This window comes from Thamnophis elegans, chromosome 4 (assembly GCF_009769535.1).
Source record: "Thamnophis elegans isolate rThaEle1 chromosome 4, rThaEle1.pri, whole genome shotgun sequence".
Classification (NCBI taxonomy): Eukaryota; Metazoa; Chordata; class Lepidosauria; order Squamata; family Colubridae; genus Thamnophis; species Thamnophis elegans.
In genome coordinates, this window is record NC_045544.1 from 110,471,384 (window position 1) to 110,615,562 (window position 144,179).

A 144,179-nucleotide genomic window follows, 5' to 3' on the forward strand; every position below is an offset into this window, starting at 1 on the left:
ATGACTATTTGCAACACTATTCAAACATAATGGGGCTAAAGAAATAGTGGTTCTGAGCCATCCTCATACTTATGTTGATGACAGGGTTCTTGCAGTCACATAATCGCCATTTGCAACCTTTGCCAACTTACAAGCAAAGACAGTGAGGAAGCTGGCAGGTCATAATAATGGTGACCACATGACTCTTTAATGATCTGAAATGATTTGCTTAATGACGGCAACTGCAAATGTTCAAATTTCCACTTACAACCATGTTAAGTTATCTTCCCCTACCCTAGATTCAGTCTTAGCATCTCCTGGATATCAAAGCCAGATCATCCTAGACCAAATCCAACTTCCTAAGCTTTACATCATGCTGTGCAAAATTTGCTCTCCCTCTTTACAGAGTTTCAACGTGAAAAGGCAGATGCTGGTGACTTCCATACATCTGTACAGGAATTCATGCTAACACACGAACATTTTCCCACTAAAAGGCACTTACATCAGGAACTCAATCTCTAGGCTCTCCCAACTCACCTCTTCCATATATTGGTACATGATGGTTTTGACAGCCTGTATGTTAGTAGCATCCATCATCAATGTGACTGCTTGTCCCTTTCGAATCTTCACTACACCTTTGAAGATCTGTTGGTTGTTGTAGCAGGCTGCCAAGGTGGCTATAGCCATCACCTGGGCAGGAAAGAGGAGATAAAGGGCTTATGATCAAGATCAGCAGGTGTTCGTATAGTTGTGCACAACCAGGCTCCAAAGAAAAACACTGAGCTACTTTTAAAAAAATAATAATTGTTATTTATGAAGATTAATATGCTAATTAAAGGCTTTGAGTTTTATAAAATAGCCTACAAAGTCACATATGTGAGAAGGACAGCTATATAAATGTGATAAATATTTTTTCCCTTCTGTCCAGCTGTGTTCAATTGTTGGAGACTTCCTGGACAAGTCGCTGTAATTTTCTTGGTAAAGTTTTGCAGAAGTGGTTTGCCATTGCCTCCTTCCTATGGCTGAAGGAAAATGACTGGTCTAAGCTCCATCCAGCTGGCTTTATGCCTAAGGTGGGAGTAGAACTCAGTCTCCTGGTTCGTAGTCTGATGTTTTAACCATTACAACAAATTGGCTCTACACATATATACATATATATGTATACATACACACACACACACACACACACACACACACACACACACACACCAGCCATGGCCAAAGAACAATGAATGAATAATAAATAGCACAAATGTTCAACAACACTACCTACAGAAAGGAATGCTACGTTCCTGGACAGATTCCTTAGGGCAGGAATCATCATCAATTGCCTCAAGCAGAATGCACCTTCTTACAAGGTAACAAACCAGAAGCCCATAAAAGTCTTAGTGTTTAAGGTTGTTTTAATATCACTTCCTAAGTAAGGCAAAACCAAGAGTTTTTCAGCATGTTGTAAAAGTCTAGCCACTTTCTTAGCAAGTTACATGAACCAAGTGTTATATTATGCCATAAGTATATTTAGGCCTTAAAGTTTTTATAAACACAGCAACTATTTTTTAGTTAACTTAGGTTTATAAGGATAATCCCAGCAATAGTGAAAAGCAGAAAAGACTACACATGCCATACAAAAACACAATTTTTCCATTCTTTTTCCAGCATTTTTCCATCCTTTTTCATTTTTTGACTCAGGATAACAAATGAATAACCCAAGTTATTTGTCATACTGTTATGACAATGGGTACCCATCACATGATGAATCTCATGTTATCCAAGTCTATTTTAAAATAGCGTAATTAGACTTCTAATCTAGTGATGAATAACAACAAGCTCATTATCAACTGTATGCTTATACGAGTAAAATTGATTATTTACTGCCTTTTTCCAGGATATTTTCTAGCCTACAACCCTAACCTTTCTAGCAATCTCTCAACCAAAATATCTTAAGTTCAAAGCTTTTTAAGTTAGTCACCCAAGTTAGGCTTGATCTGAAATTCTAGGAGGCATTGTTGATTAGGGCTCATTCATTTAAAAATCAGATCAGTGCCCTTTTTTATTGATGATCCAAAAGATGGTTAAGACAGAGCTCTTCCAGAAGGTATTTAGCAATTAACTTTGCTATTACTCCTACTCCTAATTATTATTTTATTCATTCTGAATGTTTTAACTGAGTTTTTGAACAATGGTTGCTTTGTTAATTGTAAACTGCCAGGAATCTTTGATCGATTTGGCAGGATTTTAAATGTAGTAAGTAAACAAAAGTAAAAAGACAATTCAATTTACCTGTGGAATCGCACAGAAATTGAACACACTTTGATTCTTCAAGCGGGACAAATATGTCAAGACATCAGGAACATGATGTAGGGCGTTGGTAATGAGCTCATTCATACACTGGACGGCTTTGTCAATATTCTCTGGTTTAGCCAAATCTGACAGCTTCTTCACATATTTGCTCCAAACCTAGAAACACCAAGAGATCAAGGTTGTTGAGATCACTTTTCACAGCTGAGATTTGCTGGTTTATGGGTAGTTGCCATAAACTCTATTCATATAGCACTGTTGTAATTTAGATCAGTCACTAAACAAATAATCATAAGTCAAGGACCATCTAGATTAGAAGCCATTCTGGGAGGTATTAGGAGACCACTATGATCAATCATTGAGTTTTCACAAAATGGCTGCTAGAGCAGTTTCTGAAAAAGGTTTCTCTGACCTTCTGATTGTTGATCAGAATGTCAAAATAGCAGTCAGTATGCCCATCTCAAAAACTATAGTATATAAGCCTCTTAGCAGCCATAATTTAGTAACAAAACAGCAGTAATGATAGTCATAAAGAAAGACAGAGGATATTTCCATGCTGCAATTAGCAGTAGGGAAGCATTATCTCTGATTGCAAAAGACGTCATTCAACCTTACTCTATCAATCTTAGGGACAATTGATGTGAATCTTTGATGTGAATGAGACCACTTTATGTGTAGATATATGCAGCCTCAAATCCAAACGCTATCATTGGATAGGATCCCTGGGCAGAAAAAGTTGCAACCATATGCTACATCAATTAAACAGCATAAATCAGGATAGAATCTAGCAGGTTTGGCATGCTGTACACATTCATACCATTGAGTTAAGACCTCTTCCTGACATCTATCATACTTTTTTCTTTTACCTCTTTGGGCCAGAATTCTCTGCCCTCAAGTTGGTCCTCCAGATAGTCCCTAATGATGTTGGTTTTCTGCAGAAAGAGTCCCATGGAGTTAGCCAGTTCTACATCATGACCGACAACAGGATCTTCTAATTCTGAAGCAGAGAAGAGTCGAGAGAGGCCAATTCCCACCAGGCCAGCAACATAGTGGCAATACTGTAGATTGGAACATTCAGAGCTTTATTAAGATGCTTTTAAAAATCTAGTTCAGTCCATAAAAGCTGCAGCTGCCAAACTGTACAATTTCCTTCCTTGAATTATTTTTGCTAATGAAAGAAAGAAAAAAAACCCCAATGTAAACTTTGTTTACAATGTAAACTGCTAGGAACATTTGTACAGCCACTGTTACAAATGGGTTGTTTTGGAGTGAGTTTAAGAGCCAAAAGTTCAGCCTTTAAAACCCCAAAACCTTGCCAATACAATTCTCAGGGCTGTCCTTTTTAAGAGGTTGAGGTAATGATATGTCACTCAAAGTCTGCAACAGATCTTGGGTGATGAAAGTTCTTTATGCCAACCTTATGGTAATGAGTGAACTAAATCCATACTGAAGACCAACTCCAATTCCAAGACACCTAAACTGCAGGGATCATCTCTTTTGAGCTAAAGAAACATCCCCCAACATCTGTCTGAATACCACTTTTCCCTTGTTCTATAGAAGCTATTCACTTGTATTGTTTCTCCTTAAATATTTTGTTCCCATGCTCATGGACATTACATTTTAAAAGCCTCACTGAATAGAAGATTTTGATGGTCTCTGTATTGTAAACTTAATGGTTATAGCTAACATACAGGTTTGCTAGGATAATTTATACTCCCCTCCGAACTCACTCACCTTGTCCCACTCTTTGTTAGAATTCACCTTCTTTTCCAAAAACTCTGCCATACCAAGACCCATCTTGTGACAAATGTCAGTAATCACATCTTGATAGACTTTTGCCAAATTCCGGAACTCCAGGGAAATCTAAAGGCAGAGAAGAAATGGGATCATAGAAAATGATAATGTGTCTCTCCCTACCCCTACCCCCCCAAAAAACCTTTCTGAATTAATAAGGAGCTCAAAAATGCTAGCTAATTTTAGGTTCCATGCATATAAAGTTTAAAAATATTTCAGCAGTCCTTTAATCTTGAATTTACCACAATCAAATGTCATATATATTTGAGTAATACAGGAAATATACTTAGAAAAAAGATACTTGGACAAGTTATTTCTATCCAGGAGGACCAAAATCAATGCACTCAAGTTTAAAGCAGATCATACTACTTCCAAAGAAATAAGGGCAAAATGATTTTTCTTACTAATTAGTTCTGCAAACTTCATTAGGAAGGATACATAACTATTTGAAAGCTATTCCTTAATTCTTGCTACTTCCTTTCCTCTTGAGCGCAACATGCCTATAAAATGCTGTAATTGTTTAAAAAGAATTATTTTGGAGATTAAATCAGTGTCAGAGTTTAATTTACACAGATTACATTACAAAGCACGTTTTTGCCAGTGTGCCATGAAAGTAAGTTACTGGCAGCATCATGCTAAAAACCCATCCAGTGACTACAGATATTCAGGAAGCTCCTAAGTATAAACATGTACTTCAACTGTTGCCTCCTAGCAGTTGTTATTTAACGTTTACCTGGGACTGAGGCTAGCAATAACAATTGGACCAGGGGTGTCAAACTCAGGGTCCATGGGCCGGATGCATCACGTGCTGGCCACACCCATGCTCAGTTTACAAAAGGGGGGGGGTGCAATACGTCACTTGACAATGCAAGTTTAATACCCCTGCATTAGACTAAAACCTGTGCTACCCCAATTCTTCATAAATTTATCCTATTTACTTTTAAACCAATAACCCTACTACACCAATGGTACAAATATCCACCTAAATCCTGTGATGAAATATCTGCCTCTTGTAAATTCTTATGGATAATTCTTCTGCAGATTTTTAAAATGATTTGTTCAGGCATCATAGTAATAATAACACAAAATATGCAGACACGTTTTGGGGAAAACCTTAAGTTTAATTTGTATTGTGCCTTTCCAAAGCGCTAATGCATTTTGTTTTTTTCTACCAAAATTTTGCTTGAAATGAAAAGGAAGCACTTGTAATTTGCCATTTCTCAGCAGAATCCTACCAAAAAACTATCTGGGAAGCCACTTACTACAAATGATCAACTCTGAACCACGTTAATATGAAAATACATCTTTAATGCATGTGAACTCAAAGGAAAAACTTACTGAATCAAGATACTCAATTATGTATGTGAAGGGTCTGCACCAGTTCCTCACACATCTAATAGACTACCATGTAATGCAGATGTACATATAAAAGCAACTGTATGTAGTGCAGTTCTGATTTCAATTTTCAAGAAACGGCACCTCTAAAGTTCTAGGACAGGGAACTTTCACACTTCTAAACAGATGCTAATATATCTGATTTTACTAAAGTCAAGGGGGAAAGAGCCTTAGTGCAGGGATATTTTAACTGCATAAATGAATGAGAGGCACCACTCACCGTTGGAAAGTCTTCTAGTACTTGTCTGTCCTTCTCTCTGCTGTCCATAAATTTCCAGTCTGGCTGATATAAGTAGGAGTGAAAATTGTGTAACATGGGGACCTTAGCTTCAAGACTGATAGTCATGTCATCTTCTACAGTATCCAGAGCTCGGAGAACCAAATAGAAGATGCACACTGCATGGCTACAGAAAAAAAGGAAACAAATTGTTTGTGACTTAGATGCCAGAGGAAAGAGAAAAATAATTTGTCCTGTTCAACTTTAATCAGTATAAAACTCCCATATCTCACTAGCAGAACTTGTTAGCAGAAAAAAGCACAACATACTTGTATGGAATGAACAGCATCAGTTCACACTTAAGTCTGATGCACTTCAACACAACTGCATTGTTTAAAGGCATACATTGAGCATTTAACCTGAAGCAACGGAATAGTTTGTGATAGCTGAATCTTATTTTTCTAGGCATCCACAAAGGATTAATATGAAGCATATGTTCTTCCAAGTCAAAGTAGTAGGTATGAAAGAAAACAAAGGAAAAAATGTGCTAGGATTTGGCTGTGATCCAATTAACTGTTGACTTCAGCTAGCAAATCAGGGGATGTCCCAAAATTCTAAAATGCTTTTCTTATGTATAGGATTAAGAGATAATAAATTAATTTATTTCACAGCCTATGGTAATGGAAAAGCTTAAAGTCAATGGATAATAACTGCAGCCAGAGCTAACTTCAGTGGATGCATATAACTTATAACGTGTGCAGCAGCTGCCAAAAAAGCCAACACAGTTCTAGGCTACATAAACAGAGGGATAGAATCAAGATCAGTTGAAGTGTTAATACCACTTTATAATGCCTTGGTAAGGCCGCACTTGGAATACTGCATCCAGTTTTGGTCGCCACAATGTAAAAAAGATGTTGAGACTCTAGAAAGAGTGCAGAGAAGAGCAACAAAGATGATTAGGGGGCTGGAGGCCAAAACATATGAAGAACCGTTGCAGGAACTGGGTCTGTCTAGTTTAATGAAAAGAAGGACTAGGGGAGATATGATAGCACTGTTCCAATATCTCAGGGGTTGCCACAAAGAAGAGAGAGTCAAACTATTCTCCAAAGCACCTGAGGGTAGAACAAGAAGCAATGGGGTGGAAACTAATCAAGGAGAGAAGCAATATAGAACTAAGTAAAAATTTCTGACAGTTAGAGCAATTAATCAGTGGAACAACTTCCCTCCAGAAGTTGTAAATGCTCCAACACTGGAAGTTTTTAAGAGATTGGATAACCATTTGTCTGAAGTAGTATAGGGTTTCCTCCTTAAGCAGCGGGTTGGACTAGAATACCTTCAAGGTCCCTTCCAATTCTTGTTATTTTAATTCTAATTAAGTTTTTGACTTCTATCCTAAGCAAGAGCCCTAGTGTGTCCCCTTGAAGCTAAGCCAACCTCAGTCAGCTAAAACAAAGCTGGTACAAATCACAACAGTCTGATCTTGTAAAAAGAGTAATCAGCAGCCCTTCCCAATCAGTTAAAACTTTTCAGGTCGTTTTCAAACTTGCAACTGGTTTCGTTTTCCTCCTCCGCCTGGAATTACAAATGATGAAGAAGATCCCCAATATCAGGTTGGTGAATGCTGCCCAAAACTTCCTAAAGTCATCCCGTTATTCCCTTTTCCCAGCAAGGAAATATGAATCACAGACACAAACTCACCGCAACTCCCCGTCCAGAGCTTGGATGACGGCGGCGAAGCTCCGACTGGTTTGGTTCAAGTACTTGTAACACACCCGGAGGCTGTCGCTGAGCGAGTCCTGAAAAAGGAGCAGAGGGGGAGGGGCAGCCTGAGAGACCAGAAAGCGAGGCCGCGAGCGCTGCGGGAGACGAGGGGTGCCGCCGCAGGTCCGCAACCGGCCACCGCCAGTCAGACAAGCGCTCGACCCGCCGCCACTTGCACGCGGTGGAGAAAAGGCCAAGGTGCGCTTGAAAAGGGACGTAGCGGTTTTGGAGCTGCAGCTGGCCATGGAAAAGGCATACAAGGCGCACGGCTAGCGCCCCCCCCCCTCTATGCCCCTCGCAGGGCCCCTCGAGCCTGGGGGTTGCGGAGCATCGAAGTGGTTCCGGGGTTCCCCGAAGCGAGACACGCCCACCGTGCGCGCACACCCCCCTTCAGATTCGGAATGTTTTGTTTTCTTCTTCTAGGGCACAGGCCCCGCCCACCAGGCAGAGCGAAGGGGGAAGCGCCGAGAAGGATCTGCAAGGAGCAGGGCCGCCTTCCAGGCCGCAGGAGCAAATGCGGTAATCAGCACATGAAGAGGGGAGGCTCGAAGCGCGTTTTTATCCAGCCCTTCTTTCGGGGCAAATCAAAATCCCGCTAAATTCAAAGAGCCTCCGCGCCGGGGAAACAAACCTTACCTTCTGCAGAGTGCGCATCACATAATAGGCTAATTTAATACCGCAATGCTTTTTTTATTGAAATAATCCAACTAGCAAAGCTTTTTAAAAAAAAATAATAAATCGTGTTTATACTTATGTTATCTTATACATGCTTGACAAAATAAATAAAATAAAAATGGTTTGCAAACCACAATGCCAGCCCTTATAATGAATGCTGGAATTCCATGTCCTGCTAAACCATTAATATGCTTTGTTCACAATATTCGGTGAGGGGTGTGAAGCTAGTCATGATGGCTTTTATTTATTTATTTTAATTTGTCAACAAGTATAAGGAAACAAGTAGGAAAAACACAGGAAAAAATGACACACATAAATGGATAAAAATAAGCAAAACATAGCCATAAACACCTAAAAAGAATACCTATAAATAGGGACAGTAGGACAGGGACGGTGGGCACTCTGGTACGCTTATGCACTCCCCCTTAGAGACGTAATGTCCACAGTAGACAGCTTAAGGTAAAAGGTATGGGGGGTAGAGGAGCTAACAACAGGATCCGGTAGAGTGTTACACACATTTACTATTGCTGAAATCATTTTTCCTGGAATCAAGCTTAGAATGGATTACATTTAGGGTAGGGTAATTCCAGCCAAGAATTGAAACAAACCTATTTTAGCAGTGTTTGTGAACCATGCCATCCAAAATGGTAAATGACTGATTAGCAAGCCTTTGACAGAACTATAGTCCTTGGAAGAATTGTTTGCCAAAAATGAAAACTAGGGCATGTAGTTAAAACACTGCCTTGTGCAAGACAATGAGCTGTTTTCTGTTGAAACTGACAACAGAATAAAATGCAATGTGTTGAAATTAAAGGATATTGCCACTGACTTTGGGAGGAATTTTCAGAACACCTAACAGTTGAGTCATGGAATGGTCTACCTGAAGCAGTCTGTCCTCTCCCTTGATGGTAATTTTCAAATTGGGTGTGGATAGTCACCTAATGGCATAGCTCAGCAGATACCTATACTGAACAGATTGTACTAAAAGGGCCATTGCTCCTAACTCATGCATTCTAGGATTTTATGCTAGCATCCAAGCACCCACTGGGTCCCCTTATCCAAGTAGTGCTGTCCCAATGGGTTGCCGTAACAAAGCAAAGCAAAGCAAATCTATTTCCGAAGCATAATTAACCTTGACCTTCAGTAGCTTTGCTGTGATTAGGAAATGATACATTAAGCACTGATAACTCAAAAAAGTAGTAATAAGTACACTGTGTGAACATGGCTCTGAAGTGAAGATTCTACTGTTACCTTCCTACTTCCTTGGCCATTTTTTCTTAGCAGCAATATAATTGCTGAATCTGAAAACAAATATAAAATCATATTGTAGGTTGTATCCCTACAATACTGACAGAAGAGAATATTTATAGCTCAGGGTTGAACTTAGGTGTCTTTGGTGGTCTCTGAGGCTGTTTTCTTGCAGACGTTTCATTGCTAAAAAATGATAAATGCCATGGATGAATTGGACAAGAAGAATTAGATTCCATTTTCTTCTATGACTTATTCTTGCTTCTCTTTAGCTACTTTTTTAAAGCAAAAATAAAAATTACATTGGGAACCAAGTTTCAAATATCATGTAATTATTATGGAAGCACACACACACACACACACACACACACACACACAAAGGATAAAGTTGTCTAGTATTTGTTTCCCATAAAATATGTTTTGAAAGATACTGACAAGCAAATGAACTGTTGATAATTCAAGAATAGTAAAAGCTAGTCATATCACTTAATAAATAATGAATGCTATCAATATTTTATGACAAAATGTTCACATTTTATTTTCTTATTTATAAAAGTATAAACATATGACATTGTATATACCTTATTGCAGGTAATGATATGTTTATGTGTTCATTTCAGTGATTCTATTAAGAGAAATCATAATAGAATGTATCCTCTAAGCACACCTAAAATAACATTCCAAGTCAGAGTATTCATACTACATTTGAAAGCATTTTCATTATCTCATTTCCCCCCAGTATATCTAATGTTTATGGAGAGAGAATATGTATGTGTTTGTGTGTGTGTGTCTATGTGTGCATGCATATGTATATATGAGAGAGAGAGAGAGAGATTCTCCAGCTGCATATGAATATATATGAGAGAGAGATTCTCCAGCTGCCTTAACCATTAAAAAAAGAAAAACTCTTTGTTTTTGTACCTCAGCAGAAAACAAAATTAAAAAAAAACCAAAGGAAAAAACCAAAGGGTTTATTCAAAGGGATAAAATATGTAGTAAGAAGCCCCACTCACTTGGTCCATCTTAGGCATCACTGTCTTGTATCCACCCATTTTAAACTTCACCAGATTGTAGATCTCCTCTGGGTGACCCAGCCATCTCTTTAGCAGCTCCATTGACTTCTGCGTTGACCTGGCAAGGCAGGGATAGTAATGTTGCTGTTGAAGAAAGACTTGCAAGAGCAGATTCCTTCTCTCCTCCTGCCCTCCCCTTTTTCTAACTCGGCCACCTGTCTTTTGCTTTTCCAATAATTCCTGCCCCTCGCTCCTACTTCTAATTTCCGACTTCACGGTCCCCCCTTAATTTCCCCTCTCTCTTCATTTGGCTGCTCCTGTTTTTCTCCCCAACCCCCCCCCCCGCTAGAGGTTTCCAAAAACGAGGAAATTCCCTCCCCCTCCCTCCTCCACACGCCACCTGCAATTCTATTCCACTTCTCCGCCCGTGGGGACGCTTCAACCCAAAAGCATCGTCCGACCCACACCGGTTACGGTATGTTGCTTCTCTGCTCGCATTAGTCCCCTAGCAGCAACCAATCAGCAAGGCAGCGCCGCCGACTCGGTAGGTTGATAGGAAGCTCAGTAGCCGCGCGGTCCTCGCACCAGGAAGACGGCAGCCAATTACATCATTTCGGGCTGGTGTAACGATGCGTCGCTATCTCTTGGTTGGTCAATGCTCGGCCATAGACGGCCTAAAATGGTAGGATTGATTTAGAAGTCGCCGGGTTTCTTAAAGGAGCCGGACCGACGTTTTTCTTTGTGCAAGGAAGAAAAAGACGTCGTCCCACAAATCTGGTTTGGCTACTGCTGTAGTAATAGCAATTATTACTCAAAATAGTCAGATAAATCTCAAGGTTTTGCAGTCCAGATTTACATAGTACATGGAACGAGAATTTCCAGATATACAAGGGACCTTCAGTAGAGGCAGGATCCCAGAGTTCATATTGCAAACATCAAATAGAAAACCAAACAAATAAGGTCATGTCACAAAGGGTTTATTTTTTCCCTGTAACATTTTCTTGTGGAAAGACCTCAAAATGTCGAAGTATGGAGCCACCTCATCTGTCTGCTGAAGAATTTGTATAATGAGCAGAAAGTCGCAGAATGGAATCGGAGCAACTAAGTGGTTCAATATTAGGCTAAGATTGAATATATGCCATCAGGTCATTTTGGACTTCTAGCAACTGTCTAGATCAGGGGTAGTCAACCTTTTTATACCAACCGCCCACTTTTGTATCTCTGTTATAGTAAAATTTTCTAACAGCCCACTGGTTCCACAGTAATGGTGATTTATAAAGTAGGGAAGTAACTTTACAAAATTTATAAAGCAGACTTACAGCAAACCCCTACCGCCCACCATGGAAGCTGAAACACCCATTAGGGACCAGGTTTTGACTACCACTGGTCTAGATTTTTTTCTATGATGAAAGATTGATTGCCGCCCCTTCATTTATTTAACTTACAAGTGGAATATATAATGAGAAACATTAGACTAGAAGAGTGGAAATTACAATTAAAATTACTGGGGGAAATGGCAATCACCACAAATGTTCTGATGACACTTTGATGAAAGGAAAACTTAAGGAATAGATTACAACATTGTAAGTATGCTAAGGAAATGCAAAAACTGACTTTGTGCTCCATATTCAAATAATCCCTGTGTCTAAAGATAATGCTAATCCAATGCAAGTAGGTGAAAAAGTTAAAATACTATCAGACTTTTATGTTTCTGGATTTAGCTATTGGATGAATAATGAAAAAGATTCCCGGGAGTGAACTCTATTGAATTCAATGACAGAAATCTCACTAAGCCATTTGTTTTAATCAAGGCTTATTATTCATTATCAGTTACCATTAATTATTTATAAACATTCAATATTATGATTTAGTATAAAATAAACCCATCTACCTATCCATACCCTTATTTGTAAATTTGCTACTTGAGGCCCCAAACTTGGTTTCCTCCAGATCAGTTGGCCTATAATTTTCAAGCAAGCTTGGTGTTTGAGGATGGTAGTGTTAATGAAAACAATTGAAGGAATCCAGATTTTGCCAAATGGCTTTGTTTTGACACTCTTCCAATGACCAGAATGATGGACTTACCCTCACATACAAGCAGCCTCAGCCATTGATCCACTTTTTTAAAAAGTAGTTGAAATTTAATACACATTATCACTTGGATATTTACTATCTATTTATTTTACAAACATTGCTTAGAAGCTGTTTTTTTGCCATGGTTACAGTTTCTTATAGGTACTTGATTTCATTGTGTGAGCATTTATAAATGTAGAGAATTTGAGCTGCAGCAAATATATTTCAAAAACAAAACACTGAACAAATACTTTCATGATTTTTCATGAGCCATAATTTCTGTGTGCTTTTGCGCAAATGCTAATCCATTAACTGTTTTGATTAAACAATATGTGATATTTGGATTTATAAGAAATTTGTGGGAAGAGAATATGCTATGATTTTTACACGTTGGAAGAAATGACCTTCTGGGTTCAGCTCCAAGTGGGGGGAAAAGACACTGGAGACTGCTTGGAAAGATGGTTTAATGGTGGACAGGACCACATGGCTTGAGTCCTGAATAGAAAAGGGGGATCACATGTTTCAATGTTGGGTGAAGAAGAAGAGAAGGGCTGAGGAAGGGGTTTTCTGGGCTTTTTATACTCTGTTCAGCCCCACCTCTCTGTTTCCTGTTCCTGGGTAAGAAATGTATTCTGATTGGTTGTCAGATTCCCATGGGGACAGCAGGGGCAACTCTCTAAGCTATGTTTTGAATCCCAAGTTTGATTGAGTTCTCAAATGCCAAGTGGTGAGTTCTGTGAAAAGCTGATACTACCTTTTTATGTAAAGTACACTAGTTCAGGCTTTAATGGCTCATTGACAAAGGGGGGGGGGGGGGGCAGGAAGCTACTCTGTCTTTAAAACATGTTTCTCCCTTTTCACATCCAGGGAAATATATATTCTGCCTTTTCAATATTTCCTAGGATATCATTTTTCTGGGAGAGGGCTGGGTGATAACTTTCTATATTCACAACGGTTTTAAATTAATTTTGTATACTTTAAAAGACATTCCTTGCTCTGGGGGAGGTGCAAGATGTAGTAACGATACAACTTTTAAAGTTACTAGTTCTCACTACATAAAGTTATGACAGTTATTTCAAAGAAGCTTTGGCGGCTCTTTACCCACATTTTTATATTTTTAATAAATTTCAGTGATATAATCAGAGTCAATACTAAGGCTGATAGACATTTTTTACACTTCTTTTCTTACTTCTTTTAGTATTTGTCCCTTTAGGACCACAGAAGGATGAAAGCCAAAGTAGCCACAGAGAATCAAGATCACGTGAAGTGTTAATACCACTTTATAATGCTTTGGTAAGGCCACACTTGGAATACTGCATTCAGTTTTGGTCACCGTGATGTAGAAAAGATGTGGAGACTCTAGAAAGAGTGCAGAGAAGAGCAACAAATATGATTAGGGGACTGGAGGCTAAAACATATGAAGAACTGTTGCAGCAACTGGGTATGTCTAGTTTGATGAAAAGAAGGACTAGGTCTGACATGATAGCAGTGTTCCAATATCTCAGAGGCTGCCACAAAGCGGGAGTCAAGCTATTCTCCAAAGCACCTGAGGGTAGATCAAGAAGCAGTGGGTGGAAACTAATCAAGGAGAGAAGCAACCTAGAACTAAGGAGAAATTTCCTGACAGTGATAACAATTAATCAGTGGAACGATTTTCCTCTAGAACTTATGGATGCTTCAACACTAGAAGTTTTTAAGAATAGATTGGACAACCATTTGTCTGAAGTGATATAGGGTTTCCTGCTTAAGCAGGGGGTTGGACTAGAAAACATCCAATGTCTTTTCCAACTCTGTTATTCTATTCTATTTATATATGTGTTGTGAGAAAAAGTGACTATTGCAGCAAAAAAAGTTTTTTTTATTTATGTATTTATTACATTTCAATAGCCATCATCTTAATCCAACTGACTATGAAAACCTGATTTCACAAATCCTCATCCAAATGATTTTGATATGTGAAATCAGGTTTTCTCAAAATCATTTGGGTTAAGATGGTGGCTATAGAACAGTAATAAATAAATACATTCAAAACCAACAGATTTTGAACAAGAGGAACAAAATTTTACTTTGGATTTTATACTCAAATGACATTGGGTATACTTTGGATTTGACACCTTTTCCTAAACTATCTGATATCCAGCAGAATATATGTCAATTTATATCATTTATTAGACAGTTTTCAATAACGTTGATTTATTAACTTGTATTTTGGCACAAGCTAGTAGAGCAATGGATAACTGGACCTGTTAGGCTACATTCTTTATCTCATATCTACAAGGATTAGATTTCCAGTAGCACCAAGATATTTCACTTTGGATTTCTTAAGTAGGTTATGAAAGCGGCTTAGTTTCAGTTCAGTTTCAGTTTCACTTTATTTGTATGCCGCCCTTTTCCCTGGGGGGACTCAGGGCGGCTCACAGTTCAAAAGGGGGGAGGGAAGGACAAACAATTTACAACATAAAACATAAAAGCACTACACCATTTAAGAACTCAACAGTCATACAATTCGAGTAGGGGTTAGAGTCTTTAACCCCAGGCCAGTCGGGATAGCCAGATTTTAAGTGCGGTGTGGAAGGTCTGGAGGGTGGTGAGGGTCCGGATCTCCACGGGGAGTTCGTTCCAGAGGGTCGGAGCAGCCACCGAGAAGGCTCTCCTCTGGGTAGTTGCCAGTCTACACTGGCTGGCTGGTGGAATTCGGAGGAGGCCTAATCTATGCGATCTTATCGGTCTAGTGGAGGTAATTGGCAGTAGGCGGTCTCTCAAGTAGAGGCTTAGAAGGGGGGGGCAATTTCCTTTGCTGATTTCCATTAATTGGTTTCAGTGACATTCTGTGGTTGAAGATTGAAGTTCCCCATTAGAGTCCACAATTGATTGCCCCTCTACTACAGCCTTCCTTAGTTCAGAGCACACCAGGCTTGTGAGAGCAGCACTTTTGTAAGGATGCAAAAAGAGATAGTGCTCTACAACATCATCTTGTAGTACAGGTATGAGGTTGCTGATTATGATAAAAACAGGTTCGATTCACCCTAAATTATAATGTTGTTTGTTTGCTTCTGGATAATATTGTATGAACCTAAGCAATTGTGGTTTATACAGCAAACTAGTTAAGCAAGCACAGCAATGAAATTTGTGAATCCAATTGCAGACAACCTTCATTTTATCTCTACCTCTGGAAGCTGGTTATGTTGTCCTCCCCCATTTCAAAGATTAGAATTTCCTTCATAAACCCAATTCTTATTGAATATTTAGAAAATAAATAAATAAAATTGTCAAGAAAAATAAACTTCATGAAAAAACCCAGTTGGTCAAGTTCTTGTGTTTTGCATAAACACATTAGGCAGATTATCACCTCTCTTGTAGTCATTGAAAAGCCTTTCCCTAAATGCCCGCTAGAAAGGGACTCTTGATTTCATAGAAAAGAGAAATCTTTTTCTTAAAAATATGCTTGAATTGCCTAATGTCAGTTTGTTCCTCCAGACAACATCTTTAAAGACTTGGTTACATCCTTATAGCCTCACTCACAAATTCCCCTTTTACCAACCATTTGGATTAGGATTAGGATTAGGATTTATTTCATTTATATGCTGCTCTTTTCCCCGAAGGGGACTCAGGGCAGCTCACAACTCAGTCAAGGGAAAAGGAGGTACAAACAGGGGATAACAAAGACAAACAAACAATACCCAATTTAAAACACACAACAACCATACCATTCGAGAAGGGGGGGCAGAAGCTCTTTAGCCCCAGGCCTGCCGGAATAGCCAGGTTTTAAGGCCTGGAGGGTGGTGAGGGTTCGAATTTGACTTCTATGTTGGAGATAGCAACAGGTTCTACATTCCTTTGTAGACTTTCTTCACTTTTTTTTTACCCTTTGCCCAAATTCAGCCCATTTCATCATTCCCCGAAGTTCTGTTTACTTTCGAGCCAAAAATAAAACAGAGGTGAAATGTCTGCCTAGTGTGCTGCAGTAAATGAAGAGACCAGAAGTATGCAACCGTAGCATTTTCCTTACAACTGAAATACTGAAATGAGATAGGGCTCTTCCCAATTTCTGCATTTGTCTATTGCCAGGCCTCGTGTAACATTTGTTTAACACAAACAAAGATTCTTTTTTTAAAAAAAAATTAATTTTAATTGAACAAAAAAACACAAAAAAAGAATCATCCTTCATTACTTCTTGTAGAAAGCGTGTCGATTGATTACAGATAACTTTCATGCATTTCTTCCACAGTCATTACTTATAGTTCATAATAGATTATACACTTTAAGTCAAAAATCTTTGTATATCTTACTATCAACGTACCACAATTCTCATTTGACTACAATTATTTGAACATGCTTTTACCTCAAATCATTCATACTTAAAGACACAACCACACAATGGCATGCATTAGCTATTTCAAAAAAATCCTTCAATAACATTACACCTTTATAGCATCTTTTATGTAAAAGTCAATAAATAAAGTTTCTAAGCCTTTCCCCCCCTTTTTTTCCCCAACTCACTGACTAAAATTTATATCTAAGTTACTTTAGCCAATACCATAGCATGTATCAGGGACGTGCAGTCAGGGGAGGCAGAGCCTCACCACTGTCATCATGAAAAGAAAAATGTAAAAGGAAAAAGGCTGAGCTAGTTTCTGCCAGACTCACAGTGGATGACTGCTTAGTGCTTAACTGTTTAAAAAAGCCTCTAAAAAAGTGCCTCTACAGGAGGAGGCAGGAGAACGAGGTGCCTCATCTAGTCTTGACTTTATAATCACTCGAGCAGAGCTAAGCAAGGGTTAAAAGCGGAAAAATTCCTGACGTAATGAGGCACGTCATTCTGCCTCCTGTAGAGGGTGTTTTTTAAGAGGCTTTTTTAAACAGTTAAGCAGAGTCATCCACACGGTGACTCTGGCAGCAACTAGCTCAGCCTGATCTCAGCTCTTGCCTTTTTCCTTTTACATTTTTTTTTCTTTTCATGATGGCAGGCAAGAGCAGAGTTGAAATCCTCTCTGAAACAGCTGGAAAAGGTACGTGTGTGGGTCGGAGGGAGGAGGAGGAATTCAAACTTCATCCTCAAGTATAGATCCCTCCCCAAGTGTAGTTTGATTGCATGCAGAGCTACGTTGCCTTTACACACACACACACACACACACACACACACACCTGGATAAAAGTATATAAGCCCAGCTTTACTGATTACAAGTTTGAAAAGGCAACGGGCTCCACCTGCAATCAAAGGCTCAGATTGGAAGGCCACAGGGGAATGGGGGGCGGTATGCCAGAGGAGCTGCTTTCAAGCCATTGGAAAATATATCCAATCCAACTTCTGTGTTTGTGTTTGTTTGAGATTCAGTTAGTGAGAGAGGAATCCAACTTCTCTGTGTGCGTGTCTGTTTGAGAGGGGGGAGGGAGGGAGGAAGGAGGGGGAGGGAGAAGAAAAAGAATGAAGGAAAACTTTCACAAAGGAGAAAAACAAATGCTGTTGCTTTAAATGGGAACTGAGCATGCCTGGCTGTGGAATTCTGGGAGTTGAAGTCCACAAGTCTAAACATTTTTGAAACCCCTGTGTCAGTGCCTCACCAGCCATAAACCTCACTGCACTTCACTGGCATGTATATATTGTTAAACAATGACCATTAACATTTACTTGTTGTTATAATTGGCTAAAAATCATTTACTATTTATGCCCCATCTCCTCTCATCAGAGCCCCCCCCCAAAAAAACCTTACACCTTTATAACAAGATCTAAATGAAAATTTGTTAATAAAATTTATAGATCTTTTTCTCAAGTCATAATTTACAATTTATATCCAAATTTCTTTTACTAAATTGTCAGTACATATATAGATCATTACGCTGTATCCATTATCATTTCATTATTATTATTATTTATGGTTAATTAATTGTTAGTAAACATTTAATAACAATCTAAAACAATCTAGGAGTTACAAAGTTCCTACTTATTAATCACCAATAATAAAAACTATTTTTTTTATTATCAACTTTCATTATCAACCTGTATCTTTCCAGTAACAAAACAGTCTTATCTCTCTTGCCAATTGTGGAGTCAGTCTTCTTTTTATCTCATTTATAAGGTTTTTATTGGCTTCTCTCCGCACTTTGTTGCTTGAATGTTCTCTCAGATAATCTCCTTGCCCACCAGTTGCTACTAAAGTTAACTTGTCTTTGTCAATCTTGCTTCTGAAAAAAATTCTCTTCTTATGTCTATCCTCATTAGTATTTTTTTCTCTTATGTGTCCTGGAATCTGGGGTAGAGCTCCAATCTCCAATTCGTTGAATTTCCTTTTCCACATTCCCTTTCCATTTTCACCCACATTTGCTCCATTAATAAATTCATCTATTGTCTTATCTTTATCTTCTATATCTTCATTCTCCCCTTTAATTTTGGGGGCTCCAACCCCATCATCTTTTGCTGTGAGGAAGACTAGTTTTTCCAGCTTCTTCTCAATTCTCCCATATCCTTCCAATAGATTTTGAATTCCAGCCAAGATATTTTGGAATTTTAAGGTTTCCTCATCTAAGTATTGACCCATGTTTCCAAAACAGAAGAGAGAAAGAAAAAGAAAAAAAAAACTAATAATGACTGCCAGTTTAGTCTTCCAGGCCTCTCTTAATTTTTATTTTAAGTTGACTTAAACACAAGTTATTTTATGCTCTTCAAAGGGTAAGGGTTCTGTTCCCCCCTTTCTTTCTTTCTTTCTTTCTTTCTTTCTTTCTTTCTTTCTTTTTCTTTTTTCTTTCTTTCCTTCCTTCCTTCTTTCTTTCTTTCTTTCTTTCTTTCTTTCTTTCTTTCTTCCTCTGCCAAAATAATTCTCAGAGGCACCTGTGAAAACAGTTCGTGCCCTTGGTTTTTTATCAGTTTCTGTAAACAAGTTGCAAACCCTTCAGCTGCAAAGTTAGTGGTCAAATAAAGAAAGAGATACGTTGTCTCAAAAAACTCCGACTGGCAGTTAATTTTCACCTGCAGGAAACAAAGTTCTTTAGATTGCTTTTAGTGTGATTTAATAACTAGTAGGAAGAATTGTTAAAATAAAAAGGAAGGTTTTAATCCAGAAGTCAAAAAATAAAGCAACAAGAAGCAGAAGAAAAAAATCAATCCATTCACTTTAAGAGGAGAAATGGAGAACGTGACGAGCATTTCAATCCACAAAAAATAGTTACAATGACAAAGGGAAAAAAAACTTTCCACAGTGATCCCATTAGGATTATTTTCACCACTCAGTTCTTTTGTTTAAGGATCAATTTGGCTTTAAAGAAACATTTATTTGGCCAGCCTTTAGCAAAATAGAAAAAATACCTCACCAGATGGACTCACTTTCTCTTTTCACGTCCTTCCTTCCGGAGCGTCCCGACTTCATCAGCCTAGAGGCTGCCTGTTCACCGCGGGCTTGAAGCACTTCCCTTGGGTCTATCAGGGATTTTGTGATATCCCTGAGATCAGCAAGGCTTTGTCTTTCTGATCACCATCTCTACGGGATGGTTTAGGTCTCATTGGACCCCCTCCCCAGTGGCAAAAGTGTCAATGGCGGTCTCAGAGTATCGAGAACGCACGTTGTAACATCGCAATGAAGCAGCTCCTCAACACACACAAAGATTCTGATGAGTGACTCCTGGTGACTTTGTGGACACATCATTTAGTGTACTTGCCATCAATAAGAAAGTGGCTGCCATTATTTTCTCCCTGGATTTTTTTTAAACATCAGTGTCTAGTTTGGATCCCTCTGATTATCTAATTGTTTCCCATTCAGATGTTAACTAGAGCTAATACCGTTTAGCTTCCAATCCCATAATAGGGTCAGTTTTGTCATTTGTTGAAACTTCTGTCAGTCAAGCCATGGTGAAAAGCAGAACAGAGCAACCCGTACAAAAATATGCATAGTGGCATGAATAGAAAGGTGGTAAAGACAAAGGGATAGGAAATACACAATTAAAATTTAAAAATAATGGTTCTTTTTAGTCTCTCCTAGAAATCTGTAATCAGTTTACAAAAAACTCCTGGTTTTCCATCCCATTACTTTCTTCAACAAACTTCTAAAACATGCAGTCTAACTTCTAAATTACTATTTTGATTCAATCTTTCTTCCAGAGACCAAAAGTATTCCTGCACACTAATCGCAGATGCAAATATAAAAACAAAACACTGTAATTTTGTTTTACTTTTTGAAAATTGCCAAATATTACTGGGTTTTGGTTTTATGATTTAAAATTTCATAGTTTCAGGTAAGATAATAAAAATCTGGTGAGTTTTCCCGAGATTTTGGTTATTATAATTTCAGAATTGGGGACCCTATTGTATGATGGGGACATAGATATGCCAGATACTTCAAATACTTCTTTGATTCATGCTTCATGTTAAGTCTTCTTAAGTTGGTTTCCAACACCATGTCCCTGAGTACAGGATCCCCGCAGGACTGTGTCTGGAGTCCACTACTGTTCACCTTGATGACCCACAGAGATGGGTTGCTACCGGTTCGGCCGAACCACTAATGGAATTCAGGCCTGGGTTGCAGAACACCACGCCCCTGAACCAGTTCCCTCACTGCCGCTTGGGCACCACCATTTTGAAATTAAGTGACTCTGCATGCACAGTTCACTGTAATTTGTTCTGCACATGCGCAAAGGACAATTTACATTGAAGAGCACACATGCACATTGTGCACCAGTAACACCGGCAGCAACCCACCCCTGCCCACGACTGCTGTGGCATATCTGCTATGAATCATATTGTGAAGTATGCAGATGACATGGCAGTGGTGGGCAGTCCGGGACAATGAAGATGCTTATAGGGAAGAGGTGATAGCTCTGATGGACTGATGCAATAAACGTAATCTGGTTCTAAATGTTAATAAAACAAAGGTGATTGTAGATTTTAGAAAGAGCCAGTATAGTCATACTCCACTCAGTATCAAGGATACAGCTGTAGAGGTGATCAACAGTATTAAGTATCTGGGGATGCAGATAACTTACAATATGAACTGGTCTTTCCAGACGTCATCCTTAGTGAAGCGTGCAAACCAGTCTCTGCATTTCCTGCATCGGATGAGAACACATCTTTCTCCTTCTGTCCTGGCCACTTTTTACAAAGGCACAATTGAGAGTCTTTTAACAAACTGCATCACTGTTTGGTTTGGTGGCAGCAGTGCCTCAGATAGAAAGTCCATTCAGAGAGTGGTAAAGACAGCCGAGAAGATTATAGGAACAGGAAATTTCAAAATATTTCTAGCAGGACTTCCAGATTCTGTAACAGCTTTGTTCCCTATGCCATCCGTCTGGTAAACTCACAAGCTTCGTTTTACTTACCATGTCCATGTATACATCTAAACTAGACTATGTTGTTTCTCCATATCATATAATATATGTAGATATATGCATAATTTTGTATTTATTTATTTAGTCATGTGTATGTGGTGTACATTGGAGGTGGTGACTCTTTCAGAGCTGTATGCAACAAAATTTCATTTTAATGTATGTCAATTAGTGTACATTCAAAGTGACAAAGTTATTCTAAGTTCTACTCCAATCATGTAAAAATCAGCACAAGAAATGTTTCATTCAAACCAACAAGTCATATTTTAATGAAATTCAGGAGCTTCCATATACTCAGCTTTCAAATAAACAAAATTCTAAGCCTCTTCTCCCTACTATATCAAGATATAAATTGAGTAACTGAGAAAGTGGAGCTTTCAAAATACCATCTCTGTTATTAGTAACTTCAAATATTTGGTTTGTTTGATCTTAACCTTAAACACATTCAAATTCTAGAATAGGGTTGCACCTAATTCCTCACAGCCAACTCCCATGCTTTTGTTTTCATGGCTTACCAACATTTCAGGTTAACCATAAATGGATTCCTCATTTACAAATCAAAACTAATTTGTATAGCTTTGATCCTTAATACTACCCCAGATAATTAAATAGGATGCAAAGTCTTAAGTAATTACAATGGTGATTATAAAGAATTGTTTTGACATGAGTCATTCCTATAATAAAAGAATATTGGAATGAGAATCTGAAATAAATGTTTGACCTTGTGTAAATCCAAGACAAGAATGGTCCAAGCATAGAGAGCATATAGGTAAACGGGAACCATTCCCCCTTCCCTCCAAATAGCTTCATCATTGGTAGCAAGCTTCATCTTGCATGCTGCATTTGTAGATCTTGAATCATTTTCATTAACCACAACTCTCCAGGAACTACATAAGTGGCTAATTGGACTGTGGAAGGTGATGGCTCAATCCACACTGTATGTAATTGCAAATCTTAAATCCCTTTAAGGGACACATGTATTTGCACATTCTCTTTTGAATCATACACTTGTTCCCTGATTTTCACATTATCTCTCGGAATTATACAACCAAAGAGATTGTGCAAATTAGGTGCCTTGTACAAGAGGCCTATCCATCTCTTCAGGTGGAACGCGAGGCTGGCATTTTGGACACCACCACGTAAGCCTTTTCAACCCATCCGGTGGTCCAAATGTTTCCTTCTTCACCTCATGCCCTTTGGGGCATTTATCTTTCATGTAAATCTGTAGCGGCAATCTTTGTCTTCCCAGCTGGTTGTGGAGCCACGCCAAGCTGAACTGGACAATATGATCAAGCAAAGATTTGAGATCTGTGGATTCCAAAGAGGAGCCAAGGGACAGTGGATGGATCTTTGCTAAATACAGGGCCTCATTTTTAATAATATTTCCTGGAAGAGAAAAGAATTCAGGAGAAAGTGAACACTGGAGACCCTATAAAAGAAAGTGAAGTGAAAAAAGTAATCATTATGCTAAGGATTAGCCTTTCCAAACTGGAGTCCTTAAAGGAGCCTTGGGAAACAATCCCCATCATTCCTAACAAATTATCAGGGGAGTTGGGAATCACCAGAACTGTACATATTAAGAAAGGCTGCTGTAGGGCAGGGCGAAAACTTAAAAGTAGAAAGTTCAGCTTCAGATCTGAACTCTCATTAATCTTCATGGCTAACCTTGTATCAGTTATTCAGCCTAGTTTGTCCTATCTCTCAGGGGATATCAAGTGGATAAGACCAATATGTTCCTTGTTCTCATTTTGTTACTTTATGAAGATATACAAATAGTCACAATAAAAACATACACTGCTGTCAGCTATTTAGGAACTGTAGGCAGTTAGAAAACCTTTTAGTCAATGGGCATCATTATGCAAAGTGCACACGAAGCAAACCAGTAGCAACACTGGTAGGAACCCACCCCTGCTGTCGTCCCCTTCTTCTTTTGCCCTCAGTCTTTCCCAGCATTAGGCTCTTCTCCAGTGAGTCCTTCTTTCTAATTAGGTGGCCAAAGTATCTGAGTTTCATCTTCAGGATCTGGCCTTCTAAAGAGCAGTCAGGGTTGATCTCCTCTAGGACTGACCGGTTTCATCGCCTTGCAGTCCAGGCGTCTTCTCCAGTACCATCATTTAAAGACCTCAATTCTTTGTTGCTCAGCCTTTCTAATGGTCCAACTTTCACAGCCATACATTGCAACCGGGAAAACCATAGCCTTGACCATACATACTTTTGTTGGCAGGGTGATGTCTCTGCTCTTTAGTCTGCTGTCTAAAGTTGCCATAGCTTTCCTCCCCAGGAGCAAGCATCTTTTAATTTCTTGGCTGCAGTCCCCATCTGCGGTGATCTTGGAGCCCAGGAAAATAAAATCTGTCACTTCCTCCATTTCCTCCCCCTCTATGTACCAGGAATGAGAGGGCCAGATGCCATGATCTTAGTTTTCTTAACGTTGAGTTTCAAGCCAACTTTTGCACTCTCCTTCTTCACCTGCATCAAGAGGCTCTTTGGTTCCTCTTCACTTTCTGCCATTAGAGTGGTATCATCTGCATATCTCATGTTTTTGATATTTCTCCTGGCAGACTTAATTCCAACTTTTGATTCATCTAGTCCCGCCTTTCTCCTGGTGTGCTCTGCACATAATTATTCTGGATGTAAACATGTAATTGCCACCTTTTTAAAATGGCAGAGATATGTGTATTATGGACCCTGTTCCATTATTGCCCCTCAATGTAATGTTTAAATAGATGTCAAAGATCCCTTTTTAAGTCCATTCATTTGCAAAATTCAATCTTCAATAGAATTGCTGCCCTACTAGATATACCCCTACATATTTTGGATTTTATTTGGATTTGGATTTACTTTATTTGTATGCCGCCCTTTTCCCTGAAGGGACTCAGGGCGGCTCACAATTCAGGGGGAGGGAAGGACAAAACAAGTTACATACATGAAGACAATACATCGTTAAAAAGCACAACAGTCATACTATTCGAGTGGGGTTGGAGTCTTTAGCCCCAGGCCTGTCGGGACAGCCAGGTTTTAAGGGTTACGCGGAAGGTCTGGAGGGTGGTGAGGGTACGAATCTCCACGGGGAGTTCGTTCCAGAGGGTCGGAGCAGCCACCGAGAAGGCTCTCCTCCGGGTAGTTGCCAGTCGACATTGACCGGCTGATGGAATTCGGAGGAGGCCTAATCTATGGGATATTATTGGCCTAGTGGAGGTAATTGGCAGTAGGCGGTCTCTCAAGTACCCAGATCCAATACCATGAAGGGCTTTGTAGGTGACAACTAGCACCTTGAAGCGCACCCGGAGATCAACAGGCAGCCAGTGCAGCTCGCGGAGGATAGGTGTTACGTGGGTGAAACGAGGTGCACCCATGATCGCTCGCGCGGCTGCATTCTGGACCAGCTGAAGCCGCCGAATACTCTTCAAGGGCAGCCCCATGTAGAGCACATTGCAGTATTCCAGCCTAGAGGTCACAAGGGCACGAGTGACTCTTGTGAGAGCCTCCCGGTTCAGGTAGGGACGCAACTGGTGCACCAGGCGAACCTGGGCAAATGCCCCCCTGGTCACAGCTGACAGGTGATGTTCAAAAGTCAGCTGTGGGTCCAGGAGGACTCCCAAGTTGCGGACCCTATCTGAGGGGCGTAGTATTTGACCCCCCCAGCCTGAGAGATGGAACACTTGGCCAATTAGTGGGAGGGAAGCACAGCAGCCACTCGGTCTTATCTGGATTGAGTACAAGCTTGTTAACTCCCATCCAGTCTCTAACAGCCTCAAGGCCGTGGCTCATCACGTCCATCGCTTCATTGAGTTGGCACGGGGCGGACAGATACAACTGTGTATCGTCCGCATACTGGTGGTATTTTATCCCGTGCCGTCGAATGATCTCGCCCAGCAGTTTCATGTAGATATTGAAAAGTAGGGGGGGACAGGACCGAACCCTGCGGCACCCCATATATTAGGGGCCTAGGGGTCGATCTCTGCCCTCCAACTAACACCGACTGCGACCTGTCCGAGAGGTAAGAAGAGAACCACCATAAGACAGTGCCTCCCACCCCCACCTCCCGCAGTCGTCGCAGAAGGATACCATGGTCGATGGTATCGAAAGCCGCAGAGAGGTCAAGGAGTACCAGGATGGAGGCATGGCCTCCATCCCTGGCTCTCCAGAGATCATCGGTCAATGCGACCAAAGCGGTTTCTGTGCTGTAGCCAGGCCTGAAGCCAGACTGGAATGGATCAAGATAACTGGCTTCCTCCAAGGACCGCTGGAGCTGAAAGGCCACCACCTTCTCAACAACCTTCCCCACAAAGGGGAGGTTGGAGACTGGATGATAGTTGTTTAGAACGGCTGGATCCAGAGATGGTTTCTTCAGGAGGGGTCTCACCACTGCCGCCTTTAAAGCGGGGGGAAAGACCCCCTCCCGAAGGCAGGCGGCAACAACCGCCTGGATCCAGCCCCGTGTCACCTCCCTGCTGTTAACAACCAGCCAGGAGGGGCACGGGTCCAGCACGCATGTGGAGGCACCTACAGCTCTCATAGCCTTGTCCACGTCCTCAGGGGTAACAGCTTGAAAATCAATCCAGCGATGACCTACCAGATTATCCCTTAGTGCCTCGGCTGGTTCTGGAGGATTGGAGTCCAGGTCCGCCTGAAACCGAGCAACTTTATCCGCGAGGAATTGGACGTAGTCCTCAGCCCTGCCCTGCAAAGGATCACCCGTATCCCTCCTATTTAGCAACGACTCCCATTATAAATCCCAAAGTTAAACATGTATGTACATTTTTTATCTTGGTATTAATTTTGAACCTACCTATTCCTGAGAAATAACTTTGGTTGAGGAGCATGTAGCACACAGGAGTATCCTTTGCAAGGACTTCCAAAGCCCGCTCCCGGTCAAACTCCGGGCTCAGGATGTCAGTTGCTGGATCAGTGCTAGGAGAAGAGCATTGCTGAATGCGGCAGTTATAAAATACCAGAAAGTTCCCAGCATCAAAATGGAGAACCAGCCTAAATATCCAAAATGAAAACAAACACCAATTAATTTAGAGCAGGTGAGCTGAGCCTGAATTTCATGGACCATATGCAACCCTGAAAAACATAAGAGATTATCTCCAAAACCTTTTTTAAACTGTAGGTTTTAATGTGACGGAAAAGGAAAAATGATAAATGCATGATGGATAACATTAATTTATTAATAACGTAAAATGTAACTGACTAAATGCAAAGGAAACGTTTTTTTTCCTGGCCCCAGCATGCCGTTTAAAATAAAATGCACCACTTGGCCAAAAAAAATGACACGTTTTTGCTTTATTTATTTTTTTAAAAAACCCTATTGGGCTGTTTTCAGAAGAACTAGTTCAGCTACCAGTAATCCTCAATTTATAACTGGTCATTTAGCAACAGTTTGGCATTGTGACAGACACCCCACACACACACCCCACCCCAAAAGCAACTTACAACCTGATTTTGAAATTATAACATCAGCCCCACCTGGTGGCCATATGACCACATTACTGTGGAATCAGCCCACATTTACAACTGTTTGAAAGCACCCCTTCGTCACATGACCTTAATTTATTATGGTTTTTCTGGAAACCAGAGTTTACTTCTGATTTCTAGCAAAAAAACACTCAATTGCAAATTACAAAAAGAGTTGTAAAATCAGATCCAGTCATGTGGTAAGCCACTTTATGACCACCAAGACTTATGACCATAATTGCAAGGTTCAATTACTATCGTAACTCAAAGTCTACCTGTATAACAGTAGAGTAAAACTCCCTTTGTAAAGCTCAGAGGACTAACCTGGGAATTGGATCTTTCCAGTCACCCCTTTTGTTTGCTTTATTCGCCCTTGCAAACTCATTGGCTCGTATGGTTCCGTACAGGCCAAAGTGGAAGCGGAGCCATTTCCAACTCTGCCCATTATTATTATCCATATCAGATGCCAACCGGCTTGCTGACTCTTCTTGTTGATAGCATTCAGGATTGCATATTTCAACTTCATTTTCTTTCTGGCCCTGGAGAAAGGAACTGCTTCCAGACATTTCCAGTCTTTGTTCAGATAAATCCAAGGATATGCTGTCATGGCTGGGCTTTAATTTCTCTTTGGTGCCAAAAGCCAAAAACAAATTCTTCCCATGGACCTGGGAAAAAATCATTTTGAAAATATCACATTCTATTCCATCTTCTTCATTTTAGTAACCCTGGCAGCGCTCCTTTTTTATTCATCGCTTCTTCTTTTTGTTTATAGCAATAGCAGTTAGACTTATATACCGCTTCATAGGGCTTTCAGCCCTCTCTAAGCGGTTTACAGAGTCAGCATATTGCCCCCAACAATCCGGGTCCTCATTTTACCCACCTCGGAAGGATGGAAGGCTGAGTCAACCCTGAGCCGTAACCGCCGAACTGCAGATAACAGTCAGCTGAAGTGGCTGCAGTACAGCACTCTAACCACCGTGCCACCTTGGCTCTTGGCTCTTTATATAACTTCTCTAATGATTAATAAAAGTGCAGGGGAGAGAAAGAGAAACAGATGAGCCTATTAGCTAACAGAAATATCTGGGCAAGCCTTTAGTTATGAAGCAGGAATTCAGGCTCTCATAAAATGGGTCCAGGATGGAATTCTTATTAGGATTTCTTAAATCTAAAGCCAGCAACATGGCAACCAAAAACAGCAGAATGTACGTAGCCATCCTATATGGCAACCTTGGACAAAGTTATTTTTTAAATTAAATTTCAGAAATATCTGGCATCAAAGCACCAAATCTATTGGGATCAATACATATTCCAACATGAAATCTTGAACACTGGTATCAAAATATTGTCAAGACTTGGGTCATTTAAAAAAAATTGGGAGATGCAGTCTCCAAAAGGTGGCCGATTGTTACATTGCCAAAAACCATACATGAAGTACAGGGATAATAATCAAGTCTCTTAATTTGCCTTGAGCAAAAAGGTATCTTCTGTATCTTTCTTGGACTCTAGTATTTGCTACCGTATATGTTAATGATGTCATCTGATGTATAATTTTTTTAACAATGATAATGTTGGCAAAACAGCATTAATACAAAATAAGGCAATGTTGCTATTTTAGAAAGGAGTTAAATATTTATTACACAGAAAAACTCACTTGGATATCCCACAGTGTCAGTGTTTTCAGATCATCTGGATTGATCTGTCTAGTGGTTCCTCCCACCTTAGATACCATCTTCCCTACATAGGGAGAACACAGAAGCTGGAACCTCTTTACAGAAGGGCCTTCTGGCATTGTTGCAAGAGCCCAAAACTGGGGATGACAGCTGAGTTCCTGGCACTCCGGACAATCAAGTTCAATGCTGAAAGAATGTTAGGAAAATGGTTAAAAATGCCATTCTGTGTAATAAAATGTCTGTTCCCATGATGGCCTCCAAGCTTCTAGTCTGAACAACAATATTAAATATACACTTAGACTTGCAGTAGAGTGGCAGCCCCTAACATAACAACATTAACCTGAACCGGGAGGCTCTCACAACAGTCACTCGGGCCCTTGTGACCTCTAGGCTGGAGTACTGCAATGTGCTCTACATGGGGCTGCCCTTGAGGAGTATTCGGCGACTTCAGCTAGTCCAGAATGCAGCCGCGCGAGCGATTGTGGGTGCACCTCGGTTCACCCACGTAACACCTATCCTCCGCGAGCTGCGCTGGCTACCTGTCGATCTCCGGATACGCTTCAAGGTGCTACTTGCCACCTATAAAGCCCTTCATGGTAGTGGATCTGGGTACTTGAGAGACCGCCTACTGCCGATCACCTCCACACGACCCATTAGATCTCATCGTTTAGGCCTCCTCCGAGTTCCATCCGCTGGCCAATGCCGACTGGCCACCACGCGGAGGAGAGCCTTCTCGGTGGTAGCCCCGACCCAATGGAACGATCTCCCCGTGGAGCTTCGTACCCTCACCACCCTCCAGACCTTCCGCACAGCCCTTAGAATCTGGCTATCCCGTCAGGCCTGGGGCTAAAGATTGTAACCCGCCCGAATGGTATGAATGTTGCGTTTTAATCATGTACTGTCTTATATGTAAAAGTCTGTGTCCCCCCCCCATCCTTTTGATTGTGAGCCGCCCTGAGTCCCCCCAGGGAAAAGGGCGGCATACAAATAAATAAACTATAAACTATAAACTATTAACCTTTTTAAATAGCTTATTATAATCAGTTGGATTTCTTTTCAATAAGTCCCATGAATTTGTACTGATCAACTTTTAAGTATGATTAAGACTGTAACTAATTTGCACAATTGTGTGATCACACACACACACACCCTCCAGTTTGGTACAAGCACTTTTCAAGAGGGGAAGCCACATTGTTAACTCTTTCAGACACTTTAGTGAGACCTCTGGGAAGGCAGAAATGTCAATTCTGGCACTACCTCCCTAATTGTCTGTTAGAAAACATTTAGTAAAGTACACTCAGCCAGGAAAGACTGTTAGAGGATAAACATGTAAACCCCACAGATATGACATTTGCAGCATCCCCATGCTCATGTGATCAAAATTCAATTTCTTGGCAACTGGTTCATACTTCTGACCATTGCAGTGTCCCAGGGACTAGCAAAGTCAATGGGGAAGCCAGATTCACTTAACAACCAGCTTACTAACTTATCAACTGCAGTGATTCACTTAAATGTGGCAAGAAAGATCATAAAATGGGCAAAACTCACCTAACAAATGTCCCAACTTAACAAATTTTGGGGCTTAATTGTGGTTGTAAGTCAAGGACTACCTGTGCAAGAATGGTACCACGCCTGGTTTGGAGGTGTCCAAACATGGCAAACATCTGGTTTTGAAGTTGCTCTGACCATTTTTAAAAGAAATGTATCCCAGCCCCTAATACAGACCATCCTAGGTTGCTTGTCGCCAGGTTTTTATAAGTATGTGCATGCTTCTGATTCCACCCATTTTTATCCTTTATCCACCAACCAACAGCAGTTTGAAAATACAAACGGGATATAGTCCATTTACAACAGCTATTTGGAGCATTATAGGGGAAGACGTGTGTCTGCAACACAAATCGAACTACATACGTACATCTTACACTGGAGGCTCCTGAAAGTTGTAATAGAAGTCAGATACACCCACGTCTAGTCGGAAGAAAATGAAATGCAGCTGACACGATCAATGATTTTTTTAAAAGTTATTTTCCGACCTGAAGCCACCAAAGCTTTCTCGCTTCAGAGGGCTTCCTGCCTTCTTTCATTTCCGAGCGAGAGTTTATTGCTCCCGCTTCGCCTATTTGCCTTCTGAAAGGAACTCTCTCGGCAGACCTTTCCAATCGAGAACCGAACTGTTCGTCTCCATCGATCCCTGCGTAGCCCTGCGAAGAGTGAACTAATTGGGGCTAAGGGAAAGCCTTGGAAAGCCCCTTATTCCTGTTTGAACTGCAAAAGAAAAATTGAGGTATAAATGCAAACAGTCTAATCGTGCACCGTTGTGTTCCCACAACTCACTAAAGGAGGCGAAGTGCAAACGCACATAAAGCAAAATTTGGCTAGCATTAACTTTGGGTAGTTTTGCAGTTTGCTTGAATGTAGGTAGCCACAGTGAGAGAATAAAGTATCCTTTTTCAATAAAGGAGAATATTTGTGGCTCAGGGTTGAAGTGATCCTCTCTGAGCTTGGTTGCTTTCTTGCAGACGTTTCATTACTCAGACTAGGCAACATTATCAGTTTCTGGCCAAGATCTGTTTAACTTGTACATGTCTTAATCTTGTATTTTATATTTTAAAATTTATGCCATATAGTATGTTGTGGTGCTTCTGACAGGAAAAAACAAACCTAGTTTGGGTAATGAAACATCTGCATGAAAACAATCAAGCTCAGAGAGCACCAAGGACCTCTTATATCCCTTTTCCTTGGTTGATAACCTTTATTTTCAAAGAATTTGGCATCTCGGGTAGAATTTTTGATTTGCAATCTGTTTTCTCCATAAAAAGGGCAAAATTCTTTTTAAAAAAAAATAAAAAATGCTAACTTATTTATGAGCTTGTACAGATTTTCTTTTCTCACAGGAAGCTTTTTTAAAAACAAAAGTTTTCAGGGTGTGTACAATGGACCCATGCTAAAGTGCCTTAAAATAACACGTTTTGGAAAGTGCATGCTGTAGAAGGCTCCTAAAACAACCCTGGACAGCCAACAAAATAGGCTCATCAAAGAAATGTACATAGTTCTTATCTAGAGTCAAAAATCATTAGGCTCAAATTATCCTAGTTTGTACATATTATCAAAAAGGCTTTAATGCTTAGAAAAGTAGAAGAAAACAGCCAAGCAGCAAGAGGGGTGGACTCAAGTTACAATAGCGATAGGTGAACCATTGGAAGATCTGAAAAACCAGATTAAGGGTAGATCAACATCTTCTTAAATTAAGCTCAGAAAACAGCCTGAAAAACGGGCAGGGGCAGCCGGTGGTCTGATTTGCCAGTTCTCTGAACCACACAGAATCTGGGCTTACTCCCTAATAAATCAGCTTAAGATAATCCAGTAGGAGTTTGTTTATGCTTTGTGAACAAATCAGAGACATCAGATGACTCAGAAGTAAACACATTTTAGGTGTGTGTAATTAACTTTATTCTTACTAATGTCAGCTGGAACTAGAACAGAGGTGCTGATTATCAACCTCAACACCTATCCTTGGCATGGCAAGCATTAAGAAATGTTTACTGAAACTTGCAATGTTTCCTGGGTTTAAGGTGAAAACAAAACTGTACAACTTAAGAGGTATCCTTCCTTTCCCAAAACAGTCCTGTGTACAAGCTAGCACAAAATAAGATAATTTATGTAGGTGTATTACATGTACAAATTGGGCAGTCCTGTTTGGAAGGGATTGCTGAGCTGCATGTTTTAATGTGTATGTTTTTTGGATACTAATGTAATATTCAATCCTGAAAATATTGTTCAGAGACAAAACTACTAATACTATGCTATCTTCTTCCTGCTGCTTGGGTCTTGTTACTACTAGGACTCCATGTTAAAACATCTAAATTGAAGCAACATTCAGTAATATTCACATATTACATCAAACTCAGAGGCTACCTCTGCACAACCTATCAGCGCCAAAGTTCATTGTGGTTATCAATTTGTTTGTAATTGCAGAGACAATTACATCAGCAGAACTGATAGATGTTTGGCTTTCAGAATAAAGGAGCATCTTCCGAAATGGGTCCAAACAGCCTTGAGTAATCCAACAGCAGCAGCAAATCATGGCCATAAAACTCCTTCTTTGGCCTTGCGAGGCATTTACTACCTACTGGTCACCAGATGGATCAAAATTCTGTGTTTAAAGTTCTACTGTGCCACAGGAATTCACGTTTCCTGCCTTTTGCTGAGGTGGTTGCCATTAACAGCTTGAAACCCGCCTTGTGGGTGCAGAAATGGCTTTATGTCAATCTACGCCTCCAGTGACCTTTGGTTGCTTTCCTGCATATGCTACAGGCTTAATTAATGCTCTTGCTCTTATATTTGAGGCTGATTTTAACCGTGTTATTGTAATGTAGGTACTGATAAGTCAATACAAAATGCTTGCATGCATCTACCTCTGCTCGTTCTTTGGCTGTATTGTTTAAATTATTAAAAGGGACAAATTGTTTTAAATAACTAGAATAATTAAAAATAGAATATGTGTATGTATTTTGAAGAGAATAGTACCAAAACATGTACATGAATGTTTCACAGTAAAAACTATGTTGATACTTTAAAATAAAATTGTTTAAATCTCTGAGATTGCACTGATCCAAAGACATGCTACATCTTAAAAAGAATAGGGATTTAGCAAATGCCTTACATTGGTAATCTCTTTCACTAAATAAAAATCAAGGGATAGGTAAGCTAAACTGATTCTAATTTTCAGAGATATTAACCTAAATCAGATACTACTATTTCAAATAGGATTCACATGAGTGAAGTGTCTGCATTTTCTGCATGTCAGATACTCTCTTTAGACCAGTCCCTGAATAAACTAGGATTTTATATTTGTTCATGCTTAGATTTGTAAGAGGCATGTATGACATTTTGGATAGGTTTTGGTATACAAACAATGCAATCTGAACAAAATCCCAAAATCTGAATCAAGACAGGGCTGCCATATCTAGGCTTAAAGATCTAAACATCCACCAGATAGTAGCAAAGAGATTTTCAAGAAAATCTCAGAACTGAAGAAGCTTCTAGTTTCTTGTATGAGAAATTAAATGTCTTCAAGGAAAAACAAAGTTCAGTTTCCTTTTGAAAAAGCACCTTAGGGACAACTATGATCAGGATGATTGAGAATTTCCATAGAGATTCAAGAAAAGTTTTAGCACAGGGCTGTCAAACTCCTGGCCTTTGGGTAGGATGCGCCACACACTGGCCATCCCTGGTTTAGCAAAGGGGGAAAATGTCCTGATATGTCACATTATATTACAGTTTGACTCCCCTGTTTTAGCAAATCCCCTATCCATAATTTTTCCCTGATCCTCTTCATTTCTAAATTTGAGATGTTTGGAATAAAATCAGGGACCGTCTAAATGTAATTTGTGATCTAAGAGTCATAATTTATTCAAATTCATTGATTGCTTTTTGTTTTAAATACTTCGCAACTATCCCAAAAGTTCTGAAGATGAATATTACAATTTTACTGATTTTACACACAAAGCTTTGTTTCTGTTAAACGAGAACAGAAGCTTCAGAACTGTGTATTTTGCAATGGTTTGATTAGTTCATCGCAGGAGATAATGAGATTGAGTGAAAACTAGTGTCAATCCTGCCACTGGGTCATGTTCACCTTGATCATAAGTATAAAATCTTTTTTAAGTTTTATTTAGTACTGACACCATGCTTAATATTAGAGAGAAAGCAGACCTTCAATTCAAAATATTTGCTTACCCCCTACCCTTGCCATATTCTGAAATGGGTGCCTGCTAATCTATAGTCACCTATTCCAGCTGTGCCTGACCTTTATCTGAAAGATTGTATATAAATCATAGAGAATCCCACTTTCAGCTGAAAAATAGATAGGTAAAACACTATGAGTTGGTTGCTTTGAAAGGAAAAATAGATTTATTAATAGCAAAACAAGAGGGGTTAATCAAGTTGACAGAAAAGCAATTAAATTAACACCAGTGTGCTGCTGGCAGTCATAAAATTGCTGGATCCACAAAATTCCGGCTAGAATCCACAGGCCATAGTGAATTGCAGCTATGTTTGAAGACAAAACTGTTGCTTCTGTTCCACACTTTAAAAAAAAAACTGGAGTCTTCAGTTCACCATTGATTGCAGCATTTGCAAACCACAGCACCTCCATTTTCTTCTGGATTCTTGTGAGCCACCGTACTTGAATTTTGAGTCTCTTCCTATCAAAGATAACACATTTTGGTCTGCAGTCTCTTTGGGGAAGAATAATTTTTATAAATCAAAATGGGAAATAGAGAACCAAAACCCAAGCCTATGCCAGCCACTAGCCTTTTTTTCCATTCTTCTCTGCATATGCTGCTGGTTCTTTAGGCTTTGAATTAACAATGGGATGGATAGCTATCGTCCCAGATCAGGAAATCAGATCTTTCATAAAGGCCACTAGCCACTGATCCCCATAATAAAAGTTTAGGGATATTGCTGGCTTATATACTGCCTTTTTTATTTTTTTATCTCTTCTTAACCTCCATTCTATTTTTATGGGCTGGCTTATACATTCCTTCATTTTTCAAAAGATGACTGAAGACTGAACATGTGGAAAGCTGCAGTTACAATTTTCCATTCACGCTCATACACATTCTTCACATGTACACACACATATACAAACATACTATTTGATATTACATTTCTGTTTATCAGTTACGTATAAACATGTAATATTGGTGTCCATGTTATCTGGAGGATTTCTTAAAATTAGAACTTGGCAGTTTTGATTGAACAGGCCAAAGCATTTTGGAATGGCTCTTCTAAGACCAAAACTAGACAAAAACAAAGGATGGGAGGGAGAAACAAGTTGGGTGGGGAGAACAAATAGTATTGCTTGATAGTTGCCCATCGCCTTTGAGTCCCAAGCTTGGTAACTCCCTTAGAAGGGGGTGAAGAGGCAGAAGATTGTTAAGCTGTGATGATGTCTCCATGTGTTTCCCCTAAGACTAGGCTGTTCCAGGAATCTTGCTTGGAGCTGGGCTGGGGAGATTGGTTCATGGCTGCTTGATAAGCCTGTGGAGACAGTTTGAGAGTAGACATAGTGGAGTGAAGAGCAGGTCCATGCCCAGACATTGCCGCAACAGAGAATGCCTAGTGGGGAGAGGGAAAAGAGGGGGGGGGGACATAAATAATGTGGAAGAAAAAGAGAAGAAAATGCTATTTCGTCATTTGTCTGTATCAGTCTCTTAAAAACTGAACCATGAGATGGGTGGCAAATAAATTTGATAAGTAAGTGAGTGAGTGAGTAAGTAAATAAATAAATAAATAAATAATGATATCTTCCAGAATGTATTGTGGCTACAATTTTACCGCATTGGAGAACTGAATTTAAAAAAAAACCACACTCCATAAAGTTGTATTACTTTGCCTCAAAATCTCTGAAATGTTGGGTAAGATATACAGCTGAACTATGGAGTAAGCAGCAAACTAAACTTCTTAGTAGGAATAGCTGGGCTGTATAGTAGCCATTAGCATGGAATAACTGAAAGAGTTTCCTTTTAATCCATTCTCTGGGTGAGGATAATTGGATGGACTAGAGCATAGGTCCCCAATCCCCGGGACACAGCCATTTTCAAACTAGGCCACGCAAATGGCAGGTGAGCATGTGTGCAGTTCTAATTGTATGAGCGGTGGACACACACGTGCAAAGCTCGATTTGGGCAAGGGTGGGTGGACATGCCTGCCCCCTGTGCAAATGGAGTGGCGCTTGGTCATGCACGCACCTTCCACTTGCACAGAACCATCCCCTCTTAACCCCCCTCCCCCTTGCTGATTCACCAAGCCAGAAAGGTTGGGGATTGCTGAACTAGAGACAATGTTTTTAGAGTGATGGGTACCACTCACTTTTGTACAGGTGTACTGGGTGGGTAAGTGGTCTGGGTTTAGTGAGATACTGAGGTGACAGGAATTTGGTTTTTAAAGTTGTTTTGTTAATTTGATTTTTTATGTGGCTCTGTTTCTCCCATTTACCTTCACAATATAAGCCTCAGGACCAAACTGCCACATACTGTACATCTATACAGTTTACCCTAAATTATTAAATTATCAAAAGAGCATCTTTTACAATCTCATTGCTTCGTAGCAGACCCCGTGCTGCTAAAAAAAAATTGCCACTGGAACTGAAGCCTTATAATTGAAGAGGCTTAAATGTACTTGTTTATTGAGGCCTATTAACAATTTCAACTGTCCCACTTCTTTTACCCATTGTAAAATGTGATAATATTTTCTCTAAACATTATCTGAAGTAAATCTAAAGTAATGATCTTAATTATATTTCTATTGTTGCAGCTGTAGTTTTGTAATAGTCTTGAGCCATCAGCAGCACATAAATGGTTTAAATAAATTGAAAATGCAGTAAACTTTCAAAATTACCCAGCCACACTGCCATTCAGTTGGAGATAGTTGCTGTACAATCTGTTTTTTCCTACTCCACTCAGCTTACCAGATATGATAGAGTGGGACCTTCCCCAGCCCAGTAACCTATGGATTCCTGTGCTGGATGCACATAATAGGAACTAGGACCTGCCACATATGGAAGACAGACAGTTGGGAATAGAAAGGCTGCCATAGTGGTTACCTGAATTCCCTTAAGCTTCAGGAGCAGAATAACAGTTGGAAGGGACGTTGGAGGTTTTCTGGCCAACAACCAGCTCAAGCAGAAGACGCTATACTATTTCAGACAAATGATTGTCCATGTCCAATCTCTTCTTAAAAGGCTCCAGTGCTGGAGCACCCACAACTTCTGGAGGCAAATTGTTTCATTGATTAATTGTTCTAATTGTCAGGAAATTTCTCCTAAGTTCTAGGTTGATTCTCTCCTTGATTACTTTCCATCCATTGCTTCTTGTCCTGCGTTTAGGTGCTTTGGAGAATAGGCTGACTTATTGTGGCAGCACCTTAGATATTGGAACACTGCTATCATGTCACCCAAGCTTACTAGAATTCCACCATGGATAACTCTATATGGTTGTCTGCTGTCCTCTCTTGCTCCACCTTCTGTAGTCATACTTGGAACACTGATTATTGCAGTGGAGTGGGTGGGAGGTGTTAGATGATGGAAATTGATGGAAAGGTGGGAGAAAATACAAATAACTCTTTTTTTTCCTTTCCATCAAGAAATCTAAAATTATACAGCATATGAATAAAATGAAAAGACCATCAGATCCAGTATATGGGAGTTTAAGGTGTTGGACTGGGGTGACCCAGGTTCAAGTCCAAGTCCACACTTAACCTGGAAACTCACTTTGGATCTATCACTCACTCTTAGAAGGATGTGGATAGAATTAAGGTAAGATGTGCTATGTATGTTATATTTTGCTTCTGGATAAAAGATGAAATGTAAATCAATTAATAAAACATCTGAAAAGTTTATTGCCCCAGGTTTAAAGAACCCCAAGAAGGCACTAGAGGTCAATTGAAATGGTCAATACTCATAACTCCTGGATAACATGAGGATGTACTACTGGTCCTCAACTTACGACCATAATTCAGCTTAAAATTTCTGTGATTAAGTGGCACATTTGTTAGGTGAGTTTTGTCTCATTTTACAGCCTTTCTTACCACAGTTGTTAAGTGAATCACAGCCGTTTATAAGTTAGTAACCTGCTTGTTAAGTGAATTTGGCTTCCCCATTAACTTTGCTTGTCAGAGGATCACAAAAGCTGATCGCTTTTGACTTTGGGACACAGCAGCGGTCATAAGTATGAACCAGTTGCCAAGCATCTGAATTTTGATCACATGATTGTTGGGGATGCTTTAAAGGTCATAACTGTGAAAAATGGTCATAAGTCACTTTTTCAGTGCCATTGTAACTTTGAACACTCACTAAATGCACTGTTGTAAGTCGAGGGCTACGTGTACATAAATCATATGGTCACAGTCTTCTCCATGAGGGAGAAATGTCTTACATCTGGAGAGATCCAGAATATGAAAAGTTACCTTAATGTTGAATGACTCTGATTATGCAACCTTTGCTTTACAAGCTTAAGTGTTAAGGTATTGAGATTTAAGAGCTGACCAGCTGTAAAGCTGATGGAACTGTAAAGCTGATGAAATGTAAGGCAGATGCAATGAAGATGAATCAGCATTGGTATGGACCACTATGAAGTGGTCCACAAAAGTCTTTACCACTTTAGGAGGCGTTTATATAAGGCAGCCAGGAAGAGCATATGTCTCTCTCCTTGTGTCCATTGTATCCATTGTTAAGTTCTCCATGTAGAGTTAAGAAGATTGATTACTTGTCAGGTATTTGCTACCACGTATATTTCTGTATATAAACAAGGTGTGGGTTGCTGCCAGCATTACTGCGGCATTACAGCATGCGCATTTGCACCTAAAAAGGTCTGTGCATGCGCAAAAAAAGGGGAAAAATTACATTTCTGCAATGAAAATAGCTCTGCGAATGCGCAGAACTGAAAATCAAAATGGTGGAACCGGAGGAGAACTGGTTCGGGGGAGTGGCAGGCCTGGACTGCTGCCAGTTCCCGCGACCCAGGCCGCCAAGTTACTACTGGTTCGACTGAACCGGTCCAAACCAATAGGAACCCACCTCTAATATAAACCCCTGTTGAATATCTAAGTCTCTGTGTGCTGTGTTTTGCTCCTGGGTTGTCTCCTAATAGTAGTCACGCTGCAAACGCTCTGACATTAAGGTATGCAGGTGGGTGCAGGAATTTTATTAACAAGCTTGCCATGGAACGCTGAAGCTTTAACTCAACTCCGTTCTGTTAAATTCAGTACAGGATTGCTAAGAAACTAAAATACAGAGAAAGCCGTGTTTGTTTGATTTTGAACTCCTTGACAGAAAAGCAGAATACAAATGCAGCTCAATAAGCAATGAGACGATATGACTATTCTTTTGCCTAATAAAAATCTTCACCTGAGGAATAGGGCTCGGGTGTCCATAATGAGATGAGATCCCTGGTTCTGTCTTGATGGGGCGCATTTCTTCAGCAGTAGTAGTGGTGGTTGTGCTGGTGCAGGGGGCTGAGCTAATGGCAGTGGGGAGGCTTTCATTGGTGGCTGATCCTAGGGTGGAAGGTGGAAAAAGGAGAGATAAACAGTTAAACCAGATCTGCCCTGAGACCTTAGCAAATATTAAAGCATTGGCTACTATTGCTGCTGTAATAAGAATGAACGTTAAATAAGAAAAAGGCCAAATGGATCTTCATCAGGAAGGTTTTCAGAGAAAAAGACAAGAACCTTGCTATAGAATGCCAGAATGTATTGACATTCAGCTCCTAGGTAATTACATGAGTTGATGCCCAGATACCTGCAAGACCCCCATCTTCTATCTGAATTGGCCTATCCAACATGCCCATCTTAATGGCAGCAGCTTTGGTCAAATTTCACCAATGAAATGGAGGGAAAGGAGGTGGTGTCTGCTCAGCCTTGGGGAATACCTTCACCTTAGAATGCAGGCTAGCTTCTTTCTAAGGTTCTTAAAGGTAAAGGTTACCCTTGAACATATGTGCTAGTCATTCCCAACTCTAGGGAGCAGTGCTCATCTCCGTTTCAAAGCCGAAGAGCCAGCACTCTCTGAAGACATCTCCATGGTCTTGTGGCTGGCATGACTAATCACCAAGAGCGCACGGAACGCTGTTACCTTCCCATCAAAGTGGTCCCCATTTTTTACTTGCATTTTCTACATGCTTTTGAACTGCTAGGTTGGCAGAAGCTGGGGCAAGTAACGGGAGCTCACTCCATTATGCAGCGCTAGATATTTGAACCTCCAAACTGCCGACCTTTCTGATCAACAAGCGAAGCATCTTAGCCACTAAGCCACCTTGTCCCACATTCACCTTGTTCTTACAAGGTAAAATTATTCCAAAAAACACTTGATGAAATTCTTGGTTCTCAACAAATTTATTTCTCTTTGGATTACTTCTTTGTATTTTTTTTATACGTAGAAGGTTTTGCTGATTGTTTTATAAACTGTCACAAAGTCTATTTTGAATTGGTGGTATTCAAGGGGAATGAATGAAAAATGATGTGTTTTATTTGAAGGGCCATAGAATGCCAGTTTGATTTTGGTCTACTTTTTCCAGCTTTGGCAGACATTAAGCTTAAATTGTAATTATCACTGAGTCATATTAGATAAGATTTTTTCTAATTGTACTCACCTGCTGATGTCTTGGATTTGCTCAAGTTCTTTGGTTTACGCTTCCTGGTTTGGATCCCTTCTTTTCTCATAGCTAAAGGTCTTGGAACCTATGAAGATGCATTACAGATCAACATTACTCCCCTAGAAAAATCTGCAGTTTTTGAATGTACAAAATCGTGAGAGTAACTCATTGTTTTCTTAACTCTTATTTGCATAAACTGGAGTACATTGAAATTTGCACGACCATAGGAAAAAGAATCCAAAAAGAAATGTGTAAGTTTAACCTGAAACTTGTGAAAAAGACAATTGAAGAAAACAAAGGGATTAATAGAGAAAAATGCAAGCTTATAGATAAAAAAAAGGGTTTTGCATTCAAATATGAAGATGGTTTGTGTGTAGAACAAGATAGGAAATGTTAGAAATACTGTATTTTTCTGAGTATAAGACGCACCGAAGTATAAGATGCACCAAGGTTTTGAAGAGGCAAATTTTAAAAAATGTTTTTGCACTCTGCATACGTCCCAAAAACGGCCTGTTTTTTGTGAAAATGAATGGCTCATTTTTTTTAAAGGGCATGAATAGCCTTTAGGAGGCTTGTAGAGTGTTCATGGGGAAGGGGCAAAAATGAGCAAAAAACCGGCCCATTTTTGAAAAAAAAAAGGGGGGGTCATGCATAGCCTTTAGGAAGCTTATAGAGTGCTATGAGGGGGGGGGGCAAAATTTAGCAAAATAAGGTCCATTTTTTGCTCATTTCTGCCTTCCCCAGCCCCCAGGAACACTCTGCAAGGCTCCTAAAGGCTTTGCACAACCATTTTGGGGTTTAAGGAGGCAAAAAATGCTGCATTCAGTTTATAAGACACACCCAGATTTTCAGCCTCTTTTTTGAGGGAAAAAGGCGCGTCTTATATTCCGAAAAATATGGTAATTGGAAAATTCTATTCAGAGCTATACAAAGATCAAGATCACCAAGGCAATCGTAAAATGGATCCCACTTGATAAAAAGCATCCATGAAAGAGAGCTAAAAGAAGATGGATCAAAGACATCAGCAAGTATTGCTGGCCAATTGGCAAAAGAAAGCTCAGAACTGTATTGGTTGCAAACATGCGGAAGAGGCCTTCATCCTGCATTGGATAAACAGTGGCTAAAATGACGATGACAATGATGACAGCAAAAGCTGTTTTCAGTTCCCATTGTTTCCCATAGCAGAACTTAATGTTCTTGTTGTTCTTTTGGAAAACGAGAACTTTCAGAGTATTCTGAATTGTTTCAACAACCAAATCAAAATACTCTGGTTGAAGAGTCCTAGAAGGACATCTCTACTAAAGACCAAATCCAAAACACCCTCCAGATGTATGAGAGCAACACTATAAACCCCCAACAAGGATGATTGGATTTTTTCCCCACCATTTTCCTCCTCTGCCCTCCCATCTTTGGCTTCAAAGTAATGCCTAGAAACGGCGGTTTCTCTGCCCTCTTTAGTAACAGGAAATCCTACGCAGGGGGAAAAGTCCCGATGCCACCTTCTTGATCTATATCCAAAAGGAGCTTTCCCATACTGATGCCCTCCAGATGTTTTTGCATTCTCAGATTTCCCATCCAGCATGGGGGAAACAAGCAAACTGGGGGAAGCTGCCATAGATAGTTTATGCTTTGTTTTCTCCTCTCACCCCATGGAGCTTCATGTATAAACCACAGGCATTGCAGACTGGCTCTCCTTCGGCGTTCCGGCGCCACAGTGTGGTTGTAGATGTGTGACAGTTTGCACATGACAGTCCAATCCGACGGGAGGCTGACTGTGAGGACAAGGGTTCAAAGCAAGAATAGCTGATTAATTCACTAAGATTGATCTTATCTATCAATCTTTTTTACTCATTATCATAAATTGCTATAAAATGCTAAAACAACTAGACATAAAAACAGTTTTCCCCCATGCCATCACTTTGTTGAATACCTAATTCCCACAGTACTGTCTTATACCTAAGGATATTAACCAGGGGTGGTTGCTACGGATTCGCCTGGGTTTGAGAGAACCTGTAGCTAACATTATGGTCGGTTTGGAGAACTTCCAAATCCCACCCCTGGCTGGCGCTGCCCACCCCGCCTCTCCAGGAGTCACCATGTGGCCCATTTTGGATGTAAGGTAAGTGCAGGCTTGAAGGCTTGGGGATGGGGAAAATAGGCCACATGGAAGCGCTGAAGGGCCTCCGGAGCCAGGGAGAGGCTGTTTTCACCCTCCCACAGGCTTTAGGGATATCCTCCAGAGCCTGGGGAAGGCGAAAACAGCCCCCCCGCCATCGTGGTGCAGAAGGCTGACTAGGCCATACCCACCATAGACATGCCCACCCAGCAACTGGGCAGAGAACCCGTTGCTGAAATTTTTGAATCCCACCCCTGATATTCACCCATGTAGTAGGGCTATTTTGCTCTTATCCTTCTCATCTTTCTTATTACCTTCTCCTATGGTATCTTATGATTTATGATTTATCATTTTGTTATTTGTATGTCCATTGAGAGCTTCTACACCTGAGACAAATTCCTTGTGTGTCGGAGCAGGAGGAATAGGCTTCAGGGCCATATCGAAACTGTGTTACAATATACAACCTTATAAATGATGTAAATCTAATTGGCTTTTTTACAGGTCAAGATTAATACTGGACAGGTGGAATTGAATCACAAAGGAGATTCTCACAGTTTGTGAGGGTTTTGCATCTCACTCCTTACCAGCCTCCTCTGGGGCTTGATCAGTGGCCGGTTAATGCCATTCATCTTGTGGTAGAGTCCACATGCATTACAAAGATAGTGGCCAGTACCATCTCTTCGCCACAGTGGGGTGGACATAGCACCACAGTTGACACATTCCCGACCTTCGGCATAATCATCAAAAAACTCTGTAGGCACAAGACGGCAAAATGAAGTAAGTCATCAAAGGATTTTTTTTCATGTAACCATTTCACAAGTCTTTAGTATAAACTCTTGAGCGGCTTGAATACCCTTCCTTAGTCTACCAGGGTGGTGCAAAAAGCTGAAGGTTATTATCTCCACTATCTTATTTCAAGTGTTTTTGGTTTGTCTTTCAAAGGATAAAGTCTTTCTACCACTTTTCATATAAAAAGACAATGCATGTCAATTTCTTGAATTATTTCTCTTTGGAATCTGCAAGTGGCCTACACAGAGAATAGCTTTGCATAGTTTTGTACATTCATATGGGCTGGATAACAACTTATCATTTCCAGCTAGCCCAAGCAGTGGCCATGATGACTATGACATTAAGAGTGTTTAAATCCAGCACATAACAGAAACCATCAGGTTGGGGAAAGCACAAAGCAAGGCCTTCCCATTAGTGTAGTTCCTAAAACTGAACAGTAGAGGGAGGTCTTATTTCAATTTATGCCAGAACAAATGGCAGACCTGTATTATTTATGCTGCTAACTTCTACAAAGATGTTGGATGCATTTATCAAATATTTAAAGACCCTTTGTACTTAGAATGTGTAGCAGAAAGAGTGCTCTGCTTCTGTCTCCTTATTCAAATCTGAAAGTTGGTCAAGGGATTTACAAACCTGCTTAAACCTGCTTAAAAAAAACAATTGCAGGACTCTTATAATTAAACTCTGCCCAACCAAAATAATAATAAAAACATATTGCTAAACATAATAATTGGATTCAGACAACTTATTAGTACAATGGCTGGATTTCCATAAGAAATGCCAAATGCACAACCTTGTTTTTTGTTTAGACACTAATATATTGTGTAGGGGTGGGTTCTGGCCGGCACTACTGCCAATTCGCTCGTGTGCATGCTGCACATGCACAATTAAAATTGTTCTATACATGCACAGAACTGAAAAGCAAGGAAGCTGCGCTGACGGCGCCAACCGGGGAAACAGTTCGGCGATGTGGCAGGCAATCCAATTAATGGATATTTCCAAAATGTCTCAAGAGTTGAACTGGTCCAAGAAAAGCTCTTGGGCTGACATCGCATTAGCTCTTTTATATTTCTGAGGACATCTTCACTCAGACAAAAGGTAGCTCGGTTATATCTGGAATGGATTGTGGGATCAATTCACTTTTTTCTCTCTTCTCTCACCTATACCAAGAACCCAGGGGTAGGCTGCTAGGGATTTGCCCGAGTTCAGGAGAACCTATAGCTAACGTTGTGGCCGGTTCGGAGAACCTCTAAATTCCACCCGTGGTTGACTCCGCCCATCCCTCCACGCAGTCCATTTTGGATGAGAGCTAAGTGCAGGGACCTTGCAGAGGCTTGGGAAAGGGGAAAAACGGGGCCTCCTGGAAGCTCTGGAGGGCCTCCAGAGCCCAGGGGAGGCAGTTTTCACCCTCCCAGAGGGTTGAGGAAAGCCTCCAGAGTCTGGGGGAGGGAAAAACGCACCCCACACACACCATGGTGCAGGAGGCCAACTAGGCCACTAAGCAGAGTACCCGTTGCTGAAAATTTTGAAGCTCAAATTTTGTGATGGTGGAAAGAGATAAATAAATAAATAAAGACAGTTTGGTCTTGTTCTTTGATATTTCAATTCAGCAAAATCTTTAACAAAAAGATATTTTTAAAAGAATGTCGGCATTATTGCTAGCCCTGCAATATATATTGTGTGTATATATTTACACACACACACACATCACAAGCCCATCTTGTGCAATACTTGTGGCTGAATGCAGATTTGACTCCAGTGTTCCACTTCATCTTATTTATGACTGTCTATGCACATTATTCCTCCCAAATCCTGGGAGTCAGCCCAGCTCATTTTCCCCAGCATAGCTATTTCAATGCCGATGTTAGAATCTGTCTGTATTTTGTTAACAACTTTTATCTAAAAAGGATATCATCAGAAAATTGACTGAAAAACTTGATTCAACTAGAGTATGATGGTTGGTCATGGTTTATTGAATTAACCACAGTGGTGGAATTTAGATTGTTATACACCAAGTTACTTGCAAATGTCCCACCCCACCCTCCAATAGGCATTTACTGTGTGTTTGAGGGGAAGAGGAGCCAGTACTGTCATGGGTGCATGACATTAAAAGGACATGTTGCTAAAGGAATTATTTTCCTCTTCCTATATTATGAAGCAACACCCTTTAAAAAAAAATCATTTTGTAGCATCTGCACTAATTATGTTTAGAAGACCTTGGGCTCTTAGAAGCAAGAATTTGTGTACTGAGGAAAATGAATCTTCCACAGATGTCAGAGTGATGTTCCTTGGACAAAGCTATTAACCTTGCAAAGAGACAAAAGACACAATATAAACGTGTGAGTTTATAAACTGAGAAGGTCTCGTTAATAGAAGTTTGGGGGATGATTTCAGAAAAACTCACACATAGGCAGGGCACCGTTGCTCTGATCAAAGTAGAGTGCCAGCTCTGATATCTCCCAAGCAGCTGTTTCTAAGTTAAGAACAATGTTGGAAAAAAAAATTCAGAGTACCATCTGCTATAGCTGTGGGGTTTTGTTCCGAAGGAGGGAGAAGTATAAGAGATACAGTAGCTCCTTGCCTCCAAATATAGCTTGCATAATTATAAACAAAGCTAATACTGTGAAGGTGATGTAATCCTCCTCCAAATGAAACTTGGAAATATGGAACGTCTCTCTGCTAAGAAGGACAAAATAAAGCAAGCAAACAGAACAACTGCACTTTAAATAATACCAACTGAAATTGGTTCATATTCATATTCTCATTCTCTCTCTCTCTCTCTCTCTCTCTCTCTCTCTCTCTCACACACACACACACACACACACACACACACACACACACACACACAGGGAAATTACACACAAAGTCCATAAATTGCCCTCCATTTAGGAGGAGAAATTATAAATCACAAATAATGTATATATGAAATAGTGGAAAAGAAGTATCCCAAATGAAAATTGGAGGAGGGAAGAGAAGAACAAGAGCAGGAGGAAAGGCGTCCTTGCAGTCTGCATTGTCCTGAATTTATACGTGGTTACACACTGGGCTGCCTGGGATTTATCATGTAGGAACAGAGGGTTGTTTGTGCCGAATGTTGGAATATTGAGACAGAATATACATAACGTCCAGGCCTGGGTAGATAAGCAATGTATTTTTTTGGAAGACATTCAACCTTGGCTGTGCCAGACAGAAGCTGGAAAGCTTAGAAAAATTGCCTGGAAGCTGTTTAAAAAAACAGTATTTGATTTGGAGAGTCTCTAATAAATTATAACTTTTTACCCTTTGAATGTGTTAGAAGAAACTAATTTTGCACACTTCCATAATAATTTGGAAGAATGCCCTTGGACCTTGAAAGAGTACCTCATCTCTTTAATATTTACTAAACAATCACATTGTTTTTGGCATGCATCTGGTTAAAGATGCAGCTGCTTTAAAAAGTCAACTTATTAAAATAACTCATACAATAGCTTTGTCTTTTTTCAGCTTAATTAGTTTTAATAAATAGTAGGAGGATGTTTTGTCTACATAATATTTAAGTGTTTCTAAAGCATACTGAAAACATGCACAGCTGTGCTGGACACAGATTATATTATAATTGTTGATTTTCTATTAGTTTTACATACTGAAGGTTTTAAGTAGTTTTACTTTGAGTGTGCAAGCATTTTCAGACTTCATGCAAACCTGTAGAAACATGATGCCCCAGGTTTGACAATGTGATACCGCACGTTTGTCACCCGTGCTGTAGCCTTTCTCAATGAAGTATAGTTCCAGTCTTCCTATGGAGTCACCTTCATGATCTGCCCTATGTTTTGAGCTGACATATACATTAATACATAAATACAAACATATAATAAAATTCCGGATTAAAGTAACAAGAAAACAGGTAGTAAAACCTCTGTACAATAAAAAGTAGGGCATTTTCTTTAGTCTGGAAAAGATATCTGCCTAATCCCCCAGAGCAGGGGTATCCCATTCAAGACTCACAGGCTGGATCTGGCCCCTGGGGTGCTTAGATCTGGCCTGTGGGGCCGCCCTGGAAACAACAAAGGACCCGCCTGCAGTGCCTCTGCCACGAAAAACAGAGCTCCGTCTTCACTGGCAGAATGCTCGGGCCGCCCAAGGCACTCCTGATACGAGTAACATTGATCTGGCCATGCCCACTATGGCCACGCCCAACCCTAAATCAAATACAACCCTGATGTGTCCCTCAGTGAAAACAAGTTTGACACCCCTGCCCTAGGGTATTGATGTCATTTGGAATAGATTATTTGGTCTGCAGAGGCTGTTAATTCACTTCACTATAACAGTGTTCCCTCTTTCTTCTCTCTCACCCACCATCATTTTAAAGAAAAAGGTACTAATTTTGCACTAAAGACTTCTCTGTTCTACGTGATTCTGAGCAACATTCCTGAAGAGCTCTGAGGTAGAAACTTTGTTCGTTCCAAGATCTGCCCACCCTATTAGTTTTGCATCAGTTTTCTATCACCACTTTTCTCCAGATGTTCAAGGTAGTTTGGGAACCTCCCTTTTATTCTCATAAGTCTGTAACATCAGTTTTTGGGTGACGGACCAGCCCAAAGTCATCTCAGGAATTTCCAAGGCAGATGGTGGACTATTCAGTCCAACACTTTAACCTCTTTGTTATATTGGCTTTCAACAGTGAGTAGGACCCCATCAGATTAAGATATGATACCTGCTAGTACTACCAGGCTCACATGCTACGAGATAAGTGGTGTATTAACCATTAAGTAGACTAAGCACGTGCTTAGGGCAGCAGGCCCAAAGGGGACACCACAAAATTGAAAACGAAAAAAACCAATGAAGATTTGTACAAAGGAGGGGCACCAAGATTTGTCAGTGCTTAGAGCACCAGTGAGCCTTAATCCGCCACTGTATGAGATACTTCTTGTGTAAAGTGGATTCATCCCAACAGAATTTCCAACATTTTTTTAACACTTTGCCCAGCACTTCTCCCTTTTGGAATAGTTTGTAGAGAGTAAATTGTTGCAGCACACAACACTGAATACAAATTGTTTAATTCAGGCAGCAGCTGCAGTGGTTAAAATATCAGACTTGGGCCAAGATCCAAGCCCTATTTGATTATGAAGTGTGCTGGGGCACTTGAGGACATTCATTCTGGCTCAGCAGGAACATGAAAGGAAGGGACCAAGGGATAAAATGAAGGAAGACCTCCATGAGTGCTGCTTTGAGCTCTTAGTAAATGGAATACAAATGTGATAAATACATAATAAAAACTATTAAAGGAATGGATATTGAGAAGTTGCTAAGCTATTGTCCATCTTACTGTGGAGCACAACTGCCGAAAGCATCTTGATTTACAGCTGTCTGCCTTGAGCAACAGCTGCTCTATATTCTGCCATTATGGGGCCTTTTGACACCGATTCTTTCCTGTGGGCATCCCAGCAATTTGGAAAGGAAATAGTTATTGAGGCAGAAAAAGGCCTCAGCAGCTCCTGCCTGGAGTCAGAACAATAGGTCAGCAAGCCACCACATCCCATTCAGGAAAGATTTATGTATTTCTGATAATGCTTTTGAAAAATTCATTTTGTCCACTTCAAGGAATACCGTATTTTTCAGAGTATAAGATGCACCAAGGTTTTGAAGAGGCAAATTAAAAAAAAAAGTAGGTAGGTAGATAAAGGGATAGAGAGAGAGAAAAATACAGTATGGAGGTAGGGAGAGAGAGTGTGTAGGTAGGTAGGGAGAGGGATAGACAGGGGGAGAAAAAGAGAGGAATGCAATAGGTAGGTAGGGAGAGAGAGAGTAAATTGATAAAGGGATACAGAGAGAGATACAGAGAGAGAGAAATACAGTAGGTAGGTAGGGAGAGAGAGTGTGTAGGTAGGTAGGTCGGTAGGTAGAGGGATAGAGAAAAAGAAAGAGAGGGAGAGAAATACAGTAGATAGGTAGGGAGAGAGATAATAGGTAGATAGGTAGATAAAGAGATAGAGAGAGATAGAGAAATACAGTAGGTAGGTAGGGAGAGAGGGTGTGTGTAGGGAGGGAGGGAGGGAGGGAGAGGGATAGAGAGATAGAGATAGAGAGAAATACAGTAGATAGGTAGGTTTTCTGCTGGCACAGCACTTGATCAATGTAATTCTCATCAATCAGTTAAAAAGCTTTCCAAAAGTAAAAGGGGTTTTGCACTCCGAAAACCTCCAAAAAAGAGCCCTTCAAGAATTTTTTTTTAAAAAATGGCATTAATAGCCGGGAGGGGGGCTTGCAGAGTGCTCGGGGGGGGCAAAAAGGCCTGTTTTTTGCTCATTTCAGTCCTCCCCAGCCCCCAGGAGCTCTCTGAAAGCCTCCATAAGGGTATGCACAGCCATTTTGGTGAAGGGGCAGGGCTTCGGAAGGCAAAAATGCTATATTTGGTGTATAAGACGCACCCAGATTTTCAGCCTCTTTTTTGAGGAAAAAAGTGCATCTTATTTGCTGAAAAAATTATATTTACTACAAACATATATGGTGGTTTAGGCTATCAATCTTGTTTGACATAGGATGCTGCCTTGTATGAAATCTGACCCTTGGAACATCAAAGTCGGATCTGTTGGAGCTAACTGACCATAGTCGTACAGTAGGAATGTGCAACTTCTGTTAACTGAACAACCACACTAGATTTTAAATAGAGTAGACTAAGGACTAATTACACTTTTACTCTCAGGATTTTCCAGTCTTAACTGGAGTAGTTAGAGACTTAACTCAATAATACTTCTGTATGTATAGTTATGCTTCTTCCAGAAATTGTACTCTGAAAATTATCAGAAAAACTTCAGGCCTCCTTTCATTTTAATAGAAGTTTAAATAGAAAGAGTCCTGAACCTACAGAATATAAACAAGTTCTTTCTACAACATAATGCCCTTGAACTTTCAGCATAAGATTTGCACTCCAAAAGATGGAGGACAATAAATGAGCAGTAAAGCACACAATAAAATTACTAATTAAAATTATAAGGAAACAAAAATCCTGCATCACAAAAAGTAAATCCAGTAAAATGGATCCATTAATTAATTGTCATTGACTGAATAAGCAGCTTTAGAAATGAATTCATTCATAGAATGAATGAATGAATGAATGAATGAATGAATGAATGAATGACACCAATTAAAATGTCTAGGTATAGTTGCTGGCTTTGTATATTTGTGGACATCTCCGTTACAAGGTTTAGAAGAATTTGCTTTTCAAAATAAGCTATATTTATCAAAATCTGAAATGTGCTAGCAAATTTTACCATAACTGCTGAAAGGAATACACACGGAGAAAAATGTGCATTTCTGGAAAATTCTGTAAAGAAAAATTTGGGTCCCCTTCCCCACCATCATGGCTATAAATCTAATGTAACACATTATGTTCACTTACAATAACCCAATTATTGTAGTCCAGCCTACCTCTCAGGACTATTTGGTAAAATGAGAAGTCATTCCAAGTATTGGGATCTCCAGAACACAAACACAGTAAAGAGAAATGTAAGAAACTGCATTTAGTTTGTATTGTTCTTTGAGTGATGGTTCAATTCTGCATTTTTTGAAAATTTATTAGGTTATAAATCATTGTAGTAGCAGATTGTAGGTAGTCTTTTAAGCAGTAGCTTCTTCTCATTAATCTAGGATAACTCCCAATATATTCAGTCAGCTTTACCCCTAGATAGAAATGCCAGCTTTGCATTCTTAAAACAGAAGATTTCTTTGCATTGCAATTTTGAAGTCAATTCTATCCAGTTCATTGAGGCTTATTCCTTAATGGCTCGGACATCTTAAGCATGTCCATATAAATACAACAATATTGCCCAATGCCTGTATTGTGGCAAAATCATCCTATAAATTCTCATTAAGATAGCTTCAAGGATTAATATCCCTCAATAGTGATTCAGATTAGAGGGTTCCCTGTTATGGGAGAAATGGAATTCTTAAGGTGGAATGGAATCAACTGTTTATCTTGCAAAAAAAAAAAAATCAATTATTTGTCAGCCTGGAAACCTGATCGGGAGCAGGCCATACCAGTGGTGGGTTCCTACTGGCTGAACCGGTATGATTTGGCTGCCTGAGTCATTGGAACCAGCAGCGACCCAGCCCTGCCACACCCCCAAACCAGTTCCCCGGGTGCCGCCGTAGGCGTCGCTATCTACGCATGCAAAGAACAATTTTAATTTCACTGTGCATGCGTGCACAGCGCTCATCAAGCATGCAGCATGCACACAAGCGAACCGGCAGTAGTGCCTGCTGGAACCCATCCCTGAGCCAAACTATTATAGCATTTTCTTCTAGTATATCCAGGTATTGCTGTTGATATTGCTCATTATTATTGCCTAAGCAATGGAGGGGGGGGGGACCTTTCATGTACCAAGTAAAACCAAATTATATTTGTAAATAGAACTCCACTGGCCAGCCATCAAAGTAGGATAAGAAGCTGCCCTCTGCTACCCAGTCAAGACATGTTTGGCATAACCTGCCAGTTCCATCAGCTTTCCATCTTGCTTTCCTTTTATCATCCCAGCTCCTTTCATCTTCATTCTCCAGCTTGCCAGATGGCAATGGGTTCTCAGTCATCCTGTCCTAGTGCTCTGTTTACAGGCAAGAGGGAAATTTAATATCAACATTCCTAGAGTTTGCAAAGCAGCTTGTCAGATTGCCGAAGCACCTCAGCAAAGGCAAATCTGTGCGCTGGGCAGGCACTTAGAGAGGCTCTAAACAAAACTCAAGAGAAGGCCTCTTCCTCCCCTTCTCCTCCACCTGCTGAGCAGAGTTTCCTGAAACAATATGTTATGACAAGAGACGGCTTTGATAAATCAGGGTGATTTATCACTGAAATTGATCATGTGAAATTCTACAAAGATGAACAAGGAGCATCTTCCATGGGGAAAAAAAGGAAAACTCTTATTAACACAAGGAGGACATCTGAGACACTCAATGTTGCCACACCTAAAGTTTCTTTCCCTCTTGCTCCTCCTCCAGCCATAAAGGCAATTATTAACTGTCTTTTAATAATGACAATTATTAATTGTAAACAGATTTACAATTTAACAATTTAATCCTCAAGTATATGTATACAGCAGGGGTGAAATTCAGCAGGTTCTGACCGGTAATGGAAATTTTGAGTAGTATGGAGAACTAGCAAATACCATCTCTGGCTGGCCCCAGAGTGGAGTGGGAATGTAGATTTTGCAATATCCTTCCCCAGGAGTGGGAGGGAATGGAGATTTTGCAGTATCCTTCCCCTGCCATGCCCACCAAGCCACATCCCCAGAATTGGTAGTTAAAAAAAATGAATTTCACTATTGATATACAGCATATATACTTGAAAAGTTATTTTACTCTTAATCTCTTAATCTTAAATATCCTCATAGCAAATTATCCTAATTTCTGTACAAAAGTATGAAATAACAATTACATAAAGGAAAGCAACCATATCTCAGCTTACATCTATGAACTGTACTATTTCCTGTAGATAAATAGCAAAGGCTAATGCTATTGAACACTTGTACTGTGTGTTAAAAAGGATTTTTAAATTTTTGCTGCAAGGATAAATGGTGAACTCTACTTACTTTGGAGCATTGTTATGAAGATAAAAACAGAGCAGGGGATTTGTATAAACTCCATAGATGTAAGATTATATATGCAAATAATAATAATGGTAAGGCAAATTAGAATCATAATACAATACAATAGCAGAGTTGGAAGGGACCTTGGAGGTCTTCTAGTCCTATCCCCTACACCGTTCCAGACAAATGGCTACCCAACATCTTCTTAAAGACTTTCAGTGTTGGGACATTCACAACTTCAGGAGGCAAGCTGTTCCACTGATTAATTGTTCTAATTGTCAGGAAATTTCTCCTCAGTTCTAAGTTGCTTCTCTCCTTGATTAGTTTCCACCCATTTCTTCTTGTTCTACCCTCAGGTGCCCTGGAGAATAGTTTGACTCCCTCGTCTTTGTGGCAACCCCTGAGATATTGGAACACTGCTATCATGTGTCCCCTAGTCCTTCTTTCTATTAAACTAGACATACCCAGTTCCTGCAACTGTTCTTCATATGTTTTAGAAATAGACTCTGGGGCAAAATCCTGACATTTAAATTGTATATTTCAACTCTTCCTAGTTATCATTTTTTTTTTGTCTGTCATTCTTTGTTGAAGTTTTATTTTCATAGAATCATAGCACTGAATATATTCCAACTTCCTTGCTCAACACAGAATTTATTTTTATTTCTTTCATTTATGTGACACTTTCCCTTTAACCAACATAAAGGGGCATATATGGATAATTTTTATCCCCACAACTAAACAGTCATAAGGTAGACTGGACTAAGATTAGCCCCAAAATTATTCCTTGATCTTTATGGTCTAATACTGAGTTGAATCTGAATGTCTGCAATCCCAATTCAGCATTTTAACCAGTATTACACACTGATTTTCACAATACAAGGGTATGTTTTCTAGCCATTGCAGCAAATACAATTCTACTATTTCCCAAATCAGTTTCTTTTCTTGTTGAGCAATGTTTCTTCTAGCCAAAATTAGATTTCCGATAACCTCTTATTAGTCATAATCTTACCTTGCAGAGTAACAGTTTTTATGTCTTGTTCAGAGTATTCTATGTGTTCATTTTTGCTTAACCTTAACCCAGGAAGAATGGTTGGAATCTGCTACTACCACAAAATGCAGAGCCAGCTAACATGCTTGATGGCATGTACTTTGCTAATTATATTTTGCTGGTTAAATACCAAACACTCTGTGTTTTAAAGTTGTGCCTTTTTCAACAATGATGCAGAAAAAGATCTTGAAAATAGACCTGAACACAAAGATAGTATCACATTAGAAACAGCCACAACTTCCACACACGAGCCTAAACCTAAAACACCTGGCTGGTTTACTAAGGTGTTCTAACCATTTTTTTAAAGCTTGGGCAACTCTATGGTTTTCCAGCAAAGACAATTCCGGGTGCTCAGACATATTAAATGATTAGGGGAGAAAATTGTTTTGGAGATAGCATAGATCAGGAGCGTCAAACTCAAGGTCCATGGGCCAGATCTGGCCCCCAGGGTGCTTAAATCTGGTCTGTGAGACCGGCCTGGAAATAGCAAAGGACCAAATGTTTGTTTGTATATATGTGTATGTATATGTATATGTATATATAATTTAAAAAAACAAAAAAGTTTTTTGTTGCAATATTGTTGCATCTTAAATCTCCTTTCCTGTCTTTTAGTATATAAATTGCAGGACAGTACTGGGTATCAAAATTGGTTTTTAGGTGTAGAGTACATATGTATATAAACGTAGCCTTCCATCCTTCTGAGGTCGGTAAATGAATACCCAGATTTTTGGGGGCAATATGCTGACTCTGTAAACTGCTTAGAGAGGGCTGTAAAGCACTGTGAAGTGGTATATAAGTCTAAGTGCTATTGCTATTATTGGAGATAGCTCCAAAACAGTGGAGTTTTGCTGCACTGCTGTATTATATTTGTATTGAACTTCTACAAACTGTACTGAAGATTGCCTGAGGATTGTGGGAACTGAAAACCAAAACATTTAGAGAGCATCTGGTAAAGAAAACTGAACGACAATTTAAGGTACCATAACCAGATTCTTAAATTATGCAATAGCAGTGACTAAGCCTTGAATGGCAACCTTGGCATAAGCAAGAGTATGTCATCTTTTTCATTATTTCTTTATGAAATGTTGTTTGTGATAATATATTTTCATCAGATTTAGCTACTTCTTTATCTATTACAGCCTTCCTCGCCCCAGGTGTATGTATCAGATGTCCTTTCTGGGGGCCTTCATCTTAAAATGTTAGCAGATTATGAGTAACATGAAGGTTGCTTAACAGCAGAGAAAAAATGAATAGAAAAAAAGTTTCTTCCTTTTGCTAATAAAATTAGAACTCAAGGCTATTCATTAAACAGAAGTGCAAGGGGATTAAAATATAACCATTTCTTAACCCAACGTAGTTGAACTTCACATTTGCTGCTGTTTTTAAGTGATATTTACCAATTTAAAAGACAAATTCACTGAAGAGAGGCTTATTAATACTTTCTAGACTGGATGAAAGTATCTAAATCTAGAATTTATATATATAAATGCAAACATTTATATGCTACTTATTCACTTTAAGTACCCACTGCATAGGAGCAACAGTGAAACAAAATATTGTTTCATGCTGAAACTTCCAGAATGCATCATTATTAGACAAAAACTTGGACAAGTGGCCATTGGCCTGTTCCATCAGGCTTCTTAAGTTTTGAAAATATCTAAATATTACTAACAGAAATGATGATGTAATGCATCTATCTATCTATCTATCTATCTACCTACCTACCTACCTACCTATAGTTCAAAATGGTGAACATGCCTAATATTTCTTTCACCTCTTATTTTTCTTTTTATTGGAAAAAATAAAATAAAATATCATGCTTCCCACTTTTCACTGCCTGTGCAACAAAATAGAAAGGAAACAAATTCCAGGTTCTATCATTAACTAAGAGAGAAAGAACTACTTCTCTGTTATTAAATAGTACTGATGATATTTTATTTATTTATTTATTTGTATTTATTTGAACAAATAATTCAAGGTGGTGAACATATCCATCAGAACTTCTTCCTTCCCACAACAACTATGTTCAATTAGCTGGAGGGAGAGAGAGTGTGATTAGCCCACAGTCACCCATTCAGCTTTCATGCCTAAGGGAGAACTAGAACACACAGCCTACTGGCTTCTAGTCTGGTGCCTTAACCACTAAAATAGCTCTCTCTATAAGCTACAAAAATCTGAAAGCTAATAGAAATCAGGAAAAAGATGGAGAATATTATTTTTTTGCAATCCCATGGTTATACAGTAGCACCAAGGGCAATTGAGGCAAGATCCTGTCTTTGCTTGTTGGCAAAATGGCCATTTGTAAGCAAAATCTTGCAAATGTGAAGGGAGGCTCTAAATGTAAATTTTATTTTACATATCTTTATTATGATCTGCTTTGGGAATAGATTAAAAATGTTAAAGTGGCATTTTAAAGCAAGGAAGCTGAAGCAGGGAAATAAAAAATAAAAGAAAATAAAAATTAAAAAAGTTATTTTAAAGTATAAAAAGGGATATAAATATTTCTGAAGAATTAATGAAGTTGTTATTGTGACAGAAATAATAGAAATCTAGAAAATAATTTTGTAGATGTTTCACTTATTGAAAAAAAATCCCATTACTGTTCTAAGTATAGCACAATTATAACAGGAGGATACTGTTTTCAATATAAATAGTATGTAAAAATGAAAATAAATGAAATAAATTGAAAAATGAAACAAACCTATTTGAATACATAAAAGAAATATACATTGGAAACCATCAATAATTTAAAATTTCAGGTTTACTGGGCAAACTCATACTTTGTCTGCTCTGGAATCTTCATAATATTTTTAAAAGATCCTGGTTCATCTGCAACACTTATCAACTTACATTTTAAGAATCTCATTTGTTTTGGCTCTAATTATATTTAACTCATCTCACCGAGGCCAGTAGCACAAACCAATTATCCATTAATTTCCAACATGGGTATTCAACAAGTCTCCAGCCTGGCTTTCAAATCATTAGGGTTTTTTAATGTATTTAAAGAATGCTTTTAAGTTTCTAAGTCAATAGTTTTTAAGGCATCCTTTAAGCTTTGTTCTTCCACTGCACGGAGTGGGGGGAGAAGATAGATGAAAGCAACAATACAGTCATGTAATCATGGGACTTTGGCTGGGGGTGGGTTGAGTAAGAGACTAGCATCTGAAAAGTCTGTAGTAGGACAGCATTTCAAGGCAGGAGTCCTTTATCCAAACCAACTGCTTATGCAAAGCTCCTTGGCCAGATTCCTACCAGTCAATCGGGCAGGGTCCAAGGGGATAGCAAGAGTTGAGAGCTCAGACTATGGTTTGGAGGCTGCAGCAGTTGAAATTTAACTAGGAGCAACAAATGTGATTCCCTCCATAAGCCAAAGCCCATCAAAGTCCCTGGCTCAGGAGCAATACGAGAGAAGCTGGCTCCATGCAAGAGCTCTTTGATAGCAACAGTTCTGGAAACTCTTCAGCCTTTGTATATAAAGCAAATATAATTATTTTCAGAAGATTCTGTCTTCAGCTATCTTATCAGGAATAGTTTGCATATTTACTTCTTGTATGCACTGCCCACTCATAAAGATATGAGATGCTCATCCATTAAAACCCAGAATTTCAGTTTGAAAAGTTTTTTGAGGTCATCTAATCCAATCTTCATTCAGGCAAGAATCTTCAAATGACTGTTTAGCCACTTTTTAATTATCTCTAGCATATAATTTTCTTGAGGCACTCTGCATATAATTTGCAATCATATGATACTTCTTATTCCCTACTTCTTCTTTCCTGCCTCTCTCTGTATTTGAAGGCCTCAATGGATGACAGTAGTTAGATTCATTGAGTCCAGCTCCATGTTTAACAGGAATTTATGAATTTTCTCCATTTTATAATTAAATTGTTCCAGAAAAGCTTAATGGACATGGTTCACAGCAGTTGTTCTGAAGCTAAAGCCACTATGGGTGTTTTACTTATACTGAATGAGCTAAATTCAATGTAATAGGAAGAAAATATCTAAAATGAGACTCTTAAGATAAAAAGCAAAATGACTGTGGAGTTAGCATTTGCCATTTGCAATATTTAGATTTGCATTATATTTATTATTTTAAATAAGCAGCTAGAATGCTTGAAAGTACCTTTTGAGTTCATTAAGATGATCTGAGATTTAATATAACTTGGAGAGAGCAGTGGAATTTACTTCCCCCCACCCTCAGTGTGTTTACCCAGGGTTGGTGCTAAACATTTTATGTAAATTAATGTTCATTTTTAGAAGTATAATTGATAGAGTGATGGTATTTCATGCTTCAGACAGTAATCCTCTTTTTAAAAGGTTGACTGGCTGAAATCTTGTTTAAAGATGAACTATAAGGGAAAGGCTTTTGAATAGCAATAGCAATAGCAATAGCAGTAGACTTATATACCGCTTCATAGGGCTTTCAGCCCTCTCTAAGCGGTTTACAGAGAGTCAGCACCCATGTTTAAGAACTGAGGATAGCAAAAGGTTGAGCCAGTTCATCCCTACTATTCTACATTGTACTGAATTTCAATCAAATTTAAATACTTTCATATATATTAGTGTATTGAAGACTTCAACAAATCTCTGTCCCCTTTTGCGGGGTAATGAGTATCTGGCTGTCTTGACTATACATTAATAGAGTTAATGGCATCATGATTGCAAAGACCTCCATATTTTACAAAATGGTGGACAACAGCAAAACATAAGTATATGCAAAACAAAAATTCCTATAATGCACAGTCAAGGAACTAGGTCTTACCGATCAAGGCAAAAGACATATCCTGTTGACTTCCTGTAATGGGAGGAAAAAACATTTTTAAGGAAATTCCTCTTGTGCCTGCCCATGAACTCTGACAGCTTCTGGAGCATTTCCTGTGTAAGATTTGGAGTAAATCCTAAAATAAGTTTTATACCTCAGAACATAGACAAGACTTGCAGAAAAAGTGGAGACACAATATTACAGAGGACTTCAATCTGCCTAGCTCCCAACATTTTAAATTCCTTCCTTACTATTTTCATATAGTTGCTTGAGTAATGTATCTAAATAAGACTGAAAAAAAATGGCAACTAATTGCTTGAAGGTAGATAAAGTGGCATGTCCGTCTCCCATTGGCATCCTTTGTGTCTTCTAGTCTTTTACTTAATCTTGTTGATGTGGTCAATACTTTGATTCCCACAATAGCATTTGAAAGCAATAAACCTTTGCTGCCATTGCCAATGATTCATTTCTTCTGAGATTTTCCTTCTTGTGAAGATTTCACTAGGGCTTCAAATATATTATGATCTTTCCTCATATCCTTTTTTTATAGACACAGAAGCTCTAGCAATCACCCCATGGTAACCCAACAGATGTCTTAAATTGATATGAATATGTTCCAAAAGTGGGGACATTTTTACAGCAATTATTGTGTAGTGACTAGGAAACAATTGTTATACAAGGTAAAGCGGATCATGAATACAGGTAGCCCTCGATTTACAACCATTCATTTAGGGACCATTCAAAGTTACAATAGGATTCGAGAAAATGATTTATGACCATTTTCCACACTTATAACCACAGTATCACATGATCAAAAATTACAAGAGCTGTGGTGGCGCAGTGGTTAGAATGCAGTACTGCAGGGCTAACTCACTGCTCTCTCCAGGAGTTCGATCCTGAGTGGCTCAAGGTTGACTCAGCCTTCCATCCTTCTGAGGTAAGTAAAATGAGGACCCAGGTTGTTGGGGGCAATAGGCTGACTCTGTAAACCTCTTAGAGAAGGCAGTAAAGCAATGTGAAACCGTATATAAGTCTAAGTGCTATTGCTATTCCCACAGTCACATGATCAAAATTCGGCTGCTTGGCAACTGGCTCCTATTTATGACAGTTGCAGTATCCTAGGGTCATGTGATTGTCTTTTGCAATCTTCTAACAAGCAAAGTCAATGAGAAAGCCAGCTTCACTTAACAACCGTGTAGCTAACTTAACTGTGGCAAGAAATGTTGCAAAATGGCACAAAATTTACTTAACAACCGTCTTGCTTAGCAATGGAAATTTTGGACTCCATTGTGGTTCTACTTGAAAGACTGGTTTGAAAGGGAGAAACCACTACTGTGTTATTGGAGAGCAAGAACCATACAAAAACTCTGACATTCCTAAACAGATAATGCTTTCTATCCCTGGAGTCCATGTATTTTTCCAAAGTTCTTACTCTCTGTAAGACAGACCTTATGGCTTTTCCATTTGTGTAGTGCCGACCACGCTTTAAGCTGAAAACACCAGCCTGAAGATGGCGAGTGAGACCTCGCCGAAATGTTGCCAAGACAATCTCAATCTTACACGGGAAAAGACCCAAACACAACAAGACCTTACACAATTTATACAATTTGTACAATACAATCGCATATATATATATATATATATACACACACACACACACACACACACACACACACATACATACACACACACATACACACACACACATATACACAGTATATATATACATATACATACATACATAGCATTTGTGCTGATAAATAAATAAAGGGAGATTAGTATAGATGTATTTCAAGCTATTTAGTTCTCATCAGCTAGCCATACCCTTACTGGGAATTGAACCTGGGATGTACTATATATCAGGCAGCTGTATTAGCAATAGCAATAGCAATAGCAGTAGACTTATATACCGCTTCATAGGCCTTTCAGGCCTCTCTAAGCGGTTTACAGAGAGTCAGCATATTGCCCCCAACAATCTGGGTCCTCATTTTACCCACCTCGGAAGGATGGAAGGCTGAGTCAACCCTGAGCCGGTGAGATTTGAACCGCTGACCTGCTGATCTAGCAGTAGCCTGCAGTGCTGCATTTAACCACTGCGCCACCTTATTAACCACTAAGCCACAGGCTTTCCTCCTTTATCAGCTAAACCTACACACAAACACACACACACCCACACATACTCATTTCTGCTGCCTATTTGGAACTGAAAATCTAAAAATGGATGTGGCAGAAACTATTGCATAAGTCACAGTTCACGGAGAAAGCATTACTACAACCATCACTACCATAAGCATAGATCTTTTAAAGCCATTGATAAAGTATCTGCAGAGGTCACTTCCAAAACTCTGCAGAGTCAGAGAAAAACCCTGACCTATCTGATAAAACAGCAGGGAGCAAAGTTATCAGAGAGGAATAGAACTTGCCTGGCTTCTAAATCAATTGATTGGGCTTTTTATCTAAAATAACAGACATTATAAGATAGGCAAAAAGATCCAGATAAGGAAGAGAATTGAAGCAGTCTTGAATCCAGATTGGATTGGTGAGAGGAGAGAGGCCAGGTTCAAACTCCTGCTCTCCCTCCACAACAATCAATGAAAGCCTCTGACGTGGTCCTGGGATGGCGGGGGAGGGGTTGAAGCTAGATGAACTTTGAAACCTCAGAGTTTATTTTGTGATTATCATTAACTTTGTAAGCCAGTGTCTATTGATCAAGGCTCAGATTGGAAGTGACAAAGTTTGAATAGTTTAGAGGAAAGAAAAACAGCTGAGATGGAGAGAAAGAGAGGGAGAGGGAGAGGGAGAGAGAGAGAAAAAAGATGATGGAAGCAGTGAAGCATGGGGTTGATCCCTTCAAATCTCATTCTAATAAATAACCAAGATTGATAGCTGGCTCGTTGCTATGACAATCAGAAGACTGATGCAGAAATGATATGGAAAGGAAAAGAGGTATAATAAACGAACACCCATAGAAGATAAACCTGGATCTCAAGTGATCCCTCTGCACTTTGCTCAATGAAAACTAAGGGACCGAGGAACTACAGTTTGGAACAAGAAACTGAACGGAGAGATGATAAGAAAAGGCTAAAAATAATAGCTTAGGAGGGGAAAGATAACTGCATGGGAGAAAAAATGACAAGAAATATTAATGACTAATTCTAGAAAATGCACAATAAAAAGCAGGTCTTTTTGAAGAAGAAGATAGGCCTTAGGCTGAAGATCTCAAGATGTATCTGTATTTGTATCACCTTATATTTGAAAAATGATTCATATTGTGCTTTCTTTTTCAACAGCAAAGGCTATCAAAAAACCAAAGAAAGGATGAATGTCTAGCTTCCTTAAGTTTGCACATGGTGTACAATTGAACCCAACCTTTCCAGATCACCCTTGCTGTATGGTGGCTACAAGGAATTTCAGGATTTTTCAGAAACTGATCAATGACAACTTGATTGTTTATCTCCTCTGTGAATGCTTTCACAGAAAAACAGACATACAAATACACACACACACAAACACACACACATTCTTCCATATATAATGGAGGGAAGATAGAGGCAGTGGTGCAATTCAGCCAATTCTATCCGATTCGGGTGAACCAGTAGTGGCGGCGAGAGGTTCCACTCACCCGGATGTCAACACATCCTGTTTTGACGCTCGGTGCGCACGCTCACATTTGTGAACCGGTAGCGAAGATAAGTTGATTTCACCCCTGGGTAGAGGTTACAGACAGGCACACATACATACACACACACTTTCTTGCATATAGAGAGGGGGGAGGTACAGGTCAGAATGAGCCATCCACAAGTTCACTTTTCAATTACCGTATTTATGTATTTAGAATGTAGCACAACTTTTAAAACTTACCATCATGTCCCTACCCACCATCAAGGTGCCCCTGAGTCTTTACATAGCAACACCATCAGATATTCTGAGAAGAAACACTCAGCCAAGGTTATTTTCTCTTAAGGCTGTTCTGCACATTTTAAAAGCCATTTTAGTATAATTCTTAGCCATGTATAAACTGGCATGCGAATACCTCGGAGATAAGATGAATTGCTATGTCAAAAGCAGAGCAAGCAAGTGGGTGGGCTCAATAATTGTACCCTTCCAAATGTGGAGGTGGTTGGGTTTGTCTGTGTGAATCGGAGCCATCTTTCTATGTTTGTTTTGATTGTGGACTTAATTTCATGCAACTAATCAAATTTCACAGTTTGGTTTATTTGTATCTCATCTATCCAAGTTGTACACATGGTCGTCTCAGGGCTGATCTATCCTCACAACTCTGGTAGGTAATTTTAGATGATAAATGGTGACTGACCCAGGATCATTCGGAAAAGGTTATGGCTGGGTGGGGATTTGTAATAAAATCTTCTGCAATGCTAATTTGATGCAAGAAATATTACAATGTGCAGATATCTCGTAGCAAAGCAGAACCTAAGAATGTATGATAAGCCAGAGTAGAGGAGACTAATGGCCATCCAGCATCCTATTTCAAGTGATTAGTCCTCAACACTCTAATTCAAAGGCATACTTCCATTATATTTGGAGATACAGTGGGAGTTTTGTAAACTTTGCTAATCCAGGACTTCACAGACATGGAACAATACAATCAGAGAACTGATTATGTTGTTTCATGTCACCTTTAAAAGCTTCCAAAGAAAAATGTTCAGCCTCCAAGCAATTAATCTATCTAGCTATCATTTATCTCCCAATTTTACTTTTTATATAAACAACTCAAGATGGCAAACATATAATACAATAATACAATAGCAGAGTTGGAAGGGACCTTGGAGGTCTTCTAGTCCAATCCCCTGCCTAGCAACTTTTGCTTCTCATTTGGAAACCAAGGACCCAGAGTATGGAGGAAGAATGGAGAGGCCAATGAAGCATGGTAATCCCATGGTCATTGAACCAGGTTTTAGTACTTTTGGCAAAAGTTGCTCTCATCAGAAAAGAGGACTTTGGACCACTGAGCAACAGGACTTTGGACCACTGTGCTTCATTAAGACCAGGGTGCAACCATTTACCAGGAGATTTTGGAACACTTCATGCTTCCTTCTGCAGATGAGATTTATGGGGATGCTGACTTCATTTTCCAGCTGCCCACACTGCCCAAAACACCAAAACCTGATTACTGTGTTTGATTGGCCAGCAAACTCACCTGACCTGAACCCCATAAAGAATCTATGGGGCATTGCCAAGAGAAAGATGAGAGATATGAGACCGAACTATGCAGAAGAGCTGAAGGCTGCTATTGAAGCATCCTGGTCTTCCATAACACCTCAGCAGTGCCACAGGCTGATAGCTTCCATGCCACATCACATTGAGGCAGTAATTGCTGCAAAAAGGGCCCAAACCAAGTACTAAGTACATATGAATGCTTATACTTTTCAGAGGTCCGATATTGTTCTATGTGCAATCCTTGTTTTATTGATTGCATGTAATATTCAAATTTTCTGAGATGGTGAATTTGGGGTTTTCATGAGCTGTACGCCATAATCATCACAATTATGACAAATCATGGCTTGAACTATCTTGCTTTGTATGTAATGAGTCTTATCTCATATGTTAGTTTCACCTTTTAAGTTGCATTACTGAAATAAATGAACCTTTGCATGATATTCTAATTTTTCAAGTTTCACCTTTAAATGGTTGTCCATTAGGACTCCAAGATCCCTCTCACAGTTACTACTGTTGAGCAAGGTACCAGCTATACTGTACCTGTGCATTTCATTTTTCTTGCCTAAATGTAGAACCTTACTTTTTTCACCATTGAATTTCATTTTATTAGATAGTGCCCAATGTTCAAGTTTGTCAAGATCCTTCTGTATCTTAAGCCTGTCTTCTGGAGTATTGACTATTCCTGCCAGCTTGGTGTCCTCTGTGGCACGACATAACCGTGAACGTCAAAAGCGCGCCGACAACACCGTGGTGCTAAAACCGCGATGTCAAAAGCGCGCCGACAACAGCGCACCGACAGAAGCACGATTTAACTTAAGGTAAGGTTTAGGGTTAGGTTTAGGGTTAGGTTTAGGGTTAGGTTTAGGGTTAGGTTTAGGGTAGGTTTAGGGTAGGTTTAGCGTTAGGTTTAGCGTTAGGTTTAGGGTTAGGTTTAGGGTTATGTTACAGCGCGCTTCTGTCGGCACGCTGTTGTCGCGCGGTTTTGACGGTGCGGTTTTGTCACCGCGCTTTAGTCACACGCGCTTTAGTCTACCGTGGTTTTGTGGTGGAACCGGTGTCCTCTACAAATTTGATGAGTTCCCCATTTATTTCCTCATCCAAATCATTGATGATGTTGAAGAGTAATGGGCCCAAAACAGAGCCTTAGGGTACTCCACTGCATACTTCCCTCCATGAAGATGCAGTTCCATTGAGGACTATACGTTGAGTGTGGTTAGTCAGCCAGGAGTATATCTAATACTCCTTCCTCCTATTCTCAAACTTTTCTTACTACTAAATTAAGTAATCCCAACATTATATCCCAGTTTCCAAGCCTGAACATGGAATCAAGTTTCTAATATCCACATTATTTTAATATGGCTATTCATTGTATCCATCAGGTGTTTTTCTGGTTTCTAACATGCATTTCAAAGGATATTAGTTATATCTGAAGTTACAGTGAACATCACTGACCATTTGGCTGGGAAGCCCTGAGGTCCTGAAGGGCTGCTTCTTAAAAATTGTAGTATCATTTGCTGTTACTTTTCATTGGTAATCAATTAAACTGAACTAAGTGTAGTTGAGATCCTTGGGATCTCACTGCTACTTATAGACTTATTTATACATTGGTTAATTTATATACCACTCAGCTGATGAATGTCCTGAGAGTAATTTGTAAATCATTTACAAACCAAGAACCAATTATAAGAACCAATAATAAAGCCAATATAAAAATTTGCAGGTCAGCAGATAACAATATTAATTCTACAGCACAAATACTAATGTTAGGCAATAAGCAGCACCAATTAATAATCTCAAATAACAGCCAATATAAAAGTTTACAGGTCAGCAGACAACAGTACTTACTATATTACTAATACTAATAATACCCTAATACTAAATATTAAGCAATAATTGGTAACAATAATAATAACAATCTCAAATAATATGAACATGTTTCATTTAATACAAATATTTAAGTATTAACTTTAACATTAGTATTTCAACATTAATGCTAAAGTTAAGTATTACTGTTAAATGCTTACTAAAAGAGGAAGGTCTAAGCAGTGGTGGGATCCTACTGGTTTTAACAACCAATTAGTTCAGTGATTGCATGCTTCACGTCAGGCTAGGCAGATTTCCCTACAGCTTCCATTCCAGATGTTGGGGTGGAATGTGGGGAGGAGGGCAGTGCTGCATGGAAAGTGACAGAAATACAGTGACAGAAAGGGAAAAAACCACTTTGGGGTCCACAAGAACTGGTAATGCCACTAGGCTAACCCTTACCATTGAGCTTTGAAAAAAGAAAACTGTTTCTGTAGATTAGCATTAGAGGTCCCCATTCAATTGTATCTGATTCTCGGAAATTGCTTGGAGAATTTGATGCAGTTTTCCTGGCAAGGTTTTACAGAAGAAGTTTGCTATTGCCTCTTTCCTAGAAATGAGAGAAAGGGACTGGTCCAAAGCCATCCAGTGGCTTTGTGCCTAAGATGGAGCCAAAACTCAAAGTTTCGAGCTAAAACTCAAGGTTTCTTGGTTTCTAGTTGTTAGATAGTCATTCCATAGGGCTATGCTATCTGGCCTGCAAAAATCAAGACAAGCACTGGATTGGGCTGCCCCATCCTTTTGCAACATGGTCAGTAGTAATCCACATTTTTGCAACCCAAACTTTGTGGACCAAGCACAGAACTCCAATAGGAGATAACAGCAACATGAAAAAATAATGGACTAAGGGAGGTAAAAGCCACTGCTCTCGATTGAACCATGCCTAACTCAGTGGCAGTGGAATGCAAACAAATAAGAGAATCTTGGACTGTGCATAATTGTTAGCATTCAGTTTAAGTGCTGGGACTTCGAATTTACGCCTCCCCACGTATTCTTTATATTCTTTGATAACGTTCCATAAAATGAGTTATTCTCTTCATGTACCTTTGACATCATTTCAAAGGCTCCCACGCCCACTTCAACTAGAAAACATTTAAAGGCAATTTCTAAAAGAGAAAGTATGGGAAATGCAGTTCTTTCAATTAAGGCTGTGGGAGTAGAGGTTAGAGAAACTGAAAAAGCTGGGGAAAGACTACCAAAAGTTTAGCTGGGAGGTGTAAATTCTGAAGCTCCCTTTAACTACTGAGATTAAGCATTTTCATTTGCAAATAAGAGTCTGTTTTCTTGAAGAACAGGGGAAAAGAGCCCTTATGGATCTAGACAGGATCTATCAAAACTTTCCAAGAAGATCATAAAAAAGGCATGAAGGGAGAGCCATCCCCTCTTGGTTCCAATCCTTTCCTACCCAAAAACATATTATCCCTGGACAAGAACATTATATTCAGCAATCATGGCTAAAAATAGGATGGTTATCATGATCATTTTTCATGTACAAAAAAAAATGCAAGGGAATGTAGGAGCATAAGTTATTCCTATCCTCCACCATTCATTGTCATACAGCCAGAAAACTTCTCTACTATCTGCCTATTTGGGACAAAAAATTTGCCGCATGCCCACATCCACGAATAGACTATAGCAGAAGTCTTCAAACCTGGCAACTTTAAGACTTGTGGACTTCAACTCCCAGAATTCTAGTCCACAAGTCTTAAAGTTGCCAGGTTTGGGGACCCCTGGACTAAAATATCTCCATGCAAGAAGTGACAAGATTTCTGTAGTTACCATTCTTATATTGAGGAACTCTATAGTCATATATCAATGTGGGTGAAATATTCCACTCCCCCTGTTATCTTAAGACAAATATACATTTGTGCCCCAAGCAGCAGTGAGCATTTCTCATTTGACTTAAGAACCCCCTCCCATTTTTTTCATCATGGACAAATGTACTGGATCACAGCATGAGTCCATCCACAAGGTTTAGTTTCTGTTACCAATTTCCAACATTTAGTTCAAGCTATAGCTCAATAGGATTTATCCACTCTCAAATCTACTTTCAATGTCAAGGTTTAACTCTTGAAATTGAAAAGTCAGTGTAAATAAAACTAAAGGTGTCACAATATGAACAGAAGGGTTTTCTTTCACCAATAAGCCATTTATTCAAGCAACATACGAAACCAAAGGAAGAATAGATGTCCCAGCACCCTCACCTTTTATAGATGGAGACTTACTCATTAGCAGTTTACTTTTAAGGCTCCTAGGTGAAAGGATGCTAATGAAGCAGGACTCAGAACAGTTGGCAACCGAGTATTAAATCTGGCTGGCACCTTGATCTCAAACGTCCACACTTGGTTCCATAAAGCTTAAGGTTCAACTGATCATTAACACTGGAGGAACCAAGCCCCGCTATTAGCACAGTGTCAAAATCCCTCCCATTGTCTTCTGGTTTATGGCAAAAGGCTGAAGCCATATAAATGTCACAATCCATGGAAATACAAGCTACAGGAGCCACCGCTCCCCTGCTGCTCACAGAATGGCTGCAGGAGTTCACCAACATGTTAAAAAAAAGGAGCAGAAATGTGCAGGAAAATGCAGAGCAAGGACTCTGCTTAACAAACAAGAGAAATGTGGTTTGAAAAAAAATTCAAGTCCTTGAGAAAAAGGTTATCACTTTGTCTAGCTTTCCAATCTGTCTCATTTCAATTGTTTTGGTGGCATAGAAGTTACCATGAAAGCTACATTTGATGACTTTGTATGCCATAGTACTCTATCTGTGATGATTGGGAAAAGAGAATAAAACATACAGAAACACACACAACACAGCATCGGAAGAAAGCAATGGCAAACTACTTTGCTATTATTCCCAAAGTGGTTGATTCATAAGGAATCACTCTCAACTCAAAGGAGATTTCCCCCTGTAAAATATTAATGTAATATTAACTCCGGGGAAAAATGTGGACTTCATTGTTAATGTTACCTCTGTAGGGTTAATGCTTAGGAATGACTATCTTGTATGGTTTTAGACTATGATTTTGAAATGCCTGGTAATCTGGGGAGTATGTTTGTGTCTTGAATAGCAACAGAACATGAATGAATGAAAAGAGGGTAACTTAAAAGCTCTTGAACATTTCTGAAAGTCAGTTGGCATTTTAAATATATATTGGAATAGGAATAGGGTAAGTTAGAGATTCTCTCTGGATAATTTATCAGACAAATTTACTTTTTTCTAGACCAAACCATCTCATAAACTTGACATTGCCAGAATAAAACTGAATAAGGAGATTCTATAAAGGAAGATGGGTCAGAAAACTAAAGTGACTAAACTCAGCTGGTGCTGCAGAGTGCCAGAACCAAAAAGACAGCAATTACTTATTTCTTATGAGACACTGTTCTTGTCTAACGGATTCAGATTAATGATCCTCATTGAAAGTTACAGTTACAGTTCTCAGGATCCTGATTCCTGATGTCATTTGATACAAACCACTAACTTTTTCCAAACTTTAACCACCTACCAGAAGGTCAGGTTATCCAAATCACCTCCATACCATATGCATATCAATGTAACCCATTTAAAATGGGTTATATTTGATTAACATATCACTGGTTTCTTAAAGTCCTTCATCTCATAGCCTTACAATAATTCTAGGCATCTAATTATATAGGTATCTAATACAATGATTCTAGGCATGCTGTTGGGCTAATTTATTTAATTGAGTGTTGTAAGGGATAAATAAACCAGAGGATATGCCATGCTATTTATGTTATAAAAATGAAATCAGAAATTAGAAATGTTTGAAGCTTTTGGAAATAAAAGTGCAGATTAGAAGTAAATAAATTAGTTTATCCAGCATGTTTGGTGTTAGATTTGTCAACCTTATATACTGTTGCTCTTCTGATATAATGAAAAAAAAAGCCCCCAGTCTAAACCAACTCCTTCCTCCCAATCTCCCAACCCTCCTCCCAATTCAGCCAGAACTGAAGAAGCTTCTGGGATGAGAAACGAAATGTCTTCGAAGAAAAACAAAGTCTAGTTGTGCTTTGAAAGAGCACCTTTGGGACAACCATGGCCTGGATGACTGAGAATCTCCATAGACACTCCCAATATGAAGTTTAATTTTTTTAAAATGTTTTTTTTAAATATTAGATTACAACTGCTGCTGGAGAATGAGAAGGAGTATAGTCCAACCTATCCAAAGAGCAACAGACTGGGGCATACTAATTAAAAGGAAAAAATGCAAAAAGAAAAAGAGTCAGGGAAGAGAAAGAATAAGCAAATCACATCGTTACATTACAGATAATAGTTGTGCTTATGGTAGAGGGGGAATTTTTCCTTTGTGATAACTAATCTCATATATAGAGAGAGAGCTTCCATGTGTAGACATTCTCTTCCAACCTTTCTACAAAATTTATCTTTTCATCATGATGCCTTAAGACGATTTTGGGAACTATAAACCAACATGTTAAATGAAAGTATTTTTCTCCACAAATTTTCTGCACTGGACTTTCTGAAATCTTAGGAGAAGTGCTTTGCATCTTTCATCCAGCATAGCTGCTACATTTTCTCATTCTTCCTGTCTTCTTTGTTGACATTCTCCATGCGATGTCTTGTAAGAAGGCTTTAAGAACTGAAAAATATAGTGATGCTTATAGCAGTTCAAGGAGAATGAAACTGATTGTTTTTGTAATTCTGATCTACCTGGAGTTACCAAGTCCAAGAGGTGTTTTTTTTTAAAAAAATATACTGTTCAATAAATTATCTTTCAAATCAGATGAATATACCTTTTATTCGCTTTTTGGAAAGCATGTTCTTCACCTGGGAAAAAATGTTACCCTGTTCTAAGGTAATTCTTAATTTGGAAATCATAACATTTAAAATAGCACATTTTCCCAGTGATATGTGGAGAGGTAGCAATTGGCACAATATATGGCCCACATTTTTCATGTACTTAAAATACCAACACTCTGGTACTATTTTCACATTAAGAATCTTTGCTTTATTCACTGCTGCAGTCATTGCTACTACAGTTAAAATACTAAAAGGTAATTTCTACTTCCTATACACTGCATGAATCTAGTACAATATTAAATTATATCTGTTCTTTCAGCAGATGCACTGGATTAAGAAACTATTTACCGTAGCTAATTATGCAATTATTTGTAGTGGCTTAAATGCAGTCAAAACACACAGACCATACACTGATACATGTTAACAATGTAAGAAAACAATTGATACATCGATTTTTAAAAGGAGCATCAAAGCAAAACTGGCAATATACAAAATATAAAAGGCCTCTCTGGCACTTGCTCAACAGCTGTCTAACAACTTTGACTTCAACACACAGTGGAAAGCCAAATGGGCTGCTGAACTCCCAGATACAGGCAGTTATGTAGATGACCCTACATGAAAGGTGCCAAGTTTTGACCTTCCTCACCAGCATTGGTCAACTCTGAACAGGATCTGTGCCCAACATGGTGTCTGCCAGGACTCATTGTTTAAGTGGGGTCTTGTCCTTACCCCTCTGTGACTGTGATGCTCCTCGACAGAATATCTATCATATTGTGTCCAAATGTCTATCAAGAGCTTGGGCCACCCTGTCCTTGGATGGCTGGGTGGACCGGACATCAACATTTGAACTACTATAAGTCCATGTATTTGCCATACGCTAAATAAATAAATAAATAAATAAATAAATAAATAAATAAATAAATAAATAAATAAATGGCAACATAGACACATAAACCAAAAGACATTCAAAAACTATTGTTTGACAATATTTTTGAATAGTGCCTATTTATTTTACTATTTACTAATTTGAAACTATGCATTTCACAAGGTAAGAAAGAATATTTCCTTTGTGCATAAATATAATTCTAAAGATTCTAAAGAATTTTGAAAAATCACAGCCAAATTCCAACTATATGGAATGTTCCAATGGGACCAGCCTTGTTTAAATGTATGGACTTAACATTAAAATAACATCTTGCATCTGTAGCAATTCTCAGTCATTCAAGTCATGGTTGTCTTTTTTTTCCAAGAGGCAACTCGACTTCTTCGTTTTTCCCTTTGAAGACTTTTAGCTATGCAATTTGGGATGAACACCCCTCAAATGGTAGGGGAGTATGGACAGATTTCCAGAAAAGTTGCAGACTACAGGAACCATTAGCACTACTCAGGTGACCCTGAGGACACAGATAAACATCCAATCAGCCTCAACAACTCTCTAAAAGGATGCAAATGGTCAGCTGTCTGCAAGGACTATAAATCCTTCCATTCCCCACCATCCAGCCAGAGCTGAAGAAGCTTCTTGGACGAGAAGTGAAATGTCTTCAAAAGAAAAAGCAAGAAAGTCCAGTTGCCTCCTGGAAAAAAAAAGCACCTTTGGGGCAACATCTTGTATCCTCCATGATTTGCTTTGTATTGTTTGCTTCTAGTGCAGTTTTGCTTTCACATATTAAGTTTTAAAAAGTTGGACAACTGCAAAAAAAGGAGGGGTAACATTTGTAACAGAAAGCAATTGAGCTTTGTTTACATTATCTGCAAGGCTGGACATTCCTAAAAGAAACAATTTCCAACCAGAAGTAATACAGAAAACCATTTGTTGGCAAACAAGCAAAAATAGAGCTGAGCATGTAGGGCTAAGGCTCTATGGATGTATAGAACAGAAGTATAAAGAGTAGGAATCTCTGAGGGATATTGTATATGGGACAATTCATTTATTTGCTGTATTGTATTTATTTGCTTGGTTTTATGGGTTACCGTACTCAACTCTGGACAGTTTAGAATATATATGCATTATCTGTATGATAAATATTTTTTTAAAATATATATATAATTCCAATCAAAAGGCACATGTATTAATATTAAAAATTTTTAAAAATGAACCATATGTTTTTGTAGGTAATAGTCCTCAACTTACAGCAGTTCATTCAGTGACTGTTCAAAGTTACAACAGCACTGAAAAATGTGAGTCACGACCATTTTTCACGCTCATGACCATTTCAGCATCGTCATGGTTACATTAGGATGCTTGACGACTGACTTACATTTATGACAGCTGCAGTGTCCTGGGATGATGTGATCCACTTTTGGGACCTTCTGCCAAGCAAAGTCAATGGGAAAGCCAGATTCACTTAACAACCGTGTTACTAATTTAACAACTGCAGTGATTCACTTAACAAACATGGCAAGAAAGGTTGTAAAATGGAGCAAAATTCTCTTAACAAATTTCTCACTTAGCAACATAAATGTTGGGCTCAATTGTGGCCATAGGTTGAAGACTACCTATACATGATCTGAACTGGGCCTGTTTTACCCTACATTGGGATGCTAGGAAAAGAGGAATAAAAGGAGGCAGCACCTCTAGCAGACACAGAATCGTTTAGTCCAGTGTTTCTCAACCTTGGCGACTTTAAGGCCTGTGGACTTCAACTCCCAGAATCCCCCAGCCAGCTGGGAATTGAAGTCCACAGGACTTAAAGTCGCCAAGGTTGAGAAACACTGGTTTAGTCACTGAACGACCCAGAAGCCCCAAATATCTGGGATTAATAATCAGATCTCCAAGAAAAAGGATTAACATCATGAAGCAAATTTCAAAGCCTTATTGAATACTTTAGGATTTTTTGAGGATTTTTTTAACCTCCTCTTTTTTTTTTCTTTTGATAAAGTTCACAGCGGTCTGACGTCTGAGAGAAGATCCAGACAAACTGAGCAGTACCTGAGAACAGTCACGTCCAAAATCATGAAGCCATTGCTCCAGCATCAAGGAATCATGTGAGATGAACTGAGTCCTCCATGGTCACTCGCCAGGGTTTAGAACAGGGTGGGCAATTAATTTTCCCAAAGGGCCACATGAGAAACTGAGGCTGTTGTGGAGGATTGCCTTCATACCCCACCCACTGCCACCTCCCCTCCCCCACCGCCTCAGGCTGGACAGAGACAGCCAAAGGGTTAGAAATGAGCCACAGACCCTAAAATGCCCAGGTCTCATTTAGATTGTGGTGCTAATAGAAATTGAAGTTTAACATTCTGGTTCATTCTGTATAAAAAAAAAAAAATCTGAGGAAGGTAATCTCAAATTTAATCTGACCTAACAATGCAGCCTTTCAAGGAAGAAAGAGACCAAATTCTATCCAGAATGAAGTTCTCATTATCACTGATAAATCTCTTAAAATGGAAATAATTCATAAAATTGCAAAATGGTATCAATCCTATCTAAATAAAATTCCATTTAAATCTTCCCCCCAAAAAGAAACAAAACAAACAAACCGCTAATCTTTCTTCTCTTCCTCTTAAATCCTTATTGAAGAAAAACCTATGATCTTATTTACAAGTAACACCTCTGCCTGACTGCCCAGGGGCTCCTGGTGTTTCATTTAAATATGTATAAGTGAGAAAGAAAGGGAGGCTTTTCCACAGAAATTTCCCTATTCTTCTCTATTCTTCTCAGCTTGCAAAAGCAAACACACGTGTGTAACTTTTGCAAAGCTCAGCCTCATTTGCAGACCAACATAGTGCCCCAGTCACAACAAAAGACAATTTGCTGGAATAGATGTGATACAGGTCCTTGTGCTGGGTGTGAATGGAAAATTTAACCTACTTCATCATGCAGCAGAGTATAAAGTCACAGATATTGCCTGCTGTTAAGAGACAGACCAAAGGAACACCAGTAATAAGATGAGAAGGAATAAAATCTTGAATGAAGTTCAATTCCTGGTAATTTTGTGGGCACAGCTATGTAGTTTACTTGCTAGCAGTATGGAAATGATTTGTCTTCGGAGGCTGTTTTTCACTTCCAACTTAGTCTACAATTGAACTATTCCTTGAAAATTTTCCGTTGAAAATCTAGATTGATTCTTCCTATTGCATTTGTTTCTGAACCCAAATCTCATCAGAACTGAATTGCATTGTGCTAAACGCAGCCCTTAATTTAGACTCATTTAAATCTCCAATACTATCAGCAACTGGACAAGAATATTAGATCAAATCAAAGGCTTATCTAAACCAGCATCCTGTCCCGGGATAACCAACCAGATGTTTCTTAAGTTGGAAATGAACTAATTATATATCCCTCCCCCAATATTTATGTTCCCCACTATCTAGTATTGTGCTGCTCTGACCTCTAAAAGACCAGCCACCTATAACACCTATAGCCTGGCTAAAAGCTGAAATTGTAGTTTAGTGTCACTCAGACTACTGTAAAGTTCTCCAATCCACTATTTAAAAATTTAATTGAGACAGAAGATTCAAAGAAAAGCTGGCCCAGACAAACACACATACACCCTTCATCCCAATTTACAGCATGTGTACTTTCAAAGGGTTCACCTTAGAGGCCAACTGTGATGTCCATTTGGCACCTATCAACATTATCTTTTCTTGTCAGATTTAAGCAACTTCAGTATGGTTTAATTCCTGACAATGTACACTTCTTTATACTGGGTTTACTAAACTGCCAGATTGTTTCTGCATTTATTTCAAAATTATGATTTTATATTGAATTCTGTAAATCATTCTAATTCCTGCTCCTGCTAAAAAATAAAATAAAAGTATTTAGGAACATTAATTTAGTTAAATGAATCAAATCTTTTAAAAAATAAGATAAATGTAACAGAGGTTTAGTGCAATTGGTTTATTCATATAAACACAGACTCATGTAAAGATCAAAAGGGTCACAAGGAAAATGAGAGCTGAATTTTTCATTTCTTTCCACCCTTTAGAATTATTGCCGCCAATCAATAATCATTTTGTCCCAATTTTAGGTTCTCAATTTTGTTCCATTTCTAGAGGAGGGCATGAATGGAAGAAAAAATCCCTCAGCCAAATTGATTTGGACTTACATAAAACTAGCAATCAAAGGATAGCACAACTTAACTCACATCAAATGCCTGTGTGGTCTAGTGGTCAAAATAACCAGCCAATTTCGGGAAATGAAGATTCAACTTTCCACCTTCTGATAAAAAAATTGATTAACCCTGAACCACCTTTAGCCACTATTCTTTCAATCTAACCAACCCCTTAGGGTTATTATAATGTTTTAAAAAAACAGAAAGGCAGTTAATTATCTTGTCTCCTGACCTTCTTAAAAGAGAAGCAGAAGAAAAGCAAATTAATAGGAAAGCTGACTGCATCATCACGAGAAAGTATTTCTAGAAGCCTATCCCATTCTGTTGCCCTCAGGTTGGAAAAGGATTATGGGACTCAAAGTCCAATATATCTGAAAGGCTGGGAAATACTACCTTATAGGATGGTAACCTAATCAAACAAATGATGTTAAAATCCTAACTTCCTTTTTCTTTCTCCTCACTTCCCTCTCTCCTTCTCTATGAATGGGAGCAGAAACATTACTAAATACTTGAATCCAGGAAGAAAGGAAGAGGGGGAGGAGGGAGGGAGAGAGAGGGGAGGTTGAAAAGATATGGTGATTGGTTCATTTTTTGGCCTTCCTGATAATAAATTGCAAGTCTATAAAGTGAAACTCCAGGAGGATTTCAGTGTTTTGTGCAATAACTGTACTGCACTAGTAAAGCAAAAATGTTAAAATGCTACTCATATTAAATACGACAAAGTGTGCTACAAATTTGTTATGTAGTGTTATGAGATTTTCAAACTTGTTTAGGCTATGGATCCTGTTAATTAAAAAAATTAAATTCCTGAAATTCTGATCAAAGAGCAAACCTCTAGTGATAGGAAATGGGAAATAAAATGAAACTTATTTATTAATCAAATTAATAAAAAAATCAAATTAATCCATCAAATTTGTGCTCACTCTAATTGAGGTAACACTGAAGTTATCTGAATCATACAGATTCACCCTCAAAACTTCCATTTCACCTTTTTCAGGGGAGGGGGGAAAGAGACAGAGCTGGGACAAGATTCCTTTGCAGATGGCAGGATACGCATTCACCCAAAGGCAATTATAGCTGCATGGCTAAGGCATTTTCCAAGGGAAAAATTGTGGCAATCATTTTCACCCTGCCACTGCCTATCTTTCAGGCTCATTCAGAATGATGTCACATCCTGAGCCACTGAAACTGTGAGAGTGAAGCTTTTGAATGTCGTATGACAAGCCCCGCTATACCTTGGCCACCCTTGACTGCATCTGAACTGAACTATCCTTTTCTCCCTTACTCTTTCATGGAACTCTAGGATTCTGCAGAACATAGTTTGAAAACCCTGTTGTAATTTGTGTATACTTCCTGGTCCTTGTAGACCGTGGGCTAATTTAAACTTCAGATTTACATTCACTCCCCCTGTTCTAGCATTGTGTCTAATCAGCAAGGGAATCTTGATAACTCTTAACTGAAACCAAAGTAAAATAACTCATCTCATAACTAAAGAATGTTGAAATTAGATTACAAGATTTCACAGGTAGCATGTGTGCATGTGTGTGTGTGTGTGTAATCTTGTGATATATATAATTAATTTACACACACACACACACACACATACACACATATACATACGTGCGCGCACACATACATACATACATACATACATACATACATGGGTGTAGGTATGCTGGTCTTGTTGTATTCAGGTCTTTTCCCATGTAAGATTGAGATTGTCTTGGCAACGTTTCGGCAAGATCTCACTTGCCACCTTCAGGCTGGGTTTTGGGCTTAAAGTGTGGTCAGAGCTGCCGTCTTTCTATAAATCTTGGTAGGAGTGTGTGGAGTGCTGGCTTTGTTTCAGTAAGTGGAATGATGGGTCGTGTGGTTGTATATATATATATATTCTTGCAAAATACTAGGGGGTACACACCATTGCAAAATACTAAGCACATCATACCAAGTAATGGATTGCTTAAAATCCTCAATTTATTTTTTCCAGAGAACTTATACCTGTGGCCAGCTTCTTCTGAGAAGGTTCTTATATACACCCTATTCAGTTTTTCAAACATCAATAGAATGAATTTCTGCAGAAAAATGTACTATTGTGCATCAACATTATATATGGTTTTTTTTAAAAGGTAAACACACGACCCTGGCTGACTGGGAGATTAGAATGGCAGCGCTTCCAACAGTCCATAGGTTACCAATTTATCACTGAATGTGTAAGATAATAATTTCAATTTTTTTTAAAGGATTCCTAGGCAAATATACATGAGGCCCTTTAACTGATTTACAGATGAACAGGCAGGAATAAGTTTGCTCACAAGAGACAGTACCCTTCTTCGTTATTCCAAAGCATGGCTTCTCAACCTTGGCTAGCTGAGGAATTCTGGAATTTGAAGTCTACACCTCTTAAAGTTGTCAAAGTTGAGAAATACTGTCCCAAAGGTTATGCCTTTCTCAAAACAACCTGCAACATTTGTAATGCTAACAGGGTATATTGTACAGGTGAGTACTTTGAGCCTTAATTGTTTAATCCATATGAACTAAAGCTTTAAAGTTATGATTTTTATGCAATACACTTTTAATAGTAGATTAAAAATTGCTTAATGTTGCAAAGACCTCAAAGGTTAGCCAACGCCCTCCTTCGGCATCAAATGATACAAAGTAATAAATATAACCATGACTCTTTTGTTGCTTATAACCGAAGCAAACAGTAGGTCTTTTTCAGTCCAGAATTATAGGATGGAGGAAGATCATGGGGACAGCAAGACATAAGCAGAAACAATTCCAAGTGTATCCATAAGGACTTCCTCCCAGATACAGTGTAACAGGACTGTAATTGTAATGGAATGAAGCTAATAGGAAGCAGTTCACCAGTGCAGAAAATTATAAATAGGGTAAAAAAAAAAGCAAGAACTATGTGGAATTAGAAGTAATAGAATTTCTTTGATTTTAATCTCAGGTGCATTTTTTAAAATGCACCTGAGATCACCATATTGTTGATTCTTGATCCTTATAAAAGACACATTTATGTCATTGGGACCAATATTGCTGGCTTCTAAAGCTGATGAAGAAGAAATTGTAAATACTATCTCCCTGAGTTCTTTTATTTATGGTATCTGCTAAAAGACTACTTCACTGACAAAATGAGAAAAAGTGCATTTTGTTGATAATCTATGTATGCTAAATTGCTAAATTCACTGAGCTGCATAGTATGTCTTATCTTTTAAAATTTTATCAATGTCATACAATCCATTCCAAATGGATTCCATTCCATACTGAAAATAATAATGACCTTTCTTGGTATGATAAAGTTTAGAAGATTCATTCTTACCTATGTTGGAGTGCCTTGAAGCTCCTGGAGTACTTCGATTCTGAAGGTTGTGGAGCATGGGGCTATCAAAGGGAGATGAAGTCCAGCTGGTGCCCAATTCTGGGGTCATATAACTTGCTGGATATGGACTGGAATAGGAGCCACTGAAACTCCGAGCATACTGGTCCCTGCTGTTGGCCGAGATACTAAGAGAGCTGCTATAAGCAGATGCTTCTCTGGAAGTAGTTGCTGGTATGGGGGTGCTAGTAGCAAAGGAGAACCTTGGGGATACTGATGGATGAGAAGATCCAGGGTTGTAAGCAACGCTCTCAGCTCCAGGCTGAGTCCAAATGGAGTGGCTGGAGACTGGGCTGCCTTGCTGGGATGAACCACTCCCTTGGAGGTAAGGCAGGCTGGGGATCATGGTAGTGACCCTTGTGGTGGGTATGTATACAGGAGAAGCAGCAGCTGTGGTGTGCATAAAACTGCTGGTCCCTTCATATGCTGGTGGGCCATGGTTGGCTGCCATTGCTAAACTCTGGTACATCTCTGAAGGTGTAGACTGGGCTTTGATTTGCAACCCAACCACACGGACAAGTTATCTCCAGAGATCCAAGTTTGAAGGCAAGTATGAAGTCACCTTCCTCCACAAAGGGCAGGATGGACCATGCAGTTCCAACTCAGATCCAGCGAGGATGGTTTCCAAGCCAGGAAAAATCCCTAACAGAACTGCCTAGGTTCCACTTTCGATCTTTCCTGTCTTATTTGAGCCATCAGGGCCGGCAGAATCTTTGGATCTTCAGTTCACACCTACAACAGAGGCAAAATTAAAATGAGATTGTATCCAGAATGAAAAAGAGAAAAAGAAAGCAGAAAGGCCTCCCCATTAAAAGTATTTTTAGTAAGGTTTGGGGAAGAGGTTAGAGAGATACAGGTGGTCCTCGACTTATGACCACAATTGACCTCAAACTTTCTGTTATTAAGTGAGACATTTGTTAAGTGACTTTACAACCTTCCTTGCACCTTCCTTTTAAATGAGTCACTGCAGTTGTTAAAGTTAGAGATAAGGTTGTTAAGTGAATTTGACTTTGCTTGTTAGAAGGTCACAAAAAGTGATCACATGACCCTGGGATGCTGCAACCGTCATAAATATGAATCAGTTGCCAAGCTGCAACAGTTGTAAGTCACTGTTTCAGTGCTGTTGTAATTCTGAATGGAATTCTACAAATGATTGATCAGTAGTCCTTTCTTCTTCAAAAATAGTCTTAGTTCCAAATTTGAAAATATCTCAGAGATTCAAACTACAGAAATTTACACCATAAATATGGGTTCCAGTGGACTAAGACTGTGACCATGATCTGAATTCCTGCAAATTCAGGAATAATTTATAGGATGAATTGTTGCATGAAAATGCTTGCAACATACTGTACACCCATAGCACTATTAATTTTCACACACACATATCAATTTAAGGTCCCACCAAATGAATTCAGAAACAGCTAAAAATATCAGAATAGGAAAATATGTCTGTGCTTGCAAAAACCGAAGGAAATGCAGCTTTTCAACACAGCCTTTCCCAATTTGAAACTTGCTAGATGTATTGGACTTCAACTAAAAAAATTTTCCGTTAATAATATTTCTATCTAGAGAGCAGCCGGTTGGGGAAGGCTGTTCTAACTTCTGTTGATGCAGGAACAAAGTGAGCTTGTTCATTTCCAAATGAGAACAAGACTTGCCCTTCCAGTTGTCCTGATAAATTATTTGAAAACTTCTCAATGTAAATTGAGGCTGGCCCAGTTTAACAAAACTCAAAAATGTTTTGCTGAATATGCATTTAGTTACACATCTCCAAAATTTTAGCATTTAGCATTTTGGCAAGAACACTCCTGACATACAATCTATATAACCATTATGGTTGACTATGCTGTTGCCTAGCACTTAATGGTCTGTGGCTACTCTAAGTAAATGATGAAGAACAGAAAGAATTGAGTGTTGTTTACAAGCATCAGTTAACTCTGCATATAAAGATACATTGCATGCACATGTACGTACACACACACACACCACTGTCACCAAGTGGAATTTTCTAAAGAAGACAAAAAATGGCAATGCTTCACTTCCATCAGAGCTGCCAGTACATGGATATTAAAAATCTTTCCCTAATCTTAGTGAGTACACAACTATTAGATCTAAAGGCTCTTCTTAACTTAAATCCTATATCCACACACACCCCAAATCTATGCCCTCTGGAGATATCAAAGTGCATCATCATCCTGATTTTATCCTGGCCACTCAGCCATAAAAGTCTATTTGTGATTTGTTTTCTAATCACTCTTGTGTGTGACGGTTTTATATAAAAGAATGGTTAAAACAGCCATAGCCAGTTTAACCATTTAAAAATTCTACTTCAAAGCAAATAAGTTGTTGCTTTACGGACTGCATTCACACAATATACAGGTTAACATGCATACTATGCTGAAGCGAATATTTGTGTAACATAATCCCCTGTTTTATATAACCATGCTAAAACAACAGCTGAGTTCTGACAACACACTACACCATAAAATGCTTACTCCTGCTTTAGTGTAGTCTTGGGCGAATCCACATATAATATGGTTTTGAGATCAAACCCGAGGGAAAGAAAGTGCAAGATGTACCCAGAGCAGTAGTGACCTATAAATCAAATGTGTACAGACAGACTTTGGCCATTCTGTGCCAAAGAGTCTCAGAGGTTTCTCTTCTGTTCATTACTTCCTTTTTATAAAACAAACTCATGGCTTTGAAAAAGAATCTATGAACAAGAAACCGACTGAGCTGTGCATACATGGTAGATTTGGACAAAATTCCTATTTGCCCAACAACAGAAGCTAGAGTGAGTGAGATTCAGGGTTTACCAGCTTCCTACATGCACCAATGTACATTCTAAATAAACTACTAAAACCTCTCCTGGAGACTCCAGGTTGCTTCACGTTCAACCGGTGCCTACTGTCATCTTTCCCCAGATCTTTCCTTTCCCCATCGTCTTCTAGACCCCAGCAGACCCAGATCATCTTAAGCAACCTGGACTGGCAAGTTTCGAAGGTTAAGTGAAAAGCAGAGATTAAAGTTAGGGGGAGTCTGGGAAACCTCTTTCACCACCTCGAGCACTGGTGTGCGGGAAGGGGTGCTCTCCATCAAGGATTGCAGAGGAGACTTAGGATTGCATGGCTCTACAAATAATTATCCAAGAATTGTTTTCCGTTCATAGAGCCATCCTGTGCTGGCCTCGTCTGTGGGTGATCCTGCTGCATTTAATGAGTCTTAGTCTCTGGGAAGCAGGCCTAGGATCACGGTCTTCAGGACTTACTAGTTTTCCCTGGAAAGGGATCGGTTTTATAGACAGGCTTACTAACCTCTCACTTTTTCTCTTGGCTACATACCCGGGACCTTGGCGCTGTTTCTAAAAGTGAAATGTGGACGGCTGGAGTTGCCCATGGAGCTATATTCCAGCTGTGGATTTTTTAAGTGCGAATTCGGATTGCCGCCTCCTCTCCCCCTCCTGTCCCTTTCCGTCCCATCCTACTTTTCAATGCCTCAAGCAAAACCATATTCATCAGTCTCCAAGGGAGGGAGGGAGGGAGAGAGAGAGAGAGAGAGAGAGAGAGAGAGAGAAAGAAAGAAAGAAAGAAAGAAAGAAAGAAAGAAAGAAAGAAAGATTGATTTAAAAAGTGAAATTAACGAAAGAAGTGTGAAAGAAAACTGTTGAAAGAAATCTCGGACAGAACTAGAAAAAGCTAGTGTTCATCCCCTCCCCCCAGTTTCTAATTTATTTCTAGTGAAATAAAAATCACCTAACCTGACTGCCTTAAAATCATCTTAGCAATTGATCTTCATATCAATTGCTCACATATTACTACCACTACATTTTTTTTCACAGTTATTTGAGAAAACATGTCTGTTGTTATATTCCAGTAAAATCATTTGCCAATAAGCAAGCAAATCTTAAGTGGCACAGGGGGTACCTATAAAGCAATTGTTCAAGAGAAGTTAGAAAAACATTTGAAAAACACTATATATAAAACAAAATAGTTGTATTTAGGCACCTTTCATACATTTCTACAAAATAGTCACATATGAGCACAATTCACCAAAGGATGATTGTGTTTTAAGAAACACAGTTTACCCACTACCTACCTAATATGTATTAATCTTCCCATCAAAATCAATGGACTTGAAAGTGATTTTTATTGGATAATGGAATTCAATTAATTCAAAATATAGATCTGAAGAATGCAAATATGAGCCCTTAACACTAAATTCATTATCTCTTTGTTATAAGTAAATGGAGAAGAAGAATTAAATATTTTTAAAGTAAAATCAAAGTAGCATAAAGATTCCAGAATTACATCAAAAGTCATTATTTCCATCCATCATTTTTTAGAAATATTTACATGAAAGCGCACAATCATTTTATTGATGTACTTTCAAAGCAGATTTGAAGAGAAAAAGTGTGTTAATATTTGAAACTATTGCAAATAGAAATAACTGGTTGTAATAAATAGTTGAAACAGATCCACAGTTTCTGGCCATTTTTACCAGCTCAGGTTAAAACTTTTACGTCCCTATGCTGTTTTAAAACAATCACAACAGAATAAGAAAGAACATGGTAGAATAATAATAATAATAATAATGCGACACAGTACATTCACTCATTCTGAAAGGGGCAATATAAAAAAAAACTGGAGGCCTATATTTGTAATATCTCCTCCTGTTTTTTTTTAACGTTTCTAATCTTTTCCCAACTCCTTTTGAAAACCAGAATTCTGCTGTTTTTGAACCAAAGAATATACTACGGGCCTGCCGATTTTCTGAGGAAACCCCCAAACAAACAAACTGAGTGGGGCTCAGTGGATGGGTCCCCTTTTAATTGGAATAAACAGGAAAGAAAAGCAATTTTTATCCCCAAATATCCTGCAGGCTTGAAGTAATCAATGGCAGAAAAGGAACAAAAGTAAGAATAATAATAATAGCCAAAGAAAGTTCGGCGCTTTTTCTTCTGACCAATTTGGCGCACATAGAAATCGAATTCAGGTCGGTGAAATTAAAAAAAAAACCCTTTACCTTGGATTGACTTGTGAATGCTGCTTCAAAAAAACAACTAAAGCTATTAATTAAAACAAAACAAAATGATTTATACACCTAAAATCCGGAATACAGTATAGGAATATTACCAAAACTATGGGGAAAAGTCATATTTCGTGCGTTATTATTAAGGTCTTTATTTTTCAAGTTCGATAAATAAAAGGATGTTTACGCCCAATTTTTTCGCCCTCTATAACTACATTCGTTATTATTTCTTCTGCTGGGAGAAAAGGGATTTATTTTCGAGATGTCTCTACCCAGAAGAGAATACTGTACACAGCAAGAGCGATGCCGGCGGACGAGAGAGGAAAAGTTGGGCGAGAACATCTGCGAGGCTCGCTCCAACCGGGGCTCCCTTCACTCCAGCGGGGGCGCCCGGAATTAAACAAGAAACCCCACTCGCCACCCGGGGAAAAGTCGCCTTGCGACGTTTCTCTCGGGTAAAGGTTGCTCGGACAAGAACTTCGGACAAAACACCGGGAAGTCAAAAGAAAGACTACAGCGACGAAAAGGGCCGCCAAAGGTGCGTCGGAGTTCCGGAACTAGAAAGGAACCGAGAGTCGCTCCAAGTTTTTTTTCCCGCTGAGCCAAACCGACCTGCTTCCAACGTCTCCGCTTGGCCGCCTTGGGCTCCTTCGCGATCTGCTGTCTCGCCGGAGCCCGATCGAACCCTTGGAAATGGGGCGCCTGTCAGAAAGCAGGGAAGCGGCGCAACGGTGGGAAGGATCGCCCGGACGGCTTTGGCCGCTCAGCTGGGTGGCCCGCGCGTCCGCCCGCCCGCCGCCGCCACCTCTAGGCCACGGAGACGCCGGGAGCGAAAGCGCCCACCCACCCCCGCCCAGGCCGGGCCTCCTGGGTGCCCGGAGCCGAGTCCGCCTTCCCTCCTTTCTCTGCAGCCCTGCCTGGACGGCCGGGGAGCGAGCACGATGAGGCGGGGTGCGCTGCCTGGCCCGCCTCGCTCCCGGTGACGCCGCCGACGCCGCTCTGACTCTGGGCAGCCAGGGATGGGACGCTTTGCCTTCCCTCCCCGGCTTTTCTCTTTCACCCCCAGCCCCCACCCCTCGCTTGGTCCTCTTTCCCTACACTCTTCCTTTCTTGTCTCCACCCTGGTGACTGGCTTCTCCACACCACGTGGCGAGGGGACGGGATGAGTTGGGGGCGGGGGGGGGGGAGAACGAGGGTATCTGTTGCACCATCAGCCGGCGCCAAGCTTCATTCCTGTGGGGGAATATACATGCATGCATGCATGCATGCATGCATGCATACATGCATACATACATACATACATACATACACACATGCACACACACACACGCGCACACGCACACACACACACACACACAATCAAGGATAGACAGACACATAGGTACCCACGTTTGCGGGCAACTGGGTGCAGTTATAAGCTCAGGGTGTGAGAAACCGACTTTCAACTTGTGCCCCCAAACAACATGAGTAGAGTTCTAACTATTTCTCCCTCACCCTTCCTTCCTGATTTGGTACCCCCCCCCCATGTGTTTCTCAACTGCCATCATCACTGCCACCGTATGCCCAGTCTCGTCTGGTAGGCTCCGTGTCAAGAGAGGGATGCAGCAGAAATGCTTACAGAAATTACTCTGTGCATACCTGTTATTGCTTCCACGTCAGGGAGTACCGTTGCCTATCTTTAGCAGTGAGTTCTGCCGCTATGCAGATTTCCCTCTGGGACCCCTTTCTGATTCATTTTACTGGAGGAGGATAAAAGAGAAAAAAAAAGCCAACAACAACCCTCCACCCCATGCAGGAACGTCCACTACTAAAAGACTGACAGCTGCAGGCTCTACAAAACAGGACTGTACTTAGGGGCAATTCAAATCAACGTGTAGGTTTTGGTCAGGTGATTTACTGTTGGGGAGAAACTCGCCCCATGTGATCAAATGATCAAGTGGATAGAAGTGCATGAGAGCGAACTCCCATTCTGCAAATGTGCTTGGAGGTATAGAACTTGCTGGATTTAAAGGGTGGAAGGAAAGCAACTTTGGGTGAAGTGAACCAGTTTAACAAGGCAATGGTCAATTCTCCCTTGCTGGAGTTATCACATTAGCAAAGACAGCAGCTTTTGGAAATGCTGCATTAAAGAGGAATGAGATTGGATGACATAACATGCAGGACTCCCTTTAAGTTACTGACTTTTCTTCCATATATGCCTCAGGCTTTCCTTCAAAGCTCTGAAGACAGATTATCTACAACTTTATTCTCATTTAATTCCTTCTGCAACCCTATGAGGCAGCTCCTGAACTTCTTTTGAACAGCCTCCTCAATCTCCAACCAGCTTCCCACTGTTCTGAGGCTGGAAACATTTAAAAATCAGAGTATATGGTGTGAAATAGGGTTAATGGGCGCACACAATCACCAAAACAAAAATCTCCTTCCCCTCTCCTCCAAAAGAAACCCTAGGAAAATGAGAAAATCCTGATCCAACCAGGAGCGTGATATGCTCCCAACCACTTTGCAGTAATGCTTTGGTGGTTGCAGTTCCTATCTTCCCCCCAAATAATATTCACTGCCATGAGAAATGACTACCTCGCCTTCGTTGAGAATCAACTATTGAGCTCCAAGCAAAGGATAGGAGAATTTGAAGTTGCACCTTCTCAGCAGCAGTCAACATTCTGAATTCTGCTTCCTGCAGTTTAGTTCCCTTTGGTAATTGCTTTCCTTATGTCAGAAAAAATTAAAGTGTTCTATCCTCTCATCCCCCCCATCTCTGCTTTCTCTCCCCTTGCATTCCCCCATTTGTGACTGGGAAGGTGAACTTAAGAAGGAAGGAAACTCATGGAAACTCTCTGGTGGCTCAGATTTACTCACTAATTGCATTCATACAATGTGCCACACTGGGCTGAAATGGAATTGACAATTTTGAGGTCCAACATATTCTGAGAAATGAATTAGGCTAATTTCATTACAAAGTAGTAAATACATAGGATGTAAACTGTGGCATGTATGTGGCATACAGTGTGTGGGCATATTTTATTAATTTGGACATTACACTGTGAGAATTCAATCACTAAATTACATGACTCAGAGAGATTGAACATAGAACTCCCAAAGTCAGCTCAATTTAATTTCTCTATGCTACAATGCTACCCACACTTGAAAAATAGACCTTGATCCCTCTTTCTTGAGTCAATCAGATAAGTGTGGTTGGTATGGTTTGTCTCTGCTTCTGAATGGAGGGCATCTCTAGAAGGGCAGCTTGGTTAGAGAGCTTCTAATTCTTCTTCAATCTGGTGCTTTCCATTTTTAATTATGATTCCCATCAGCCCTGCTATCATGACCAAGGATCAAGGATGATGGAAAATATACTGCAGTCCAAAACATCTGATGAACATCAAATTGCAACCTCACTTTATTCATTAACATAAATAAGATAAAGATAGAGATTTTAATTAGGAGATAACTGGAGGAGGAATTACATTTGCTTTCATAAAGAAAAAACTGCAAGCAGTGAGTCAAATTTAATTCATTATACCGACTCACCATAAATGTTATAGATTGCCTGCTAGGCAAACATTACTTTTTAAAACTAACCAAATGTAGTATTCTGTATGAGAACTGCTAGTGTTTCTGTTTCTTTTGTTTTCACTCCGTATTCTGCAAACATAACCTGGTTCCTCATTGATTGTCCTGTAAAATGTAAATGCTCAAAATATATTAAATATATAAATCAGCCAACCGAAGCATGTTGTGCAAATACTGTTTATAGAGCAGAGTTACTATAAAATTTGGATCCAAGCTATAAACAACTTCTGGAACTCACTGACACAAAGCAGGAGCTAACAGGCAAAATGTGGAGGTGAGATTTAGAAAAGAGTTCGTGTGTGGGACTGCAACTATTCTGAGCCAAAGGATGTCTTTAAAATGTTGGGAAAATGTTAAAAGGGTCTCAAAAAATGGCTGTCATGAAGAGGTTTGCCTATTGTGGGCTGCCAGCTGCAAGAAAGCCATTTTCAAGGATGCAAAAGTCCCATATCTGTATCAAAGACAAAGACAAAAATAATTTGGTGAGATACATTCCCAGGCAGACACAACATTAAAAATCACCAGGCAAAAGATACCCATCCTTGCAAGCAAAACAGACCCTTATCACTAACTGGTCTTCTGGCATTACCTTTTTCTTCTTCTCTGGATAGTTTGACACTCTCCTGTCTGACTTACTGGGTTGCATCCACCTACTATTGTTTTGAATGTCTCCAGAGTTCATATGAGCCCAATGACATTCTCAGAAAAAGGTACTGGAGCTTATTTCTTTGTTTAGCAACATACCAGATGGTCAGTTTGGGGTAAGGAAGAAGAGAGATTCAAAAATTAAAGGAGGAAAAAACAAAGCAATAATAAATATTTGGGGGACAAGAAACCTAGTGGCTATAATAGGTACCACCTTAAGTGACCACTGTAATGTAAAGAAGACCTTAAATGCCATGACTCAGTTGGAGCCATCAGTGGCTTTGTGGCATTGACTTTTACAAATGGTCAATGAAAAACTTTAGTGAGAGAGATCTCTCTCTTGCTTGGCAAGCCACTCGGTAGAGACGAAGACAGAGAAACAGGAAGAGGAAGAAAGTCATATTCATTCATTAACTAAACGATGACTTACTGAAGCTGACTTTGTGAGTTAGCGCAATGAGCTAAACCACAAATTAGCCTAGATTGCATGCAAACCCAGCCAGAGAGGGGAGTGGTAGCAGAGAAAAGGAGAACTTGAGAAAGAAGTGATAGTAGACCTAGAAAAAAGAGAGAGGGAGAAAGGGGAGGGGTGGTCTCATTAATATATTGATCTGATCCCACCCATCACTAGCTTTGACTAGTAATGGACACCAGGATACCTTCTAGTAGCAGATTATCTTCAAGGGCAGGAATATGTAGCCTTTGAACAGCATGAACATTTTGATCCAAAAAGTAGGTGGGGGCAGAAGAAAAACTAACTTGACTATAATTTATTATAGTAATTTATTATTTATAATTTATTTAGTTAAATTTAATTCTAAAAATAGGTGTGTTTCCTCTGTATAACTAAGTTGAGTATTCCATATGCATTTATTAATGTTCTATATCTGTCACATTAATTGATTAATTATATTCTGGAGTTGCCTTGAGAGTCCCAACCAAATTAGGAGCCACTTGTGGCCTTGTTTGACACACTACTCAAGAGTGTACAAGCTATCGATTTCTAAAAAGTTATTTCTGTGCTATGGGAAAGAATAAAGACATATATGACAATTTATTTATATTACTTCAATCCACACAGGTAGTTGTATACAATGATCTTTTTTCTTTTAAATTAGGTTATGGACTATGTCCGGTCAGAAAGGACATTAAGGAGATATGATCATTCATTTCATTTCATTCATTTATTAAATTTATAGGCCGCCCAATCCCTTAGGACTCCAGGCGGCTTACAATGAAAGAAGAAAAAAGAAAAGCAAAATAAAAAAAATAAAATCATCAATCCAGGATGGAAGACAATCTCTTTGTATACTGTAAATCACTTAGTGCTTGTAAATATCTTTATTTCATTGCTTTTGTTAGGAAAAAATACATCATTAGAATAGACTAGCCTTCTGGTGCTTCTGGTGATGTCATTGATCATGCTGGTTGAAGGAAATGAAAATTGTGGTGCAACATTTCTCAAGAAATCTACTTGGGGAATTCTGGAATAGCCATACCTTTCAACCTTTGAAGTTTCCTTGCAGGTCTTCCATTTTATTGTTTTATAACGCCACCAAATGTGAAAACATTTTGCCCTAAGACATGGGCTTATAAATATGGGTCCCATTAGCCATGAAGCTGTACGTCATCTCTTCAAGTTGGCCCTGATTTAGCAAGGGAGAGGAATCAACTGGCAATTAGCAGTTTTGCAATGAGCAGCATGGGCTCCTTTAAGAAAATAAGCAATAGTTAACTGGTCAAAATGGTTTCTGCCTATGTAGTCTGAACACTTGAGAGGGCCTGCTAAGCCTCCCCTCTTTAAACACAGTACATCAAATTTGGATCAGGCATCAGCCTTTCTAAAAGTGCTCCCCCCCCCCAGCCTGAAGGTACATTACGCAACGTATTTAACACATTGTTTTATATTGTGCTTTTAGCCCTAACTGCTCGATTGTGTGTCTTCCATCAAGATATGCATATCTCTGTCTTGTTTTCTTTAGTTTGTTCTTTGCCTTTTTTCTGCTTTGTTGTGCACAGCCCAGAGTCTCAGTCTATTAGGACATTCTGCAAATACAGTAAATAGATAAATACATTAAAACAAAATGGCCATTTTGCGTGCCAGGAAAGCTTGGAAAGATATCCAAATCCATATCTGAAATAATATACATGCACCCATGCAGAAGAAAGCAGAGTCTCTACTTTTTTCTCACGGACTTGCTTACTTATTATTCCAATAGGCTTTTACACTGATAAGCAGACCTATTTCTACCAACCACACAGACACATTTGACACGTGCCAATGGTTCATTGAGTAGGGGTTCTAGGAGGGTAAGAACTGGGCTATAAAATTCCAAATGGCCAATAGATGATTGCATAGAGATTTTTTGAGCTCTTTGCTGCCATCTAAGGTTATCTGGATTTTTGCAACCCAGATCTGATAACTGTAACAGTTCCCTAGGAGCACTTCATTGCAACATTAATGTCTCACCTCCCAATTTAATATAAACAATTAATTATGTTTTGTGATTAGGCTATATGTAAAAACTAGGGGTTTGAATAAAAAAAACCTGGATTCCTGGACTTGGAATGTTTCATGCTTAGGGGAGGGTTTGCTTTTGCTTTCCATTTTCTGCTCAGTGGCCCATACCAACATGGTTTTTGTTTGTGTGTGGTTGTTGAGATTGGCATTGTTGCTCTTTTTCTTTTCTTTTAAAATTATCTTTATGAAGCACAAGAGGTGGAAAACTGGTGGCCTATCACCAAAAGTGTGCATGTAACTAATCAGGCACACATCAAAGTTGTGCAAGGGTTGACAAATGAAATTAAATAAACAAGTTATACAAACACCAAACAAATGGAGAGGGAACTACCAAAGACCTTTTGTGCTGGGGCGCCATTTGGTCTAGGGCTGGCCTTGGCCATGATGATTGGTTTAAACATAAAGTCTGCTTAGTCAATGAGTAAATCAGAGTCAGTAGCCAACCATGCTATTCACAAATTTAATGAATTTGGAACTTCCAAGCAGGAGAGATTCCAGAGGGACTGGATTCTTTCCAGGAAGTATGAGGCAGATGAGCTTATAGAAACGGACTTCCCAACCAAAATACTCAGGCTGAGGCTACATCAGAACCAAGTATTCTGTAGCAAAGATGTCCCATGCCTTTGTTCCACATTTTTCTTATTCGCACATCCCTCAAAATTCCTCTTTATTCCTAATTTATTTTGCCAGGACATTTAGAACAATTTGGTTTTTAATTCATGAAATCCAAATGCTATGGTAATTCATCTCAAAGGGCAGCATGGAGCAATCAATCATATTTGTGAGCTAGCCTATTAAGCCCCTTCCAAGATCCTCCATGGCACCATCCCTTCCCTCTGTTGACTCTGAGGTCCAAGAGTCAGATAGCAATCCACACCTTAATGCTCAGTTTGCCCTGGAATGCTTTGGGCATTCTACTCGACTGCCTGATGTTGGTTTCTAATTTTAAAAAAAACATTAACAACATATTTTATGTGACTTCTCTGTATACTAGAGATCTCCAGAATTCTCACAATTTCTGAATATTTTGATTTAGAAATGTTTTAGCCATTCTTCAATGGCCTTACTTGGAACTGGGCCAGAAGTGGCATTCAGCAGGTTCTGACCAGCTCTGGAGAACTGGTAGTGGAAATTTTGAATAGTTTGGAGAACTGGTAAATGCCACCTCTGACTGGACTCACCCCCATCTATTCTCTGCCTCCCGAGTAGTCCCAACTGATTGGGAGGGAATGGGGATTTTGCAGTATCCTTCCCCTGCCACACCCACCAAGCCATGCCATGCTCACCAAGCCATGCCCACAGAACCAGTAGTAAAAAAAAAAATTAATCCCACCACTGAACTGTGATGAGATGTCACTGTACCAGGAACTTTTGAAGGTTAATAAGGCAATAAGAGAACACTATTACTATATTTAAAAAATGTAATAACCCATCACCATGTAGCCTTAAGACTGATAACAGGCAAGCAACCCAGATCTTAGCCCCCTCCCCAAGAACTGTGGTATATTAATGTTCTATAACTGGGTCCCTTTCAGTTGACAAAATGCCCTACAGAAACAAGTGTGGGAAACTAAAATAATACACAATTAACTATGTAGCCCTGGGATACATTTCCACACTAACATGCCCGACAGAGGTCAGTAAAATTTTATTAGGAGAGATGTGTAAAATGGCAGCTTAAACCCAAATTGCTGGGGGGAAAACACGTATAAGGAAAGAGAGGTTCAAAATATGGAGTTACAGCTGATAACAGAGATTAATTCAACATCCTATAAAACTAACTGCTTTCAATTGAAATCTTTACCAGAGGACCTCACCATTTTTCCTTTCTTTCTCTAAAGTATAATTAATAGGGTCTATGATGCAAAGGACTTTTCCTGCAGCAATGTTCACATCCTGGAATTCCCTTCCTTGATCTCTTCCATTTCCTTGCCTCATCAAATAATGGGGCATTTTTTAAAATCTCTGGTGGTGATGGTGGTTCATCAGCTCCTTAATATTGTCTATTATTGTCTTACTGCCTTGAGATGTGTTTATCTATTTAATAGCCTAGCAATAGCACTCAGACTTATATACCGCTTCAAGGTGCTTTTACAGCCCTCTTTAAGCGATTTACAGAGCATATTGCCTCAAACAATCTGGGTCCTCATTGGAAGGATGGAAGGCTGAGTCAACCTTGAGCCTGGTGAGATTCAATTTGCCAAATTGCAGGTAGACGGCAGTCAGCAGAAGTAGCTTGCAGTACTACATTCTAACCACTGTACCACTGTGGCTCTAACATTGCTTTAGTATGTATTTTTTGTCCCTTTTATCATTATATTTCATTTTGCATATTACATTTATGAGTCTTAGAAGCTTTTTTTGTGCACGAGGCAACATTAAAAATAACTGTCATTTTTAGCATAGCGGCTTGAAGAACATGTTGTACCTAATTAAAAAAAAGGGATGATCATTGGGCTCTCTGAATATTTTGCTAAAAGTCTGAAGAACTGAGAATGTTGCTTCTTCACTCAAATGAACAGCTTCTTTCCATAATAGAAGGGAGTCCATCTGTTTTGGCTTATATGTGGAAAATATAAGTTATATTATAAGTTCCACTTATGTGTGTGGAAAATATAAGTTCTTGACCCAGATTTTAAAAAGATGCAGAGTTTGTTTGTATGAGAGCTAGAAAAAATGGTTTGATAACATCGACGGTATAATAATTTTCATTTATTTTACTTTAGTTCATTATTACCTTTATACCCTGCTGAAAATAAAGTGCCAACTCACAGCCTCAACACTAGTGACAGGGATGCAAAGTGGGACGAACTATGGTGCACATGTAAGTTTTGAATGACCTACTACTGCATTAAAATTTACTTGGAAGAAAATAGTAGCATCTATCATGACTGTTTTGAGACAGTAATGCCTAATCCAATGTCACCCAGTGGATCGCCTGGCAATCCTATATCAACATTTTGCATTGTCCCAAATTTCATTTTTCCTTTAGCCCAGGATCTAACATGGATGGATGGATGGATGGATGGATGGATGGATGGATGGATGGGTGGGTGGATGGGTGGATGGGTGGATGGGTGGATGGGTGGATAATGGGTGGATGATGGGTGGATGATGGGTGGATGATGGGTGGATGATGGGTGGATGATGAATGAACAGATAATTAAAAGCATCATTTCATTTTATGAAAAAGGTATTATCTGTGGAAGGAATTATGCAGAGTAAAGTGGTAAAAATTTTGTATGTATCTGCCTGATCCTCTGCTAATATTCAGATACTGCCAGTGGTTTATTAGTTCCTGTACCTGACAAGTTACTGCTTAGAATTCACATACAGTATAGTCAAGAAATGTAGATATTTATTCTAGACATTGGGAAGAAGGCAGAATTTCCACCCACCCCCTTAGATGAGTCTTTGTACATGGAATGTATTGTTTGGATGGAAGTTATCTTGTTTATTTACAATGTATAATGTATTGTGTTTTTTATCTTGTTTGCTTGATATTGTCAACTGCTCGGAGTCATTCTGGAGTCAGGCAAAACCTCCATCTAAATAAATAAATAAAGCAAACCAACTTGATAGCCCTATCTAGTTCACAAGTACCAGAACAGTACTTTTTCCTGACCCAAAGAGCTTACAATCTAAAACTTGACACAACCAAAGCAATAGAGAAAAGAGAAAGAAATAAAGGCAGCAGCAATTAAAAGGGGAGGATTTTTGTGGGAAGAATATAATCTATTTATGACAATGACATGTTCTCTGCTGTACCGAGTGATCAATGAACATTGTATAATTGTCCCCTTGCAAAGGTTGGCACCAGATAAGGACAAGTTTTATATAATGTACATCTTAAGAAAAGAAGAAAGAAAATGAACCTATAGGGAATAAAACATCTTTATGTTTCATTGACCTCTAATGCAGCCTTCACTAAACGTAACACACTAACATGGAATTGGGGAGAGGATCAGCCCCATACTGAAGAGCATTCTAAGTGAATTGAATTCTATATGAAACAGAAACAAAACTCAGCCTGTAATACAAAATATATGCAATTGGAACAACTGATGTAGAAGAGCACAAAAGCAACGGCTTAGGCTACATAATGCACTAAGCATTAATCCTAGTTAACAAAAAATTCTTGCTGTGGTGTCATACTTGCTAATATAAACCAAGAAACCTGAATATGACATAACATGATGTCCTGGTTCACACAAAATGTTAAGCTAATAGTTGGACTCCTACAACAAATCTCAAATCACCTCTTCATTTTAGCCTTTTGTGACTATTACATGAACACAATCAGTCAGTGAATCTTTGCCTTTTTTCCATTCTATTCAACAGTGAACCCCAAATATTTCATTTCCAACTCAATGTGCAATCACCAATTTGCGAAGCTAAGATTTAAAGGTCCCAAATAATGTCTCCTGCCAATCAAGAAGCATTCTGGACCAGTCATAGACTTTGTTCATACAGCACAAAAATCTTGAACCTAGATTATTAGAACACAGTCGCTGCATTCTGCTATTAATATTCAGAAGATAGAGAATACTCAAATAATCATATTGTGATTCCTGGTTCACTTGACCTGTTGAGACAATGATTAGATTTTCACCATTTACTTAATCCATCCACTACAAGGTTAAGCATTGATTTGGAAACAAACAAAAATAATTGCAAAAGTCATGTGATGTGGTTCCTGGCAATCTCACAAAACATCTTTTTTGCTGCTGATTCTTAATCACTACCCAGTTCTAATGAACCACCCAAGCCCATTTTATTTTAATCTAACATGTTGTTGAAATTTAGCTTGTATTTCTCAAGTTAGCCTATCCCACAATGTTGTTGTACAGATAAAACAATGTGGGGGTGAGAGAGGTATCAGCTCACGCAAAACCTTGGAAAAAGAGATCAGACATAGACAACACAATCTAACATTCCACTGCCAGTAATGAATCCTTGATCAGTGGCCATGTAAAATCATGAATCAAAATATTTTACATTTTATTAATTTTTAAAATCATGATGTTTCACATACTTCTTTTTATTTGCATTAACAAAGTTGTTCTTAACAGATTACCTCCATCAACACACATGTCTTTTTGGTCTGAAATTTGAATATGTCTGTTTAAAAGTTCATATCTTAAAATAATGTGTTTTTTAAAAATATTTGCCTTAGTGCCTTTGACTGATGCAGAGTTTATTTAAATAAAAACTTACATGAAAAGTGAAATGAAACAGAAAGATTAGCTGTTTAAGTTGCTCTTGGTCGTAAGACATTTTTTTTGCTGTTCCTAGATAACCTTTCTCAAACCACCCTTGAGTTTAATGGGGCTTCCTCTCAAGCTGTTGTAGAAGACTGGAAAAGGTTTGGAAATGTCTGCTCTCTGATTTGCCTCTGCTGTGGACCAGAGAGGTGGTCTTGGACAAGGCACCTCCAGTTTCCCAGCCCCCCCTTCCACGGCAGCATGACTTCTCCTGGGGATGAATCAACTGATGCATACGAGTGCTTGTAACCCTTATAAAACATGATAGAACTGCCAAGTATTATTAGGTATGTTTACGTAAGGAGCATAGTATCTGGACTTTACTTAATGTGTCCAGAGGCTCTTATCTAAATGGAGATGTATTTAAGAGCAGAGTTTAAGTCTGCAATGTCTTTGCATACTGCATTGGGTACAGAGCCCCAGACATACTTCTAAATAAATAAATACATGCACATTAAGCAGGATTCTCTCTCTATGGGTCAGTATCATTCATTTATGGATGCTGTATGTTGAACAATTCATGCTCTCAGCATCAGGAGTCCAAGTAAAAGACTGTGTAATTTGATTCATTTAAATGGGAGCACATAGGTGGTCTAGATGGCTTTTAATTCTCCTATGAAGTTGAAGGTTCTTAAAAGTACATAATTTAGGCTGAATGGCATGATTTGCATTTGGATAAAATGAATCTGTTCATTGTATACACAGTATCATTAACTTCCTAATCAAAACGTACGTTCTCTCTGAAACAAATCCAAGAGATAGATTTAGGACTGGGACCCAGAAATTCATCAAATTAAAATTAAATATAAATGATATATTGTGCCTTACCTTAACATACAAACATTCCACACATGATCCATATGGCTTACAACTTATTTATTTTATTTTAGATTTTTTTATCCCACCTTTATTATTTTTTTGTAAATAACTCAAGGTGGTGAGCATAGCCAATACTCCTTCCTTCTCCTAATTTATTAATATATTTTCCATAAGTTCCTTTTCTATATTATTCATTTTACTCCTTTAAACAAAAATCAGACTAGTTTATTTGTATGTGTGCACGCACACACACACACAGACAAACATACAAGTATTTGTTTGTAGTGGATGAAAATCTTAAACAATTCAAAGGAAAAGACAACAGTCAGGTGAATCCAGTTACTCTACTAGGGTCTCAGTTCTGAGTTCAAATAGGAGACCATCCAAGGTTTGAATAGTCATTCTTAGCCTTAATTTACCAGCGTGTAAAATGGAAATAATTAAGAATGTCTACTTCTGTTTTAAAATACATTTCTCTTGTAATTGCTGCATTTACTATGACCCCATGGAAATCGTGTTCATATTTACAGTTGTCACTTGGGAATTTATTACCGACAACATAGGGTGCTATTTTTTGGGGTGGTGGTGGTGGAAATTACAACTGAAATGAAGAATTAACCTCTCTGTTGTTTCTTGGGGCTGCGGTCCTTTACTGTAACAATATCAAGGCACGAACAATATTTTTTAAAAACTTTTAATAGGTGGGAAAACTAGCTTGGTGATAGGGGTGGTCTGTGCCTGCTATTTATGAAGTTAACGTGTAGGGGGGAAAAAACCCGTGCTACAATCTTTTTGAGATAAACAGGCAGAGAGCGAGGAGAGAGAGAGAGAGAAAGAAAGAGAGAGAGAGACTCGGCCAAGATACTGAGACAGACTTTTGTTTAGCAGCCACGAAGAACGGAAAGAAGCTCGGATTTATTCGACGTGCTGCTTTCCACATTCGAGGGGAATTTTCTGCATGTATTTTTCTTTGCAGGAGGGTATTGGCCGTGCGAAGTGTCGAAACCGCGACTGAATCTCAGCGTCGCTATTGATCAAGGTAACTGAGCAGGGCTTCTAACACCCGGGAAATGGGTGGATTTCCGCTCAGTTATAAGATTACCTAAACACCCGGGAAATGGGTGGATTTCTTCTCCGTTATAAGTTTGCTTAAACTGTGTGAAGAAGTGACAATTATTTTTCTCAGGTTCTTCTTAAATTAAAAGGCGAGGTTGTCTGAAATAGTCACACAAGTGTACACCCGGAATGCATGATAGGCATTATATACTAAAAGTATAACCATTTTATACTAAAAGTATATAATAGTGAGTTTGGTTTTTTTTATTTTTTAAATCCACTTTGCCCATTTGCCCATCAGTTGCAAGTTAAGTCCACTAAGCAAATGAAACATTTTGCCCTGGAAATGCAGATGAGACTGCAGCCTGTAAAGCTATTTCCACTAGAGAAATAAATTTATTGTTGCTAAACTTTCATTGTTAACTAACACCCACTTCCCACTTAGTAATTGATTTTATGCTTCAACCGAATTCATATCACAGAACAATGTTGTTATTAATTTGGGTCTGTTTTCTCAGAGATGTGTACCCTTAACAATCATTATGTACCGTGTATATTTTTTAAAATTTCTGATACATGTCAAAAGTAAAACTATTGAATTCAATGGGACTCATTCCTATGTACTTAAGAGCTTGGAACCACGATGTGTGTTTTACTTCTATAAGAATATACATTTTCTGATAAAGAACAAATTATTATTAGCTGTCACTCGATAAAGAAAAAATAAGTAGTTTCGTGTGAAATATAATATAAAAAATAAAAGTAAAAGTAACTACCAAGTAAAAAATACTTGGTAGTTTCTAGGGACATAAATATAAAACATTTATTCTGTGTTTTATATTTCAGTGTAATAATAGTAAGAAACCAAGACGAAATCCGTTTTTCCTTCCCCAATGCAAAACTTTTTACAATTTCTATTTTAAAAATTATATTTTCTAGCACGCCTTTTCTTCTTTTTAACAATAAGAATTTTTTTCAAGAAAAATGCATGCGGAAAGAAATAATGTTGTACATCTGCTCCAGTGGCTGTGTGTTTTAAAAAGGTCTTGTAATAAACGGAAAGAAGAATGCTTTCATGCTTTTACGAAAAAGGTGTGGAAACATGTCTCTCTCACCCCCACCCGCATTTCGAAATGTTTCCTAAATTCTGATAGGAAAGAGAATTAAACGGACGAAAGGAAGGAGGAGGGAGGGAGGGAGGGAGAGGGAGGGAGAGAAAGAACGAGAACGAAAGAAAGAAAGAAAGAAAGAAAGAAAGAAAGAAAGAAAGAAAGAAAGAAAGAAAGAGAAAGCTAAACTCTTCATTCGAAGGGCGTCTACCAGAGTTCTCTGCGTCTGCCTTCCAAGGAAAAACGGAGGAGGTCCCGGGAAAGGCCGCTTGCATAGTTACTTCGAGAAGCCGGAGCGGCTGGAAACAGCCGCGGGAAGTCGGTTTCTTCCCAAGCAAAGACGCGCAGAACGCGCGCAATCTTAAAAGCGAATTTATGTCCCTCCCTCCGGGATCAACGGGGAGAAGATTTATTACCGGGGGGGGGGGATTCGTTAGGAAAAAAAGAGGATGCACTTCATACAATTAAAGCTACGTCTCACCCTTTTTCCTTTATATGTAATAAAATACATTATATATAAATATGAAAAGGCAGGATTTGAATGGCGACCCCGCCATTCAAATCCAGGTTTGCGTTAGGCCTTTTCCGCTGCTCCGGATTCTCTCCGCTCCCGGCTTGTTGACACGATTTAACCGATATTATTAATGTTTCGGATGGTTTAAAGAGTTTTGTTGCCTTGAAACAGGCAACAAGCAGATTAGACCGGTGTGGATGTGATTCCACGCACAAGAGGAACTGGGCAAGATAGTGGGCGTCCAAGAAACACTGCAAATCGCCAACATATTGAACCCGAGAAAGAAAGAGAAGGAGAGTGCATAAAAAACCACTTTCGGCGCGAAACCGATATTCTATTCGAAGGGTAAGGAGAAGGAAAAGAGAGTGGGGAAACTTCTGATCAGGTGATATTGAAAGTCACGAAGCTTCAAAAACAACAACAAAAAAAACCACCCGATATTCTTCCCGCTCAGTTATAAGGGGAAATATTCTATTACTCCTTTCCAAAATCTAAAGCCTGAGACAAGACTCAGTCAGGCGGGGACCATCTTTAGAGATCGTCTAATAAGCAGGTATAGGATCGGGCTTGAAAGTTGGTCCGTAGTTTCTGCCTCTTTTCGCTCAGAGCCGCCCAGCTCCCTTTGAATAAGCTGCCCATGGAATCAGAAGCGAAGTCGCTTGCCCTCAATGGGACTTAATTGCAAGTCAGAATTAGGTGGTGAACTCCTACTGGTCCCCAGACTACATCAAGGTCATGGGTGGGCCTCTGAGCAAGGTGGGCTTAAGGGTGAAGAAGCAGCGAAGGCTTTACTAGTCAGAGTGAATCGGACTTCACTAGTCACTAGTAAAGTCAGAGGCTTGGCTTTACTTTTACTCTAAATCCTCAAGGGGATCGGGTCTGGAAAAGGCTTAGGACTGAGTTGTGTAAAGCTTAGATGATGCAATTAAGCCTCCAGCCATCTTGCTCAGTTCCTTGCGGAGTCATTTGCACCCAGCCGAAATGAGCTGCACCCAATTTATAAGAAGGGAATCAGTAGAGATCCTGCAGAAATCTCCCCTGACTTCCATGGCATTGATTTAGTTTTATTAATCATCCGTTCCATGATCAAAAAGTTAGTGTGGGGTATGAACAATTGTTGTCTTTAGCTGGAATAAATAAAAATAAATAGGGTGTTGCCTAAACTAGTTGTTGTAGAAACTGTTGCATGTTTGACTATCTTGTTTTTTCTTCTATTGATGAGTTTCAACTACAACCACCTTATAAAGAAAGGGAGAGATTAGGATGGATGCCTTTCTTTCCTGGAGCTTCTCTTCATTGGATTCAACTTAACAAGGACCAAATTTAAAACTCAGTCACCTCCATAGTTATCTAACAACAAACCCCATTAAAGACATCGCCTCACCAATTTTAGGGCACAGAAGATAAAGCTGTATTGTTTGCCAATATTTTCTTAGCCCAAAAGACCAAGAAGGCATTGTGATCGACTCTCCTCCTTGGTCTTCTTCTATTAGTTTCTATTTCTTCACTGGGTTTATGCACCTCTTTTCAAACCAAAGTTCTTTAAAAAACAACATTTCAATAATAAAATAACTGGAAACCTTTGTTCATCATACTAATGAATAGCTTACAGCTTTGCTGAATAGCACACCCCATTAATTTTCATGTAAATTATAGTTCTTTATTAGCTGGCTGTAGCAGTGTGGTGCTTTGAAGGGTAAATGTGTTACTGTGGATTTTAGGTTAATAGCGAGATCTATTTACTCCGAAGAGAGCAATTTGGATACTGCTAATCAGAAATCCTACTAAGCACTGGGACACTTACTCCCAGGTAAACATATAAGATAGTAACCTGAACTTGCAGTCTACCCTGACATGGGGGAGGGGGGGAAATCAGTATCAAATGATGAAAAGTTTAAATTCAAAGCCTCTGAAAATATAAACTAGATATGCAAATACACTTGTGCTAAGCCTGCTGTTAGGCTTCAATATGTCTGCTGATTGCAGTGAGGTTTTGCAGAAAAATCTACCTAAACAGACAGCAGGAAGAATGAAACGGATCATTTCTTCAGCCATCCCTTTATTCTAAATGGATCCTTCTATTCACTGTTTTGGATTACCCAAGTTCATCAGAAATTAGATCAGGTTCATCCCCAAAGCATCCCAAAACTCCAGTATATGAACAAACGAATACAACTTTTGAATCATCACGTTTTTTTCCCAAGAACAATCGTATTTGAGTCAATGGAGCTGCATGCAAAACTGCTTAGTTTAGGACAAAACAGAGGGATGTTTCTCCCAATATATTGAAAAAAGAAAAAGGAGAACCTTGACCATCTGTGGGGGTCTGCCGGGATTCAATTTCATCCGACTGTGCCTTGATGGAGTCAAGCCAGAGTCATATGCAACTCCTGCCCCGTTCATTTAGAATAGTTAAAAAAAAACCTCGAATCCCTGTTTAGTTTCTTTTTCTTTCGTATTATATAGGTGGTTTCATTTCATTGGGAGTTCTCCCAGTGCTCAGTACAGGAAATATATATCCCTAAACCCATTCTGCACATCTTCGTATATTGGTGATATAATTTCCTACCTTTTCTTTCATTTTTCTTTCTCTGGCTTTTCTTCCATCTTTCCTCCCACTTCTAATTTCTTCCTCTCCTTCTGCTGTCCTTGCCTTTTCTTTTCTGAAAAAAAATCTAACCCTCCAGTTGCTAAGAGTAGGAGAGATCATTTCAAGGACATTTGTGTGTGGAATTGTATCTTCCAGCTCTTTCCAGGACTGCCAGAACTTCTTAGTTCAAGGCTGAGAAACATTTCCAGGCTAGTCATAAAAATAAAGGCAATTGATATGAATCGTTTGGGAGTCTGAATTCAAATGGGTGTGGGCAAAAATGCCTCTTCTTACATAACAGGGACCCTAGACAATTTCTTAGATTGGAGTCAGCCAGCTTCATATACCTGACCATATGGATCCACTGACACAGCAGAGGAAATTACATAAATGATACTGTTAGGCTTTGACCTTGCTTAAAATATAACAGGAAGGGATGAAGATGAGCCTCCAGAACAATCTTGATGTCCTCCAGATGTGTTGGAAAATAAACCCTGTCATCTCTAGCTATGCTGATCGGAGTGATGAGATTTGTGATTCACCACTTGAGGAAGTTAGTTACCCCACTGTGAAAATTAAATTACAGGGAAGCGAAAGGAAGATTTTTATTTTTTACAGTTGATTATACTGAAACAAAATCAGTGCAATTTCATGGAACATTTTCAGTTCAGTGTGATGATCAGAAAAAGAACTTTCAAGAATTACACAAATTCACCTCACTGAATCATAAATTGTAAAATGAGGAAGCAGCTATCTCAGTTTGCCCCAAAGTCCCTGGAGGAAAAATAAGATTCTGTATTATTGTAATTAATCAATATTGTCTGATTCATTCTGAGCTAGTTCCTCTGTTAAGTTTCTATTCCTCATTGTGGAACATAAAAGTTGGCAAGCATAAGCTAGGTTTTCCACACTCCAGGCATTTATTAAGTTTGAGAAAACTAACGTAAGAGCACATCAAGAATGGGCAGTAGGTAAATTTATCTTCAAAATTGAGTGAGTAAGATACGAAACTTTGTACTTCATTCATAACAATAGAAGGCTTGGTCAAATGACCAATTAGATAAAAAAATATGCAAAAGACCAAATAATTCCCAGATTTATTGAATAAGTATGAAATTTGAAAATTTATTATGGCCTTGCATATAATCTAATTCCATTGTAACATCTAGTCCAGATTCCCCAGTCTGGGTCTGGCACATTTTTTCTAAAGAGTATAGGAAATGTAGTCTAACATATCTGGAGGGCTCCAGCCTATGGAAAGCTGTGCTAATCTTTCAAGGCTTCGTAACATCTGATACATGTTTTGCTCATATTTAATTCTGGCCAACCAACAGAGGCCCTGACCTCAGTGGAGAAATATTTAAGTGAGTTTAGCCTGGCCTCGGCATTGGAATGCTAGGACTATTCAAGCCATCTGTATTCGAAATTTGTTCCTTTGATTCTTTCCTCTCCAGAAAACATAATTCTCCCCCCCCCCCAAAGAAAAATGCATCTTTCTGGAGAGAAGATCAAAGGCACATCCTTAGGATTCAGATAGCTTTGCTGCAATCAATTAATACTGCTAATGGGTCTTCCTAGCAAGTCTGAGTAGGGCATTTTCTAAACAAAGATAAATCCACATCCAAATTTTGCATAAAGAAGCAGGGATCCTAGAGTATAGGCAGGTCACCTTAGGGTGCTGGTAGCTTCAAATAATAGTTGAAATAGATTATTAAATCTGCCTTTGCAGCATTTTCTAGACAACGGTTCAGATCTTATGCGTGATCTGGCTCTTACATTCCGGCATGAATATTCATCAAGGAGGAGAAAATAATTGTCATCTTTTAAAAAGGAATGTCTATTTACAGGGTCATAAGCATTTAGGCACAGCAAAAAAGGGAAAAAAGGACCAGGAAGGAAGATAAATTTTATATTGGATACCAGCTATGTTGTTATAACCACTGAATTCTTTCTACCTTGACTTATCTTATTTCAAGGGAACTGGGGGATGGCAGAATACAGCCTTCCAACGGCAATGGTTTCCTTTGCAAATAAATGGGAGAGCAAGAGTTTTTCTTCAGTAACTCCTGTGCAACAGAATTAACATTGTTAGAAGAAAAGAGCTACGTCCTTTACAGGACTTCATTTCAAGAGTTGGCTCTCCTGCCCTCTATTTTCCTGTTTTTCAGTTAATCATGGGAAGTTGGGGAGTCATTGGTACAGATGAGAAAGAGAATAAACAAACAAACAAGCCCATGTAGTAATGTAAGTCTTGGAAGTCAGGTTTCCAAGTTTCATTTCTCCCCCGCCCATATTCTCTTTGCTCTTGGAGAAGGCTGAGGGGAAAAAAAACCAGGAAGTGAGCATCAGCTGAGAAGGAAGTAGGAAGTGGGCATTGCACCAGACAGGTATTTAGAAATGGGGGTGGAGGTGGGGAGCAGGGGTTCTATAGGCCAGTTGGAAATTGGAGGGGTATTGCTTTAATGCTTTCAATTTTTGACTCCCTTACAGATGAGATCTGTTGGTAGAGTCCTATGTTCTCTGCAGTGTTTGCTAATGGCTATGCACGTATTGAGCACCAAATAAATAGGAAAAAAATATCCTTCCACCTTGATTTTGTTTTCAAATGTTTGCTTATAGGCCAGCTGTCATCTCTACCACTTACTCCAATATCACTTTTCAAGCTTACTATGAGTATGAGAAACAAAATATGTGTTAAGAGTTTTATTAGCAAAAAATAAAATATGATTAATTCATTGGTTTACCTAGTGCCCATAGCCATTCATACTCAGCAAATTATTTTGCATGGTGGACAAAATTTACTTTGGGATCTTATGCATACATGTGCAAATCATGACCAATTATAGTAATTCACCTTCTTCCCCCAACTCTTATTAGAAATACTCTGTGTTTAACCCAAATAAAATAATGCCCTTACATTTGGCCGTGCTTGGTGTCTTAAGTGATGAAGGGAGCTGGGTGGTGGTGGTGGAGAATGACTCATGTTTGCCTTATTTGGGTTTTGCTCATTTGTCATGCAATCACTCAGCATCAAGTCATTTTCTGAAAGCAACACAAGTTGTTCCACTTTTAGTCCATATTGATTGAAAATTCATGAGGACTATGATAACGTGTATGCACCTTTTATGAATTCCATAATCTTAAAACCAAATTAACGTGATTATTAGAGGGTGGTTGATATTTTATTTTCATCGTTCTGCATGCATTTCTTTATTTTATTTATCTCATATACCACCCACTCCAGACAGCTTTTGGCAAACCCACAACATACCAATTCCCTTCACATCGTCGTCGTCGTCATCATCATCATTATTATTATGCAGTTAATCTTTGGTGAGATTCGCAGCTTTTGGGGCTAGTTGGTAGCTCAACAGCTCGAGTCCTAACCAAGGACTTAGGAACTGTTAAGGTAACGTCGGAGGATATAAGCTGTTCCAAGTAGGGTGGTTTTTTGTAGAGTCAGAATGTTCAAGTCAGGTAAATTTAGAATTTCCAAATAGTGAGGTAGCCCTTTAGGTATTGCTCCAAGGGCTCCAATTACAATTGGGACAACACATTATTATTATTATTATTATTATTATTATTATTATTATTATTATTATTATTATTATTATTATTCCCCCCATGAGTATGCCTATTTTAGTTTTGGCGGACTGAACCTCTTCGCACCGCCCTTTTCCACCGACAACTGCTTCCAATCCATGGTGCGGAGCCGTCATACAGATCCCCCTTTCCCACTGAAGCCGACCTCGACGCTCTTTCGCCGCCTGTTTACTGGCTTCAACGTCCTTCCGCCCCGTGTAAACGGCGCCTTGCTGCGCCGATTCCCCTGCTACGTCGGAGCGTTGCGCCTCCCGGGATATTAATGAGGTGTCCGCTGATAGGGAGCTCTGCAGGGTCGCCGCCGGCCTGTCTCTACTGCTCGGGCGTAGACTCCCCGGCGCTGGGTAAGGGCAGAACCCGGCGGACCCCGATCGCTCCGTGCGAGCCCTTGTTTCTCTGCAGATTACAGCAGCCAGAGAAGGAAGGAGCAGGCAAAGGAAACGGGGACGGCTAGACCGGGTCTGTTCCCTTCTGGACGGGCAGAGCAGATGGGCTGAAATCCCCACGCGAGCCGTCCAACAGACACCCCTGTCGGAAACGTGTCAGTTGAGAATGAAACCCTGAACATGGGCCTTTCCAAACCCTTCTCTTGCAAACTCACAAGGGGTTTGTGGAGAAAGCGACCAGTGTCTAACCGTGGTGAGGGCGCCAGGTTGGGAAACGAAAGAACTGCCGCTTCTCAAGGCCACAGGTGAATCCAACCAGTTAGTTGGAAGTTCTTTCAAGAAGAGATTGGACTGCCATTTGGCAGAAATTGTGTAGGGCCTCTTGCTTCGGCAGGGGTGGGTGGGTTGGACTAGATGACCTACAAGGTCCCTTCCAACTCTGTTAATCTGTAGGCAGGGGAACAAATTGACACATACCTATCCAGACCCCTTTATTTTACCTTCCCAAATACAAACAAAAGGTTCTGCGAGGAAAGACAATGCAGAGTAAAGAAAACATCGTGACTGGAGTCTTTTCTTCGCAACCTTCTGCCGGTGATCTCAGCTTTTTAGGAATTTGGAATATGCGAAAGTAATGGAGATTGCACAGTCCTTATATTCCCAGTAGTGTTCCTGCTGCCTGTAGGGATCCTTGTTTGGGCTGGTGTAGGGTGGGACCTCAGGCGCCTTACAAGGATTGAGCAAGGTTTTCCTTTGTGCATATAGAAAGACAGACCACATAATCCCATCACAGGGCAGTGTGACCATGAAATAGAAGGCAGGAAGGTGAATATTTGGATTGGAGCACCATAGTATTGCATTAGCTGTGCTGGTGAGTTTGTTGTGTTGCAATTCATCTGCAATGAAGACTTCTTGCCTGCGCTGTACACACAACCCCCTTAACAGCTTAGCTGAAAAGCTGACAAATGGAAGGAACAAATGGAAGGAACATTTGCACAACATATTAAGCTTGGTTAGCGTTAACCTTGGTTGCTTAACATGTTCTACATTTATCCAATGTTGAGTTTTTCAAACAGAGGCTGTGAATAGTCATTTTATGGAATGATGTGAGTCAGGCAGTATGCAGGGGTGGGGTGGGGGTGGAATTGATGACCTCTTTAGTTCCTTCCATTTGTCCAGCTCTATGGGCTGCCTAGAATTCTGATGTTTTGCCAGGAAGGCAAGGTGGTCTGCTTTGTTTGTGATGAGCTGCCAAGAACTGCACTACAGAGCAGATTGCTTTACCTTTGAAGATACCTGGTACAGATACCGGAGTAACATTGGAATACACATCACAGTCTATTAGAATGGAAGCTCATAGGATCATAGAAGTGAACCCTCAGAGGTAAAAGCCTTCATGCCTGTCACTTCATTTAGTTAGTTTATAGTTCAAATCTAGTAATAATAAAAGTAATAAATATTATGCAAATCCAGAAGCTTCAAAAGCTTGTTTATGTGCATTTCATGAATGCAGACTTTTTCTTCTCCTTTGAAGGACCAGGGTCTTTTTCAGGCCCTTTTTCTAGGCTGGATTTAGAGATGGGTGACCAATTATTAGACCATATTTGGGAAATGCAAATTCAGCTGAAATTAACCATTCAATTCATTCTGCTTCTTTTTGCAAATAACATTTTTTACTTCAGTGTGTAAAATTGCAAGAGGATTTACAAGACATAGATTTTCATGGGTGTAGGTTGTTGGTCTTGTTGTATTCGAGTCTTTTCTTCTGTAAGATTGACAACATTTCGGCGAGGTCCCACTCGCCATCTTCAGGCTGGTGTTTTTGGCTTCGTGCTTGTGCGAGTAAAGAGTGGTCGGAGCTGCCCTCTCTCTATAAATCTTGGCCAGGTATGTGTGGAGTGCTGGCTTTGTTGCTGTAAGAGGGTTGATTGGCTGTGTAGTTGCATCCTGATTGGTAGATGGAGTTGATGTTTGTAGATTGGTTGGCTGTTTCGTATCATCCTGTGTGTTTGAGGTGCTGGCTGTGTGTCCGTTGTTCTTTTGTGTTGTAATGACCTGGGTGGTGGGTGGGGCTCATTTGTTGACTAGGGCTGGTTTTCACAAGAGAATAATTATGGAAGCCATCGAAATAGAAAAACACTCCCACAACATGAATAAACATGACAATACCTCCCACCTACCAGACATCTGGAAACCAGCCCTAGTCAACAAATGAGCCCCACCCACCACCCAGGTAATTACAACACAAAAGAACAACGGACACACAGCCAGCACCTCAACCACACAGGATGATACGAAACAGCCAACCAATCTACAAACATCAACTCCATCTACCAATTAGGATGCACCTACACAGCCAATCAACCCACTTACAGCAACAAAGCCAGCACTCCACCATCCCCGCCAAGATTTATAGAGAGACGACAGCTCCGACCATGCTTTACTGAAAACACCAGCCTGAAGAGGGCAAAATGTTGCCAAGACGAAAGCCTCTTGGTATTTTACAGGTAAAATGAATGATGAAGGGTGCCAAAATTGTTCTGTACCACTTGGTGTAGATTCTACTGTGTCTGTAATATAAGGTGCCTGGAATTATCTATGTATGAGTCAGGCAGCTATATTATTTGTTTAATAAATAATAAATACAAAAACCAACATACAAACATACTTTTTTCATTTTGAAGCACTATATTTGTTAAGTTCAGGATTTGAAAGATAATTCTTGATTCCTAAATATAGGCTTTCAACTTCTTCCAGTTTATTTTAAACTGAAAATATGCACTCCCCCCCCCCAAAAAAAAATTACCATAGATCAAGGAGTGGGATATCAGTGCCATTTTAGATGTTGCGGAACTAAAACTCCCAGTAACACCAATCAGTGATGAAGAATGCTGGGAGTTGTAGCCTAGTAAGATTTAGAGGGCCATAAATTTCTTCCTGTGGCTTATAATAGCCTAAATATGCTTTGCAACCTAGCCTATGGAAACATATTCAGATTCATAATTCTACTGGCTATCTTTGAAAGGAAAACAAGCAGTGACATTTGATTGTAGCTAGCTCAGTTCTCAGTTCTACTTAACTAATTAAAAAAAATCACTATTGTGATTACAATAGTGGTTTTATTTAAAAAAATAAAAGAATCACAGCAGCTTTCAGAAGTTTTCACTGTACTTTATTTGCATAAATGATTATATTTACTTTTTAGATAGACGTAGTTTCACCCAATCCTTCTGAAGCCAGGAAAGAGGCAGTCGGCCTGGATTTTGGCTATTCTGACCCATAGCCTACAGTAGTTCTAGAAAAGACATGACAGTAAAACTACTACCGGTAGGTCTCATGAAACAAACAGATTCTTCTTACAGCTGCTCTAGTTAGAGGTGAATAAATTATTTATCTATGCCCACTTTTGCTTCTTCGTTCATCTTTATTCAACCCCGATATCTGTCACCCTCAGGAAAATTTGAGCTGCATGGCCTTGGAAAGAGCAAGTCCAAAAGCTCTGCTTCTCAGCCAAATTTGTCTTATTACTTTCCCCCTCTGCAGTGGTCTCTTTGTCTAGACAGGACAATTTGCACATTCTATAGTGACGGGTTGCAACATTTTTTTTTTAATTAAATGCAAATCCTCACTGGGGGGTGGAGAGCGGAGGATGGAACCCACCCTATCATCTGTAACCCTTTGCTTGTTCAGTCAGTCCAAACAAAGGATAAACAATTGATTACAAGAAACCCCACCCACGGTCAATAGCCATCCAGAGATATCTCTATCGGTGGTTAGTGATTGGTGCCCTCCTAGAAGCTTAAGAACAAAAAAAGAGAAGAAAGTCCAGAGTTGTCTAATTGATTGTTAGGGTTGTACAGATTAGATAGCAAGAAAGTAGCAGAGGGAGTTATCAGAAACCTCAAGATGACTGAACAACTATGGCAAGCTCCTGGAATAAGCTAGATGAGATCTGTGTGAATTACCAGGAGGTAATGAATGGAAGGATAATGCCCTGTTCCAATGCCAATCTTCTGCCCAGGATATATTGGCCTCTTTTCCTTTCCATTGATCCTGAACTTGGCTTCCTCAGCCTGTTATCTTCCAGATGCATTGAAACAATAAATCTTAAAATTCAGTCAATGTGTAGACTATACAGTTTCAATACATACTTCAGAAGGATTCTTTTACTCTGCCCTTCCCCATCGTTCCATCATTCTCAACAGTGGTTATTTGGAGTCTGACTCCTGTTTCTGCTCTAACAATGCAAAGAGCTTGATTCTTTCATATCTGGATTGCAGCACCATTCCATCCGGTCCAATTTCATTTGAAACATGGCTCCAGGAGGTACTCTTTCCTCATCTCTATTAGCAACTGCAGATATATACCAAGTTTTTCATTTTAGTGGGCATATCTAGCAGCTACAAATTTGTTGAATAATTTTCCAAGATAGCAATTTGTCTTATTTCAATGAAATGTCACATATGTTACTGTCTTTGGAAATCCATATATAAATCTTACTTATAAAGGCCCCACTGAGTATCCCATCATATCAGAGGCCTGTTGTAGATTCAGAATGGGAAGATGCAATGTTGGACTGAACAAAAGATTTCCCTATCCTTTTTGGAAGAAGAATTAAAAAAAATAAGATGCTGAATTAGTGGGCAACACTCCCATCAAAAATGTTTTCTTACATGCACCTATTTGAAGCACACAAGGATGGCATTTCTGTGGATTGTCAGATATGTTGAAGAATAGAAACATATATTTGTGTCTATTGGGTTATGATGGAGCCATTATAAAGCTGGCTGCATTCCTGAAGTTTCTCTAAAATTTTCTACCAAGCTGTAATTTTTAATGTAAAAGTGAGATAAATTATTTCAAGAATAGAAAGTATTTTATTTGTTTATTTGCTTATTTAAATGTATTGGTGAGTAAATTTATTACATAATATTTAATTATTAAATAAATTATTATTTACTATAATAAATTGATACATTATTAAATAAATTTACTAAATGTATTAACTTAATTTTTTGTGTGTAAGGTTGTTAATTATTAAAATATAAAGCATATTTGTACTAGTTCCATCTATTTGTGGTCATGTGATCCCAAATATATTACTTTCTGAGTAATGATGCCTCCCCAAAGCCGTGCCCCTGGTGCAGACAATAATAATAATAATAATAATAATAATAATAATAATAATAACAACAACAACAACAGCATCTTCTTCAGCTATATTGTCAGGTAATAAGGATTTAATATCTGCCAGCTGATATAAAGTTGTAAACCGGAAGCTGTTGCAATGAGGCTGATACATTGCTACTATGCAGTGACGTGTGGTGAGGTTTATGGCTGGTGAGGTACTGACATGGGTTTCAAATTTTTTTAGACTTGTGGACTTCAACTCCCAGAATTCCACAGATAGGCATGCTCAGTTCTGATTTAAAGCGACAGCATTTGTTTTTCTCCTTTGCTAAAAAGTTTCCTTCATTCTTTTTCTTCTCCCTCCCCCTCCTTCCTCCCTCTCTCCCTCCTTCCACCCCTCTCAAACAGACACATGCACACAGAGAAGTTGGATTGGACTATCTCTCATACCCCCTTCCCTCTCTCACTCACACTCTCTCAAACAAACACAAACACAGAAGTTGGATTGGAGCCGATCCGAGTCTTTGATTGCAGGCGGAGCCACATTGCCTTTTCAAACTTGTAATCAGTGAAGCTGGGCTTATATAGTTTTATCCAGCTCTGTGTGTGTGTGTGTGTGTGTGTGTGTGTGTGTGTGTGTTTGAAAAGGCAACGTGGCTCTGCCTGCAATCAAAGGGGAGGGATCTACACTTGAGGATGAAGTTTGAATTCCTCCCCCTCCCTCTGACCCACATGTACCTTTCCCAGCTGTTTCAGAGAGGATTTCAACTCTGCTCTTAACCTGTTATCATGAAAAGAAAAAAGATGTAAAAGTAAAAAGGCAAGAGCTGTGGTCAGGCTGAGCTAGTTGCTGCCAGAGTCACCGTGGATGACACTGCTTAACTGTTTAAAAAAGCCTCTAAAAGCGCCCTCTACAGGAGGAGGAAGGAGAATGATGTGCCTCACCTACATCAGGACTTTTTAGGCTTTTAACCCTTGCTTAACTCTTCTCGAGTGATCATAAAATGCGTAAAGTCAGACAAGATGAGGCACATTGGTCTCCTGCCTCCTCCTGTAGAGGGCGCTTTTTAGAGGCTTTTTTAAACAGTTAAGCACTAAGCAGAGTCATCCATGGTGACTCTGGCAGCAACTAGCTCAGCCTGACCTCAGCTCTTGCCTTTTTCCTTTTACATTTTTTTTCTTTTCATGATGACAGTGGTGAGGCTCTGCCTCCCCTGCCTCCCCTGCCTGCACGTCCCTGCTACTATGGTATCGCCCTTTTAAGACTCTGATGAGGTCCACACACATCTATATTTATATATATAGGTGGTTATTAGAGGGCATTTCTCTCTCTCAACATTTATTTCATTTTCTCTCTTTGTGTCCATAGCTGGGTGGTAAGGGAATTTATGTCTGCATTTGTATGTTTATGCATTTTGTATATAAACCACGATTAATTGTCTAAAGGCTCTGTGTGTTGTGTTTTATGTTTTGTTCCTGGATTTATCTCATAATAATAGTCAAGCTGCCAAAACTCTGACATATATAGTATATGGTACTGCCTTTCTGTGCCGATATTATATAATATTTACTCTTTTCTCTTCTCCTAACTCTATTAACCTGAGCTTTTATTTGTCTGAAATAAACCTAGACATCTTATGCATACAGCCCAGGCATTCCATCATGGGTCTGTCTCTGTATGGACAAGCCTTAGGGAAGAGAACATGTATCTTTTACAAGAGATATGATTCTCTTTATCTATAAATTGTTGACACCCTAGATCATCAGAACTGAAATAAAAATTATAAGAATCTAATAAAAATGCTGCAGAGTGGACAGGATGCCATTGACATTTTGCAAATCAGTTTAAGTCTCTTAGTTTAATTATAGACCAGGGTCTGGTCATTTTCATTTTTAACTTCTCTGGCCCTAGGAAAGAAAGAAATGCAATGATGTCTGGGCTGCAAGCATTCTGCAGCAGAGATAATATATTTGGATGACTTCCACAAAAAAAGGAGCTCTGTTAGAACCCAACGCCTTAATTATCCTTAGCATTTTTTGGCTCCAATAACGCATGCATCACAATGAAAGGATGGAGTCCTAAGGTGATAAAATGAACTGAAATTGACTATAGATGGGAAACTTTTTAAACTATTTTTTTAAAGTCTTCCCAACCCATGTAAAATTAAGCAATAACTCCTTGAAAGTAGAAAAATTTTATAGCCCAACTCAGGAAAGGCTGGAGAAGAAACTAGTGGAAGTTTCTTTTTAAAATAGTTAAAAAAAAACCAACTAATTTATAAGGGCTGGGTTTATAGTGGAATGTACCACTTAATAGAGAAGTTTATAGCTGCACTTTTAAGAATAAATATACAAAAGAGAGCAACAACACAAAATTAAAACAACAGCAGCAATCCACGGAGGCGATCAGTTATTAAAGCTTTTTGAATTTATTTATTTATTTGCTTGTTTGTTTGTTAAATTTCTGGGCCGCCCAATCCCGGAGGACTCCCGCGGCTGAATTTAAATGTTTATGGTTTCATTATAAAAGTAGAGAATGTGTCTGTAGTCCTAAGAATGGTTTGGTGTAAGAATATTTTCTATTTTTCATACAAGAGATATCATGAGCTTGATCCTTTCCCATCTTCCAATGTTTAGATTAGATTAGATTAGATTAGATTAATAAAATTGGAAGGGACCTTGTAGGTCATCTAGTCTACCCCCCACCCAAGCAGGAGACCCTATACCATTTCTGACAAATGGCAATCCAATCTCTTCCTGAAAGCCTCCAGTAATGAAGCTCCCACAACTTCCGAAGGCAAGCTATTCCATTGGTTGATGGTTCTCTGTCAGAAAATTTCTCCTTATTTCTAGATTGATTCTCTCCTTGGTTAGTTTCCATCCATTATTTCTTGTCTGGCCTTCAGGTGCCTTGGAAAATAGCTTTACCCCCTCCTCTCTATGGCAGCCCCTCAAATATTGGAACACTGCTATAATGTCTCCCCTGGTCCTTCTCTTCACTAAACTAACCATGCCCAGTTCCTGTAACCGTTTTTCATATGTTTTAGTCTCCAGTCTTCTAATCATCCTGGTCGCTCTTCTCTGCACTTTTTCTAGAGTCTCAACGTCTCTTGCATAGTGTGGTGACCAAAACTGGATGCAGTATTGTAGGTGTGGTCTTTCTAAAGCTTTATAGAGTGGTATTAGTACCTCACTTGATCTTGTATCCCTCTGTTAATGCAGCTTGTTGAATGAAGTTCTCAGGGTGGCTGCAACATTTACCCTGCAGATGGAAAAACATTTGGGATGGGGAGCCCTTTAATTGGCTCCATAGAATCCTTCAGTGGCACAGAAGTGGAAAAAATTGTTAGGTGAGTTAAGCCGCACACATTTTCTCCCTATCTCTCAGACAATGCTACTTTCCCTGTAGAGACTGGGAGCATAATAGAGTGGGGAGGAAATCTTTTTCCTGACAATCAGAATTCATTTTTTCTTTGTACCAAAGCATTCCTCCTCCTCTGCAGGAACAGATCGCCCAGCTTAGGTTGAGGTGAAAATTTGCATATTACCCCTTTTCTGCCTGCCAATCTTGATGTGAAAGTTCCTTGGCAATATCAGAGAACATTACCTCTTGGCAGGGCAAAGACCCAACTGTAATAGAGGCCTTTTGTCCAAGGGGTTACCAACTTACCCTTTTTAAAGAACCCTCTCTTTAGCCATTTCAATATAATTTGAACACAATAATGGGGGATATTATTATTATTGTATCACAGCGGCCAGTTGTTTCGCCGGATTTGGCATTGGTTACTAGTCGGGCCCCACCCAGGGGCCTAGGACGTCATAACGTATTTTCGTAATATGTGTGCAGATCCAAGCAGTGCGGCTTTTTGCATTTGACTGATGGTGATTTTGTCAATTTTTAACTGTTTTAAATGTAATTCCAGTGCTTTTGGAATCATCATTATTATCATTATCATCATCATTATCATATCTTTTATTCATTAAACATGAAATTCAGTCAACTGGACATTTAAAATGTATCACAAATACCATTGATTGGTGCTAATGGTTGATATGGGTTACTGCCAGCATCCTAGGTGGTATCATCATCATCATCATCATCATCATCATCATCATCATCATCATCATCATCATCTCTAGTTCGGTCTAGTGGTGTTGGCACCAGGCTAGAAAGTGGAAGACTGTGAGTTCTAGTTCTTCCCTAGTTATGAAAGACACCTTGGACAAGTCACTCTCTCTAAGCCCAAATCACCTCACAGGATTGTTGTTGTGGGGAAAATATGGGATGAGGTCTGTTGTATACATTCACTCCCTTGAGTATTTTGTAAAAATAAGACATACATACATGCATAAAAAGATCATTAGACTGCTAACGTACTATGGGATACGCAGGGAATAAAGATCTACCGATGCTTTGCACTTCAATCTTAGCAGCATTGTTAGTGGTAAAGGAATAGTTGCTCCCAAATCTGAAGTGTACTAGTATGCAGGATTTGAATCACTGAGTGAGGCTATCTAGTGTTTCCCTCCCATTCCTGATTGTGATTCAAGTAACTAGAAATCAATAGGCACTGATCTAGGGGCCACCTCTAGCCTCACCTTTTGTGTTCAAATATTCTTTTCATAGCTGAAACAAATAGTAAAACTGTTGACAAATTGTGAATATGAAATAGATTTACAGAGCCAGATGTGAACACTTACTATCATACCCTACCCCGAGTCATTGGATTTGGACAGTTCATATATTCAGATAAATATTATAATGCAGGATCTAATCTGGGTCGGTCATTGGAACCAGAGATTTAGTCTTCCAAGCTTTTGGACTCATGCTGGAGCCCCTCTTCAGGGAACTTCTCTCCCATCAGAATGTATGAGTGAAGTTCCCCAAGGATGTGTTCCACCATGAGTCCTAAAGCTTGGAGGACTAAAAATCTGGTTCTGGTGACTGACCCAGATTGGATGCTACAACATTCTCTTGGGACATGTATATTCACCTTCAATAACAACAGCAACAGCAACAGCAACAACAAAACAGGCAGTCCTCAACTTACAACTGTTGTTTAGTGACCATTCAAAGTTACAATACCACTGAAAAAGTGACTTATGAACGTTTTTCACACTGGAACATCCCCATGGTTACATGATCAAAATTCAGATGCTTGGCAACTGTCTCATATTTATGACTATTGCAGTGCCCCAAGGCCATGTGATCACCTTTTGCCAACTTCTGACAAGCAAAGTCGATGGGGAAGTCAGATTGCACTTAACAACTTCAATGATTCAGTTAACAACTGTGGCAAGAAAAGGCGTAAAATGGGGCAAAATTCACTTAACAACTGTCTTGCTTAGCAAGACAGATTTTGGGCTCAATTGTGGTCATAGGTCAAGGACTACTTGCACCTGAATGGCTCTTAAATAATAGGCATGATTTTTTGTCTCTCTACTGTCCTACAGGGCAAGACTAAATCAAACAGATTTAAGGACCAAGAAATCCAATTTTAGGAGACACCTCCTAAGAATAAGATCAGTTGACAAGCTTTCTGCCAATGAGAGGGTTTGTGTGTAGACCTCTTGAAGAGACCTGAATTCTGAAACGTTTTTGCATTGAGTCCCTGAGTCAACTGGATGGCCTTAAAAGGCCTCCTTTAACTTTAGGATTCCATAAATCTATAAGAGCCATCCCCAGTTGGCCCCTGGGAATGCCACTCTGAGAATTCCAGGAAATGCCTGAGGAACGGAATGCTGTATGAAGACTGCCAAGTGCCCTTTACAGGGAGCTGGAATGGTACACAGGTTGCAAAGCTTTTCAACCCTAACAAGGGTGAAGCTGAAGTTCAACAGAGCCAGTGAAATGATCCTGAGATAACAGCCCAGAATATCTAAACAGGTAACACCCAATTACAGCCACAACTCTGTTGACTTACACTTTTCCTTATCACCAGGCATCAGCGTATTCATGTAAATTGCAAAAAGCATTTTGATGGATGCCAACTCACCCAAGGCCTCTAAGCTATGAAACAGGGAGTGCAGTGCAATCCAATGTATGCTTTCCTTATCAGGAAGCTGTGACTATTGCTATGAAATTAAAACTATAAAAGGCAGGGCCTTATCAGTGACTTCTAATTCCCTGAGTGTTCATTAGGGGCTGCTCCAGTCCTGGAATCAGCCTCCAGGGACCATTTTGGAAGGTTTAAGTTGGAAAGGGAGAGGGGGGGAATAGTGTTATCACAAGTTGTCTTGGCAATTAAGCAGTCTCTTTCTTAAGATGTCTGTTTAGACTAGGCTTGAAGGAGAGAAACAAGCAGGATTAAAAGGCACTTCCATTCCAGTAGTGACCAAGAGTACATTCTGTGTTCCTAATGTGGTCCCAGAGAGAGATGGACCTGTACATTTAGAAAATCCACCTTGCAAAGTGCTTTGTTAAATTTGGAAATTGTTGGTAGCCATAAAAGGGGAGGGTGAAAGCAGTATTTAGAAATATGTGGAACAATTCTGAACAGCTTGTAACTCAGCATAGCAAACAGAGAGAATTGCCAGCCAGGTAGATACACTCATATATTGTTTTTATGAAGTTTGGCTTGTGAGCCATTAAGTGTTGATTTCTTAAGGTGGGCATCCATAAATAAATAAATATGTGCATCCATGTATTGTATGCACATACACAGACATTCACATGCTTAGCTCTAACAATATGAATTGCACTTACATACAAGAGACGTAAAAGAGGAGCAATGATGGACCACTCTTCAGATCCATCTTCTCAACAACAGCCCACCCAACTACATTGAAGACAATGAAGCAACAGTCCTCTTTGACCACTGGGCCTAAAATTGCTATTCAGGAACATATTGTCTCTAAGCTGTAGAATTTCAATTTAGTATCCTACTTCTAACGTTATTGGAGTACAGGTTTTATCTCCAGCATGTATTCCTTATTTATTTGATAGATGTACATCCTACCATGTGTTCAGAAACTCAAGGCAGCATACATATCATTTCTTCCTTCTGTTTTTCCACTATCACAGTATCCTTACATTGCATCGAGAGAGACTAACTGGCCCAATATTATCTAATAAACTTCCATGACTAAGGGTTTGAAGATCAAGCAATGGAAGAGTGTATTGGAATCATGCCGCTAATAAACTCAAATCAATCAGTCAATGAAGTCTGTATGGATTTGGAGCAAAACAATGTATTCTGCATACATAAAATAATTGTTCAAGATTGTTTGCCATCAAAATTGTTACAATTATTTTGTTTTGAGCAAAATATTATTGCTCTGCAACCAATCTCTGTGCAAGATCATTACTTTTTCCCCTCTGAAAAAAAGCAAAAATAGTATGCAATGATATCAATGCTCTCTCTTTTTTCATTTGATGGAATGATGAGGTAGTCTCTGAACTTACCTACCCTTGAATGCTTTACAGATCCACTATTCTTTCCTCATACTAAATGAAGTTAATGAACAGAGAAAATAAGCTAAAACTTAAAAGATTCATAATACAAACTTTCCTATCGAGGGGTACAGGATAGTTGATGGTAGCTAAGAAATAGTTAATTCTGCTGGATTTTTTGGTGAGTGCTGGCATTTAGCAGGTGAGCAAATACAGGGCAAAAGGGACAGATATCGCCATCTCTTAGCAACACAGAAAGCAAGAATCGACCATTTTTATCTCATGACCTTTTGCTCTGGACAAAAGCATTCAACAACTGGAACCTAAAATCCATGACCTTCTCCTGCCCCCACCTGGGTTAGGTGTAAGTGAAAGAGTCTCCCAAGGATTTCTGGTGATGAATATGGATTACATCCTGCCATTTTTTCCACAGACCCACCTCATTCTTTCTTACCAGAATTTTTGGTCAGAAGAAAACAAATCAATTCAGAAAATAGGCAGGAAGGCATAGTCTAATCCACAGCAACTGATGGGGTTCACACATAATGTAATTTGTTTGGTTTCTGCCTAATATGTTATGTTAAACTAGTTAATTATGGCTTATTCTGTAAAATGTGGTCATGCAAATAATGTTTACATCGTGCTATACCAAAACCATGGTTGATAAAACTTGGTGGCTTATTCTTACATTGCACTATGCTACAAACAGACCACATTATGATTTTAAGCATGATATCTGAGTCTATCAAAAAAAAATTAAAGAGAACATTTGGCTCATTTTCTCAATAAATTTGAAAGCAAGTTGAGACTTTCAAACTCTCTGTGAAACAACATGCCTCAAGAGGAAAGCATTAAATGAGCAACCATGTCTTCCAAATTATCCAATGATACTCAAAATGAACAACAAAGCAGCAATAAAAAACAACAGGAGAGTTTGCTTGGCTAAAAGATACAACCCACCTGACATTTAATTGGGTTACTAGATATTATTGCCACAGGAAAAAACTTGTTCTGAGATCTCCATTAATAAATGGATTGAAATAAAAATTTTTACCTTATCTTTATAAATAATGAAATAGCAAATGTTTTATTTCCATGATAGTTCAATCCCTTTGTTTTTTAAAGTAATTTCAAAATTTGGCCAGGCACTCTCTCTTGCCCACCTCACAGAGTTGTTGTGGGGAAAATAGATGTATTGGATATGTTCACTGCCTTATTTATAAAATAATGAAATGAAAATAAAATAAATAATTATTTTTCTAGTGTTGCTGGTCCTTCTTTCTTCTATATTCTGGGTTGCATAGACATTTTATGAACACTACTACCAGTTTGCAACCTGCGGGCAACGCACATGCATGCGTGTGCGCTGTTCAATGTAAATTGTTCTGCACGCATGCGCAGAACAATTTACAGTGAACTGCGCACACACGGTCACTAAAATCCGAAATGACGGCATCCCAGTGGTGGCTAAGGAACCATTTTGGTGGGGGGTGGGGGGGTGGGGTGACAGGCCTGGGTTGCTGCCGCTTCTGCGACCCAGGCCTGAATTCCATTACTGGTTCGGCCAAACTGGGGCTGAACCAGGAGCAACCCACCTCTGACTTGCATTGATAAATTTCCAGATAACCAAGACTATGGAAAGAACTTGGAATTCAACTCAAGAAATGTTTATTTTTTTAAAAAAGAAAAAGGATTGCATTCCAAAATTACTGAAAAACCCTGTCCCTAAAATTCTAAATGTGTAATAGTGACTTTTGGACTGGATTTCTCAATTTCTCAAACTTCCCACTCCCCAGTGTCACAACAAAGAATCAGGCATTATAATCATATATTTTCTAGTGCACATCAGCTATTATCCAATGGCTTTGTTTAGAAATAAGTCTCAATCACTCACGCTTCAATAAATGCAGCCAAGTAGATAGGATTTTCTCCAAGCTCCCAGTTGGCAAACTATCTCTTAATATGCTTTCCAAGACAGGAACTGGCTGAATGAAACACCCAGAGCAAGGCTTTTGTAAAGCGTTTCCAAAAACTACCATAACTACAGTAGGTCTGCCAGCCTAAATTTCTTTTTTAAATACAAAACATTTATATTTCACTTATCTTTTAGAAGGAAATGGCAGTTCTTTACCTGTCTTTCCTAGAACAGCTTCCTTATATCTATTCATACATTGATTTTGGTTCCCAATTATATACACTTTTCTTCTCTTTTTTGCTTTCTTCACAAATTATGAAAGAATCTGGCTATATGGATTTTGGAGGAGGGCAGGAAGGAAATGTCATTTAATTCAATGAAGCCTATTCTGATAAAATTATACCGTATATTCTATTCTTAAGCAGCCAAAAATATGGCCAAGCTATACAGTAAGTGCCTGAAAACTCTTCAGCTATAGGTCTTCTGTTAAATTTTACAACAATGTTTTGTCACAAAAGTGGTATTAGGGCACCCTTGTGAGTAAGTCACAATGGATGTCAGTGGGCTAGCATAAAAATGAACTGAACTGAATTGCTGTAGATCCCATAAGTATCAAATAATTATACTTGGCAACAAGTTGGAACTGGTTTGTCATTGTCTTCCATTTTCCTCAAACAACTGACTTGTAAAAGTTTTGGTCTATGGCTTCCTTCAGCTCTAGATCGGGAACTGCAGTTCAATATGTTTGGAGGCATCAGGCAGTAGAAAACTGCCTTAAAAGCAGAGACACATTTATCTAATATCTGTTGAGCAGGGGTTGCCAATCTTTTCTTATTCCTGTAACAAAATCGTATAGAGCAGGTCAAACTCATGGCTTTCGGGCAGGATGTATCACGCACTGGCCATGCCCATGCCCAGTTTAGCGAAGTCCCAAATGTCACATGATGCCACTGTGATGCTGTGAGTTTGACACCCCTGGTATAGAGTATCAGAGATATTAACATCTATTTCAACCTGATTAGGAAAGTTCTTTTTTTCCTTCTTTCAGCAGTTGTTTTTCTTCTTCCTGCATTAAACCAGGTGGCTAGAGAGTGTAATAATCCTTCAAAGCAATATACTGGATGTTTTCCAACAGTTGTTATATTTTGGATTAAAAGCAAGAAAAATTATAGAATTTCCCAAGATAAAGCCTCTGGCTTTTCTGGGAGAAAATAGCTTGAAGGTCATTGGAAAAATAGTTTTAGACAGGCTTCTTTATACTTAAAATCCTATTTATTTTAAAAAATGTCTACAAATGTTCTGACTTTTAGAATTATTACTATTAAATACAGGATTTCACATACATTTTAAAAATGCTTTATTTGTCAAAGAAGATGATTAGCACAGAAAGAATAAGCAGAACAGAAATACTAGATGTGGGAGAGTAAGCACAAAATAGATGTATTGAACTGATTAATGAAGATTGAACAATCAATTCATATTGCAAGGAAGCCGCAATAGTGAATGAATGGACCCAGTTTTCACATTTCTGCTATAAAATGTAAGAAAGAATACTGTGAATCTAAAAATATGAATCTGACTTTTGATATGTCAAATTACTGGGTTGCCAGTTTATAGATTCAGTAAGCCCAATATTATGTATAGTTATGAGAACTGAGCTGCCACAGGTCTACAGAAATTGCAAATTATTTATGGCCTTCTAGTTGTCATCCATAGTACTGTACTTCAAATCAAAAAGTCTGATAATAAATAAAATAAAATAATAATAAAACATACTCTGTTTAGTCTTTCAAAACTTGATATTAGCAAGATCAGCATGCATCTGATGAAGTGAACTGTAGCCCCATGAAAGCATGTGTCCTTTAATATAATGCTTCAAAAGTTATTAAGATATTCTTAATAATGTGGGTATCAGCCAGAAACCTTTACAAACATCTCCTCTTCCTCCTGCTCCTCCTTCTCTTTCTTCTTCTCGGAAAATAGGAAGAGGAAGGAATGTTGGATATGTTTACTGCCTTGAATTATTTGTAAAAATAGTGATGATGGGATTTAAATAAATAAACAAATAATAAAAAATAAAACATCAAGAACGTGGCAGATATATCATTGCCATTGGAGGAATATTAATCTGCAATGAAGGTCATACTTTGAGAAATAGTTGTTTTTATTTTTTTAAATCATAAGAAGAATTATTCTGCAATTTCAGTTTAAATTTCGCTTAACTTTTCTTTTACTAAGGAAAAGTCTATCTATTTTTGTGTGTTCAGATTTTATTGTCTAGCCTTCAAAATGAGGGCCGAAAAAAAATCATGACAAAGAAATCAGGAAGAAATTGTGGATAGATTTAAGTAAAACTTTTTCCTGAAAAATAGCATTTTGTCATTTTGTTCCCTAGTTAAATGACATAAGTAAAACATAATTTGTAACAAAGAAATTCAATGTGGCTTCAGTATCCTATGTATCTCTCTCAAAAGTTGCCACAAAATTGAATTTTGTAACATTATCAAAGAGGAAACTTTATAAATGTATGATGAGTTTTTATATTAACTGTTGCAAATGATTCATTTTTAAAATATATTTTACATAAAATCATTTTAAGTGCTTGTTCTAGTCAATTTTTTTCTTGTGGGTCTATCTACTATTTGAAGCAGTCTTCCTAATTTGCTGCTTACAACAGTCTTCAGCCAGAAAAGTATTGTACAATTTTAGTTTGAAAACTTGGTCTTAAATTTATTGATAAAGTCAACCCATACTTGAATCCCATCTAGTGACTTGTGATATTCTTAGAAACAATATGGAAAATATAACCACATGTTTGATCAGCTGCATCTCTATGTGAGTTAAATAATAGGAGGGGACAAGAAAAGAAGAAGGAAGTATTAGATTTTGAAATATACTTATGTGCCATTTGAGGAATAAAGCAGTTTGTAGGTGCTGAGCTAAAGTAGTAGGAAGGAGAATCTCTGACTTGTATGTACTTTCAAATAATCTTTGCTTACACAGAGATTGTGCAGCATCAACATTTAAAGATAAAAGATAGTCCAAACCTGTGGGAAAAAGTCAAGAATATGCTTTAACTACTAAAGAACTGGAAAGTAATTTTAAAATCTCAGCATAGAGTTTAACAATAAGGGAAGTCAAAGCAACTAAAAACTAGCAAATTATCAGTACTTGAAAAGAAAATTCATGCAAATATTCATCCTGAATTTTCCACTTCTACCAAACATTCTTGTTAAATCAAAGGTGTTTGATTTAAAGAAACAAATACCAAAAATATATTTGACTGTCTTTTGGGACTGTCTATTTGCACAAAAGGTGGTTTGCCAAAATAAAACCCTTGATATATAACAAGATCAGGTAGATGATTATTTTGCAAACCACTGGCTATTTGGGCCTTTGGCTAATTTGTAAGTATCATTTTCCAGATTTTTTGAAAGGAAGATTGGAATAGGTGAGCTCTTGTCAAACTAGTATCCTTCAGACAGTGAAAATTGTAGCAACTAGTATCAAAACCTCTGGAAAGCAATATGTGAGAATGATTGACTTAGAAAAATGTTTGGAAGCACTTCTTGTTTTTATGACAGTTATGATTGTCAGGATCATTTTATCTGAATAACAATTATACAAGAGTTCTGTGGTACCCTGACCTGTATATAGGTTTCTCATTAGGACAATGAGATTTGGATTCTGGATCTGGATTCTCATTTTTCTGAGTATTTTCCACATGATTGATACAATCGTGATCAACAGAATTGAAAGCCTTTCTGTAATCAGCACTATGAAGCACATAGTGCCTTCATTTTGGTATTCTTTCAATTTATCAATTATCCAGAGTGTATCAACAATGACTTGTTTTTCTTGGCCTTTTTCCATGTAGGACTTTAATTGATGTTTGAAAATCCCAGGCATTAAGAACATAGAACATGGAATAACAGAATTGCAAGGGACCTTGGAGGTCATCTAGTAATTTCAGTATCCTTAATTTAATTTAATAAAGGATCAAATTCAATTTTATTAAATCAAATCAAATCAAATTAAATATCAATATTGATATTAGCATAACATATAATATGTGTGGTCAGAACCCCAATATTACATATAATGTTTCCTTTTATCTGAATAAAACAATACAATTCAGAACTGCACATGTAGATCTGATTAAAGTTAAATTATAGGGAGGATACAGAAATATGAGCTGTATTTATTTTGAGTTTGTATTTTGCTCTAATGAGTTATGTAGTCTTTATGTTGTCTTGTATTTTGTATTCTGATATGATATGGATTAGTCAATTATTGATAATGATGATGTTGATGAGGATGGAAGAGAAAGAGGAGGAGATTATATTATTATTTATTCATTTAAAATGTGTACAATAGGTTACTGTTGTTTCATTATTATCCCAATACTCCTTTTGAAAGTTTTGAAAGGGTGATTTTCCCTAAAGTTACTTATTGCTTTCATGGAAGATTTGACAGATGGAGGGGATATCCTGATTTGCAACTCATTCCCTGCTTATATTCATTTCCTGTTTGGTACTATTCCTACTGTTAGTCTAATGTGGTACTGAATTTCTGAATTCTATCAAATTTTGCTCTATGCATGATGGAACCCATCAAACTACCGTTATTGGGATCTATTTGTGCTTCAGCATTTGGTAAAAGTTTAAAGCAGTGCTTTTCAAAAAAGCGACTTTCAGATGGGCTTCATGATGGCTGGGGAATTCTGGAAGTGGAAATCTACATTGCTTAAAGTTGACAAGTTTGTAAAATATTGCTTTAAAGCAAATTACTGCTGATGAATCTTAGGGTTCTAAAAAGGTTTTGGTGGCACTCCAGATTTATGTTTTCCAAAACCAGATTTGCCAGGATCCCAATCACATTGTGTCAAAAAATATGCAAAAGTGGTGCAAAAACATTACTGTAGATTTCAGAATGTTTTCCTTGTTTTCCAGTGAATTGTCTGTAATCTTTATTCCCTCTGCTCTTAAGGTTAACAGATGAACAGTGAATTGAGCTGAAGAGGAAAATATCACCCTTTTTCCAGTGGTCTCCTTTTAATGGAAAACACCCTCTCTCCGGGAAAAACAACAACACTAGAATTCAAACAATTTCCAATATCCTGTTTTTATCTTTGGGGGCTAGTTCCAGTATCTCTCTCCTTGAACTGGATGGAAAAGCCTGAGTAGAATTTGAACGGCTTTGGATTTGGTTTGAACTTCAAGGTTTTGGTAAGAAAGCGCCTCTCCCCCTTGCTAAAGCCCTCAAAATGCTGCTCAGCAGCCTGGCAAACGATGGTGATTAATGAGGGGAGAGATGCAACATGGCTTCCATCCACAGGGCTTGTCCTTAGCAACTGAGACGTCACCTCTTGGCAGCAAAGCCACAGACACCTGTGTTTTTCCACCCACCCAGGAATCTGGGGTTGTGTGTGCCCTTCTTTTCTCTTCTTCAAGAGTGGGAGGCGGAAGGGGGAAAGCCAGCCCATTGCTTTTCTCATCCCAGGCAGCCTTGGAGAGTTTGCCAGTTAATATCCTGCCATCTCTGATTGTGCTTTGAGAGGTGTGACGTTTGATAAGCTCCATTTAACTTGCTTGTTCGACATTGTTTAAATAATTCAAATACAGATTGGCCCTTTAGAAGGATTTCTGCTCTATTGACCTTTGTTGGTCGCATGTTACAAGGAAATTAGGGAGGGGCCCTGTCAAGAGGCCTGTTCCAAACAGGCAGCTGAAAAAGAATCAGTTCCAGCTTTTAACTCAGCCCAGGGCACCCATTATTTACGACCCATTGAAAATGCTGAGGCTGTTAATCTTTCTCCACAAGATTAGGGCCTTTACCATTAGATTTGGGCTGCAAATATCTATGGAACCACTAGAGGTTGGCAAAAAAATGCAACCTGCCCTATACTGCCATCTAGTGATTGATTGGATTTCTGCAGATATGGAACTGGATTTCCCATATTAGCTCTGTATGAGAAATAAAGCACTAAATGAAACAATTTAAAGTAAACAAAATGCTATTTCACTTTCATAGATCTCATACATTGCTTCTAAAAAAAATGTCCTGAGTATTGGTTTATTACATTTAATTATCACACATAACGTCTGCTAAAAGAACCCTTGGGGGTTGTATCTACTGAAGATCAAAGTTAGGCAAAACACCTGGAAAGACTGTATCATGTCCTTCCAAAAGGGGTGATACCCCTCTCTGATGTCCCACTCACCCCAATGTTTTATCTAATAATGACAATACAGCTCTATTGTGCAGATCACATCATCCATATGCTGGATAAGCACATACTCAAACAGTTCCTTTTTGTGGAACTTTCTCCTGGAAAATGCTTACATGGAGGGCAAAAGAAATGCTTCCAAGAACCTGAAATTGCTTGACATAGATATGACCACCTGGGAGAAACACTGGCATAAAATCGGTGTGCCTGTTATGGCCTCATCCCTAATTGCTATCACATTTACAAAGTAAAGGGCACTATGAAAATGCAACATGTCAGGACAGTCCATGCCCAAATGAACCTGACCAGTCAATTGGACCAGTTGGACTCCTCACATTAAGTTTCAATGTCATGAATAGTGTTGATGTCTTCATCAAAACACCTGTAAAAGGGCAGATGTCTATGAAAATCCACTTACAGGAAAGAAAGAGATTGGCTGCTGCATTCCAGGCATAGAAAGTTGGGTGAGTAGAGCAGCAAGTAGATTGTCTAGTGGGAGGACATGTAGTATGAATTCTCTACAAATCTTCAGCCTATTCAGGAGTTTCTTAAAACTGATTTGAGTCATTCCAGCATATGCAACAGACAGAAGCAGTTTTAATTGTGAGTGTAGATACGCTCTATTCCAAATCCTAAAAACATACTTAGAGTTAGACAACTTTTAAATAAATGAATATTGCTTAATTTGTTCTACCAGTCAATAACAATTGTGTACACTGCCACAGAAATGATTAATGCAGTAATACATTGTCACCCTTTAAGATGATTCCAACATCAGAATAGTAATATTTTTATCAAACGTTTGAATTGTCAACAATTTTAAAACACAGTCCATTTGAAAGGTGCTGTAACAGTTATTTATGATGAGTTATTAACAGTTATCTTTGGTGGTGCTGGGATTCATCTGTCAAAAAAAAAATCAAAATGGTGGCTGCGGCCTTGTGACTGAAGACTCATCCCTTTTTTACATGCATAATGCAAACAACACATAGACAAAGTGACAGGGCTTTGATTGAGGAGTTGTGGTTATCACCTTCATTTTTTTGACTCTTACCTAGTGCATCCCCCTGCATACTATTATTGTTGGTAAGATGTCAGAGGTTCATGATTACTTGTACTTTCCTAAAGCCTCAGATACAGTTTTTTAAAACTTCCATTTTTTAAATACATGATCTGTATTTTTAGTGTGTTCACAGAAAAATATTAAATACAAAACTAAAAATAAATAAATTAGCCAAGCATAATCAAATTATTATGCCTTTAGTCTCACTTCTGATATGTCTTCCTCAAAAAGCATCTTCCTCAAAAAGTTATTCCCCTAATATTGGAGATTAAGTCTGGGCTGGCCCAATTTAAAAAAAAAAACAGCTTCCTTTGTTTCAGCAGCATCTTTTCCTCCCAAAGGTGCAGCCTTTCTATACATTCTAGGTGAACACTAAACCCTGTTTACCTCACTTGCCCCACAAAAGGGTTAAGGGGTGGCAGCACTGTTTGATTAATTGACAGCACTGTGAGCCTGACCATTTGCATTCCTGGATCTTTTGGTTTTCCCTCCATGATAAGAGAAGGCCAAAGTCCTCTTGCACTGGGCCAAGAGGACAAACAGAGCCTCCCAATGGAGTAGTTATTAATATAAAGCCTTCAGGTTTTCCAAACTGTTGCTCAGCAACTTGTGTTCTTTCACACACTAATCAATAATACTTTTTATTAGATGACTGAAAGGCCGCTAACTCCACCTGGAAATTGTGGTTGAAACATGAGCCTTCCAACAGCTATTATTTAATGTTCTCACTAAGGTCATACAAGTTAATGTGCTTTAAAGCTGTAATGCCGCAAATGATGAACAATTCTAAAAAAGATTTTCTTAAAAGTTGCAGTTGAAGGCTATTATTATATTAGATGAAATCAATCCAACAGAGTTCTTTATTTCCTATTATCATAGAAAACAACTAGTATTGTTTTCTATGTATTATTACTTATAGGGTATATGCTTATAGGATAAAAGCTTATAGGAACTAGGTTTGCAGAATTAGGTTTATGGAAAAGGTTCTAAAATTTAGGAATGAAAGTGCAAAAGCAGACTGAGGACTGAAAATGTTCAATGTCCATGTGATCATTTGACTTATGGAGACAACCCCCCCCCTCCCCAAAGCATAAAACTAGACATGGAGGTAATTTGCCACAACCTCTGTATACTGCCAACAGTTTATTGCTGGTCCCAAATGTATTCTTACATTTTAAGGAAAAGTATTGTTCACTCATAATCTTCCTATGGAGGAGATTCTCAGCAACTTCTGCTGAACTCAAGATTTGAAAAATACAGCTTTAACCCTAGGACTACTCCAAGGTAACTTGGTTCCCTTCAGCAGAAGATTTAAATGTCTTCCTTTTTACCTCACTCCTATAGGCCATGATTTGCTGGGAAGCATGTGGAGAAGACTTCCCTGGTGGTTAAGGCCCTCTGGTTTTAAATCATACTCCTCTTTTAATGGCAGCAGAGTTTCATTTTGCTTCATCATGAGGCTGGAATAAAAGACAGTTTTGCTTGGATGTGGAATTCATAATATTTTTTTGCCTATGTCTGAATAAGATACCTTGATAGAAAATCTTGCATCTTTAGTTTTTAATTTATGTGAAAGTATTTTGTTTTTTAGAAAAGATGGGGAAAATCAGTTAAATGGGTCGCCCAAGATCAATAAAGTTCAAGCACATGAATTCTTTCAAAGAGAAACTTAAATGCAGTTTTGACCTTTGGGCTGGAAACAGTTGTCTAAAAGATGCAACCTCCTGGGGTTGGTGATAAATAATCCTCCTGCTTCTTTCTCCTCCCAAGTAAAATGGAACTGTCCTGGTGGAAGAGCTAATTCCAAGCCCAGAGTATTACATCATCACTGTAGCTGATAACAGGGAAGCACAATGGAGTGTTAGACTAATAGAAAAACATTGCCTGGATAAGAGAGGCTCCTGACAGCCTGGGATGAGGTAAAAAACCATTGTCTCTCTTGCTGTCAGCTGAGTCACTGAGCGATAGGGAATTCCAGAAGCAACAGGCAATGGAAGGGTCAAAACCTGTGTGGGAAGGGAACCTCTACTGGCTACATCTGAGATGGAGACACGGATGGGTTGGTTGGTTGATTGATTCACAGGAAGAAGACCCAACTGAAATACATTTCTAGATAAGTATTCTGGATCAATAAGCCCCAGACTGTGTGTCCATTGGGCCGCTGGATGAGCATTTGGCAAATTCCGCTGGATGAGCAGAATTTTTTGTCCTTAGACAGTCTGCCAGCTTTCCATATCAAAACCTGACCTGGGCTTTCCTCTCTATAGTCAGAAGTCATACCTAATTAATGACTACTAAGGCTGAATCAATGCCTAAAGAAGAAAAACAAAAACTAGAATAATTGTACAAGATAATTGTACTTCAGACTGCAGTAAGAAGTCCAACTGTTTTTCTTCTTCAACAGTCCTGTATCTGAAAGCTATATTGAAAGCAGCATTTATCTCAGGGATATGCAACTTCTGGACAAAGGCAACAATTAATTTTTAATGTGATGTCATAGGACAAAATTCAAAAGCCTAGTAAATGGTGCAGGAGAAAAACAAAATTCAGTTTCATTTCATTGGCATATAAAGTTAATTAAATTAATTTTTAGATACCACCACATCTTTTCAGTAATTTTCCTCTGAAAAATTACTAATACAATTTTTGGAGATTTTTGAGAACTGCAGCCAAGGATATTGGAAGCCATATTCAGCACCGAGCTTGCAGGTTTCCATCTGAGGGATGGGTGGAAGGCATTCCTTTATTTCAAAGCTATTTAACCTAGCCTATTATTTAAGAAATGTTGATCAACAACTCATGTCTAAGTAGCATATTTTAACTTTTTTTCTGATCACACTTACAAAAAAGCATCACTGTGTAGCCACCCATATTTTCATTTTCTTCAACTGCCTGTTGAGTCTGCCTAAATCCAGAGGCATTTTGGAAAATAAAGAGGTTAGAAGAGGCTGATGCTTTGCTTTGCAAGTTCCCAGCTTCCAGTATAGCTAATCTTCTCTGGTCTGGTCTGGTCTGGTCTGGTCTGGTCTGGTCTGGTCTAGTCTAGTCTAGTCTAGTCTAGTCTAGTCTAGTCTAGTCTAGTCTAATCTGTTTAGGTAACTGTAGACACAGTACAGACAAAAAAGTACCAGCTACTATGCCCATTGATGGTGTCATATACACTAAATAGGGTTTTTGGCATTGTCTGAACTTGATTATTTGCTTGCAGATGTTTCATTATCCAAATAGGAAATATCACCAGTTCAAATCAGTCTGGAAATAAAATGCAGCAAGCCCCACACTCACTTACCTTGTTGATATTACCACCTTGAATAATAAAACATATGCAGATAAACAACCAATGTTAGACAGCACAAGGATTTTTATAGTTCAATCCAGAGCTACTTACTTTGACTAGATTGCTAGATTCATTTCTACTAGATTATTATCAAGATCACGTGAAGTGTTAATACCACTTTATAATGCCTTGGTAAGGCCACACTTGGAATACTGTATTCAGTTTTGGTCACCACGATGTAGAAAAGATGTGGAGACTCTAGAAAGAGTGCAAAGAAGAGCAACAAAGATGATTAGGGGACTGGAGACTAAAACATATGAAGAACGGTTGCAGGAACTGGGTATGTCTAATTTAATAAAAAGAAAGACAAGGGGAGACATGATAGTAGTGTTCCAATATCTCAGGGATTGCCACAAAGATGAGGGAGTCAAACTATTTTCCAAGGCACCTGAGGGTAGAACAAGAAGCAATGGGTGGAAACTAATCAAGGAGAGAAGCAACTTAGAACTGAGGAGAAATTTCCTGACAGTTAGAACAATTAATCAGTATAACTGCTTGCCTCCAGAAGTTGTGAATGCCACAACACTGGAAGTCTTTAAGAAGATGTTGGATAGCCATTTGTCTGAAATGGTATAGGGTTTCCTGCCTAGGCAGGGGGTTGGACTAGAAGACCTCCAAAGTCCCTTCCAACTCTGCTATTGTATTATATTGTACTGTATTGTATTGTATTCGATTTATTCTATATTTCAATATTGTTATATTCTTCTTTATCATATTATTGAATAATCTGGGAAATTTTGTTAGTGCTGTGAGGTTGTTGTGCTATTCGTACTTACAGTACATCAAGATTCCAGTGTCATTGAGTCCTGCTACTCACAAGTTGTGCTGTGACACTCAAATTCATTGGGATAATTGAATAGGGCTCCTAGTTTCACAGAGTGTGCACAACTGTCCTTATGGATACAAGGTGTAGGACAATATCCAAGAACAAGTATCAAAAATTGACAGCATCTCAGCAAAGCAGACACTGGAATGCATATTAGAAACCTTCCTATTTTAATATCTTTGTTAAACAAGTAGGAAAAATGAAATTGGGTAGGAAATTGTTGTATAAATCAAACCATATGTTAAGCCATACCGTTAGGTATCCCAGGTTATATGAACAAAGCCATTGGTATTTTATTAGTCAAAATTTAGGGTTTATCATGTTTTGGGAAGCCAGTTCCTGTTCCTGCCTACTGTCTCATTCCAGTGCTCCCCATATCCTACCTTGGTAAACAATAGCAATCTCATTCTTTCAGGAACCTATCTGTGCTACAAGTGATGTTATAGACTTGGTGTTTTCACTCCCATTTTGTTAAAGAAGTGAAATTTGAGGAAAATATTTGGATGAAGGAATGGAAGGTGGCAGGAGCAAAGTAAAGATTCCCTCAAATCAGTCTTGATATGAACATATAAGCTTTACACAAACTTTTTACATGTTGGTGCATTTTTCTCAACAACACAAAAATATTTAGCTATTGTCTTGCCTTTTGGGGGGAGGTCTCCAGCTATATTCAGTATGAACCAGCTCTGACACTGTTTGGCTTCATTGCCCAGCTAGGTGCTCAGACATTAAACCCTTAACCTAGCTTTTACTTCATTCTCTCTTCTTCTGAAAGTTTCATTTCTTTGTTTCTTCAGAACTGTAATTCATCTCCATAAGTCACATAGAAAAAGGTGGGGGTCTGGGAGGTATAGGCTTTATTTAGGAGATGAAATAAGCAGCTGTGCAGTTTTTCAGCTGTGCAGAACCTACACTTATACAAAATAAATGGAATGCCCGAATGGAGGTATTTGATTCCGTCCCCCACTATTAATTTATCCCAAAGCAACTGTCTGTCAATGAGATGGATTTGTTTTTTTCTTTGGTCATCATTTCTATTGTTATTTGTTCTTTCTTGGGCTCTTTCCGAGCTGGACCAGGAAGGAGTCTTCTTTCTCCTCCTTCTTCAACAACAGATTCTCATCTTCTTCCTCCATCAATGAGACAAAAGCCAAACAGCATTTAACAAATTGGACATTTCCCTTTCCCTTTTGCTCTCATTTCCCTTTGTCTGGGTGTGTGTTTTTGTCTCCGAAGTCCAGCTTTTCTTACACAGATCCTCCTTTTGAGACAGTTAGTTGCAAAAGCTATCTCAAGACATGTGAGAGTTTGACCTAAGGAATGACCATATTTCAGCTGGAAACAACAAAACCTTTTAGGATATATCACCCCATTTGTTGTGTTCACTATAAGAGAGATATAATTAGAAGGGAGAAAAGAGAATGGAGAGTAGTGGAGCCAGATCCAATCCATTTCACCTTCCCCATAAGCTGGCTTGTGTTAAATGCTTAAAAAGCACTTTTCACCAATTTAGCGCTCACCAATTATGTTAAACTGCACTTCCATCAACCAAACTTAGCTAGAATGGTCAGCTAGAAGAATACAAGCTGGGAAAGCTTCCAAAATGCCTTGTGTGGGCAACAGAGTCTTAAGTCTCAGAGGGAGTGGATAGGAGAAGGAATGGACTCTTTGTTCCTTAAGCATTTCTCCCTCAAATTTCTTCACTCCAATTACTTTTATCCATATGAGAATTTACTTCTGGTCATGATACATTACTAGGAATAAAAATACCTGGGAAAGAAAGGAATAAATTGGTGAAGCAGAAAGCATACTCTCTTGTCACATCTTTTTTAAAAAAAATATGGATTGTCCCCATCCCCGTTTAATAAGACAAAGGCCTGTCATTCTTATGTTTCATTGACATTTAGTCAATCTGTTAGAATTGATCTACAGACTTTTTAATCAATCTGGGAGTAAATTGCTTGGATTTTTTAAAAAATAGACTGTGCAGGAGAATATGTATTGGAAAAGCAGGAATCACATGCCTGGAATAATAATTGATTCTGCTGGAATTCCTAATACTGTAGTCCTTTGATCCCCAATTCTTGATCTGTTCCCCATGCCTCAAAAAAGACACAATGTTGGACCAGTAACCTCAACACTAATCTAGATGCACGTTTGGATGCCAAGTGGCACAATGATCCCCTAAACTCAGCTGAAAATATTAGCCTGATAACAAAACATTTGGAAACCAACCCAAAAGCTCAGAGAACGAACCATTACCCGGATCCCACACCTGAGCTACAGATATTTGCCCCTATAGCAAAAACCACTTTCTTTCAAGAGGAAGCCATCCAATGAGATCCAGTTGTGTATACATTAGTGATCCAGAAGATCCCCATGAAGAGGAGGAATCCTTTATTTTATCACTGCTTGGGAAATAACACCTCCCTGAATTTCAGTCCAGAGCTCAACAGCTTGAGATCCAGCATAATGCAAGTCATTTGTGACCATGCTGACACTTTTCCAGGACCAAAGTAATTTTCATTCTAAATGAAAGGAACAGTTAAGAAGTTAATAGCAGGAAAGTTCTTAGATATTTTCATTTATACTTCCAAATCATTTGGCAAGATAAAAGCCATCCAATTAACCATTGAACCTCTTTTGACACTTGCTTGAGCCTGATGGCTTATCAGGGGAAATACTTTGATCCCACACTGATCTGCACCCACCTCATCTCAAAGCGAGGACACTCCATCTCCAAGGACACTTCATCTCATCAGCTTGGGGAAAGATTTTGCAAGGGTTGGAATTCAGACTAAACTTGACTTTTTGAACACTGGTCTTTCAAGACCATAAAACTTCCAACCAGCTGTTTAACTGAAGGGTTTCTGGTTTCCTTAGGCAGAAATCCCTTGTGACATAGCCACCAAACCTCAGGGAACAAGAAAGTGGTCACTTAAAATTAGGATTCTTTAGTGGGACACATATTTATTCAAGTATTATACTAGGACTGAAAAACCTGCAAGGCTAACCTTTTAATTAGAGAACTAGATTGAAGCTTTTGATTATTATTATTTATTTACTAAACTGTACAATAGCTTTACAGCTTGTTCTCCCTTCAGGAACCTAAATCACCAAGAAATCCCCATTTGTCCCATAGACACAATTCTGTAAGGTTGATTGGCTTAAGACACAGTTACTGTCCCAAAGTCATCAAATTGAAGGGAAGTATATATGCCTCAATAGGGACAAGGTGGCTCAGTGGCTAAGGTGCTGAGCTTGTCGATCAGAAAGGTCTGCAGTTTGGTGGTTCGAATCCCTAGCGCTGTGTAATGGAGTGAGCTCCCGTTACTTGTCCCAGCTTCTGCCAATTTAGCAGTTCGAAAGCATGTAAAAATGCAAGTAGAAAAATAGGGACCACCTTTGCTGGGAAGGTAACAGTGTTCTGTGTGCCTTTGGCATTTAGTCATGCAGGCCACATGACTATATGACTACAGAGATGTCTTTGGACAGTGCTGGCTTTGAAATGGAGATGAGCACCACTCCCTGGTGTCAGGAACGACTAGCACATAGGTGTGAGGTGAACCTTTACCTTTGTATAAGCCTCAATCTCTTATTCTTAATCCAACAGTTTGACACATATAAGATAATAGACCAAAGTTTTGATGAACAGCTTTCTGTGATACAGCTTTGGCTAAATGTCTAACATCACAGTCAGAAGTCCTGCCATTTGTTCTTTGATAAAATGTGAGCGTATCAGGCATTTATAATCCCCCTTGTCTTTGCACAAGATATCACTTATTTCAGTCTTATAAGCTTCAAATGTCTGAGTAAACTATTTCAGATTCTCTGAATCCATAATATCCACTATTGGACATTGTACTTGAAATATGGTCTGACTATTGTGGAATATATTAGAAATGGTATTTCCTGAGATTTAGGAATTACGTTTTGATTGAAATACAAAATTGTTTTGCAGTCATATCACACTGTTCCTGAACCACTTAGTAATCATAGTATATGTACTGGTGATGATATGTAGAGAAAGGCATTGCTTATGGTATTCTGCTCAGAACTTTATAAATCTTCCCCATTCCAGTACTCGTAGTCCTGAACAACCATTCATTTAGTGACTGTTTGAAGTTACAATGGCACTGATAAAAAGTTACTTTGTGAGCGTTTTTTACACTTATGATTGTTGTAGAAGCCTCAAGGTCACGTGATCAAAATTTGGGTTCTTGGAAACTGGCATGTATTTATGACAGTTGCTGTATCCTGGGGTCATGTGATCACTATTTATAACCTTCCCAGCTGGCTTCCAACAATTATTTACTGTAGGTAACTGTGATGAAACCAATTAAGGGTTCCTGACTAGGCAGGGTGTTGGACTAGAAGACCTCCAAGGTCCCTTCCAACTCTGCTATTGTATACTGTATAACTATGTGATTATCTATCTAAATTATATAGAAAGAAAATAGGCTGCCCTTCACTAGAAGTCTTCCAAGCAAAGGCAGCTATCTCTTGAGATACTTTGATACTGGTTTAATTACTTTACAAACACAACATTTTCTAGCAAAGATGAGTGCGATTCTAAGCCATCTCTTAACCATTGTATACCAAAGATAGTAAATACATCAACTATTTCCAGATTGCTGTGTTATCATCTTCACACTAAGGAACAAATATGATCCTCCTATTCATGAACCGGAATAAGTTACATTGCTTTTAAAAAAAAATGATTTGGAGAAGACCTCAAGCTATTTTGTTTTGTATAACGAGCTACTGAATAGCAACCAAAATACACACACACAAGTGTATATCTCTGTGTCTTTTCCTGAGAGGCATCAATTGCCCACTGTTGAAATCAGGATTCTGGATTAGTCTAGCAGACTTCTTGCCTGCTTAATTAAAATTAACCTTATGAATTCGCTTCTTAGGGCAGCATCATTAATGGCTTTCAGTCAAAGGGCATGAAGTATAATGCCTACCTATAATATATTATAAGAAGCCTTCTTATAATATCTCAGTTTTCCCTTCTATTTGCATGTCCCCAACTTTACCATTATTTTGACTCGGTGTAGCCATATGACATTTGATGAACACAAGAACAGATTTCTATCCATCACAGACCTTGAAGAAGTTCAGAGAGGCCCAGCAATTCAGAATGAGAAACATTCCTTCCCAAGAACTCCTCTGGAGTGGAAAGGGGAGAAGGAGGTAGAGATAAGGACACTGCTAATTTGTCTTTTTTAATTGGCTCGGAATACTTGAATGAAAGCTGTTTTGTTATCCTTGGCTGAGCCTTGGCTGGCTTCCAACATCTCGAGCTGTGCCAGAGGCTTCTGAAGTGTGAGCCTGTGATAAATACTCTATTATGATTGACTCCATTTCATGTCATTTGGAGTGGAGTCTAGGGGAAACTGCAAGATTTATTATTACCATATTTTTATTTTGGGAATGGAGTTGGGTTTATAATAGGTTTCATAGGTTAGGTTTCATAGCCAATGCAAATGAAAGCTACTGAAACCGTTTTGTTTCATTTGTAAGAAAGGCCAATAGTTGTTCTTTGGTATTCTAGCTTCACTGGCTGGATGACTGTTCACGTGTAAAATATTCTCCACAGAACAGATCCAAATTTGGGTTGTATACATATTTTAAATAAATAAAATAAATAAATCAAAGGAGAAGGTATATCAATGAGAGCATAAGCTAGATTTTGCTTCTCTAACCTCATGGTTCCACATAGAGTTTGGAAGCTGCAACTCTCCTTGTATACTTTTTCAGTAACTCTGATTAAGTAGGAAGACTATTTCCAACACTGAGGATTCAGTTAATTGTCAAAGTTATAGTCTCATTCTTGAATATTGTCTTCTGTTTATTTTTAAAACAATTTTTCCTAATTTTATGTTTTAATATACTGAGCTCTGATTCCTATCTTCCCAAACTAGTATGGCTGATAAAAGGGGCAATGTGGCAATACATTTCATGAGTATACCTTGTGTTCTAGGAAAGTACAGTGTTTTTAGTAGAATCACATAATTGCTACCGATTGGCTACTTGCTATTTAGATATAGAGCTATTATCCATAATTATAGTAAAAGATTTTGGTTGCAAGGCCATCCTCATTCACCTTTCAGAGTGGCTACATACACGCTGATGGCAAAGTATGAGTTGTGATGCTTCAAAAAAAAAAAAAAATTCCAAGCCAACAAAATAACCAGTGATGCAAGCTATATTGTTTGTGAAAAATAACCACCTTAATTTCCTGTGCTCCTCTTTAGTAGCTGGAGTTTTTAGAAAGCTTTACATTCCTAAGAGTAAACTAAGGCAGTAAGGAGACAAAATGGATACTCTTTAAAGCAGGGGTCCCCAACCTTTTGGACTTCAGGGATCACTAAATTCATAATTTTAAATCCCACAGACCACTAATATGATCTGCCTAATGACTGGCTGGGTGGGCATGGCTAGGTGGGCGTGACTCGGTGGGTGGTGACAACTTGATGTCACTCACATCGAGGGGCATCTCGCCAGTCTCTACTTACACTTCCCCTCCCAGCCACTCCTCATCTGACCATCCGGACTTTTTAGACCCCCAACAGGAAGCAGTTGTTGGAGCTAAGCAGCCACCACGAGAAAGATTTGGCAAAACAGCTGCTCAATTCAAATTGGATCAGATTGAGAAGGAGGCTCAGCTGAAGCACCTCACTGAGGACTAATAGCATAGGCTTTCCAACAGAGGGAAGACCTGTGAGACTGCAAGGCCAGGTACCGGTACCTGGAGGCACAGCAGGCTGAGATGGTCAGCCAGTTCCAGACCATGATGCAGTCCCATTGGAACAAGTCCGTCCAGTTTTTGCCACCAGCAGTGCTTCCCTTCAGCCTTTGCCCAAAGCCCTGCACCAGGAGGCTGAAACAGACCCCAAGTTGGAATTTCTGCCCCCCCTTCTGACCTGCACAAAAAGACCCCGAAGGGGGAGAGTCTCTGCAGCAACACAAGCATTCATTGCAAGTATCCGGCCCAGGGGCCATAGTTTGAGAAGCCCTGATTTAGTGCAATATAAAAATGCAAATAATTTTTCTATGGATCACCAAAATCTTCTGCCTTTCCCCTCTAATTCTGGCAACCAGAGGAGATAACAGGAGATACTCTTTCTAGGTGTATAAAACTTGGGGCAGTTGATCCCCTGTGATATCAAAATGTTGTATCTATGCCCCGTCCTCAGATTGCATGTCTATACAATGATGCTCCCCTTCTATTGCCAGTCACCCAAACCTTTGTTTGAACATCTTTCAAACATTTTCAATGCAAGCTGGTTTTAGTAGGGCATAGAATAGGATAGAGTCATATTCAATCTGACTTAAATTTTTGAGGTTTAAATTTGAGCTTAATTTTTTAAAGTGACGCATATATACTGTTTCTTGCTACATTTTAACTTAAATTGAATTTCATTTTGGGATTTGAAATCTATTGTTTCTCCTAGTTTATTCCTACCAGATTACAGACCCTAGAAAAAGTTTCTGGCACAGTTTATGAGTGGGAGAAGATGACAAAGAAGAAAAATAAGGTGTAAGAGTGTTACTATTGCCAAATAAGGAATGCACCTCAAGAAGCCAAGCAGAGTCATAATTCACTTTTTCTAGAAAATGTAAGTTTTGATTCAGAACTGGAAATCAATTAATTCTTTTCTAGAAGACATGAACATTAAAAAAAACATATTTTGATATGAAAACTTGAATTGTGACCTGCATTTTTTTAATGAACTGGAATAAAAAACCTTTTGTGTCTTAGAATAAGATAAAATGTTATGGTGTTAATTAGATACCTCCTACAGTATTTAAGCAGTGCTTTTAGCCATGTAGTCCATTTCTTGTCTGATCATTGGAATGCTATCTCTGCCCACATTCATGCATATGATCTTTATCAGTCTAGATCAAGATCTAAATGTCTGTCCATCAGTGATGTGCAGTCAGGTGAGGCAAGTGAGGCACAACCTCACCACTCCCATCATGAAAAGAAAAAAAAATGTAAAAGGAAAAAGGCGAGAGCTGAGGTCAGACTGAGCTAGTTGCTGCTTCAGCATGGATGAGTCTGCTTAACTGTTTAAAAAAGCCTCTAAAAAAGCCCTCTACCATGAGGCAGGAGAACTGAGTGCCTCATCTATGACTTTAGGCGTTTTATGATCACTCGAGCAGAGGTAAGCAAGGGTTAAAAGCCTAAAAATTCCGGACGTAGGTGAGGCACGCAGTTCTCCTGCCTCATAATAAAGTGCGCTCATTTGGGCGGGGCTTCTTCAGAGGACCTGAGGCAAGAGCAGAATTGAAATCCTCTCTGAAACAGCTGGAAAAGGTACGTGTGAGTTGGAGGGAGGGGGAGGAATTCAAACTTCATCCTCCTGGTGTGGGGCTTTGGGCAAAGGCTGGAGGGAAGGACCCTGGCTCGCTTGTGCTCTCCCTCCCCAAGTGTAGTTTGATTGCAGGCAGAGCCACGTTGCTTTTTCAAACCTGTAATCAGTGAAGCTGGGTTGGATCTTTCCGGAGCTGGGGGAAAGTGAGTATGTTCCAGTATGGCTCTTTGACTGGCTTCCTGCCTCCTCCTGTGGTCTCCTCACTGGTGCTCTCCCTCCAATCCAACTTTGTGTGTGTGTGTGTGTGTGTGTGTGTGTTTGTTTGAGAGAGATTGAGTGAGAGAGGGAAGGGGGTAGGAGAGATAGTCCAATCCAACTTCTCTGTGTGTGTGTGTGTGTGTTTGGGAGAGGGGGGGAGGGAGGGAGAGAGGGAGGAAGGAGGGGAAGGGAGAAGAAAAAGAAAGAAGGAAACTTCTTTCACAAAGGAGAAAAACAAATGCTGTCGCTTTAAATTGGAACTGAGCATGCCTGGCTATGGAATTCTGGGAGTTGAAGTCCACAAGTCTAAAAATTTTTGAAACCCACCACTGTGTCAGTGCCTCACCAGCCATAAACCTCACCACACGTCACTGCTGTCCGTCCGTCCATCCATCCATCCATCCATCCATCCATCCATCCATCCATCCATCCATCCATCCATCCATCTATCTATCTATCTATCTATCTATCTATCTATCTATAATTTTATTGGCATAGCCTGGATTTCACAGTGCATTAATCATATTTAGAAATAGTAGGAAGTTATAAGTGATGCACTGCACCAACCCCGCTTCCAACACATGCTTGCACATTTGGTTGTCTGTCATAACTGATGAGAAGAACTGGGGAATGAGTGCCAATGGCAAATCTGTATTTTCTAGGAAACTCATTTTCCATTCAAAGTAAATTTCCAGGAAGCTAGTGAAAGAAACCACTTTCCATCTATTCTTCAAAATCCTTAAAAGGCATCTATCCTAATGTCCTGCAACATGTACATGGATTTCATGGATTAATTGAGGAACAAATTAAAAGGCAGACGTTTAATCCATTTTGTTTTCCCTTTTTTAAAAGTGATTTGGCAGCTGTAGTCATTTTCTAGAAGAATCTGACACTGTTTACTTGCTGTTTGAACTGATCTCCAGACTTTCCATGCTAAACCTAGCAGGATGTTTGATCTCGCTTTTTGAAGAAACGTGAAGCTTACAGTAAAAAAAAACAAAAAGAAACCCTGTCTCTCTGAAAGATGAAAAAGAGAAAATGTCTGAAATGTGCTCTTCACTGAGGTACTTTGCTACAGTAGATAAGGATAAAGATGTGTTGAAGACCCCGAGCCAGGTATTAATGATAGTCATTTTTTCTCTTAACGTTATCTGGACCAAAATGGTTAAAAGGGTATTGGTTGCTAATGCAGCTCCTGTCATTATTCTGGAATATTGTTTATATTTCAGAGATGTGGATAAAGACTTCTGTCACTTCTGGCACCACTATACCTCCTGGGAGATTATAGGGAACTGTGGCTGACACTGGCCAAGTTAGCTTTGATGGACACTGTAGGGAGGGAGGCATGGTTCCTGTCAAGAGAAGGGTCATGTGGGGAAGAGAGAAGATCTCAAAAGGGAATTGGGAGTATTTTTAGAAAACCTCTAGAGGGAATCTTCAGCTCTGTGACAACTTTGCAAGAGGGATTCTTAAGGCCGAGTCCTTCAAACTACAATGGCAAGTCAGAACAATACAACATGATAGAGAAAATGAAATCTATAACATTATGTTTCTGGGTTTATTTTTCCTTAGTCATTTACAAATGGTCATTTACTGGCAATGGTTCAGATAAGCTACAAAAGAGCGGGGTGGGTGGGTGGGAGACATATTCATACCAGGTATAATTAAGTTGTAACCAAGTTATAGTGGTCATGGCAACAATTTTTTTTGTGAGTAATTATTCCATCCAATCATTCCATCACATGTATATATTTATGTATGTATGTATTTTTCTAACAACTATGTTTTTCACTATGATTCCAAAGAAGAAGTTCAAAATAGGGCAGCACTGTTAAAATGTTTAAACCATAACATTGCAACAATTTAAGATCAAGATAACAAAAAGAGATTGTTTGTTGTTGTTTTGTTGTTTATTGGTCTTGTATGCCGCCCACTCCCGAAGGACTCCGGGCGGCTTACAATAAACAAGGGAAGGGGATAAATACACAAAACAACACTTTAAAATACACAACAGTCACAGTTTCCGTGGGGCTGGATATTTCGAGAGCCCCCCCGGCCTGCTGGAGCAGCCAGGACTTAACGGCTTTGCGGAAGGCAAAGTAAGGGTCCGGATCTCCACGGGGAGGTCGTTCCAAAGGGCTGGAGCTGCGACAGAGAAGGCTCTCCCCCGGGGAGTCGCCAGCCGACAATGGCTGGCAGATGGAATCTGGAGAAGACCTAACCTGTGAGATCTAATCGGTCTATGGGAGGTGATCGGCAGGAGGCGGTCTCTCAGATAACACAAGACCCAGCAGCAGAGATCTAGCTCAGGGGTGTCAAACTCAAGGCCTGGGGCCCGGATCCGGCCCAAGGAGTACTTTGATCTGGCCCACAGGGCTGTCCTGGAAACAGCAAAAGACCAGCCCGCCGTGCTTTTGCCTATGAAAACGAAGCTTGGGAGGGCTGCATGCGAGCTCTGTTTTCATTGACAGAGGGTTGCAGGAGGCCATGGCAGCCCAAAATGGAGCTTGGGAGCCCCTTTTTGTTGGAAGATCACTTGGGACACCACAGGCGCCCCCAACATGAATGATGTTGAGCTGGCCACGCCCACCATGGCCACGCCCACTTGGCCCCCGGAGGTCAAACACAACCCTGATGGGACCTTCAATGAAATTGAGTTTGACACCCCTGATCTAGTTGGATAAATTTAAATTAAATTTCCAGCAGGCACTAAAGTTTATAAGGCTTGGCATCATTTCCAATTGGATTGGGGAGGGAATTCCTTTTTCAGGATGTTAAGAGTTAAAAAAAAAGAAGCTTTTTTTAAGCTTGCCACAGACCTTGATCACTGACCAAGTTTCAATGGCGCCATTAATGATATTCAAGGTAAAAAATTATTCAGATTAATTAGGTAACCAAGTTCTAAATTCCAGAGGACTTTATTATATGCCAATAGAAGTACTTTGAACATAGATCAGTAACACATTAGTGGCAGAGACAGCTACTTATGCCCTCAGAAACTAAATGGAGCCTCCAGATATTAC

General features: G+C 39.1%; 3 protein-coding genes and 1 long non-coding RNA gene across 7 annotated transcripts in view; 1 reads left to right on the plus strand and 3 right to left on the minus strand.

Annotated features, from left to right (window-relative positions):
• FDFT1 (farnesyl-diphosphate farnesyltransferase 1) overlaps positions 1–10,877 on the minus strand; it is a 12,422-nt gene extending 1,545 nt beyond the window's left edge. Inside the window, exons 1-8 of one of the 2 annotated variants that reach the window (XM_032216759.1) lie at positions 10,781–10,877; positions 10,381–10,498; positions 7,382–7,479; positions 5,687–5,870; positions 4,012–4,140; positions 3,144–3,335; positions 2,260–2,436; positions 517–669 (exon numbers count right to left, since the gene is read on the minus strand). In XM_032216759.1, the coding sequence (XP_032072650.1) occupies positions 517–669; positions 2,260–2,436; positions 3,144–3,335; positions 4,012–4,140; positions 5,687–5,870; positions 7,382–7,479; positions 10,381–10,482 (1,035 nt within the window). In that variant the 5' untranslated portion in view covers positions 10,483–10,498; positions 10,781–10,877. Of the gene's footprint in view, positions 1–516; positions 670–2,259; positions 2,437–3,143; positions 3,336–4,011; positions 4,141–5,686; positions 5,871–7,381; positions 8,143–10,380; positions 10,499–10,780 lie in introns of those variants that run through there. The other variant, XM_032216758.1, reaches the window with a different exon arrangement.
• An 11,122-nt stretch (positions 10,878–21,999) lies between these two features.
• Positions 22,000–31,059, minus strand: NEIL2 (nei like DNA glycosylase 2). The gene is made up of 5 exons (XM_032215423.1): positions 30,808–31,059; positions 28,874–29,078; positions 27,547–27,887; positions 26,555–26,751; positions 22,000–23,148 (listed from the first exon to the last, which is right to left on the minus strand). The coding sequence occupies exons 2-5, from the start codon at positions 29,009–29,011 to the stop codon at positions 22,829–22,831; spliced, it is 996 nt and encodes a 331-aa protein (XP_032071314.1). The 5' UTR covers positions 29,012–29,078; positions 30,808–31,059; the 3' UTR covers positions 22,000–22,828.
• Positions 31,060–31,081: 22 nt separating this feature from the next.
• On the plus strand, positions 31,082–43,746 carry LOC116507349. The gene is made up of 3 exons (XR_004255184.1): positions 31,082–31,176; positions 38,040–38,211; positions 43,665–43,746. It is a non-coding gene; the product is annotated as an uncharacterized LOC116507349 (long non-coding RNA).
• Positions 34,782–102,687, minus strand: GATA4 (GATA binding protein 4). Of its 3 annotated transcripts, none has more exons than XM_032215421.1 (8): positions 102,669–102,687; positions 79,517–80,305; positions 59,317–59,349; positions 43,748–43,914; positions 42,694–42,819; positions 41,045–41,132; positions 39,802–39,950; positions 34,782–36,014 (listed from the first exon to the last, which is right to left on the minus strand). In XM_032215421.1, the coding sequence occupies exons 2-8, from the start codon at positions 80,040–80,042 to the stop codon at positions 35,832–35,834; spliced, it is 1,272 nt and encodes a 423-aa protein (XP_032071312.1). In that variant the 5' UTR covers positions 80,043–80,305; positions 102,669–102,687; the 3' UTR covers positions 34,782–35,831. The 3 variants fall into 3 exon arrangements, with proteins under 3 accessions (XP_032071312.1, XP_032071311.1, XP_032071313.1); XM_032215420.1 differs by lacking the exon at positions 102,669–102,687 and adding an exon at positions 85,214–85,642; XM_032215422.1 differs by lacking the exons at positions 59,317–59,349; positions 102,669–102,687 and adding an exon at positions 85,214–85,639.
• Between the last annotated feature and the right edge of the window lie 41,492 nt (positions 102,688–144,179).

Coding starts and splice junctions, on each gene's coding strand:
- NEIL2 (XM_032215423.1), bottom strand. CDS start 29,011: ATGCCAGAAGGCCCTTCTGTAAAGAGGTTCCAGCTTCTGTGTTCTCCC. Junction 27,888..28,873: donor TGACACTGTGGGATATCCAA/GTGAGTTTTTCT, acceptor ATTTTTTCCCAG/GTCCATGGGAAGAATTTGTT. Junction 23,149..26,554: donor AAGTTATTTCTCAGGAATAG/GTAGGTTCAAAA, acceptor TTTCTCTTCCAG/GAAATATTATTAAAAATGAG.
- GATA4 (XM_032215421.1), bottom strand. CDS start 80,042: ATGTACCAGAGTTTAGCAATGGCAGCCAACCATGGCCCACCAGCATAT. Junction 59,350..79,516: donor TTCAAGGCACTCCAACATAG/GTAAGAATGAAT, acceptor CTCCCATTACAG/GAAGTCAACAGGATATGTCT. Junction 43,915..59,316: donor TATGTCTTTTGCCTTGATCG/GTAAGACCTAGT, acceptor TTGTGCCTACAG/AGTTTTTTGATGATTATGCC.